The following is a 144,179-nucleotide window of genomic DNA, read 5'->3' on the forward strand; positions in this document are numbered from 1 at the left end:
AAATGAAGAAAAGTGAGGGTGAGAGGAATATTTACATGTAAGTGAATGGAGATTTGGGGGTGTCCCAGGGACAACATTTATCATCTACTCCTGTAACCTGTAAAAATATGTCCTGTAAACACGTAAAAACATGGTCTGTAACCTGTAAAAACATGACCTGTAAACATGTAAAAACATGACTTGTAAACATCTAAAAACATGACCTGTAAACATGTAAAAACATTGCTTGTAAACATGTAAAAACATGACCTGTAATCATGTAAAAACATGACTTGTAAACATGTAAAAAACATGACTTGTAAACATGTAAAAAACATGACTTGTAAAAATATGGGCAATACCCCTGGCGCTCACCTGGTAGAATAAACAGTATACTGCACTGACTGAAGGTATTTTAAACCAATTTCAATGGTCGCTGGAAGACAGGGCAGCAGGTAGAATCATACTAACATAATCATAAGACTTTAAATAAACAAACAAATACCTATTTTGGGGGGTAACCCCCACCCCTGCCCTCCCGCAACCCCTATACCTCCTCAGACCCCAATTTTTCTGTTGCCTTGAACAAACATTGGCACATCACTGGTGATGGAGGTTGTGATGAAGTTTCATTGAAATTGCATGTGTAGTTTCTGAGAAGAAAGCGAATACCTGTTTTGGTGGGCAACTTCACCCCCCCCCCCCCCCCACCCACCAAGACCCAAAAAGGGGCAGATTTGTTCATGCCGTGAACAAACTTCGGTACATCACGGGTGGTGAAGGTTGTGGTGAAGTTTTATTGAAATAGTGTGTGTAGTTTCAGAGGAAAAAGCTTATTCCTATTTTGGGGGGTCAAACCTGGATCCACTTTGACCCCGGTAAATCCTCTTAGACCCCAATTTTTTAATGCCGTGAACAAACTTTAGTCACAACACAACAAGTATCATTTGTGCCAAATTTGGTCGCAATCCCATCAGCGGTTTCGGAGAAGAAGTTTCAAGTGTTTACGGACGGGCGGACTGACTGACTGACGGATGGATGAACGGACAGACGGACGGACTGAAGGAAGGACTGACGGACGATGCGCCATCGCATAAGCTCCCCTGAACTTCGATCCAGGTGAACTAAAAACATGACGTGTAAACATGTATCGCTGTAATCGAGAGGGCTTCCATTCAACTAATCACGTGACCAGATTCTGCGAAGAAACAAAATATCGATAATTGATGGCGTCATTGACTGTTCCACTTGATCAAGGCGAGCTTCAGAACCCGTGGTCCGATTTTTAGCGCAGTCAATGCGCGTTTCCCAATGGACCCATTAACGGATTTTGTCGGAGGTTGTGACCACAATGAGGTCATTCTTGTTATTCTCTACTTGCTACTTGCTTTTTGAAATTGTTGTTTCTATATTGTACACCGCTCTTTTCCTATGCCATCTCCAGGCACTGCAAAACGTCATTGCCGGGCACCGAAGGGGGCTCGGCAATGACGCACGCTGAAAGGGAGTACTCAGTTTTCACTCTGGTTCTTGTACACCGCACCTTTCCTATGCCATCTCCAGGCGCTGCATAACGTCATTGCCGGGCACCGAAGGGGGCTTGGCAGTGACGCACGCTGAAAGGGAGTACTCAGTTTTCACTCTGGTTGTTTGTTTGTTTTCTTGCTTTCTTGTTTGTCCGGGCTATATCTCAGCCATCCTTTGAGCTAGGAAGCTGAAATTTTGGCACAGTGTCAAAAACGTTATTTTTTTGTTTTTTCATTAATCCATTAATTGAGGAGTTATTTAATTATTAGCGATTAATTAAGTACTTATTTAATTAATCAAATTTCCTTTCTCTTCTGACCATTAACTCAGGCACCTTTTGAGTTAGGAAGCTGATATTTGGACATGCCAATGACCAGGTGATTTGGCTGCAAAGGCAATTTTTTGATTTATTAATTAATCAATTAATCCATTAATTATTTAATTATTTGATGAATGACTTTTTTTTTTTTTAAGTTACAGATTCTGATGAAATGGTGGTGGTTTATGTGTTCTATGACCGAATTGATTAATAATTTACTTTTTAAATGATTATTATTTATTTATTTTCATTATTAATCATATATTTAATTTCTTTCTCATTTGTCCAATATCTCAGGCACCTTTTGAGCTGGGAAGCTAATATTTGGACATGATAGTGACCAAGTGATGTGGCTATCAAGGATATTTTTGATTTATTGATTAATCATTTAATTGCTTAATTTATTTATTGATTAATTAGTTATTTATTTATTTTTTATTAATGACTTATTTAATTAAATTTCTTAAAGATACATCTTCGGATAAAGCACTACTGGTTTAGTTATGCTATTAGCCAATTGATTAAGAAAATATTCTGTGATAATCGTTTATTGATTTTAATTATTCAATCAATCAATCAATTATTGTGCACCTCTCCCTCCCAATGCAATCTCTATGAGCTGCACTGCAGTATTGCCAGGCGCCGGAGGTGCGCTGGCAATGCCGCACTGTAGGATATTTAATTATTTGGCATGGGGGCGGTGTACTTTGAATGTATCTGTACTTGGTGTACATCGCTCCTTTCCTTTGCCATCTCCAGGCGCTGCATATCGTCATTGCCGGGCACTGAAGGGGGCTCGGCAATGACGCACGCTGAAAGGGAGTACTCAGTTTTCACTCTGGTTGTTTTCTTGCTTTCTTGTTTTCTTGTTGTACACCGCACCTTTCCTATGCCATCTCCAGGCATTGCAAATCGTCATTGCCGGGCACCGAAGGGGGCTTAGCAGTGACGCACGCTGAAAGGGAGAACTCAGTTTTCACTCTGGTTGTTTTCTTGTTTGTTTGTTTGTTTGTCCGGGCGATATCTCAGCCATCCTTTGAGCTAAGAAGCTGAAATTGCGGCACAATAGTGAGCAAGTCCTTTGTCAAAAACGGTATTCTTTTGTTTTTTGATTAATCAATTAATTGAGGAGTTATTTAATTATTAGCGATTAATTAAGTACTTATTTAATTAATCAAATTTCCTTTCTCTTCTGACCATTAACTCAGGCACCTTTTGAGTTAGGAAGCTGATATTTGGACATGCCAATGACCAGGTGATTTGGCCATCAAGGATATTTTTGATTTATTGATCAATCATTTAATCGATTAATTATTTATTGACTAGGACGTGCCCGTACGTGGGTGCCCGTTCCTTGCCAAAAAAAAAAAAAAAAAAGTCTTCGCCCATGCATGCATGGGCGTGCCCATGGGCGTGCCCGTAAGTGCGTGATGTGACCGTACAATGAATGTATCGTCCCGACGCCGCAGCTCGGATGGCGCTGCAGTTAATCGGGCCTGTATCGGCAGAGTTATTATAAACGTGTACTACAATCGATCGTACCTTACAACAATCAACACAGATTGCAACGTCAAATAAATGAATACGCTCTCAAATGTGCCGTCCGAGGCAGCGTCTGCTCGCCACGTTCAGCATCAGTACGTCGTCACTATGACTATCCGTAAGTCCGGAAGTGACGTCCTCATTTGACTGTCCGGAAGGTCGCATATCGCAGTTACGATGAATCGCAAATTAGTTTTAATTAGTTTTAAAACATAGTTTAACGCCAACATAGCGCCAACATAGTTTGCCAACGTGAAATAAATGAATACGCTCTCAAATGTGCCGTCCGAGGCAGAGTCTGTTCGCCACGTTCGGCACACGTGATAGCTCGCTGCTCTCTGATTGGTTGAATCGTTTTTTGGACATAGCTCGGTAACTACTTCTCCGATTAATATGAAACCTTGAAAAGGCACATCCTCAGGTCCCCAGCAATATATCTGGCAAGTTTCAAGTATATCGGACCCGTGGTTGTCGAGAAACAGCGGTCACAGACACACACACATACACACACACATACACACAGAGATTACTGGAATTATAGATAGATTAATCGATTAATTATTTATTGATTAATCAATTAATTATTTAATTTTTTATTAATGACTCATTTAATTACATTTCTAAAAGATACATCTTTGGATGAAGCACTAGTGGTTTAGTTATGCTATTAGCCAATTGATTAAGAAAATATTTTGTGATAATCTTTTATTGATTTTAATTATACAATTAATCAATCAATTAGTGTACACCTCTCCCTCCCAATGCAGCATCAACGAGCTGCACTGCGGTATTGCCGGACGCCGGAGGTGCCCCGGAAATGCCGCGTTGCAGGATATTTAATTATTTGGCATGGGGCGGTGTACTTTGAATGTGTCTGTACTTGTTATCTGGGGCACCTCCGGCGCCCGGCAATACCGCAGTGCAGGATATTTAATTATTTGGCATGGGGGCGGTGTACTTTGAATGTGTCTGTACTTGTTATCCGGGGCTCCTCCGGCGCCCGGCAATACCGCAGTGCAGGATATTTAATTATTTGGCATGGGGCGGTGTACTTTGAATGTGTCTGTACTTGTTATCCGGGGCACCTCCGGCGCCCGGCAATACCGCAGTGCAGGATATTTAATTATTTGGCATGGGGGCGGTGTACTTTGAATGTGTCTGTACTTGTTATCCTTTTAACGAGGATGAGCTCAACAAAACACAAAATCAATACAACAACAACAACAACAACAACCACACGAACTGGCGGAGAAGAGGAAGTCCGTTCGGTAAATCTGGGAATGAAACATCGTGACGTGGACGCGGGTTCATGGTGTCGCTTTGTGCAGGTCTTAGTGAATCGGTTTCTGGCTCTTATCGTCGTGTAAGTAAATGTACTGTGTGTGCGTGCGTGTGTGTTTGTATATGTGTGCGGTGCGTGTGTGTGTGTTTGTATATGTGTGCGGTGCGTGTGTGTGTGTTTGTATATGTGTGCGGTGTGTGTGTGTGTTTGTATATGTGTGCGGTGTGTGTGTGTGTGTGTATATATGTGTGCGTTGTGCGTTGTGTGTGTGTGTGTGTGTGTGTGTGTGTGTGTGTGTGTGTGTGTGTGTGTGTGTGTGTGTGTGTGTGTGTGTGAATAAAAGAGAGAGATAGAATTGTGAGGAACAGAAATGAAAAAACGAGATGTGTGTGAATGTGTGTGTGTATATGTATGTGTGTGTGTGTGTTTGTATATGTGTGCGGTGTGTGTGTATGTGTGTGTGTGTGTGTGTGTGTGTGTGTGTGTGTGTGTGTGTGTGTGTGTGAATAAAAGAGAGAGATAGAATTGTGAGGAACAGAAATGAAAAAACGAGATGTGTGTGTGAATGTGTGTGTGTGTGTGTATGTATATGTATGTGTATATGTATGTGTGTGTGTGTGTTTGTATATGTGTGCGGTGTGTGTGTTTATGTGCATGGGTGTATGTGTGTGTGTGTGTGTGTGTGTGTGTGTGTGTGTTTGTGTGTTTATCGATTATGATTGTGTGGGTGTGTGTGTTTATCGATTATGATTGTGTGAGGTGTGTGTGTTTATCGATTATGATTGTGTGGGTGTGTGTGTTTATCGATTATGATTGTGTGTGTGTGTGTGTGTGTGTTTATCGATTATGATTGTGTGAGGTGTGTGTTTATCGATTATGATTGTGTGGGTTTGTGTTTATCGATTATGATTGTGTGGGTGTGTGTGTTTATCGATTATGATTGTGTGTGTGTGTGTGTGTGTGTTTATCGATTATGATTGTGTGGATGTGTGGTTATCAATTATGATTGTGTGGGTGTGTGTGTTTATCGATTATGATTGTGTGGGTGTGTGTTTATCGATTATGATTGTGTGGGTGTGTGTTTATCGATTATGATTGTGTGTGGTGTGTGTGTGTTTATCGATTATGATTGTGTGAGGTGTGTGTGTGTTTATCGATTATGATTGTGTGAGGTGTGTGTTTATCGATTATGATTGTGTGGGTGTGTGTGTTTATCGATTATGATTGTGTGAGGTGTGTGTTTATCGATTATGATTGTGTGTGGTGTGTGTGTGTTTATCGATTATGATTGTGTGAGGTGTGTGTTTATCGATTATGATTGTGTGGGTGTGTGTGTTTATCGATTATGATTGTGTGAGGTGTGTGTTTATCGATTATGATTGTGTGTGGTGTGTGTGTGTTTATCGATTATGATTGTGTGAGGTGTGTGTGTGTTTATCGATTATGATTGTGTGAGGTGTGTGTGTGTTTATCGATTATGATTGTGTGAGGTGTGTGTGTTTATCGATTATGATTGTGTGGATGTGTGCTTATCAATTATGATTGTGTGGGTGTGTGTGTTTATCGATTATGATTGTGTGGGTGTGTGTTTATCGATTATGATTGTGTGGGTGTGTGTGTTTATCGATTATGATTGTGTGTGTGTTTATCGATTATGATTGTGTGGGTGTGTGTGTTTATCGATTGTGATTGTGTGTGTGTTTATCGATTATGATTGTGTGAGGTGTGTGTTTATCGATTATGATTGTGTGGGTGTGTGTGTTTATCGATTATGATTGTGTGAGGTGTGTGTTTATCGATTATGATTGTGTGTGGTGTGTGTGTGTTTATCGATTATGATTGTGTGAGGTGTGTGTGTGTTTATCGATTATGATTGTGTGAGGTGTGTGTGTTTATCGATTATGATTGTGTGAGGTGTGTGTGTTTATCGATTATGATTGTGTGGATGTGTGGTTATCGATTATGATTGTGTGGATGTGCATGTTTATCGATTATGATTGTGTGAGGTGTGTGTGTTTATCGATTATGATTGTGTGAGGCGTGTGTTTATCGATTATGATTGTGTGTGGGTGTGTGTGTTTATCGATTATGATTGTGTGGGTGTGTGTGTTTATCGATTATGATTGTGTGTGGTGTGTGTTGTTTTTTTGTTTCGTCGCACTTGTCTGCACATCATCACTGTATATGTAAACCTTTGTCAGGCGACAAGACCCTCCTGATGCCCTATTATGAAATGCCTGGACTCGGCCCCACTCTACTTATCGCACTGGTTACGGTGGTTGTCGCCAAGCATCCTCTGTTGCTGCAACCTGAGCAAGTGCATTTAGCTCTGAAAGGTGAGTTGGAGGGGATGAGCGAATGGTGGGGGTGGGGTGGAGGTGGAGTTCGGGGTAGGGGTGGGAGTGGGGGTGGGGGTGGGGGGTAGAGGTGGGGTGGGGGTGCAGTTGGGGGTAAGGGTGGGGGTGGGAGGTAGGAAGGTTGAGAGGAGGAAGTAATTGGGAGGGAAAGTGAGTTTGTTAATGTGGATGTGCCATATAGGACTTGCTATTTGTATAGAAAATCGACACATATACAGAATATCATTGATGTTATGTGCAGCGAAACTGTTTATCTATACATCTATACTGTATAAAACAGAGATGGCTGCCCGTTCATCCATTTGTGTTTATGCTGATTGGCTGGTGTGAGGCTGGGTGCAATGTGATTGGCTTCCGGCAAGATTGAATTAATATATATTGTACCGGTATGTGCTGATTAAAAGCTGATATTCGAAATCTTATTCCATATTTAACGATCGGAACTCATGGCTTAAATAATAATTATATCTAGAGTGGAATTGAAATTATTTCGAAATCATTGTGTGAAATGGGAACAAAATTCGGAAAAATATATTTCATAAATTAAACAATTAAATAATAAGCTCCGCGAGACGTGAGGTCCAATAGCTCCAAAGTTCATTTTTTTCACTCTTTTAAAGGTAATTATTGTATGTCTAATTTTATCTTACACCATCCAGGGACATCAGTCGTGATTGTATTTTGATTCTACTTTTATTATACATTTTTAACATATTGTAATACATACCGGTACAACTTGTACAATTGAGTACAATTGAGTACCAGTTCACTGGTAATTCCCTGCTTGTCGTAAAAGGCGGCAAAAAGGGTTGGCGTCAGGAAGGGCATCCGGCCGTAAAACATTGCTTCAAAAAGGGGACCGAAAAACAACAACAACCACGGTTCCCGAAAAAGGCCAACCCCCGCTTGCGGGGAAAATGGCCTCTAAAGGTGGTTATACCGGTACAACTTGGAATCACAGTTTGATTATTAACAGTGCATATTCAGGGACAACCTTGGTCATAGTATGACCTCTGAGGTACACACACTCTCCTCCAAGTTGTCTAGCCTGGGTTCAAATCCTGACCCAGCCATAAAACGATCATACTGGAGTGTCACGGACTGGGTAAATCAACAATGTGTGCCGTCCCGCCAATGGACGTTGAACTGAGCAGCCCGTCTTCTGACATTAGTCGGTGGACGTTAAAGATTCCCATGGTGACTTTCACGAAGAACAGGCGAGCTATCGCCGGCACCCTAGCCAAACTAAATTCCTGCCCAAACTACTGCTGGGAAGGCAATGGCAAACCACCCAGTATAACCCTTGTTCAGGAAGCTGCTTTTGTGGCACAGACACTCTGTAATGAGTATGGCACATCAGATATCAAATATAAGAACAACTGAATCGCGAAAGCGAAAAAAAACTGAAAAGGAAATTAAATGAGGGGAGTGGGGGAGAGATAGGGGGGAATGAGGGAATGGGGGAATGAGTGGGTGGGTGAGTGAGGGAGAAGGGAAAGAGGGAGAGAGGGAGAGAGGGAGAGAGGGAGAGACAAGAGAGGGGGAGACAAGAGAGGGAGAGACAAGAGAGGGAGAGACAAGAGAGGGAGAGACAAGAAAGGGAGAGTGTAAAGTATCTCGACAAACTGCGATCAATTGTCGTACGCGTTTATTCACTCTGCCAATCAAGGCCCGATTCACAGCAGCGCCATCCGAGCTCTGGCGTAGGGATACAACCCGGTCCCGGTGTAGGGATACAACGGTGAACATTTGCACTGCATACATGACATCCTCCCCTTTAAGTCCAAAATTACCAAGAGCAATATACGTGCTAGATTTCCAGAATTGACATTTCAAAAGCAACATTTCCAAAACATGTGAAAATATGTGTGCAAACGGTTATGAGAATAATGAAAATACGTGAAAATAGAACATGTGTCAACGTGAAAAAAAACATCTTCAAAGATTCAACCGGTCGGGTGCTTTTCTCTCACGCATTGAGCGTCGCGGTGTACCAGTGGATACAGAGTCCGAGGTGATTCCTTTGGGTCGCGGTGTACCAGTGGATACAGAGTCCGAGGTGATTCCTTTGGTCTCCACGAAGGGTGTAGCGTTTGCAGAGGTTTTCGGGGCATCCGAGCTGGCTGGAGCGGCCACGACGATCTCCGGCAGTGGCGGGTCGAACTGTTGTCCTGACTGTGACGATGCTACAGGCTCCATCGACTCACAGTGACGGTAGGTTATGTGGTCCTGATGTCGACGAATTTTGCGGCCGTCCTGCAGGCGAATCACACTGGACAGTGGACCTGGCTTCTCGATGATGTCTCCCGGTAGCCACGTCGCACCTGCACCAAAATTTCGGGCAAACACTGGATCTCCAATGTTGATACATCGACTGTTGGACGTCTTATCGTGCACCAACTTTTGATTAAGCTGGCTCTGATAAACATTTGATGATATGTCTGGTTTGAGATTGTCAAGTGTCGATCTCAAGTGTCGTTTCATCAATAACTCAGACGGAGCTGCACCGGTTGTTGATTGTGGCGTGATGCGGTATTTGAACAGGAGACGAGACAGCTTTGTTTCCAGGGTTCCCTCCTGAAGTTTCTGCAATCCGGATTTGATGATTCCCACGGATCGTTCGGCCAAGCCATTTGAAGCCTGGTGATGTGGGCTGACAAACTTATGTTTGATGCCGTTCCGACGTGTGAACTTGGCAAACTCGGTACTGGAAAAACACGAACCGTTATCACTCACGATCATCCTGGGCAGACCATGAGTGGCGAAACAGCGTCTGAGTCTTTCGATGACAATGGCTGACGTAGTACCACGCGTCACATAGGCATCAATCCATTTTGTGTGCGCGTCCGTAATTATTAGAATCATGCTGCCGTTAATAGGCCCGGCATAATCGAGATGTAGGCGATGCCACGGTTCGCTGGGCCATTCCCAGGGATGCAGTGGCGCTTTCGCAGGTGTATTCCGGGTGCTCTGGCAGGGGTAACAATGTCGAACATGATGTTCGATATCAGCATCAAGATTCGGCCACCACACATAGTTTCTGGCGAGTGACTTCATCTTCACAATCCCGGGGTGACAGTCATGGATTTCATCCATGACCCTGGAACGCAGATTTTTCGGGATCACGACACGACATCCCCAGAGTAGGCAACCATTTTCCACGCTGAGTTCGTTTTTACGTGCTTTAAAAGCCGCAAAATCTGGGTCACCCTCAGGTAGCAAATGCCATCCAAGCTGTACAGCCTGGACAGTTCTGGACAGAACGGGGTCTCGTCGAGTATGAGTGCGGATCTGGCCAGAATCGACAGCACAATCTTCCAGATGATCCATCAGTGCGATAATGGATCCTGGTGTAGGCGAATCATCAACGGATTCTGGAAGGGGTAACCGACTCATGGCATCTGCATTTGTGATAGACGAACCGGGCTTATAACATATGGTGTAGTCATAAGCAGCGAGAAACAGGGACCAGCGGATGATCCTGGGCGGTAGTGTGTCAGATGTCGCCTTAGTTGGACCAAACAGACTGATCAGCGGCTTGTGATCAGTGCGAATCGTGAAATGATGTCCAAGAAGGTACTGGCGAAATTTGCCAACGCCGAAAACGATTCCCAATCCTTCCTTGTCAAGTTGGGAATAGTTTTTCTCTGCCGGGGTCAACGTTCTGGATGCAAATGCAACCGGTCTTTCTGTACCATCAGGCATCACGTGCGATAATACACTCCCCACTCCATACCGACAGGCATCGCATGTCAGCACAAGATCCTTCTCTGGATCAAAATGAACGAGAACATTGGACGATTTGAGCAGATCCTTAGAGGTCTGGAATGCTGATTGTTCACTAGACCCCCAGCTCCAGGAGACTCCTTTCCTCAAAAGCCGATAAAGGGGGCCCAAAACGTCGGTCACATTCGGGATGTAACGACCATAGAACTGAAGCAAACCGAGGTATGACTTCAATTCGGTCACATCTCGTGGAGAAGGAGCATCCTTGATAGCTCGGACTTTCTCATCTGTCGGGTGTAGACCCTCGGCATCAATCGTATGACCCAGGTACGTGACTGATGGCACCATAAACTTGCACTTGTCTCGACGCAAACGTAGGCCGGAGTCCGAAATCTTCTTCAGAACTCTCTCCAGGTTCTGTAGATGTTCCACGTCCGTACGACCAGTAACCAGAATATCATCCTGGTAACAAACGACGTTGCGTTCGGCAGCAAACAAACTGTCCATGACACGCTGATAAATTCCAGGTGCAGATTTCACTCCAAAACTAAGTCGGTGGTACCTATACAACCCACGATGCGTGTTGATGGTAAGATACTGTTTCGAATTCTCGTCCAAGCAGAGCTGTAGATAGGCGGATTTGAGATCGAGTTTCGTAAAAGTCTTGCCTCCCGTGAGACGAGCATAGAGGTCTTCGATCCTCGGGATTGGATATTTATCCAATGAAGAACACCTGTTCACGGTCATTTTATAATCTCCACATATGCGGATGGACTGGTCCGATTTTATGACTGGAACGATGGGCGCCGCCCATTCGGCATACTGGATTTGCTCGATGATCCCCAGATTTTCAAGATGATCCAGTTCCTTGTCAATCCGCTCACGCAGGGCGAAAGGGACTGGGCGAGCCCTGCAAAATATAGGATTGGCATCCCGGTCAACCCTGAGTTTAGCCGTATGTCCTTTCAAGGTTCCAAGCTCATCCTTGAAGACATCCGGGTACGTATCCAGCACATTTTTGAGTGTGTATGCTGCGGTAGGAGAAACATTGGCTGCCCGGAGTTGATGAATGCTTTCCCACTTCAGTCGAATTATGCTCAACCAGTTCCTGCCGAGTAAGGAAGGGCCCTTTCCAGGAATGACGATCAGGGGTAGGTGAAACTCACGGTTATCGTAGCCCACCGTGACATCACATGTACCGCAGGGAACAATCTTCTCACCTGTATAGGTGGAGAGTCCATAGGTAGTAGGTTTCAGATGGGGTCGGTCAGCATCACTCCACAGGTTTGTGAAAACAGCATGGCTGATGAGCGAGACGGCCGCACCAGTGTCGACCTCCATTTGCAATGGTCGATTGTTGACGACAACATTGGCAAGAAGAGGGTCCCGCCTATGGTGAGAATCAATATGAAGCAGGTCATACGATTCTGAGTTGTCGGAAACAGAGCTCACCTGGTCAAGCTCGGGTTCCTCCGAACCGATAAACTGATGAATCTTGTCAGCAGCTTTTCCTTTTCCCGATTTGCGAGTGATGCAAGCTGGAGCAATATGGCCAGTTTTCGAACAGAAATGGCAGGTGGCATCTTTGAACCGACACGTCTCCGGAGGGTGCTTTCCGTTGCACCGAAAACAGTTGTTGTGGGTTTGAGACTGCACTGGCTTCTGACGAGGAGCCTTGTTCCAACGTTGTGGCTGAACATGATCCAACCGATTCACAGCAGGGCTGGTACCAGATGAGCGAGTGGCACCGATGCTTGTAGCGTTGCGTTCAGCACTTTCCATGGAAATTGCGGTGTCTCTGGCATTTTGGAACGTCAGTCTTCTCTCAGCAAGCAGGCGTCTACGAGTGCGGTCATCGGACATGCCAACCACCAGCAAATCACGAAGCATGTCATCAATCGTGTCCCCAAACTCACACAGATGTGACAGTTTTTTGAGGTGTGCAATGAAGTCTGCGATCGACTGACCTTGCTGCTGTCTGCACATGTAAAAATTAAACCGACACAGGATGACTGAAGGAGATGGGTTGCAATGTTCCTTCAAAGCGGCCTTGAGCTCTGCATACGTGAGCTCCTGGATTGTCCGAGGCCGAATCAGGTTTTTAACGAGTGTGAACGTCTCACCTCCGCAAACGGACAGGAAGACGGCCTTCATCAGGCCTTCGGTCGCAATGCCGTTCGCCTCGAAGTAGAAAGACAAACGCTCAGAATACGTGTCAAAATCCCCCTCATGAGGGTCGAATTCATCGATATGGCCGAAAGATGTCATGGTCTAGATGTTTATCCTCGTCGCCATGTAAAGTATCTCGACAAACTGCGATCAATTGTCGTACGCGTTTATTCACTCTGCCAATCAAGGCCCGATTCACAGCAGCGCCATCCGAGCTCTGGCGTAGGGATACAACCCGGTCCCGGTGTAGGGATACAACGGTGAACATTTGCACTGCATACATGACAGAGAGACAAGAGAGGGAGAGACAAGAGAGGGAGAGACAAGAGAGGGAGAGACAAGAGAGGGAGAGACAAGAGAGGGAGAGACAAGAGAGGGAGAGACAAGAGAGGGAGAGACAAGAGAGGGAGAGACAAGAGAGGGAGAGACAAGAGAGGGAGAGACAAGAAAGGGAGAGACAAGAGAGGAAGAGACAAGAGAGGAAGAGACAAGAGAGGGAGAGACAAGAGAGGGAGAGACAAGAGAGGAAGAGACAAGAGAGGAAGAGACAAGAGAGGGAGAGACAAGAGAGGGAGAGACAAGAGAGGGAGAGACAAGAAAGGGAGAGACAAGAGAGGAAGAGACAAGAGAGGGAGAGACAAGAGAGGAAGAGACAAGAAAGGGAGAGACAAGAGAGGGAGAGACAAGAGAGGAAGAGACAAGAAAGGGAGAGACGACACTTTTTATAGCTTTTTCTCATCGCTTGATAGTTTGGCAAACATAACAACTGTTTGCATACACATTCTTTTGTCTCCGGGCTGTGTTTGTCTTTTATTAATTACCCTGCACTCGCGAAGCGAAAGGCGGGGTTTAGCATTCAGGTCCGTACTTGTCTGCATTTCAGTAGAGTAAAGTGTATGCCGTGTCTGCATTTTAAAAATTCATTTTCTCGGCAACAGTTGGTCCGATTGACATGAAATTTCCACCAAAGGAGGGCCTCCTCCTGTAGAATATTTTAGTGAATATTATGATGTCATAGTTCACGTGGTACGGACGCCATCTTGGAAAAAGATTACACCTCGATATCTCCCAAACCGCGAAATGGAAAAAATGGAAACATGGCTCATTATCAAGTACTCATCATGGGGAATAAGATATGTTGATGATTATGTCATCGGTGCCTTAATTATGACATCATAATTCGACAAGTACAACACTTGATCTGATCAGTATGAAAAAAAAAATTCCTCTGCAACTGTTAGTCCGATTGGCACGAAATTTTCAGAATATGAGCGGCTCCTCCTGTGGAATTTTTAAAATGATAATTATGACGTCATATGTCACGTAGTACAGGCGCGATCTTGGAAAAATCGGAAAAAGGTTGCACCTCTATATCTCTGAAACCGCTCCATGGAAAAAAAAAACTGAAACATGGCTCATTGTCAAGTACTCCGCTTGGGGAATAAGATATGTTAATGATGATGTCATCGGTGCCTTCGTTATGACGTCATAATTTGACAAATACAACACATCCATCCGATCATTATTTTAAAAAAATCAGCAACTGTTGGTCTAATGGACACGAAATTTTCACCATAGGAGCGCCTCCTCCTTTAGAATATTTTAATGATAATCATGACGTTATAGGTCATGTGTTACAGGCGCCATCGTGGAAAAACCGAAAAACGTTGCACCTCTATATCTCCAAAACGGCTCTATGGAGAAAATGGAAACGTGGCTCATTGTAAATAACTCCATATGAGGAATAGGTGTTGTTAACGATGACATCATTGGTGCCTTAATTAAGACGTCATAATTCGACAGGGACAACGCTTAGTCTGATCAGTTTGAATTTATTGAGCATGATCTATGCAACAATTATTTAGAGAATATAAATTTATGATGTCATCGTTCACGTGGTCTGGCAGCCATATTGGATTTAAAAAAAAAGAAATGTTCAAAAACAGAAGAGTTGGCTCACACAAAGTTGACTGCGCAGGGTAAGTATTCAATGAATACCATCTAGTTTCAGCATGCGTTTAACAACTAAAATGCGATACGTTCTACAATCTTCCCTCTTCCAAATCTTGGTGGCGTCTGGTGAAATCTGTTTCTGGTGTTTGTTCCCACTCCATGCCTTCCCTTACCTCAAACGGATACACAGCTGACTCCGCTCGTGAAAAAGCTGAATGCCTCAACTCTGTGTTTGCCTCTAAATCTTGTGTTCCAAACCCGTCTCTCTCTGTACCCACCATACCCAGTCGTACCCAGCTGCTCCTGGACTCCGTGTCCTTTCCTCCTGACAAGGTGGAGAAGTTTCTGTCAACCCTCGACTCTGATTTTGCAACTGGACCTAACGGCATCAGCCCATGTGTCCTAAAATCCTGCTCTGCCGCTCTTTCACTCCCTCTCTCTGTTCTCTTCACCCTCTCTTTTGCTCAAGGTCATCTGCCATCAGCTTGGAAATCAGCCAACATCACCGCTTTACAAAAAAAAGGTGCAAAAACAGATCCTTGCAACTACAGACCAATCAGCCTTCTCCCAATTATCAGCAAAGTCATGGAATCAATCATTGCTTCGGATATCAAATCTTTCCTCTTCTCCAATGGCTTGATCTCTGATCATCAATTTGGTTTCAGACCAGGTCACTCTACTCTGGACATGCTGCTTCTGCTCTCTCAACAATGGATGGATGTCCTCAATGCCAAACAGGAAATTAGAGCGGTCTCCCTTAACATATAACGTGCCTTCGATACGGTCTGGCAGCCCGCTCTGCTCACCAAACTCTCCTCCTATGGTATCCATGGAAATCTCCACTCATGGCTTGCGGACTTCCTCTCTAGCCGTAGTCAACGTGTGGCCCTGAATGGGTTTCTCTCATCTCCTCTTCCTGTTCAGGCTGGAGTTCCCCAAGGCAGTGTTCTGGGCCCTGTGCTTTTTCTGGTCTTCATCAATGATTTCTCTGACTCTCTTGAAAATCCTCTCTACCTCTTTGCTGATGACTCCACTCTCTGCTGCTCCATTCCTCATCCCTCAGATCGGCAGTCTGCAGCCTCCTCACTCTCTGCAGACCTGGTCAAAATCACAGACTGGGCAAACAAGTGGAACACGTCTTTCAATCCTGACAAATTTCACACTCTTACTATGTCTCTCCGAAAAGACCGACTGGACAACCCTCCCATCTACTTTCTGAACAATCCTCTCCAAGAAGTTCTGTCACTCAAGCTCTTGGGTCTCACTATCTGCTATGATCTTTCCTGGGAAAACCACATTTCCAATCTGGCCTCCAAAGCCAGTCGACGACTGGGCATCCTCCATCGTGCGAAGTCCTTCCTTGGCACACCTGAGCTCCTCACCACAAACAAGGCTTTCATCCGCAGCTCAATGGAATACTGTTCTCCCCTCTGGGCCGGTGCTCCTGCCTCACACCTAGCTCGGCTTCACGCTGTTGAAACCACAGCTTTCAGAATCATTGGAATCTCCCGCGATGAAGCTAACTCTGAGGGCCTTTCACTTACTCACCGCAGGCAGGTTGGTGGTCTTTCTGTCTTCTACCGACTCCTCTCCGGCCTTGCTCCCCCAGCTCTCTCTGGGCTCTGTCCCCCAAATATTCCTACAGGTCGTACAAGATCTGCCTGCAACCCTCTTATGGTTAAACTGCCAAAATCAAGACTCTCTGCTCACCTTCACTCCTTCATTCCTCTTTTCTCCCGCCTCTGAAACAAACTCCCTCATTCTCTTCAATCCAACTCCTCCCTCCAGGTCTTTAAAACGGCTGTTCACCACCATCTCTTATCTTCCCCCATCCAAAACTTTGATCTTTTCTACCCCCACTAATTTCACCCCAGATCCACGTTTTTGAAAAACCAACTTCTTTCCTGGAAATCCTTGCAGTGTCCTTGTGTTTTATACTTCTCCAACCCCCTCCCCCTTCCTAGGCCTACCCCCCCCCCAAACCCTCTCCCTCCCACAGATCTCCATACTGGCACGTACTGGCTTGGGCGGCGATGCAGTGTCTAAATCCAGTATTGGACTCTGCTGCTCTACCTGACCAGATTAGAAGCAAGATATTTCATGCCACAGTAAAACAGTATTGTTGTACAATGCGGACACTTGGGTGTTGACTGATGACTTTCAGCAGGAAATTGATGCAACACTCCACCTCACTAATGAGGAGCTTTACCGGCGTGCCGAGCTCAAACCACCGAACCACGTGTTGCGAGCACAGATACTGTGACTAGCTAGACATATTATTCGATCTGAAGGGTATTGCATTCAATGAATCCAACATGTGTTGACTTGGCATCCCACACAGCGGTTGCGTCATGGTCAAGGCCGCACCAGGATTTATCTTGATAGGCTCTTGTTGGATTGTGACGCCCCTGATCAGATCTCAGCAATACAGCATCTCAGAACATTGGCCAATAATAGGGTTATCTGACATCCCTACTTAAATGCTTTTACGTGTATTTTGTACTTGTACATGTGTCCTTTTCTTACCGTAATCATAACATGTGACGTATTATTATTGTTATTACCCATGTATGTGTGCAGGAAACCCATGTACGATGTTGGTCTCATGGGTCACTGGAAACGTCACTGAATCGGTGGTTGAGTATGGCTTACTACCAGGAAGACCATTTTCACTGAGGGCCAAAGGGAGCAGCAAAGTGTTTGTGGATGGAGGTTCAGCCAAGCGCTCTATGTATATCCATGAGGTGCTCCTTGAGCGTCTTGTTCCTGGTTCTCGGTATGGTAAGTGAAATTGAATGGACCCTCCCACCGTCTTCTGCCCTCTCCCTCCCACCGTCTTGTGTCCTCTCCCTCCCACCGTCTTCTGCCCTCTCCCACCCACCATCTTCTGCCCTCTCCCTCCCACCGTCTTGTGACCTCTCCCTCCCACCATCTTCTGCCCTCTCCCTCCCACCGTCTTCTGCCCTCTCCCACCCACCGTCTTCTGCCCTCTCCCACCCACCGTCTTCTGCCCTCTCCCACCCACCATCTTCTGCCCTCTCCCTCCCACCGTCTTCTGCCCTCTCCCACCCACCATCTTCTGCCCTCTCCCTCCCACCGTCTTGTGACCTCTCCCTCCCACCATCTTCTGCCCTCTCCCTCCCACCGTCTTCTGCCCTCTCCCACCCACCGTCTTCTGCCCTCTCCCTCCCACCATCTTCTGCCCTCTCCCTCCCACCGTCTTCTGCCCTCTCCCACCCACCGTCTTCTGCCCTCTCCCTCCCACCATCTTCTGCCCTCTCCCTCCCACCGTCTTCTGCCCTCTCCCTCCCACCGTCTTCTGCCCTCTCCCACCCACCGTCTTCTGCCCTTTCACACCCACCGTCTTCTGCCCCCTCTCACCCACCATCTTCTGCCCTCTCCCACCCACCGTCTTCTGCCCTCTCCCACCCACCGTCTTCTGCCCTTTCACACCCACCGTCTTCTGCCCCCTCTCACCCACCATCTTCTGCCCTCTCCCACCCACCGTCTTCTGCCCTCTCCCACCCACCGTCTTCTGCCCTCTCCCACCCACCGTCTTCTGCCCTCTCCCACCCACCGTCTTTTGCCCTCTCCCACCCACCGTCTTCTGCCCTCTCCCACCCACCGTTTTCTGCCCTCTCACTCCCACCGTCTTCTGCCCTCTCCAACCCACCGTCTTCTGCCGTCTCCCACCCACCGTCTTCTGCCGTCTCCCACCCACCGTCTTCTGCCGTCTCCCACCCACCGTCTTCTGCCGTCTCCCACCCACCGTCTTCTGCCCTCTCCCACCCACCGTCTTCTGCCCTTTCACACCCACCGTCTTCTGCCCCCTCTCACCCACCGTCTTCTGCCCCCTCTCACCCACCGTCTTCTGCGCTCTCCCACCCACCGTCTTCTCGCTTTCCCACCCACCGTCTTCTGCCCTCTCCTTCCCACCGTCTTCTGCCCTCTCCCTCCCACCGTCTTCTGCCCTCTCCCTCCCACCGTCTTCTGCCCTCTCCCTCCCACCGTCTTCTGCCCTCTCCCTCCCACCATCTTCTGCCTTCTCCCTCCCACCGTCTTCTGCCCTCTCACTCCCACCGTCTTCTGCCCTCTCACTCCCACCGTCTTCTGCCCTCTCACTCCCACCGTCTTCTGCTCTCTCACTCCCACCGTCCTCTGCCCTCTCACTCCCACCGTCCACTGCCCTCTCCCTCCCACCGTCTTCTGCCCTCTCCCTCCCACCGTCTTCTGTCCTCTCCCACCCACCGTCTTCTGCCCTCTCCCTCCCACCGTCTTCTGCCCTCTCCCTCCCACCTGCTTCTTCGCTTTTCCTCGTCCTTGCTTTTGCTCTCTTCCTCCCACGTACTTCTGCCCTCTCCCTCCCACCGTCTTCTGCCCTCTCCCTCCCACCGTCTTCTGCCCTCTCCCTCCCACCGTCTTCTGCCCTCTCCATCCCACCATCTTCTGCCTTCTCCCTCCCACCGTCTTCTGCCCTCTCCCTCCCACCGTCTTCTGTCCTCTCCCTCCCACCTGCTTCTTCGCTTTTCCTCGTCCTTGCTTTTGCTCTCTTCCTCCCACCGTCTTCTGCCCTCTCCCTCCCACCATCTTCTGCCTTCTCCCTCCCACCGTCTTCTGCCCTCTCACTCCCACCGTCTTCTGCCCTCTCACTCCCACCGTCTTCTGCCCTCTCCCACCCACCATCTTCTGCCCTCTCCCACCCACCGTCTTCTGCCCTTTCCCACCCACCGTCTTCTGCCCTCTCCCTCCCACCGTCTTCTGCCCTCTCCCTCCCACCGTCTTCTGCCCTCTCCCTCCCACCATCTTCTGCCTTCTCCCTCCCACCGTCTTCTGCCCTCTCACCCCCACCGTCTTCTGCCCTCTCACTCCCACCGTCTTCTGCCCTCTCACTCCCACCGTCTTCTGCTCTCTCACTCCCACCGTCCTCTGCCCTCTCACTCCCACCGTCTACTGCCCTCTCACTCCCACCGTCTTCTGCCCTCTCCCTCCCACCGTCTTCTGTCCTCTCCCACCCACCGTCTTCTGCCCTCTCCCTCCCACCGTCTTCTGCCTTCTCCCTCCCACTTGCTTCTGCCCTCTCCCTCCCACCGTCTTCTGTCCTCTCCCTCCCACCTGCTTCTTCGCTTTTCCTCGTCCTTGCTTTTGCTCTCTCCCTCCCACTTGCTTCTGCCCTCTCCCTCCCACCATCTTCTGCCTTCTCCCTCCCACTTGCTTCTGCCCTCTCCCTCCCACCGTCTTCTGCTCTCTCCCTCCCACTTGCTTCTGCCTTCTCCCTCCCACCATCTTCTGCCCTCTCCCTCCCACTTGCTTCTGCCTTCTCCCTCCCACCATCTTCTGCCCTCTCCCTCCCACTTGCTTCTGCCCTCTCCCTCCCACCGTCTTCTGTCCTCTCCCTCCCACCTGCTTCTTCGCTTTTCCTCGTCCTTGCTTTTGCTCTCTTCCTCCCACTTGCTTCTGCCCTCTCCCTCCCACCTGGTTTGTGGTTTGACTCTCTCCTGCACCTTTCAGTGCTTTGAGTGGAGCGTTGTTCCCCCCTCCACACTCCCACTTGCAGTGCTTTGAGTGGTGCATGTTGTTGCACATGCTGTGCGTGTGACAATGCACAGTTTGTTTGTTTGTTTTTACTATCGCATGAATTTACCAATTTTGGAGTTTGAATCAAAATGACCCTTTAATCATCGGTGTTAACCTGATGGAGCTTCAGAAAATGTATTCATTATTCTCCAGCTGGTGTGTTGCTGCCCTCCATGTTGATCATTAGTTATTTTGGGAATCATGTCTAAGCTTTTTTATTTCTCCTTTGTGTTACTTCTTGACATATTTTCTGTGCAGTTTATCATTGTGGAAGTGGCTTCGGCTGGAGTGACATGTTCAATTTTGTGGCGATGAAAGAGGACACGGCATGGAGCCCACAATTTGCTATTTTTGGGGACATGGGCAATGAAAATGCGCAATCATTGGCTCGCTTACAGAAAGATACACAGCAGGGCATGTACGACGTCATTCTACATGTGGGTGAGTTTGTATTATATTGATGGCATCGGGCAATTCGGGTGACTATTTCAGTTTGCTGGCAATATGTTTGTTTGGGAAGTGGAAGTGGAGGTGAGGTGAGGAGGTGAGGGGGGGATGTGGCTGTCACAAATTCCACTGCATGTTCACATAGATGGATCCTCGAAAAGGGTCGATCTATTAATTTTCTATCTATATAATAACATGTTGGTTCACCCGATCAAGATTGATTATGTGGGCCCGAGTAAACATCAAGAAGATTGATGTTTGAAGCTGCAGCAAAAATTAACCCGGGAGTGCGCCACGGCAATGATGGGCCGAATGGTCTCATATCCTTGCGTGAGGTCGGTTTATCCTCGGTCTCGTGTTGTCGTTTTTTTGTTGGTTTTGTTTCTTTCTGTTTTTCAGATGTGTACGCCCACACACACGGAGTGGGGGGGGGGGGGGAGTAGGGCAGTGGGGAGGGAGGGATTTATGCCCATGACTTATTAACTACTAGCAGAAGTACCCGGCATTGCCGGGCGGGGGAGGGGAGGGGGAGGGGAGGGGAACGGGGGGGGGGGGGGCGAGCCCCTTGGCAAATCGAGCGATTTTTTTTCTCATAGCGTCATAGCGTCATAGCGTCATAGCGTTCATAGCGTCATAGCGTTCATAGCGTCATATCGTTCAAAGCGTCATAGCGTTCATAGCGTCATAGCGTCATCACGTGATCGCTCTGAGCGAATCAGTGCCCACCTGCTCTGATTCCGTTGATTCCATGCGCTGAAATGCACTGAGGTAAATATGAATAAAAAATATGGATCGTCAAATATTTTGAGTTCGGCCATGTTCGTCCCAGGCTCAATGGCCATGTCTATGCCAAATATCAAGCACGTAAGCCTCTCCGTTTAGGAGTTTATCGGTAACATTACACACACACACACACACACACACACACACACACACACACACACACACACACACACACACACACACACACACACACACACACACACACACACACACAGTGTTTTTATATATATAGATGGGTACTCTTTAACTATGGGCACATTTGCAAAATTTGGTGGAGGTTAGCTCAGTCATTTTTTTATATGGCTTTCAGATCTGCATACACATACATGCAGATAATTTCTTCGCCAGGGGGCGGGGGTCATTTTTGGGATTGTTTTTATGCCATTGACCTGACCCAGGACACCCCCAGGATGTGTGCCAAATTTGTTGGCGATTGGCACAGGGATATGGAATCTACTATGTAAGAGAGTTGTTGGTCTGTCTGTGTCTGTCTGTCACCATTTTTCTCAGAGATGGCTAAACGGATCTTCGTCAAACTTTCAGAAGTTCATCAGTGAATGGCGGGGAGTGTTTTAGGCAAAAAAAAAAAAAAAAAAAAAAAAAAAAACTGAAATAAAAAAGTTCGTTTTTTTGGTTAAAGTTTAAAAAATAATAAATCGCTCGATAGTGCCCAAGCCTATTTTTAATTAATGACAGTTATATACAAGTACACATTCGCATAAATAAATACAAAACAATCACCAGACATTTGAACACGAATAAATCAAACAATTCCGGAAGTGTTCTGAAATATAAGAGAGCTGGTAGTAAGGTAGTAAGTTGGTAGTAGGGCTTCTTCTTCTTCTTCCTGATCGGCATCACACTTAACTCAGAAACGTGATGAAGGGCACATTCACCAGCATATAGTTGGATTTTTGTGATGGATTTGTGATGTGATGGAATGGATTCACACCATTGTGATGGATTCTGATTTGGATGTAATTGCTTTTCCATTATATTTACCCTCATTTCAAATATGTTAATGTTTCTTTTTCGCTTGAGCAACACCGGGAACTCCAACTATATACACTTATATACTTTACTTGGGGTACAAATACAAATACAACTTTGTATGGGGCGGGGCTAACATAGGCGATGTGGCCGCGGCCTCATTCGGGGGTGTGGAGGACCGGAATAGGGGTGTAAATTCTCCATGTAAATGTATAGCACCACCTGGTGATGCTGGCAAAGGGTATTACAATTTCCTTTTTTACCTGGGCAACACTGAGGTTATGAAGCACTCTTTGCATGGGAAAGTTTTTCCTCCTCCCCTTCCTCCCTTCCCCCAAAACGGAGGGGCCTGTCAAAGCCAGAGCTGTAGATAGAGAGAGTTTGGCCAACTAAACAAGAGGCGCCATGTTGTTACCCAAGGTCAAGTGCACGCGCGCGTGCGTTCAAGCGTGCATGCAACTTACTGCTATTAGGGACGGGTTTCTTTTTATGTTCCTGAGTTTCATACATTGTTTAGTCAGTTGCGAATGAGTGGAAGTTGGGATGGATGAGTGGAAGGAGGGATGGATGAGAGGAAGGAGGGATGGATGAGTGGAAGGAGGGATGGATGAGTGGAAGGAAGGATGGATGAGTGGAAGGAGGGATGGATGAGTGGAAAGAAGGATGGATGAGTGGAAGGAAGGATGGATGAGTGGAAGGAGGGATGGATTAGTGGAAGGAGGGATGAATGACTGGAAGGAGGGATGGATGAGTGGAAGGAGGGATGGATGAGTGGAAGGAGGGATGGATGAGTGGAAGGAGGGATGGATGAGTGGAAGGAGGGATGGACTAGTGGAAGGAGGGATGGATGACTGGAAGGAGGGATGGATGAGTGGAAGGAGGGATGGATGAGTGGAAGGAGGGATGGATGAGTGGAAGGAGGGATGGATGAGTGGAAGGAGGGATGGATGAGTGGAAGGAAGGATGGATGAGTGGAAGGATGGATGAGTAGAAGGATGGATGAGTGGAAGGATGGATGGATGAGTGGAAGGAAGGAGGGATGGATGATGAGTGGAAGGAAGGATGGATGAGTGGAAGTTGGGATGGATGAGTGGAACTTTGGATGGATGAGTGAAAGTAAGGATGGATGAGTGGAAGATCCATCACTCATCCATCCCTCCTTCCACTCATCATCCATCCTTCCTTCAAATGGCAATCATCCATCCTTCCTTCTACTCATCCATCCCTCCTTCCACTCCTCCATCCCTCCTTCCAGTCATCCATCCTTCCTTTCTTCCACTCATCCATCCCAAATTCCACTCAACCATCCCAACTTCCACTCATCATCCATCATTCCTTCCACTCATCCATCCCAACTTCCACTCATCATCCATCCTTCCTTCCACTCATTCTCCATTCTTCCTTCCACTCATCCATCCCTCCTTCCACTCATCATCTATCCTTCCTTCAAACGGCAATCATCCATCCTTCCTTCTACTCATCCATCCCTCCTTCCACTCCTCCATCCCTCCTTCCAGTCATCCATCCTTCCTTTCTTCCACTCATCCATCCCAACTTCCAATCATCCATCCCTCCTTCCCCTCATCCATCCCAACTTCCACTAAGCGAATGCATGCAATGCGATGCGCGTTCTGCTAGTTACGGAGGTTGGGTAACAACATGGCGCCTGTGAATCACATGACAGCGCTTAACCAATCTTAGGGCAGACCAGTTGAAACCGGGTTGATCGAACTCTCTCTATCTACGGCTCTGGGCAAAGCCACCCCCCCCCCCCCCAAAGGATGTATATGTAGTATATCTTTCCCCTCCCTCTTCCCTCACCTCCCCCTCCCCTCCTCCTCCACTCTCCCCTCCCTTTCCTGCTTCCTTTTCCCTCCTCTCCCCCCCCCCCTCCCAACCCCCTGGCAATGCCGGGTGTTCCTGCTAGTCCTATATATATATATCAAATAAAAGGCCACACATGCATACATACACACATACATACACAATTGCATTTCTCCTGTGAGTATAAACCTCTTCCAACTCAACAAAAAGCCTCAGCTTCCCCCTCCTAACTCTGTCTCATCTTTTCTCACGCTCTCCCCACACCCAACCACAAGTCCTCACCCTTCCCATCCCAACCATAAGGCATCGATCCCCTCTTCACAATGAACCACTGAAGCCCCCCTCCCCCTACCAAAAGTCCTCAACCCCCCTCCTCCCCCTTTCCAAAGTTGTCCCATCTTTACTCTCATCTCCGCCTGCTCATAAAAGCAACAGGGCATTCCTGTTGGATTGGACCGTTCGACTGACTCCACCCACAATTTCTAAGCTACAGCCGCCAATTTGGGAACCCTTTAGAATTGAAACAGCGGAATATGTAACACTTTCTGCTCCCCTATCATGCTATCACTGGCTTTGCAGAAATGCTTTTCACAATTTTAAGAGTAAATAGTCAGATATAATAGCAAACCTGCGTAACCTCCGCAGAGAAAGGGTTCTAAAGGGTAATTCTAAAGGGTTCCCAAATTGGCGGCTGTAGCTTAGAAATTGTGGGTGGAGTCAGTCGAACGGTCCAACCAATGGGTGGAATTCTCAAGCATGGATGCACTCACAGCTGCTTTTATAGTAAACATTTATTTTTTAGCTCACCTGGACCTTAATCCGGCGAGTTTATGCGATCGAGCAGTGTCCGTATATGAGTGAGTGAGTGAGTCTGTAAACGCTTCAGTCATTATCGCCTGAACCAAATATGCGATTTGGATGAAACTTGGCCATGAGCTTCATATCTGATGCCCAACGAAGGTTTATTGACGACATCAAAATCTACGCTCAATGTGGGTGTCTAAGGGGGATTTTGACCCCCCCCCCCCAAAAAAAAATAGGTATTTGCTCTTTTCTTCGAAACTACACACGATTTTGATGAAACAAGGCCACAAGCTTCATACCTGATGACTATCGATGATGTATTGATTGCATCAAAATATGCGCCAATTAAGGATGGATTTGGGGGTAGAGGAGTATCAGTTGAAACCCGAATCCTATCCTGGTTCCTCCTGATGACTCCATCTTTGTCTTTTTGCGTTCCTCCTGATACTCCAGTGCTGTATTTGGTCAGTTATTAGTCCCCTGCTGGTGTACACCGGAGGGGACTATAGGTTTGCACTCCGTCCCTCCGTCTGTCCGTCCATCACGCAAAGAACAGCTTTCCGGACTTTTTTTCCCCTAAACCCTTAACGCTAATGATTTCAAACTTGGTACATGGTTTCCTCACGATAAGTTACAGATCAAGTTCGAACTTCACGACGTTTCGATCATTTTTGACAAAGTTATGGCACTTTGAACTTTGGTAATTTCCCCAACAGTTTTCCGGACTATAATTTGGAGTGCGGTAAGTCAAAGCTGTTAATATTCCTTGTTTTAACTCCAATTTACATTCTGTTTCCACTTTTAGTGAGAAGTAGGGGTCTGTGCAACCATTCATAAACTTTATTTGGTGCAAATTGGATAATTTTTAGCTGAGTTACCTCAGACCGTGAGTTGGTAATTATATAATTCACACATAGTGCAATACGTGCAGGCCGCTCCACGGAGCGACCTTGCGGGCTTATTTTAACTCCGATTTACATTATTTTTCCCCTTGTAGTGAGAAGTAGGGGTCTGTGCAACCATTCATAAACTTTATTTGGTGCAAATTGGATAATTCTTAGCCGAGTTACCTCAGACCGTGAGTTGGTAATTATATAATTCACACAGTGCAATACGTGCAGGCTGCTCCACGGAGCGACCTTGCGGGCTTATTTTAACTCCGATTTACATTCTTTTTCCCCTTGTAGTGAGAAGTAGGGGTCTGTGCAACCATTCATAAACTTTATTTGGTGCAAATTGGATAATTTTTAGCTGAGTTACCTCAGACCGTGAGTTGGTAATTATATAATTCACACATAGTGCAATACGTGCAGGCTGCTCCACGGAGCGACCTTGCGGGCTTATTTTAACTCCGATTTACATTATTTTTCCCCTTGTAGTGAGAAGTAGGGGTCTGTGCAACCATTCATAAACTTTATTTGGTGCAAATTGGATAATTTTTAGCTGAGTTACCTCAGACCGTGAGTTGGTAATTATATAATTCACACAGTGCAATACGTGCAGGCTGCTCCACGGAGCGACCTTGCGGGCTTATTTTAACTCCGATTTACATTCTTTTTCCTCTTGTAGTGAGAAGTAGGGGTCTGTGCAACCATTCATAAACTTTATTTGGTGCAAATCGGATAAATTTTAGCCGAGTTACCTCAGACCGTGAGTTGGTAATTATATAATTCACACAGTGCACTACGTGCAGGCTGCCCCAACAGTTTTCCGGATGACAGACTACCGGTAGGGGACATGTATTGCAGTGCAATACTCAGAATGCTTGTTTGATTGTGGAACTCACATTTTACATGAGGCGAAATTTCCATGGATACCTGCTAGCTATTACATTTGTGAATACTAGGGCATGCCCGTACTATATATATACAGTGGTACCTCGGCTTACGAGTTTAATCCGTTCCGTGACGGAGCTCGTAAGCCAAATCGCTCGTAAGTCAAAGCAAATTTTCCCATTCAAATGCATTGAAATGCTATTAATCCGTTCCAGCCTCAAAAAAAAAACACCAATTTTTTTTGTTAGGTGCTTTTAAATAACAAAAATGTACTTTATAAATAACAAATAATGTATAAACAAGCACGACCTCGTATATACTGTACATAATACAAGAGAATGTAAAGAAATAAACTGGTTTTATTAAGCAGAGGAGAAGAGCATGCCAGGTGAGGTGTGCGTGTTGTCGACTTGGCGAGGCAGTACGATCGTACTCCTTCTACGATATGTACGATTTTGAAGCAGAAGGAGTCCATAAAGGCTATAACGCCAGCCAAGGGCGTTACGATTATTTCAAAGCTCCGGACCTCTATCCATGAAGATATGGAGAAGTTGTTGTTTGTGTGGTTGAAGGAGAAGCAGCTCGCAGGAGATACCGTGACCGAGAGCATCATGTGTTTGAAAAGATTGAAACTCGGATATCGAGCACGGACCACGAGGTGTTTTTTCTTTTTTCTTAATCTCGGTTTCAGTGAACTTTTGCTCTGTGCTCACGTGTACTGTACCTGTACCTGTAATGGTACGTCAGAGGATGGCACCTGTTGTCATCATATTAAGTGCAAGATGTTCTGCATCGTAAGTTGGTACACCGTGGTCTTTCGGCGGTGTTTAAGCCGGCCGTCTTGGCTTCTGTCACCATTGGCATTGAGTCTTTCGATGTAGGTAGGTCGTTGTGTGCCGGTGCCTTGGCCGAATTCCTTCATTGCTGCATTGTTAGCTCACCTGGTTTTTTATACCACATCTTTGGTTATCGGACCAGCGAATGACGTCATCTCCTCCAAAGTATGGCTTATTCTCACTTGTCTTGGACGATCTTCTACTTCTAGCCTTCCACCGTGCATTTGGTGTCCACTGTACTTACTGTACAGTGCCTGGTAAAATTGATGTAATGGGTTTTTGACCGTCAACGCCATGAACCGTCATGAACCGTCATGAACCGTCAACCGCCATGAACCGCCATGAACCGTCAACGCCATGAACCGCTAACACTCAAAAGCCCATTTATCGCGCCTTATAAAGCAAAACGCAAACCGAAAGCCATGCCTCTCAAGCGAGGCGTGCTTCCGTGGTCACGTGATCCACAGGTGTAGCTCATTATACCCGCACGCGCGACACGCTTTGGCGGTCACGTGACCAGCCACTCTGGAGGCGGGGATCCCCGCCGATGACGTCACCGGCTGGAGCAAGGAGATTCCTCGCTCATGTATTTCGACGATTGCGTGTTTTATATCCAAGCAGAGATGCTTTCACGGCAAGATAACCGCGTGACCGGAACCGGAAGCCACAACCGGAAAATTCAAAAAAATAAATTTTTTGAGCTCGTACATCGGATCTCGGCTCGTATCCCAAAGCAACAAACCGCCCGAGCGACGGCTCGTATCCCGAAAAACTCGTACGTTGGGGCACTCGTAAGCCGAGGTACCACTGTATCTAAAATTATATCCCCCCCCTCTATTTACATGAAATGGTTTGGTCCATTCGCAAAGCCAAAGCGAACGGCTTGCGAGTACGGTGACAATCCCCCCCCCTCTATTTACATGAAATGGTTTGGTCCAAAGCGAACGGCTTGCGAGTACGGTGACAATCCCCCCCCTCTATTTACATGAAATGGTTTGGTCCAAAGCGAACGGCTTGCGAGTACGGTGACAACCCCCCCCCCCCCTCTATTTACATGAAATGGTTTGGTCCAAAGCGAACGGCTTGCGGAGTTTGGTAAAGAAATCGCCATAGCGTGCACAAACGCGCAGGAAAGCGAAAGAATCGCAAAGTAGTTTTAATTAGTTTTAAAACATAGTTTAACGCCAACATAGTTTGCCAACGTGAAATAAATGAATACGCTCTCAAATGTGCCGTCCGAGGCAGAGTCTGTTCGCCACGTTCGGCACACGTGATAGCTCGCTGCTCTCTGATTGGTTGAATCGTTTTTTGGACATAGCTCGCTAACTACTTGTCCGATTAATATGAAACCTTGAAAAGGCACATCCTCGGGTCCCCAGCAATATACCTGGCAAGTTTAAAGTATATCGGACCCGTGGTTGTCGAGAAACAGCGGTCACAGACAGACACACAGAGATTACTGGCATTATAGATAGAAGATAGATGTAAGTATCACACAGCAACATGTGCATTGCAAAATTGTACAGCAACAGAGTAGAAATTGTATCTTCATTCTGCAAAATTGTCCAGTGTTTGAATTCTTCTCTTGCATAATCCTAATCTACATATTGCTTCATTCTATTTCAGGAGACTTTGCTTACGACATGCACGAGGTGAGGTCAATTGCATCAATACTCAGCGCACGTACAAGGAAATGTGGCACAAAATGAGTCAGTTTGACCTCTCGTGACCTATTTTATCCTCACCCCATTATTGTGCTGTCCCCATTCTGTTGCAACATTGTGCTGCCCTGATCTATGTTAACAACCGCATACCTTTTATTATCATCTTGCACATGCTGTGTACAGGCTGCATAATCTCAACGATGCAGATTTGGCCAGAGCATCAGCGTACAACGGCCAATTCCTTTTTGTATGCCGAGTCAAAACAGGGGATCAGTGAAATCCAAAATGCAGAAGGAACACCAGTTTTACCTTCGAAAACATGTTTTGGTGAAATTTTAGGTGAAATTGAAACCAAACTAATTTCTGTGTCATCGCTTTGTGTTTACAGGGAATTAAAGAGAAACAAATTAAGGATGTTTTCTGGAGGGTTCTATAATTGACTATTTGCTTGCCTCTTGAGGCTTGAGCCCGCTTGGAGTTTGCAAAAAAGGTACCTAAAGGACTCTCAGACTGTGAGAAACAGGATTCTGTGGGCTTTCATGTGTCTTTCACTGAGGAGAGGCTTCCGTCTGGCCACTCTGCCATAAAGCCCAGATCGGTGGAGTGTTGCAGTGATGGTTGTCCTTCTGGAAGTTTCTCCCATCTCCACATAGGATCTCTGGAACTCAGCCAGAGTGACTATCGGGTTCTTGGTCACCTCTCTTACCAAGGCCCTTCTCCCCCGATTGCTCAGTTTGGGCGGGTGGCCAGCTCTAGGAAGAGTCCTGGTTGTTCCAAACTTCTACCATTTAAGAATGATGGAGGCCACTGTGCTCTTGGGAACCGTCAATGCAGCAGAAATGTTTTTGTAGGCTTCCCCAGATCTGTGCCTCGACACAATCCTGTCTCTGAGCTCTGCAGGCAGTTCCTTCGACCTCATGGCTTGGTTTTTGCTCTGATATGCATTGTCAGCTGTGAGACCTTATATAGACAGGTGTGTGCCTTTCCAAATCATGTCCAATCAATTGAATTTACCACAGGTGGACTCCAATCAAGGTGTAGAAACATCTCAAAGATGATCAAGAGAAATGGGAGGCACCTCAGCTAAATTTCAAGTGTCATAGCAAAGGGTCTGAATACTTATGTAAATGTGATATTTCAGTTTTTTCTTTTTAATAAATGTGCAAAACTTTCTAAAATCCTGTTTTCTCTTTGTCATTATGGGGTAATGAGTGTAGATTGATGAGGGAAAAAATGAATTTAAACGATTTCAGCATAAGGCTGCAACATAACAAAATGTGAAAAAGTGAAGGGGTCTGAATACTTTCTGAATGCACTGTATGTAGCAATTTTGTTCAGCTAAATTACCCCTTCTCCTCATATTGGTGGAAGGGAAAGATGCGTTGTGAATGTAGTTAGAACTATCCCCATTGTTCTCTTCCTTATTCTCAAACTCCGTACTCAAACCTTATTCTAAAACTCCATTCTCAATCCCTTCTCAACTCTTTGCAGATTCCAACCACGTACCACCACATTCACTCCAAAAACACCCCATGAACCACAAAAATGAATTCAGGAACACCTCAATAGCATACATCGAACATGTTTAACACAGCAGAGCCAGGTTGCCAGTGCTGCCAGTGCTGCCAGTATTCTTGTCGCCGTGCCGCCAAACTGCCAGCGCTGCCAGAATTGTCCCAGCAGCTCCGCCTATCGCATCCTTGGAACCAATCACGATGACTGGATCGTAGAGCGCCAGCGAACCGGTAGTAAAATGCGACAGAAGCTAGGGTAATAAAATCCCCGGTGAGCAGTCCAGAGGAGAGTTGTGGCCAGTTCTGAGCATAGGAGAGTTGAGGCTTGTTTTGAGGAAAGGAAAGGCGAGTTGAGTCCAGTTCTCGGGAGGGGAGAGTGAAGCTTGAGTCGAGTTGGTTTGAGAGGTCTTCTGGCTTGAGAGCAGTTTCGAGGTGAACCATGCCAAGCACCGTGCCTGAGGAATGCAACGGCAGGAGTGCCGAGAACACAGTGGGATGGGTGCAGAGCCGCAGGTGAGCAGAGCGCAGATATGTGGGCTCCCAGGCATGGTCGCTACCTCCCCACGGACAGTACCTCCTGTGTGCCTTGTAAAACCAACCACGAACTCTTGTGTAGAAAGGGGGTCAACAGTGATTCTTCCCAGAACTGACTTCTCTCCCTACACGTCTTATATGCGCATTCTACACCCTTGCATCTTCCAGCACACACACCTCGTTGACTCACCCTAGGTTAGTGGAGTGGCAACTAAGTCCAAAACAGTTCTTTTCAGAACTCACATTACACACACCCACATACACTGCACCTCCCATCTGCACTTCTCAATCACCCGCACCACACACTCTGTTCAGTACCACATGAGTCGTCTGGCTCACGTACGGGTGAGGCCGGGGTCTACATATATCCTACGTATTTCACTTCTCTGTCTATCAACCTTTCTTCTCTCCTTCTCCCGGAATGATTGAGGCACCTACCAATGTACCAATGTTTGTTCAAGGCATTAGAAAAATTGGGGTCTTAGGAGGTACATGGGGTTGCGGGGAGGGGCATTGCCCCCCAAAATAGGTATGTTTTTCTTTGTTTAAAGTCTTATGATTATGTTAGTATGATTCTACATGCTGCCCTGTCTTCTCGCAACCATTGAAATTGGTTTAAAATACCCTTGGTCAGTGCAGTATACTGTTTATTCTACCAGGTGAGCGCCAGGGGTATTGCCCCTATGTTTATTCGGTTCCTGCATGTTTCATATCGCCAACTCGTATATCAGTCTAAGACCAATTATAATTTGCAAAATGAACTGTTATTATGAAGTTGTATTGTATGTAATATATATATTTATATTGTATGTGAACTTGAAGCATGAAATAAACTAAACTGAAAAACTGAAGTTTAATATGGTTTTGCAAAACCAAAATGAACCAGTGATAATGTGACTACTAAGGCCTTGTTGTTGTATAATTCCAGGACGATGCTCGTGTTGGGGATGAATTCATGAGGCAAATCGAGTCTGTGGCAGCTTACGTGCCCTACATGACTTGCCCAGGAAACCATGAAGAAGCTTAGTGAGTTATTATCACCTCTGTTATATAACTTTTAATAATTGTAGTACAGCTGTTGATAAGACACTTGTAAAATGTTGCACAATTCACATGATAAAAGTGTGGATATTTATATACATTTTCATTAAGATATGGGGATTCATATAAGACAAGGAACTCCTCACCATTGACATGGTATCTGGCCACCATTTTGAATTTCAAAATGGCCACCATGTAAATCTGTTATCTGTCATATTTAAGCTTCGTTGGGCTAGCTTCGTTATATCGTTATATCCCTGGTTTAAGCTTCGTTATATCCCTGGTGTTGGGCTAGCGGCTAGGGTGCCGGCTTAGGATCCTAGGATCCTGGGTTCGAATCTCGGTCGATCGCCGAATTAATGCCAGGGGGGTTGACTCAGCCTGTCATCCTTCCGAGGTCGGCTAATTGAGTACCAGTTCACTGGTAATTCCCTGTTTGTCGTTGAAGGCGGCAAAAAGGGTTGGCGTCAGGAAGGGCATCCGGCCGTAAAACATTGCTTCAAAAAAGGGGACCAAAAAACAACAACTACCACGGTCCCCGAAAAGGCCAACCCCCGCTTTGCGGGGAAAAATGGCCTCTAAACGGTGGTTTTTGTCATATTTAAGCTTATAGTCAACATTCAAACATGATCTTAGTGTCTAATTTAACATTATCAGGGTCAATGGATTCATTTCTGCAATATTAAATATCCTCAAATGATGGCCATCTTCAAATTCAAGATGGCCGATATGCAAAAATCCATATATTTTCGATAACTTTGCTTCTATGCAAATTGATATTTGGTATTTGGGAATAAACATATTTGATATTTGGGTATAAACCCATATTTTGGGGTGAATTCATGTAAATATATTGTAACCATCATAAATTACAGCGATGTAGAATTTCAAGATGGCTGCAGGCTGCCATACAAACTTGTTTCAAGAACGTGATCAAATTGTTTTCTGGGGGTCGAGGATTCCATTTTTGGGTCATGTATGAATACCTACATGTTGTTGTGGTTATAGGAACCGGCCCCGAGGGCAATGGCACCATTTATTGTCATTGTCACTGGCATTTGTCATTTGGCATTGTCACTGGCATTGTCAATGGCATTGATTCAATTGTCATTGAATGTCATTGTCACCCAACATACAGGTCCCTCAGCATAGTTATTTCCATAATGTAAGGTTAGAATAGTCCCTTTCCCTGGTGTAATGGGTTACTTTCTAAAAACATGTTTTCACTTTGTCATTATGGGGTATTTTGTGTAGATCAGTGACACAAATTTTAAATTTAATCCATATTAAATTCAGACTGGAACACAACAAAATGTGAAAAAGTCAAAGGGTGTGAATACTTTATGAAGGCACTGTGCTTCTGCCAGGATGAACAGTTTGTTTTGTATCCCACTGATAGGCCGGATCTATATCCGGATCTTTAACAAAATCTAATCTATTCGTCCTTGGCAGACACCCAACCTGTCCACTGTTTCGTCCGAATTCGTCCATAACTTTTTGAAATATTGTGCTAACTATCGTTCTTGGCTCGATATCTCAATGGTGAAGAATCACTTAAAAAATTATCGAATCCGGTTCCAGATATGGATATTCATCAAAATCGAATTGATTCGTCCTTATCACACACCCTACCTGTCCACTAAGTTCGTCCAAATCCATCCACAAGTTTTTGAGATATCCTGCTCACAGAGAAACAGACAGATAGACAAAGAGACAGTGGTGGAAACATAACCTCTGTTCAGGTAACAAAACAATCTTGCTTTTGGCAAGATTAGATTAAGTTTGATTACAAAATCAAAATTACAGTTTGATTAAGATTACAAAACAAACAAAAAAGATTAAGTTTGGCGCAAAAATTGTTGCTCTAGCATGCGTGAATCGTGAGATATCCGAGTTTTAAAATGCCAATAGCAGACGATTTCTCTCGCGCCGGCCAGCATCTCGTGATGACTATCATCATCATCGTGACGTCATCGGAGGAAGCTGATGTGACTGCGCAATAGTAAACAATGGCAGACACCGACTCCGATAGTTGCGTAAGTCTGGATATCAGCGATATTTCTGACCAATCTGATGCGGAAAATGAAGAGAAAGTTAATAATCTTGGGGAATCAAACTCGATTCTCCCATACAGATTCGAACCATACCGTCCAGAGAGTGAAGAAGAGAAATCGTCGGACACAGACACAATGGCGATCGATTTTGATCTTGGGTGCCTCCAAAATACTGAATGGTATTCATTTTTATGCCTCTTTTTTAATTGAAAAAGTTTCTTTTTCTGGTCAATGGAATACATAACTAATATTTAATTAATGTTCGGTGCCATGAGGCAAGAAATGGATAGAAACACAGAAACGAAATACGACTTTATTGACTTAGTGCAGCACTGCAGGTGTATCAGTTGTAATTGTATTATTATAGCACTCTCTGTAATGCAAGCAATCTCTGTATGTCTGTCTGTGTGTATGTCTGTGACCGCTGTTTCTCGACAACCACTGGTCCGATCTAAGTGAAACTTGCCAGGTATATTGCTGGGGACCTGAGGATGTGCCTTTTCAAGGTTTGCTATTAATCGGACAAGTGGTTACCAAGTTATGGCCATTTATTTAGCAAACACATACGTTTTGTACGTGAACGAAGGAACAGCGAAGGAACGGCGAAGGACGAGAGCGAAGACCGAAGGAACGATGCAAGTTTTAATTTTTCTTTGCACGTACGGTCAAGCTACAGTGAAGGAACCGCATGTATTTGTTGTTTCTGCCTCGCAGTTTGAAAATTGAATACTTGGCCATTAAAACTAATTTGCGATTAATCGTAACTGCGATATGCGAACTTCCGGACAGTGAGGCCTTATTTTTGGTACGTACGTCAACGTACGTATGTCCACGTACTTACCTCCCCGCACGTACGGGCACGAACTAGCAGCAGCCACACAACGACTGGGCACGATTCCAACTGATCGTAACGAAAACAAAGCGATGTTCTGATCGTCACGAAGCCAACAAGGCTTTAGGAACGAAAGACTGGGTTACTTCGCAAACGTCGTTTCCGGTTTGCGGTTTTGACAAAACTGATTTTGCTTGTTCGGCGATATTTTGACAAATTCTAATAAAACCGCGAAGATATTTGTGAAATGAACTCAATAGAAGTGTTTAAGATACGTTTATGTTTCGAAATCTGCAAAGTTGTTTTGGTCGTGTCAGTTCTCCTTTAATACAGGAAATCCTGTAAAGCAGTGGAATTCTCTGGTTTGATAATATCTAGATACAATCGTGATTTAACATTATATTTTGTTATATTAATACGATATTAGTAATTTGTGATTGGAATGATGCTGTTTGGAATGAAAATATAGAGATATTGAGTTTAAATGAATGAGGAAATTATGTGAGGGTTTCTACTCTCTAACCATGACATTCGTGGATTAATTTGTAGCAATTTGTAGTTTCCCCATTGACAGGAATGTGGAATTTATTAGTTTATGGTTAAGCATTTCCTGTTTCCGCATTGTCAGTTTGCTTTTGGCCTCCCATCCATGCGTATCACTGGTATCTTGCTTAGTGTATGTATATATACTGGATATATATATATATATATATATATATATATATATATATATATATATATATATATATATATATATATATATATATATATATGTATATATATATATATATATATATATATATATATATATATATATATATATATATATATATATATATATATATATATATATATATATACATAGATATATGTATTTATATAAATATATATATACATATATATTATATACAGTATATATAAAAGCGAAATGTCCGTTTGTTTGTTTGTTTGTGAACCTACTCCTTTGAGCTCCCAAGGTTAATCGGCACGAAACTTTATAGGATAACATATTTTACCACCCTGCACCTAAATAGAGGTTTTAAAACAGTTATTTTCTCACAATTCACATCTTAAAACCAGCCGATCCCCCACCTGTCGCCATGATCACCGAGGGTCGATCTACATATCCAAATATTTATAAAACGCCCAATTTTTATCGGATTTCAACACGGATATCAATATAATAATTAGTTTGATGGTGAGCTCTGATCATCAAATATGTTATCATATGTGAGAAACAACTCTCAATTAAGACGTTACCATGATCGTTAAGTTCGGCAATGAAGGAGTCAAGTGACCTCTCAAATGTGCTAATGATTCAAAAATCGAAAATAGTACAAAGACGACCTATACAATGTTTTAAAGGTAATTTTACTGCTCATCTAACATCACTCTCAAGTGTGAAAGGATAGTCTGTAGAAAAAAGGACCCACGTGACGCCAACTACAAACCGCCACTTGACAATGGTGAACTTCCAACGATTACCTCATGGCTCATCCTCACATCAAGGTGAGTTGGTGTTTTGCTGTTTCTTTGTGATCATACTGTTTTGAGCTCCCAAGGTTAATCACAACGAAACTTTCTACCGTCAGATTTTTAACCACGATATACCTGAATAGGGGTTTTATACTGTGATGAGGAGGTCATTTGGCCCGTTATTGTCGTGTTACACTCCCGAGTTAATTTATGTATGTATGAACCCGAGGTATTTTTTTTACTTCAGCTTCACTCCCTTTTACACCCTTTAGACCCTTTCCACTCCTTATACCCTTTACACCCCCTTAGATCCCGTTGACCCTTTCCACCCCTTAGACCGCTTCAACCCTTTATGCCCCTTAGAACACCTTTAGACCCCTTACACTCCTTAGATCTTTTACAACCCTTAGACCTTTTCACCCTTTACACCCTTTAGACCCTTTCATATCCATTATGCGAAATTTTTCAGACCTATTGACTTTTTAAGACCCTTCGGACAATGTAAGACCCTCTGGACAATTTAAGACCATTGTGACACTTTTGACCCCTTTTGCTCTTTTGTCCTTAGACACCTTTAGACCCCATTTGGCCCTTTTAAGAACCTTGATTCTTTAAACACTTTAGTCACCTTTATGACCCTAAAAACACTTTAGACCCATTGGAGAATTCGAAAAAATGTCCTCCCAAAATCAGTTTTGCCGACCTTTCAGTGCACTATTCGCGTCACATCACAAATTGCAATGACGAATCTAAACTGATATCTCAAAGTGAAACTGATGTTGAAACGTGAAACTGAAACTACTGATATATGGATGGATCATCAATTGGGAAACCAGAATGAAATGCTGTGGGAAATTGCTGAAATTCATGCTATGGGGAGTATAAAGAGAGGGGGAGGGTCGGGAGCTGAAGAAACGATGTGAAGAGGGATAGGTGCCTGGAGGTGGTCGGTTGGTATGGAAAGAACTCTGGTGATCTTCTGTCAGGCTGTAGGCCCAAAACATGCCTAAACCCGTTTCCCAGCTGAGCTTTCATAATATCACCCTCACTCCCGAGCAGTACTTCAGAAGTACAACAAGCATGGATTGAAAATCTTAGCTGATAGAATGGAATGAGGTTGTCAAGGTTACTAGCTGCACCCATTGCGACATATGCTCGCTGAATATTTACACTAAATTCATGTTTCTACCAATACACACTCCAGAGGAAATTGCTCATTTCAGGTGAGACATCTATGAACCCCCATCATTGATGGGTACCTTTGCTAGTCTATATATATAAAAGCAAAATGTCTGTTTGTTTGTGAACCTACTCCTCTGAGCTCCCAAGGTTAATCGGCACAAAACTTAAAACGATAACATCTTTTACCACCCTGCACCTAAATAGGGGTTTTAAAACAGTTATTTTCTCACAATTCATAACTTTAAACCACCTGAGCCACCACCTGTCGACATGATCTCCGAGGTTCGATCCACATATACAAATCTATATTATAAAAGGAGCCGTGTCTGGCTGTCTGTTTGTCGTGTTTTAACTTGAGAACGGATTAACGGATTTCAATAAATCCAACTACTGTGGATTTGGGTAACTCACGGGAGTGTTTGTGATCCGACAACAAAAAATAATTTGAATTTATTTTATTTTATGTGTACGTGGACACGCGTGTAAAAACTGAAAATGCCAAGACCTGACTTCGGTTATCCCTGCACGGATAGCAGGATCTCCCAGGAATCCTTCCCCCCCCCCCCCCCCCCCATAGATTAGCCATCGCAGCAAAGAATGGTATTTCCGTCAGCTAAGCGACGGTCTTATATTCTCGTCTTTATTTTAAAAAGCCAAATTTTTATCGGATTTCAACACGGATATCGATATAATTAGTTTGATGGTGAGCTCCGATCATCAAATATGTTATCATATGTGAGAAACAACTGTTAATTAAGACGTTGTCATGATCGGTAAGTTCAGCACAGGAGTCACGTGACCTCTCAAATGCGCTAATTATTCAAAAACCGAAAATAGCACAAGGACAACCTGGACATCAATTTAAAGTACATATATATATATATATATATATATATATATATATATATATATATATATATATATATATATATATATATATATATATATACTACCTTGGCTCGACACGCCACGCTCGCCTCACCACGGGTCGCGACAGAGGAACGGGGACTTGTTTTAACTGAGGATAATGACTGTACCTGAGTTACTGTGTTGTCATGATTTACACCAATCATGATACAAACATTTCTTTTGCAGAAATGTATGTGCAATATTCATGATATTACATTTTGATAAACAATTTAAGTTGAAGATTTAGGTTGAAGAAATAACAAAACATCAAAAAGGAACCCTTTAGCACATACACCCAGGAGGGGTAGGTGCAGACTGTACGTTTGGGATTATTTCACAAAGGTTTGCATGACTAGTGACTTGACGTGACCGGAAGTGGCAGGCACTGCACGGAAATGCATGCCATTTATTGAATACTTGACGTCACCACCACACATAATTCAAAACACCTCACCACAACATACACACCACATAATTCAAAACGCCTCACCAGCAGACACAAACACCATGTGATTCATGCAACGTTATCAAAAACACTTCACCACAGCCTTATTAAAATTACCCTCTCCTGCTGTGCAATTCAAAACGCCTCATCCCACGTTGCTAAAGAGACAGGCTTGTTTTAACTGAGGATAATGACTCTACATGAGTTGCTGTGTTGTCAAGATTTACACCACTCATGATAAAACATTTATTTTGTACAAATGTGCTTCATACGTAGGTACATAATAAATAGAAGCTTTATGATTATAGGCAGGCATCACCTACCGGCCTGCTGCCATATATCAATTTAGGTTTTATTTTTTTAAATTTATTTATTTTACAGACGCGTTTACCGTTTTTACATAAATTTTCATTGAGATTTTTATTCAAATGCTAGATATAGATTTTTATAATGCATGCGTTTATGGTTTTTTTAACATATATTTTAATTTACGGATGCTTTCTGACGGTTCTGTGATTTTTCCCGGTGTACCGGCTTCGATATCTGTCAGCACGCCAAATTTCAGTTTTCAACAACGCCCGGAAGGTACCGAACATTAATGTCAGTCAGTCAGTCAGTGGCTAGAAAGAGCTATATCTTTCTCCCCCTGTATATATACAGGGGGCGAAAGATAAGCTCTCCCCCCCTGTATATATACCGTATATATATATATATATATATATATATATATATATATATATACATATACATATACATATACATATATGCATTTGTACTCCAACCTCACAACAGCTTTTATAAAAATACCCAACTGTCACATTTATATTTTTTGCAGTAACTTCTCGAACTACAAGAACCGTTTCAGCATGCCAGGAACGACAGAGGGCCTTTGGTACAGGTAGGGAATATGGTGCTTACCAAATTTACTGCACTTCTCAAAACATTTGAAGAGCCTTTGATCCCATTTAAATGGATGTGTTATTGGTGTATTCTTGTACGCAAATTGTGAAGAAAATAGCGCATTCTTAGCTATTTTGAACAGCATGAGAGTGTGTAAAGATATGCAGATTGATGTATGCACAATATTATGTTTAGATCCAGGTATATTGCATACGAACATTGGCATTATTTAGCAGATGAAGGAAACTTGAAGTAAACTGACTTGTATAAACATGTTTCGGTTTTTATCAAGGTAATTAAAGTGCATTCATGATTGAGCAATGTTGTTTATTATTGGTGAGCTAGCTTGACACTTGATCGAGGGACCCATCATTTTGACTTTCTATACAAACCCTGTACAAACAAACAAGAGTAGGCAAACAAATTGATCCCTGGTGTTGGGCTAGCGGCTAGGGTGCCGGCTTAGGATCCTAGGATCCTGGGTTCGAATCTCGGTCGATCGCTGAATTAACGCCAGGGGGGTTGACTCAGCCTGTCATCCTTCCGAGGTCGGCTAATTGAGTACCAGTTCACTGGTAATTCCCTGTTTGTCGTTGAAGGCAGCAAAAAGGGTTGGCGTCAGGAAGGGCATCCGACCGTAAAACATTGCTTCAAAAAGGGGACCAAAAAAACAACAACTACCACGGTCCCCGAAAAGGCCAACCCCCGCTTTGCGGGGAAAACTGGCCTCTAAACGGTGGTTTTTATACAAACATGCCAACTAATCATTGTGAAATTCCCACTTTTTATCTTATATCTTTTTGTTATTACATAATATTTAAACTAGTCCTTGTTTTGTCACGATATGGGTCTTTTGAAATGATTGACTTTCGAAATGATTGACTTCTCTATCTCTTCAAATCCTTTAACATAATTTACTAGAAGCTTGCTATTAACATGCAAGTAGTTGTTTTGGCATTTTTGTATTTGTAGTTTGATACACTGTTCAGGTTAAATTTTCATGTTTAAATTTTCATGTCTGCCGATCCTGACAAATCTCACACTCTCACCTTGTATCTCCGAAAAGACCGTCTGGAAATCCCTCCCATCTACTTTCTCAACAATCCTCTCGAAGAAGTTCTGTCACTCAAACTGATGGGTCTCACTATCTGTCATGATCTTTCCTGGAAAACCATATTTCCAAGCTGGCCTCCAAAGCCAGTGGCCGTCTTGGCATCCTCCGTCGTGCGTAGTCCATCTTTGGCACTACTGAGATTCTCACCACATACAAGGCTTTCACCCACCGCTTGATGGAGAACTGCTCTCCGCTCTGGGCTGATACTCCTACCTCGCACCTAACTCGGCTTCACGCTGTATAGAAAACAAGGATTTTAGAATCATTGGAATCTCCCACAATTGAAGCTGATTCTAAGGGCCTTTCACTCTCTCACCACAGGCAGGTTGGTGGGCTTTCTGTCTTCTACAGACTCCTCTCCGGCCTTGCTCCTCCTGCTCTGTCTGTGCTCTGTTCCACAAATATTCCTGCAGGTCACACCAGATCTGCCAGGAACCCTCTTCTGGTGAAACAGCCAAAATCTAGGCTCTCTGCTCACCTTCACTCTTTCACTCCTCTTTTTTCCTGCCTCTGGAACAAACTCCCACACTCTCATCAATCCCACTCTTCCCTCCAGCTCTTCAAAACAGCTGTACACCACCAACTCATATCTTCCCCCATCCACAACCTTGATCTTTTTTTACCCCTGTTAATCTACTGTGGAGACAGAAAAGTTTTTTTCTACAACGCTACCCCAAAGCCACCTCCTTCAAATTCCCTGTTTATTCCGCGTACCCTGCCCCAGCCCTCGCTCTTCCACAGATATCCTGATGTCCCTGTTCCCTACTGTTATTGGACTTCCTCTCTCTCCCTCTCTTGTCTTCCGCTCCCTTTATTATGTTTTTTTGTGTTAGCTCTCATACGAGCCTAGACTAAGTATACAATTTTTTAAAAAAAAATGCTTTCACAGTTTGAATTTAACTTGTAACAGTTTTTTTTTTTTTTTTTTACTTTTCTCAAATTATCTTAGTACTATGATGTTACACCATGCGGAAGAGTTTTAATATTTTTATCAGCTTTTGGTGTGCCATGGTTCCATTGAGAGAGAGAGACAGAGCACTGTGCCCTCATCATGGACAATTGAACATAAAACAACATCTCAGTAAATCTATGTAATGATACAGATCTTGTAAATCAGCTTTTCATGGTAATGTAAGAATTTTAAAAATAGTTCAGAAGTTGATTTTTCTAATATTTAATTTATCGACTTCATGCTTGCCTTTGTCTTTTTCTCATAGCTGGAATATTGGACCCGTACATATGATCTCATTCTCAACAGAAGTGTATTTCTTTTTGAACTATGGGCCTTTCCTGATAGAACAGCAGTACCGATGGCTGCAAAAAGACCTGGAGGTGAATGTACAAGTATTTATGTCTTATATGTTCAGAAAGTCTTATTGGGTAACATGAATGGCCTTTAATTTTATGTTGGAATGACCATGAATATTTATTGACTTTTCATCAAACAATATGAGGAGCTGCAGTAAAACGGAGGGGCAGTTTGTACTTCAGGAATTTGGTTTTATCATAACTAGGTTACTTATGGACTAGGGCTGGCAGGATGGCCAAGACCACAGGTATGCACACTCACCTCTAAGCTGTCTACCCTGGGTTTGAATCTCGGCCCAGGTATAAACTTTCACCTGGTGTGTCACAGGCAGGGTGATTCTTCAATGTGTGTGCCGTCCCTCGGATGGACGTTAAACGTGCATATCCTGCCTGATGCCATCAGTTACTGAATGTTAAAGATACCAAGGTGTCCTTCGTGAAGAGTAGGCGAGCTATCACAGGCACCATGAACAAATTCCAATTTCCTGCCCTAACCTTGGTCAAACGTCAGGCCTAGTCAGCCGGTTCCTGAAAGACTTGGGCCAAACTTCCCCCGGCCAACCCAACAATAACTTGGGAATAATTGTGGCCATTGAAGAAGAAGATCACAGGTTCATTCATGACTGGTGGATACATTAAGCTTGTCCACAAATTATATATTACAACACAAATTGTGAAGACAATAGTGGATTTTCCGTTATTTTGAACAGCATCAGAGTGTGTAAAGATATACAGATTGATATATGCCCAATGATTGATATATGCCCAATGATTGATATATGCCTAATGATTGATATATGCCCAAAATGATTGATATATGCCCAAATTTTTTGGATATATGCCCAAAATCATTGATATATGCCCAATGATTGATATATGCCCAAAATATTGATATATGCCCAATTTTTTTGGATATATGCCCAAAATGATTGATATATGCCCAATGTTTTGACCCATGTATATTGCATGGAAACACTGGGCATATTTACAAGATGAAAGGAACTTAAAGTAAACTGACTTGTATAAACCATTTCAGCAATGCGTTGTATCGATAAAGTCCGGTACAAACATTGCATTGGATTCATTAGCTTTAGCTTTGCTTCCATTTTTTATTTTACAGTTTTAGTTGTTTTCTTCTTTTAATACATCAAGGCTCACGAAAGAGCTAAATGACAGCAATGGGAGATTTTCACACAACCAATGGGTTGATAGGTGACAGCTTGGTGAGTTTCCAAAATTTGGGAGATGACAGTACCAAGTTAAGTTATTGATTGTTGTAAGCAAACTTGAGAGGATGAATGATTTGTGCGCAGCAATAATAGTTACCACTCCGTTACTTATTGATAGAAGACTGCCAAGTCTGTAGCCGAGAGGATCTGTTGTTTTACTGCCCAATTTATGAATTGGAATAACATTCGCTATCTTCCATGCACAAGGTAGAACCACCTTTAGAGGCCATTTTTCCCCGCAGAGCAGGGGTTGGCCATTTTCGGGCACCGTGGTCCCCTTTTTTGAAGCAATGTTTTATGGCCGGATGCCCTTCCCTGGTACTCAATTTGCCGACCTCAGAAGGATGATAGACTGAGTCAACCTCCTTGGTGTTAATTCAGCGATTGACCGGGATTCGAACCCAGGATCGTAGGATCCCAAGCCGGCACCCTAACCGCTAAGCCAACACCAGGCTCCATGCACAAGGTAGACAATAGCAAATTGAGCATCTGCACGACCAGGGACAGGAGAAACCAGTTCAGCAGAGTAGGTCTTGGCGGATACAAGAACCAATGCCATCAGGCAATTACATTCCTTCCTTCCTGTTTTGTGGGAAAGGGAGTACAATTCTTTCTGAAAACAAAACCAAGCAACATCCACATTGCTCGAAAAAGCAAGGTTGGTCCAGTTCTTCATTGAAAGAGTGGGTGTGTGGTAGTTGTTCCTTTGATGTACTCGTATGTGACACTCTTGATGATACATACCTTCCTTGATGTTGGCAGTAATTAGATTACATTTGTCCTGTGTGCTGGGAACACTCGGGTACCTTCCCATAACAGCTTGTTAGATGTCAATATTGTAGCCAAACTGCCGGAACATTTTGTCTTTATAGGGCAGCCAGTTTTCCTGTACAGCTTTTAAAGTATTAGAGCAAGAGTTCTATCAATGCACATGGCTGTTGTGGTATTTAGTGCAGTTACCTTCGTCTTGATGTAATTTTGGTGAGAGGGGTGGAGAGGGAAGTTGTGAGATGGCGTATAGTGAACCAAATTGGCTGTATGGAGGTATCTATCCCCACCTCTTTTCATGAGCCATATAATCACACCTTTATCTTATTGGGTTCGCGGCAGGCTGAACTGGCTGGCCAGGCTTGGTGTGTGTGTGTGTGTGTGTGTGTGTGTGTGTGTGTGTGTGTGTGTGTGTGTGTGTGTGTGTGCGTGCGGAAAATTCTGCAATGGATCAACTTGTGTTTTTATTCTTTTTAAGATTCAATATAGTATGGACGGTACAGTATAAACTTTTCTAGTTGTTATCTGGGATACAATTAAGTGAGCTTTATAATTCATTGTATCCAGAACTGCAAGGTGGGAGTCAGAAGATCCTACAGTAAGAAGTATATAGTTCCTAGCATGGCACAAGGCCTTCATCTGCAGCTTGATGGAGTACTTCTTTCCCCTCTGGGCTGGCACTCCTGCCTCACACCTTGCTCAGCTTTCAAGATTATTGGAATCAACACCTCCGCTCACTCTTTCCTCTTTTTCCCGTCTGTGGAATCAATTTCTCTTCAATCTCTTCCCCCAAGTCTTCAACGCAGCTGCTCACCACCATCTCAGATCATTCTCCCCATCAAAAATCATGATATTTTCTACCCCTGTTAAACACCCCACACCCCCCACCACTCCCAAGCCCTGCTTCTTCCAAATTACCAGTTTGTCCTTCCTGAGACCTTGCTTCTGTATCCATATTGTCCACCCTATGTATCCTCCCTTACCACTCATTCCTCCCACGCCTATTATTTGTCCAAGTCTCCCTCTGTTTTGTCTTTCAACCCTGCTGTGTTCGATTTCTGGGAATAATTGTGGCTGTTAAAGAAGAAGATCACCATGTTGATAATATCACCGCATCTCCTCTCTCTAGTGTTGCTTTTGTTCTGCTGCATCTTGATCTGTTTGGTGTTCCAGCTCTTTCATGAGCCTCGACTCTGTATACAAAAAATCGTTAAAAAAAAAAAAATCAAAGATGCAAATGAAGGGTAACATCGATATTTATTCAATACCTATAACAAAGGAACAGAAGAAAAAGGAAGGCGAAATGTTAGATCAGGGAAAACTTAAACTAAAGTCTTGAACTGCTCAATGTTGAAGGTTGTTGGGACAGTAGAAAGAGGCAGTTGATTCCAGAGTTTTGTGGTAAGAGAAAAGAAAGAGGATCCCAGTTTATTTATTTTATTTTATTTATTCGTATGCAGTCTGTGGCTGTTGGCTGCATCATTTTCTGGTGGTGCAGCTGTGCCGCTGATGCAATGCCCGCTTACCAGCTTGCTGGTACTCATTTTGCCAACCTCGGAGGGATGACAGGCTGAGTCGACCGGTCTGGTGTTAATTCAACGGCATAACAGGGGCTGGAACTACAAGACCAACCACTTTAATTTTTGGTTGAGCCAACACCAGGCTTCAAGTTTATATGTTTTGCATATATGCAGAAACACACCAAGTACGGCTACTTGAAGTTGGGCAAGTGGAACAAGGATGTATCATTGATGGACGAACCGGAGTTGATAGTTCTGCAGAGCGATGGCCATGGTAGTTAAGATAAAAGAGGGAAAGAGAGGAAACTTTTCCACTGTGGAATAGGAGATGAAGGCTGACAGTATGTGCACTGGAGCCCACAAGTCAATTTACCCTCAGACTGCACAAGATTATCAAGGATAAAGAACGAGCTCTTCCACGAAACTTGTCTTTGTATGAAAGAAATAAAGGAAAAAAAAGATTGAGTACATCCTCCCGAAATATGTTTGCAGTATTCCATCATTGGATGAATTTGGGATTTATAAAGTCCACAGTTGTGGAAAAAGTGAAGTAGTTTTTGTTTTACAATAAATCCCAATATCCAAGAAGCTTTCTGGCAAATAGTCACAACACAGGAGACGCAAGAGAAAATTAAATTCGCAGAATGCTGATCGTGGTAGTGTGTATGAGAGGAAGTGTTAGATATAAAAACAGAGGTATTTTTTAATAATAATAATAATAATTAATAATTCATTTATTTTGTATAGCGCTTTTCAAGAAGCCCAAAGGCGCTTTGACAGAGTGGAAGACATAATGCATAACAATACATGAAAACAACAATTGCAAAAAGACAAGAAGATGTTTCAATAGGGAAATATTTAAAGCAAAAGGAGGGAGAAGGAGAAGAGATAGTCAGGGGTTAAATGCTGTGGGTTGAATGTTGAATGCAGTGTTGAACAGGTGGGTCTTTAGTGATGTTTTGAATGTGGTGAGTGAGGAGGAGTCTCTGATGGTGTGAGGTAGTGAGTTCCAGAGGGTGGGAGCAGCGATGGAGAAGGCCCTGTCCCCCCAGGATCTGAATTTGGTCCGGATGGAGGGGGTCAGGAGGTTGGTACCAGCAGAGCGGAGGTTGCGGGTGGGAGTGTGTCTGGAGAGGAGGTCAGCCAGGTAGGATGGGGCCAGGTTATGGAGGGCTTTGTATGTCAAGAGGAGGATTTTGTACTGGATTCTCTGGGGGATGGGGAGCCAGTGAAGCTTGTAAAGGACGGGGGTGATGTGGTCACGGGTCCGGGAATGGGTGAGTAGACGGGCAGCGGAGTTCTGAATGTATTGGAGTTTATTGGTGATTTTTGAGGGTGAACCATAGAGGAGGCTATTGCAGTAGTCCAGACGGGAGGTGATGAAGGCGTGGATGAGGGTTTCTGCAGCCGTGGAGGAGAGGGATGAGCGGAGACGGGCAATGTTTTTCAGGTGAAAGAAGGCTGTCTTTGTGATCTGTTTAGTGTATTTGTCGAAGGAGAGGGTTTGGTCAAAGATGACGCCAAGATTCCGGATGTGAGGGGAGGTGGATACTGGGATACCGTCGATGTTGAGGGCAAAGTTATGGGTGGATTTTGTGAGCGTTTTTGGGCCAATGATGATTATTTCAGATTTATCACAGTTAAGCTTGAGGAAGTTGATTTGAAGCCAGGATTTTATTTCAGTGATGCAGTTTGTCAGGATAGAGTGGGTGTCGGTGGAGACGGATTTGGTGGAGATGAAAAGCTGGATGTCATCGGCGGAGCAGTGGAATTGGAGACCATGACGGCGGATTAAGTGACCGAGGAGGGACAGGTAAAGGATGAAGAGGAGGGGGCTAAGAACTGAACCTTGGGGGACACCTTGGGGGAGGGGAGCAGTGGGGGATTTGCAGTTATTGATGGAGACTAGGGCATTGCCCGTACGTGGGTGCCCGTTCCTTGCCAAAAAAAAAAAAAAACGCTACCCGTACGCTCTACCCCGCCCGTACGCCCGTAAACAAAAAAAACAACGCTCTTCGCTTCCGCCCTTCGCTCTGACTGAATTGGGAGAAATAATGCGCATAAGAAATCGAATTACGAACCGTAATGGCGGTCAGCTCGTAACGCGCTCAGCTCCGCTCGCTCTCACATCGGCCACGCCTACGCAACAAAGCGTTCTGTGATTGGCTGCCGGAAAGCGTGCTGCCGGACAGTCTTCACTGTCCGGAAGTTCGCAAATCGCAGTTACGATGAATCGTTTTAATTTAATCGCAGTTTGAATTCGTTTTAAAACATAGTTTAACGGCAACATAGTTTTCCAACGTGAAATAAATGAATACGCTGTCAAATGTGCCGTCCGAGGCAGAGTCTGATCGCCACGTTCGGCACACGTGATAGCTCGCTGCTCTCTGATTGGTTGAATCGTTTTTTGGACATAGCTCGGTAAGTAATTGTCCGATTAATATGAAACCTTGAAAAGGCACATCCTCGGGTCCCCAGCAATATACCTGGCAAGTTAAAAGTATATCGGACCCGTGGTTGTCGAGAAACAGCGGTCACAGACAAACGTACAAACAGAGATTACTGGAATTATAGATAGATGAACTGGCATCTGTCAGAGAGGTATGATTTCATCCAAGAGAGGGCAGTGCCGGTAACGTTAAAGGTGGATTCAAGTCGGGTGAGGAGGATGGTGTGATCGATGGTGTCAAAGGCAGCGCTGAGGTCGAGGAGGACGAGAATGTTGAGGTTGCCAGCGTCAGAGGAGAGGAGAAGGTCGTTGGTGATTTTGAGGAGAGCAGTTTCAGTACTGTGGTTGGAGCGGAATCCTGATTGGAATGTTTCATACAGGTTATTGGCAGAGAGATGATGTTTGAGTTGAGTGGCTACAGCGCGTTACAAAACTTTTGACAGAAAGGGTAGGTTGGAGATGGGTCTGAAGTTGTTTAGGGTGTCAGGGTTTAGACCAGGTTTTTTCAGAATGGGGGTAACAGCAGCAATTTTGAGGGAAGGTGGGACGATGCCTGTAGACAGGGAGGAGTTTATTGTTGCAATGATAAGTGGAGAGAGAGCAGGGAGGGAGGCCTTGACAAAGCTGGAGGGGATGGGGTCAAGAGTGCAGGTGGCAGTTTTCATTCCTATGAGGAGTTCAGAGAGGTCAGTAGGGGAGATTGGGGAGAACCGAGACAGGGGATGGCAGGACAAGGGGGGGCAGGTGGTTGGAGGGGGAGCGGGTGCGGCGGTGGTCAAGCTGTTGTAGACATACGTGACATACGGAGACATACGGAGACATCTTCATCGTGACATACGGAGCATGGTTATCGATACACTTCTACCTGACTCTCAGGTAATCATTGCCAACCCCCCACAAACGTAACACAGCCCACCCCCCCACCCCCCCCCCCCTGGACCAGAAGCTCCCGCAAGGTTCACTGCAGGCGTTACCGTTCCAGCCTCAACACTTACCGACTCACACTTAGCCTATGAAACAAATTAGGAGGGCTGTGGGTAGGGACAGCACACACATTGATGAATCACCCTGTCTGTGAAACAGTGGGATGACAGTTTATAGCTGGGTCAGGATTCAAACCCAGTCTAGACAGCTTAGAGGTGAGTGTGCATACCACAAGGCCATCCTACCAGCCCTGATATACGATGCATTTCTCTTTTTTGCATAATTATTTGCAATAGTCTTATCTGTATATATCACCCTGGAAATTCCTCACCCCGCACCCCCCTCACCTCTGCTAATGGCATTGATAGTCCATTCGAGACATGTTTACAATGAAGGAAAAAGCAGGCATTGCTTGGTACAACAATTTATTTTGTGGGCAATATAGACCAGTCAAATGCTTCACTGGTTTGTCATAAAACATTTGAATTGTAAACCTTCACTGGAGATCTTCTTCACTGGAGACATTACAACCTGGTGTTGGCTCAGTGGTTAGGGTGCCCGTTTGGGATCCTAGGATCCTGGGCTTGAATCCCGGTCGATCGCTCAATTAACACCAGAGGGGTTGACTCAGCCCGTCATCCTTCTGAGGTCGGCAAATTGAGTACCAGTTCACTGGTAATTCCCTGTGTGTTGCAAGAGGCGACTAACAGGGTTGGTGGCAGGAAGGGCATCCGGCCATAATACATTGCTTCAAAAAGGGGACCAAGGTGCCCAGAAAAGGCCAACCCCTGCTCTGCGGGGAAAAATGGCCTCTAAATGTGTTTTTTTTTCATTAGAACACAAGCTGTTTGAGCAGGTGCTGGGTGTTGCTCGACGGGAAATCTTAAAACGCTCCTGATGTTGATATCAGATGATGATGGTGATGTTGAAGCAGTAATTTCCTCCCGGAGGGAACTTCCACGGTTGGGATTTCACTTTGCTTTTCACTACACCTCGTGGATGCCTCTGCTCACTCCTTCAGTTGCCCAATATGTCTGGAAAGCGACCTTCAAGTGAGGAAGTGGTGGTTGTGTGTAGCGAGTGGAGGCAGTGGTGGATGTGTGGAGGCAGTGGTGGATGTGTGAAGTGAGTGGAGGCAGTGGTGAGTGTGTGTAGCGAGTGGAGGCAGTGGTGAGTGTGTAGCGAGTGGAGGCAGTGGTGAGTGTGTGCAGCGAGTGAGGGCAGTGGTGAGTGTGTGTAGCGAGTGGAGGCAGTGGTGGATGTGTGGAGGCAGTGGTGGATGTGTGAAGTGAGTGGAGGCAGTGGTGAGTGTGTGCAGCGAGTGAGGGCAGTGGTGAGTTTGTGTAGCGAGTGGAGGCAGTAGTGAGTGTGTGTAGCGAGGGGAGGCAGTGGTGAGTGTGTGCAGCGAGTGGAGGCAGTGGTGAGTGTGTGTAGCGAGTGGAGGCAGTGGTGAGTGTGTGTAGCGAGTGGAGGCAGTGGTGAGTGTGTGTAGCCAGTGGAGGCAGTGGTGAGTGTGTGTAGCGAGTGGAGGGAGTGGCGAGTGTGTGTAGTGGGTGGAGGCAATGGTGAGTGTGTGTAGCGAGTGGAGACAGTGGTGAGTGTGTGTAGCGAGTGGAGGCAGTGGGGAGTGTGTGTAGCGGGTGGAGGTAGTGGTGAGTGTGTGTAGCGAGTGGAGGCAGTGGTGAGTGTGTTGTGAGTGGAGGCAGTGGTGAGTGTGTTGTGAGTGGAGGCAGTGGTGAGTGTGTGTAGCGAGTGGAGGCAGTGGTGAGTGTGTGTAGCGAGTAGAGGCAGTGGTGAGTGTGTGTAGCGAGTGGAGGCAGTGGTGAGTGTGTGTAGCGAGTGGAGGCAGTGGTGAGTGTGTGTAGCGAGTGGAGGCAGTGGTGAGTGTGTTGTGAGTGGAGGCAGTGGTGAGTGTGTTGTGAGTGGAGGCAGTGGTGAGTGTGTGTAGCTTGTAGAGGCAGTGGTGAGTTTGTGTAGTGTGTGGAGGCAGTGGTGAGTGTGTGTAGCGAGTGGAGGCAGTGGTGAGTGTGTGCAGCGAGTGGAGGCAGTGGTGTGTGTGTAGCGAGTGAAGGCAGTGGTGGGTGTGTGTAGCGAGTGGAGGCAGTGGTGGGTGTGTGTAGCGAGTGGAGGCAGTGGTGAGTGTGTGTAGTGAGTGTAGGCAGTGATGAGTGTGTGTAGCGAGTGGAGGCAGTGGTGGGTGTGTGTAGAGAGTGGAGGCAGTGATGAGTGTGTGTAGCGAGTGGAGGCAGTGATGAGTGTGTGTCGCAAGTGTAGGCAGTGGTGAGTGTGTGGAGCCAGTGGTGAGTGTGTGTAGTGAGTGGAGGCAATGGTGAGTGTGTGTAGTGAGTGGAGGCAGTGATGAGTGTGTGTAGCGAGTGGAGCCAGTGGTGAGTGTGTGCAGTGAGTGGAGGCAATGGTGAGTGTGTGTAGCGAGTGGAAGCAGTGGTGAGTGTGTGTAGCAAGTGGAGGCAGTGGTGAGTGTGTGTAGCGAGTGTAGGCAGTGGTGAGTGTGTGTAGCGAGTGGAGCCAGTGGTGGATGTGTGTAGCGAGTGGAGGCAGTGGTGAGTGGGTGTAGCGAGTGGAGGCAGTGGTGAGTGTGTGTAGCGAGTGGAGGCAATGGTGAGTGTGTGTAGCGAGTGGAGGCAGTGCTGAGTGTGTGTAGTGAGTGGAGGCAGTGGTGAGTGTGTTGTGAGTGGAGGCAGTGGTGAGTGTGTGTAGCGCGTGGAGGCAGTGGTGAGTGTGTGTGGCGAGTGGAGCCAGTGGTGGATGTGTGTAGTGAGTGGAGGCAGTGGTGAGTGTGTGTAGTGAGTGGAGGCAGTGGTGAGTGTGTGTAGCGAGTGGAGGCAGTGGTGAGTGTGTGTCGCGAGTGGAGGCAGTGGTGAGTGTGTGTAGCGAGTGGAGGCAACGGTGAGTGTGTGTAGCGAGTGGAGGCAGTGGTGAGTGTGTGTAGCGAGTGTCGGCAGTGGTGAGTGTGTAGCGAGTGGAGCCAGTGGTGGATGTGTGTAGCGAGTGGAGCCAGTGGTGGATGTGTGTAGCGAGTGGAGGCAGTGGTGAGTGGGTGTAGTGAGTGGAGGCAGTGGTGAGTGTGTGTAGCGAGTGGAGGCAGTGGTGAGTGTGTGTAGAGAGTGGAGGCAGTGGTGGATGTGTGAAGGGAGTGGAGGCATTGTTGAGTGTGCAGCGAGTGGAGGCAGTGGTGAGTGTGTGTAGTGAGTGGAGGCAGTGGTGAGTGTGTGTAGCGAGTGGAGGCAGTGGTGAGTGTGTGTCGCGAGTGGAGGCAGTGGTGAGTGTGCAGCGAGTGGAGGCAGTGGTGAGTGTGTGTAGCGAGTGGAGGCAGTGGTGAGTGTGTGTAGCGAGTGGAGGCAGTGGTGAGTGTGTGTAGTGAGTGGAGGCAGTGGTGAGTGTGTGTCGCGAGTGGAGGCAGTGGTGAGTGTGTGTAGCGAGTGGAGGCAGTGGTGAGTGTGTGTAGCGAGTGGAGGCAGTGGTGAGTGTGTGCAGCGAGTGGAGGCAATGGTGAGTGTGTGTAGCGCGTGGAGGAAGTGGTGAGTGTGTGTAGCGGGTGGAGGCAGTGTTGAGTGTGTGTAGCACGTGGAGGCAGTGCTGAGTGTGTGTAGTGAGTGGAGCCAGTGGTGGATGTGTGTAGCGAGTGGAGGCAGTGGTGAGTGTCTGTAGTGAGTGGAGGCAGTGGTGAGTGTGTGTAGTGAGTGGAGGCAGTGGTGAGTGTGTGTAGCGAGTGGAGGCAGTGGTGAGTGTGTGTAGCGAGTGGAGGCAGTGGTGAGTGTGTGTAGCGAGTGGAGGCAGTGGTGAGTGTGTGTAGCGAGTGGAGGCAGTGGTGAGTGTGTGTAGCGATTGGAGGCAGTGGTGAGTTGTGTTGTGAGTGGAGGCAGTGGTGAGTGTGTAGCGAGTGGAGGCAGTGGTGAGTGTGTGTAGCGAGTGGAGGCAGTGGTGAGTGTGTGTAGCGAGTGGAGGCAGTGGTGAGTGTGTGTAGCGAGTGGAGGCAGTGGTGAGTGTGTGTAGCGAGTGGAGGCAGTGGTGAGTGTGTGTAGCGAGTGGAGGTAGTGGTGAGTGTGTGTAGCGAGTGGAGGCAGTGGTGAGTGTGTGTAGCGAGTGTAGGCAGTGGTGAGTGTGTGTAGCGAGTGGAGCCAGTGGTGGGTGTGTGTAGCGAGTGGAGCCAGTGGTGGATGTGTGTAGCGAGTGGAGCCAGTGGTGGATGTGTGTAGTGAGTGGAGGCAGTGGTGAGTGGGTGTTGTGAGTGGAGGCAGTGGTGAGGGTGTGTAGCGAGTGGAGGCAGTGGTGGATGTGTGAAGCGAGTGGAGGCATTGTTGAGTGTGTGTAGCGAGTGGAGGCAGTGGTGAGTGTGTATAGCAAGTGAAGGCAGTGGTGAGTGTGTGTAGCGAGTGGAGGCAGTGGTGAGTGTGTAGCGAGGGGAGGCAGTGGTGAGTGTGTGTAGCGAGTGGAGGCAGTGGTGAGTGTGTGTAGCGAGTGGAGGCAGTGGTGAGTGTGTGTAGTGAGTGGAGGCAGTGGTGAGTGTGTGTAGTGAGTGGAGGCAGTGGTGAGTGTGTGTAGCGAGTGGAGGCAGTGGTGAGTGTGTGTAGCGAGTGAAGGCAGTGGTGAGTGTGTGTAGCGAGTGGAGGGAGTTGTGAGTGTGTGTAGCGAGTGGAGGCAGTGGTGTGGTGAGTGTGTGTAGCGAGTGGAGGCAGTGGTGAGTGTGTGTAGCGAGTGGAGGCAGTGGTGAGTGTGTGTAGGGAGTGGAGGCAGTGGTGAGTGTGTGTAGCGAGTGGAGGCAGTGGTGAGTGTGTGTAGCGAGTGGAGTGTGTGTAGCGAGTGGAGGCAGTGGTGAGTGTGTGTAGCGAGTGGAGGCAGTGGTGAGTGTGTGTAGCGAGTAGAGGCAGTGGTAAGTATGTGTCGCGAGTGGAGGCAGTGGTGAGTGTGTGTAGCGGGTGGAGGTAGTGGTGAGTGTGTGTAGCGAGTCGAGGCAGTGGTGAGTGTGTGTAGCGAGTGGAGGCAGTGGTGAGTGTGTGTAGCCAGTGGAGGTAGTGGTGAGTGTGTGTAGCGAGTGGAGGGAGTGGTGAGTGTGTGTAGTGGGTGGAGGCAGTGGTGAGTGTGTGTAGCGAGTGGAGACAGTGGTGAGTGTGTGTAGCGAGTGGAGGCAGTGGTGAGTGTGTGTAGCGGGTGGAGGTAGTGGTGAGTGTGTGTAGCGAGTGGAGGCAGTGGTGAGTGTGTTGTGAGTGGAGGCAGTAGTGAGTGTGTTGTGAGTGGAGGCAGTGGTGAGTGTGTGTAGCGAGTGGAGGCAGTGGTGAGTGTGTGTAGCGAGTGGAGGCAGTGGTGAGTGTGTGTAGCGAGTGGAGGCAGTTGTGAGTGTGTGTAGCGAGTGGAGGCAGTGGTGAGTGTGTGTAGCGAGTGGAGGCAGTGGTGAGTGTGTTGTGAGTGGAGGCAGTGGTGAGTGTGTTGTGAGTGGAGGCAGTGGTGAGTGTGTGTAGCTTGTGGAGGCAGTGGTGAGTTTGTGTAGTGTGTGGAGGCAGTGGTGAGTGTGTGTAGCAAGTGGAGGCAGTGGTGAGTGTGTGCAGCGAGTGGAGGCAGTGGTGTGTGTGTAGCGAGTGGAGGCAGTGGTGGGTGTGTGTGGCGAGTGGAGGCAGTGGTGGGTGTGTGTAGCGAGTGGAGGCAGTGGTGGGTGTGTGTAGCGAGTGGAGGCAGTGGTGAGTGTGTGTAGTGAGTGGAGGCAGTGATGAGTGTGTGTAGCGAGTGGAGGCAGTGGTGGGTGTGTGTTGTGAGTGGAGGCAGTGATGAGTGTGTGTAGCGAGTGGAGGCAGTGATGAGTGTGTGTAGCAAGTGTAGGCAGTGGTGAGTGTGTGGAGCCAGTGGTGAGTGTGTGTAGTGAGTGGAGGCAATGGTGAGTGTGTGTAGTGAGTGGAGGCAGTGATGAGTGTGTGTAGCGAGTGGAGCCAGTGGTGAGTGTGTGTAGTGAGTGAAGGCAATGGTGAGTGTGTGTAGCGAGTGGAAGCAGTGGTGAGTGTGTGTAGCAAGTGGAGGCAGTGGTGAGTGTGTGTAGCGAGTGTAGGCAGTGGTGAGTGTGTGTAGCGAGTGGAGCCAGTGGTGGATGTGTGTAGCGAGTGGAGCCAGTGGTGAGTGGGTGTAGCGAGTGGAGGCAGTGGTGAGTGTGTGCAGCGAGTGGAGGCAGTGGTGAGTGTGTGTAGTGAGTGGAGGCAGTGGTGAGTGTGTTGTGAGTGGAGGCAGTGGTGAGTGTGTGTAGCGCGTGGAGGCAGTGGTGAGTGTGTATGGCGAGTGGAGCCAGTGGTGGATGTGTGTAGTGAGTGGAGGCAGTGGTGAGTGTGTGTAGTGAGTGGAGGCAGTGGTGAGTGTGTGTAGCGAGTGGAGGCAGTGGTGAGTGTGTCTAGCGAGTGGAGGCAGTGGTGAGTGTGTGTAGCGAGTGGAGGCAGTGGTGAGTGTTGTGAGTGGAGGCAGTGGTGAGTGTGTGTAGCGAGTGGAGGCAGTGGTGAGTGTGTGTCGCGAGTGGAGGCAGTGGTGAGTGTGTGTAGCGAGTGGAGGCAGCGGTGAGTGTGTGTAGCGAGTGGAGGCAGTGGTGAGTGTGTGTAGCGAGTGTAGGCAGTGGTGAGTGTGTGTAGCGAGTGGAGCCAGTGGTGGATGTGTGTAGCGAGTGGAGCCAGTGGTGGATGTGTGTAGCGAGTGGAGGCAGTGGTGAGTGGGTGTAGTGAGTGGAGGCAGTGGTGAGTGTGTGTAGCGAGTGGAGGCAGTGGTGAGTGTGTGTAGAGAGTGGAGGCAGTGGTGGATGTGTGAAGGGAGTGGAGGCATTGTTGAGTGTGCAGCGAGTGGAGGCAGTGGTGAGTGTGTGTAGCGAGTGGAGGCAGTGGTGAGTGTGTGTAGCGAGTGGAGGCAGTGGTGAGTGTGTGTCGCGAGTGGAGGCAGTGGTGAGTGTGCAGCGAGTGGAGGCAGTGGTGAGTGTGTGTAGCGAGTGGATGCAGTGGTGAGTGTGTGTAGCGAGTGGAGGCAGTGGTGAGTGTGTGTAGCGAGTGGAGGCAGTGGTGAGTGTGTGTAGCGAGTGGAGGCAGTGGTGAGTGTGTGTAGCGAGTGGAAGCAGTGGTGAGTGTGTGTAGCGAGTGGAGGCAGTGGTGAGTGTGTGTAGCGAGTGGAGGCAGTGGTGAGTGTGTGCAGCGAGTGGAGGCAATGGTGAGTGTGTGTAGCGAGTGAAGGGAGTGGTGAGTGTGTGTAGTGGGTGGAGGCAGTGTTGAGTGTGTGTAGTGAGTGGAGCCAGTGGTGGATGTGTGTAGCGAATGGAGGCAGTGGTGAGTGTCTGTAGTGAGTGGAGGCAGTGGTGAGTGTGTGTAGTGAGTGGAGGCAGTGGTGAGTGTGTCTAGCGAGTGGAGGCAGTGGTGAGTGTGTGTAGCGATTGGAGGCAGTGGTGAGTGTGTTGTGAGTGGAGGCCGTGGTGAGTGTGTGTAGCGAGTGGAGGCAGTGGTGAGTGTGTGTAGCGAGTGGAGGCAGTGGTGAGTGTGTGTAGCGAGTGGAGGCAGTGGTGAGTGTGTGTAGCGAGTGGAGGCAGTGGTGAGTGTGTGTAGCGATTGGAGGCAGTGGTGAGTGTGTTGTGAGTGGAGGCAGTGGTGAGTGTGTGTAGCGAGTGGAGGCAGTGGTGAGTGTGTGTAGCGAGTGGAGGCAGTGGTGAGTGTGTGTAGCGAGTGAAGGCAGTGGTGAGTGTGTGTAGCGAGTGGAGGCAGTGGTGAGTGTGTGTAGCGAGTGGAGGCAGTGGTGAGTGTGTGTAGCGAGTGGAGGCAGTGGTGAGTGTGTGTAGCGATTGGAGGCAGTGGTGAGTGTGTTGTGAGTGGAGGCAGTGGTGAGTGTGTGTAGCGAGTGGAGGCAGTGGTGAGTGTGTGTAGCGAGTGGAGGCAGTGGTGAGTGTGTGTAGCGAGTGGAGGCAGTGGTGAGTGTGTGTAGCGAGTGGAGGCAGTGGTGAGTGTGTGTAGCGAGTGGAGGCAGTGGTGAGTGTGTGTAGCGAGTGGAGGCAGTGGTGAGTGTGTGTCGCGAGTGGAGGCAGTGGTGAGTGTGTGTAGCGAGTGGAGTGTGTGTAGCGAGTGGAGGCAGTGGTGAGTGTGTGTAGCGAGTGGAGGCAGTGGTGAGTGTGTGTAGCGAGTAGAGGCAGTGGTGAGTATGTGTAGCGAGTGGAGGCCTTGGTGGATGTGTGAAGCGAGTGGAAGCAGTGGTGAGTGTGTGTAGCGATTGGAGGTGATTCAAACCAGAAGTTTGGTTGGGGAAGTTGAAGTCATAATGGAAGTAATATAGGGTAGTCTATTTTTTATTTACCATTCATGTCAGCCACATCGACATGCTCTCTTTACCTAGGAAGCCAATCGGCCAGAGAATAGAAAGCTTCGACCTTGGATCATCACCATGGGCCATCGGCCTATGTACTGCTCAAATGCAGATGCAGGCAAGGATGATTGTACGAAGAACCACAGTTTGGTAATATACTTAGTTTTTTTTTTATATCAGTCCTCTTTTATATGAGTGCATGTTGAAAAGGAATGCCTCCTATTCTTTTTCTTCAAAACAGGTAAAGATATTTAAATGAAACAAAGTGCAGTCCACACATTTATTCTTCCCACCATGACTTACATGAAATGAAATGAAATGAGATGAGATGAGAGTTGGGACGACTGACTGGAGATGAGAGTTGGGATGACTGACTGGAGATGAGAGTTGGGATGACTCACTGGAGATGAGAGTTAGGATGACTGACTGGAGATGAGAGTTGGGATGACTGACTGGAGATGAGAGTTAGGATGACTGACTGGAGATGAGAGTTAGGATGACTGACTGGAGATGAGAGTTGGGATGACTCACTGGAGATGAGAGTTAGGATGACTGACTGGAGATGAGAGTTAGGATGACTGACTGGAGATGAGAGTTGGGATGACTGACTGGAGATGAGAGTTGGGATGACTGACTGGAGATGAGAGTTGGGATGACTCACTGGAGATGAGAGTTAGGATGACTGACTGGAGATGAGAGTTGGGATGACTGACTGGAGATGAGAGTTGGGATGACTCACTGGAGATGAGAGTTAGGATGACTGACTGGAGATGAGAGTTGGGATGACTGACTGGAGATGAGAGTTGGGATGACTCACTGGAGATGAGGGTTAGGATGACTCACTGGAGATGAGAGTTAGGATGACTCACTGGAGATGAGAGTTGGGATGACTCACTGGAGATGAGGGTTAGGATGACTCACTGGAGATGAGAGTTAGGATGACTCACTGGAGATGAGAGTTGGGATGACTCACTGGAGATGAGAGTTGGGATGACTCACTGGAGATGAGAGTTAGGATGACTGACTGGAGATGAGAGTTGGGATGACTGACTGGAGATGAGAGTTGGGATGACTGACTGGAGATGAGAGTTGGGATGACTCACTGGAGATGAGAGTTGGGATGACTGACTGGAGATGAGAGTTGGGATGACTCACTGGAGATGAGAGTTGGGATGACTCACTGGAGATGAGAGTTGGGATGACTGACTGGAGATGAGAGTTGGGTGCATCGTGAGTATCGCCAATGAGGTCAGTCGACGTCAATGCAGTACCGCCACAAAGGATCACCAGCCCCGACTTGGCTGCATCAGAATTTCATCTCTTCCCCCAAATCTAAGGAACTTTGTGGAGAACATTTTTCTTGTCAAGGTCGCGGTGAAGCGCTGGTTAAGTCAACAGAAGCACAGTCCCATGGTGACGGCATCACATAACTACTTGTACATTTTTAGAAATGTTTGTACTGCAGTGGCGATTATGTTGAGAAATAAATATGCGCCATGGTATAATAAAGGTTGATGTTAGTATCTGTGTTTGTTTTATTCAAATGTTTCCTGTTTTTGAGAAAAGGATAGGAGGCCTTACTTTTCAACACCCTCATAATTTGCCTGCACATAAATCGAGCGAATGCTGCCGTTGTCTTTCAGATCCGGGGAAATTTGGAAAAACTATTTTATTTGAATGGTGAGATTCTCTACTTTATAAATGTGGGAAACATTTTGCACAATTTGCATCACATGAAATGTTTAAAGTTTGGCCATGACGAGTAAATGTTCGTTTCCTTTAAACTTCACTGTGACGAGTAAAAACGGTTCAAGTTCTCACTGTGTGGAGATTGCAAAACTGAGCAAAATACATTTTGAAGGTATGATGTAATCAAAATGGTCAACCCAACCCTTTGTCCTCAGCCACCATTTTTAGTTAATTGTGCTTAACTGTGACTTTCAAAACTTTTTTTCTTCGCACTCTTTAATGAGATGTTCCAACTACATTTGCATTCTCTGCTAATTACCATAATTGTATGTCATTATTCTTTAGCATTATGTAATGGTATCTTTGTGAAAACCTTTTTCACCAGCAATTTATTTATTACTCCCGCTAGGGAGTAATGCATTCGATCGTGTCCGTGTGTGTGTGTGTGCGTGTGTTTGTGAACAAGATATCTGGAAAATTTCTGAACGGATTTGGATGAAAGTTGGTGGGATGATTGCCCTTGGGATAAGGAAGAATTGATTAGTTTTTGGTGAAGCTCAGGATATTATTCCCGATCCAGGAATTTTTTGAAGGATTGTTTACCATTGGACGATAGGGCTCATTTTTTTTTAACATTATCTTCTATATATTCTATATTTAACATTGTGATATGAAAATAGTTTTCATATTTGTTGTAAATGTAGTTTAAACTCGTGGTTATGCGTTAGAGCGGTGTATTTTGTTAGCAGCGTCGTCGTCAAGTTTCTTTCTTTTTTTTTCTAATAAAGACATATTGTCATTTTAAAACCACCAAAGTGTGTATTCGGTTTCCCCGTTTCATAAAATGTATCGTTTGATACGTATAATGCTTTAAAACTTTTTTTTTTTTTTTTTTTTTACCTCAGAAGAGATATCAACATTTACCTCAGCAAATATCAATCGCGGTGTCAGTATTTGATGAACTTATAAAGACTTAGGTGAGTTATAAGTGTGACAAGCATGTGCACGGGATTTTTCCCAGAAGAATGAGTGGTCGCATTAGCTTGTATGAATTAAAATGAGCGAGTTTTGTTTTGACGTTTGGGCCAGTTTTACATGTTGTATCCCTAAGGAATGAAACGAACGTTTTTCCAGGCTTACAATTTTATTGGAAGTCACATATGTTTCAAAATACACTCACCTATATGGAATTGAACGCTGAATCCGAAAATCTAGGTGAAATTGCCTTGTTTTTAAAACTATCTTCTATATATTCTAAATATATATCTGTGCAGTGTCTGTCTTGTGTTGTCTTGTTTTGTGTTGTCACTGAACTACTCCCTCAAACTTTTGTGAAATCGTACTATTCCAACTTGACCCACGGCGGGAGTATGAGCTCTGCTGAGTGGCGTTCTAGTTTTTCCAGGCTATGAATGTTTTTCTTTGTTGTGGAATTTTGGACAGTATGTAATTGATGAATCAAGAATTCAATGTCCAAAACCTTTTGTCAGAAGAAGGATTGACAAATTTTAATTCCTGAGGAAGATATCACTTTTGTTCACAAGAAGATACACAGCAAGAAACAATAACCCTCATCAAACCAAGAAGAACATACTGCAAATCACGAAAAAGCACATTGCAAGATACACTACAAAATCCTAAGTCAAAGTCCAAAGTGAAAATCCTGGTACAGTAGAGATGTGCAAAGAAAACGTCATAAAAACACACCAAAAACACCAGCATGCATAGTATACAATATCGACATACAGTATCGACAAACCAAGTGAAAAATCCTAAGTACAATATCAACATTCAGTATTTACAAACCCAGTGAATCCTAATTTTTGAAGTTGTTCACATGTCTTTTATACCGGCTGGAAACAAAGAAATAATTGGGAGGAGCAAGTGAAAGGAGGAGCGAAGATCGGATTGGTCGCATGAAGAAAAGGGGAGGAGAGTAGTAGGATTGGTTGAGCAAAGTGTGGGTGGGAGGGTTTAGGGCAGTGGGGATTGGTCGAATGAAATATGGGGGGGGGGGGGGGGTGGAGGGATCGAGAAATGGGGAAATGCAATTTGATAGGTCGAGTGAATGTTGGCATGGGGTAGAATTCCTGCCGAGTGTGTTAGAGATTAGGTCTGCATATCAAATATTCTTAATGAGGCACATCTGTTTCCCATTGTCTTTTGTCAGACCTTGCGGAGCCATCATTCTTTTAATTATCCTTGAAGACCTTGTAGCCTGGTGTTGGCTTAGCGGTTAGGGTGCAGGCTTGGGATCCTAGGATCCTGGGTTCGAATCCCGGTCGATCTCTGAATTAACGCCAGGGGGGTTGACTCAGCCTGTCATCCTTCCGAGGTCGGCAAGTTGAGTACCAGCTTGCTGGGATGAATGATCCCGGTGTGAACCCCGGTTTAGAATAGGTACACCGTATCCCTGCGCATCGTAAGAGGTGACTAAGGGTTGGCGTCAGGAAGGGCATCCGGCCATAAAAACATTGCCTCAAACAGGGAACCATGATTGTCACGGGGCCCGCAAGGCTAACCACCGCTGTAGCGGGGAAAATGGCCTTAAAACGATCACTCATTCATTCATTCATTCATTCATATTCATTCACTTCAAGACATTTGAAGATCATTCATTGACTATCTCAATGTGAAACATTTGTAAGAAATAAGTGGATATATATTTTACTCATGTTCGACACTACAAGGACATCTGAAAGATTACTTACCTTATACTATGTAAATGTAAACTACAAAAAAACTTTATATATTTTACTTATTAAACTTTTAAATATAATCTCAGAAATACCTGAGTTTTGCAAGCACATCAGGTTATAATATTTCCAACCTGCATGTTATCTGTAATTCATTTATCTTTAACATTATTTAGTAGAGGAAATGAGCCTGAAAAATTCATTTTGAAAATCATTTCATGTTAAAAGCAGGCATCCACTGGAAACAGGTATGGAATGGGGTGGTGCATCGGGGGAGGGTGGATGCCGGCTGAGATGTTTTCGAAAAGGGTCATTTTTAACCCTTTTTCTGCTAAATCAGTATTTCCAAAGAGTTGAAAAAGAGAAGAGATGTTTTTTTTTTTTGTTTTTTTTGTTTTTTTTGTATACAAGATCGAGGCTCGTGAAAGAGCGAACATTAATCACACAGAAAGACAAACCGACACATAAAACATATAACATCGGGAGCGGTAGACAAGATGGGGAGAGAGGAGGAAGGACACAAACACAACATTATTTTGAGAGCAGGGACCGAGAGACATAGAGACCGAGAGATCTGTGAGAGGGAGAGGGCATTGGGGGGAGGGCATGGGAAGGGGGGGGTGGGGGTGGGAGAAGTATAAAACATATGGACACTGCCAGGACTTCCAGGAAATAAGTTGGAATTTCAAACAAGGTGGATCTGGGGTGAATTAGCAGGGGTAGAAAAGATCAAGGTTTTGGATGGGGGAAGATAAGAGATGGTGGTGAACAGCTGTTTTAAAGACCTGGAGGGACGAGTGGGATTGAAGGGAGTGAGGGAGTTTGTTCCAGAGGCGGGCGAAAAGAGGAATGAAAGAGTGAAGGTGAGCAGAGAGCCGAGATTTCGGCAGTTTAACCATCAGAGGGTTGCTGGCAGATCTTGTGCGACCTGTAGGAATATTTGGGGGACAGAGCACAGAGAGAGAGCTGGGGGTGCAAGGCCGGAGAGGAGTCGGTAGAAGACAGAAAGACCACCTACCTGCCTGTGGTGAGTGAGTGAAAGGCCCTCAGAGATAGCTTCATCGCGGGAGATTCCAATAATTCTGAAAGCTTTGGTTTCGACAGCGTGAAGCCGAGCTAGGTGTGAGGCAGGAGCACCGGCCCATAGGGGAGAACAGTATTCCATTGAGCTGCGGATGAAAGCCTTGTATGTGGTGAGGAGCTCAGGTGTGCCGAGGAAGGACTTCGCACGACGGAGGATGCCCAGTCGGCGACTGGCTTTGGAGGCCAGCTTGGAAATGTGGTTTTCCCAAGAAAGATCATGGCAGATAGTGAGACCCAAAAGCTTGAGCGACAGAACTTCTTGGAGAGGATTGTTGAGAAAGTAGATGGGAGGGTTGTCCAGTCGATCTTTTCAGAGAGACATAGTAAGAGTGTGGGATTTGTCAGGATTGAAAGACATGTTCCACTTGTTTGACCAGTCTGTGATTTTGTCCAAGTCTTCAGAGAGTGAGGAGGCTGCAGACTGCCGATCTGAGGGCAGAGGAATGGAGCGGCAGAGAGTGGAGTCATCAGCAAAGAGATAGAGAGGATTTTCCAGAGAGTCGGAGAGATCATTGATAAAGACCAGAAAAAGCACAGGGCCCAGAACACTGCCTTGGGGAACTCCAGCCTGAACAGGAAGGGGAGTTGAGAGAAATCCATTCAGGGCCACACGTTGACTACGACCAGAGAGGAAGTCCGCAAGCCATGCATGGAGATTTCCATGGATACCATAGGAGGAGAGTTTGGTGAGCAGAGCAGGGTGCCAGACCGTATCGAAGGCACGTGATATGTCGAGGGAGACAGCTCTGATTTCCTGTTTGGCATTGAGGACCTCCATCCATTGTTGAGACAGCAGAAGCAGCATGTCCAGAGTAGAGTGACCTGGTCTGAAACCAAATTGATGATCAGAGATCAAGCCTTTGGAGAAGAGGAAAGATTTCATATCCGAAGCAATGATGGAATCCATGACTTTGCTGATAATTGGGAGCAGGCTGATTGGTCTGTAGTTGCAAGGATCTGTTTTTGCACCTTTTTTGTGTAAAGCGGTAATGTTTGCTGATTTCCAGGATGCTGGCAGATGACCTTGAGCAAAAGAGAGGGTGAAAAGGACAGAGAGAGGGTGAGATAGAGCAGCAGGGCAGGATTTTAGGACCCGTGGGCTGATGCCGTCTGGTCCAGTTGCAGAATCAGAGTCGAGGTTAGACAAAAACTCCTCCACCTTGTCAGGAGAGAAGGACACAGAGTCCCGGAGTAGTTGGGTTCGACTGGGAAGGGTGGGAACAGAGAGAGATGGGTTTGGGACACACGATTTTGAGGCAAACACAGAGTTGAGGCATTCGGCTTTGTCACGTGCGATGTCAACTGTGTGGCCATTTGAGGTAAGGGAGGGGATGGAGGGGGAAGAAACACCAGAAACGGATTTGACCAGATGCCACCAGGATTTGGAGGAAGGAGACAGGTTTGAGAGTTCATTCTTGAGTGTGGAGAGATAGTGCTTCCTGGCACTCCTGAGGGTAGACACACACTTGTTCCGAGCTTGGTGGAAGGAACTGAGATTGCCTTCAGTTGGATTTGCCTTCCAAGAGGCAAAGGCAAGTTGTTTCAGGGCAACTGCCTCACCACAAGATTTAGTGTACCATGGACGGGAGGAAGGGTAAGACAACTGAAGACGAGATGGGATAAATCTGTGCATGAGAGAGAGCAGTTTGCTTTGGAAGAATTCCCAGGAAGAATTGATGTCAGAGGCAGTGGAGATGGGAGACCAATCCAGACGATTGATGGCTGCTTGAAGACAGTCCTAGTCAGCCTGAGTGAAATGCCAGACTCGTCGACGCTGAGGAGGCTCTCTGAGAATGGCCAGAGAGATGTCCACTTTGACAAGCACATGATCAGAAGAACCGATTGGAGCAGAAGAAGAGCAGCAGACATTAGCAGGGAAGTTTGTCATAACCAAGTATAGAAGAGAAGATACTCCATTGGCTGAGATCCGGGTCGGCAAATTGACAGATTGTGTCAATCCCAGTGAGTCACAGAAGTCCTTTGCTGAGGTGCCATGACTGGTGAGAGAGGAACCCACACCCAACCAGCTGGCATGATGACAGTTGAAGTCACCACATATGAGGAAGAGAGAGTTGGGATGAGTGGATAGAAGTTGGTCCATGTTGTCAGACAGTGAAATGTAAATGGAGTCATCACTGTTTGGAGGACGGTACAGAACACATATGAACAAAAGGTGGGAGCGGAGAGGAAGCCGTAGCCATAGGTACTCCTGGGGGTGAGGAGGAGAGAGGGCAGTGCAAGGAGAGTGAGGAAGAGAGTTTTTGATAAAGATAGACACCCCACCACCAGGACGAGGCTCAGGTCTATCATACCGGAGGAGGGAGTAACCAGGAAGAGATATTAAGGAATCAGAGACATCTTGAAGGCGGAAAGTCTCTGTTAAGCAGATCAAGTCTGGATTGTCAGAAGCAACCTGTATGGAGAGATCAGTCAGGTTTGAGCGAAGGCCCCGGATGTTTGAGGTCCATACCGTTAATGAAGAGAGAGGGGGAGCATCGGGTACAGGACAGGGGAGGGGAGGAGTAGGGTAAGATGACGGATGAGAGGGGGAGGTAGGGAGAGCAGTTGATAGTGTGTCAGAGATTACAGAAGAGTTCCAAGAAAGGGAAGGATGAGGAGGATGAAAGGTTTGATGGTGAAGGGATGAGGCACAGTGAGGGGTTGTTTGAGGGGGGGCAGAGGAAAGTAGAAGGTTTGGGGGGGGGGGGTGTTGGTATGAGATAGAAGGGAGACGAAGTGGGGAGGAGGCAGCTTTGAGGAGGAGGGGGGAGGAGGGAGAATTGGAGAGGAATGGTATGGGGGGAGATTTGAATGGGAGGGGTTGGGGGGAGTTTTGAAGGGGAGGAGTGAGGGGGGAGTTTAGGAGGGGAGGGTCAAGGGGGGAGTTTAGGAGTGGAGGGGCAAGGGGGGAGTTTAGGAGTGTAGGGGCAAGGGGGGGATTTGGAGGGGAGGGGCAAGGGGGGAGTTTAGGAGGGGAAGGGCAAGGAGGGAGTTCAGGAGTGGAGGGGCAAGGGGGGAGTTTAGGAGTGGAGGGGCAAGGGGGGAGTTTAGGAGTGTAGGTGCAAGGGGGGGGATTTGGAGGGGAGGGGCAAGAGGGGAGTTTCGAAAGTGGATGATTAATGAAAGACGAACATTGATAACAAATTGGGTTTGTTGTGATTTTCAAGTTAGCAATCCGATTCAGAACGATGGAGGAGGGGTGGAATGAATGTGAATTTAGACCATGTAGTGAGGGAGACGTATAAGAGATTGAATTTCTTTTTTTTGACATGGAATGAGATGGAGAGGAATTTGATAAAAGCCTTTTAAATAGGAAGAAAAACAGCGTGTTGTAATATACCACTGAATAAAACACTGAAGGGGAAAGTTTATACATATTTAAATAATATTAAAACAGAACCGTAAACAATCTTATATGCACAAAGTACCAACGGGGGGAGAGTCGAGAGGGACCAATGTAACAATATCCCATTTGTAACAATATGTTTGTAACAGAGGGATGTTTGTAACAATATCCCATTTATTTGCCCAGCCATTTTACTCTACATGGGGTTTTTATACATCATTTTGTTGCTGATGATATTGCCTACAAAATGCATCTCAGTATTTTAAAATATATATATAATTAAGGGGTTACCATGGTTACAGTGGGGGTCAAAGGTCAACCTCTGGCAAAAATATATAATTTTCTCACACTTTCTAATAGATAGGCAAAATGCCATATACAACTAAATTTACTGGTTCTAATTGCTTTTATTTATAAATCCTCACATAGAAGAGCAGTTTTTAGTGAGGGAAGATTGATGTAATACCCCTCTGTGGGCAATTAGTGAAGGGTGAAAATTAACCTTTTCTTCAAAAATACATAGAAATTGTGAAAAAAACCTCTGTTTTGTATTTACCGGTACATGGAATTGTTAAGTGTGATGTTATAGCATACAGTATGCATTGGAAAATGTCTCCAAACCACCATGGTCAAGATTCCTAGTATTGTTTGAGACTTTATTCTGTTTGCCAACAACCTACGGATAACATAGTTTGAACCGGGGCTCCGACTACCTACACATCTTCATCATCATCCTGTGAATTGGTGCATGATCCCCTACAAGTGCAAGCACTAATGCAGGTCTTTTGTCCTGCACGGAAACAGCCGCATCTTTTTCCACAACCAGATGTGCAAAAGCAGCTCACAAGCTCCTTGCAAGCTTTTGGAAGAGGGCTCAGGGTCATCAAATTGGGAATGAGGTTTCCACTACTATCATTCTTCCATCCACTGGTTGTTGGATCAGGCAGATCTTTCACTGGGCTTAGTGACTCCTTCCAGACAAGGCATTGGTAGTTTGCTCGACGAATATGCATTTCCAGTGCATCCTTGGAGGGGGGAAGAGCATCAAGCGAACGCTTTCCTTGAAGGAACATTTCTCGGCGAACTTGATCAATTGCCGTAAGAGGGGTGGTTTTTAGGTACAGTTTGCACACAAACTTCTCAGCGTCTTGGATCAATTGGTCACTCATGTTTTTAGACCCCATCTTCTGGAGGCATGCTGACTCTTCAGTGAACACTTTCAACGCAGTCTTCTTCCCTATACCGGCGAACTGGCTGACTGTCACAACCTGTTAGTGCATGGAATGCAATAATTGTCTGAATTTGGTCTTCTGGTAGTGAGATCTGATGGATGGGGATGAAGGGACGTTTGGATTTCAATCCTGAGCTGAACCACACCTCTGGAGATAGGTGATCTCGCAGGCCCAGTGCCACAACCAGGACATCTGTGTCTCGGCATTGAAGGACACATCCCTGGTAACCCTGTAGTGTCGCATCCCTGGCATGCAGGATGATCCTGGTGTCCGCCTCTTCATGGTTTGCGTTCATGGAGTTGGTGCTCCTGCCGGTAGAAATCCAGACCCTCATCAAATCCTCAAACTCGCCGGCAACAACTAATCCATATGTTGGCTGTAGCTCCTTCTCCGCCATCTCTATGAGAGATCCGGAAAAGAAATGCTGCCAAGTCAGCCTTGTTGGCAGAGAGGCTGAGGAATGAGTTGAAGTTGGAGGGGAGCTTCACGTCCTTTGAACTGATGACACGTCTGATTGGGCGGGTTTTGCCGGCTCTTTTTTCCCTTGTGCCAGACTTGATGGAGACCTCCTGATACCGATCGAACACAACATCAACCCTGGAGTACATGGGACCAAAGCGGTTTAAGACACTGGTACAGAATACATTGCTCAGATCTCCAAAAGTCTCTGATTTCTCAGGCTTGCCAATTGCTTGTATGAGTGCAGGGCCGTCAATGATCAAGCAGGTTTTTGCTGTACTCTTGGGAAGGTTTTTTGACACTTCTATGTCCTTGATCAGCATTTCTTGAATCTGGGACTTATCGGTAGAATGGAGTTTCCAATTCGTGTCTGCTAGTGCACGTGGGACTGATGAAAGCTCATGCCTCAGGATGTTATTCAGGTCTACATCTCTCCCTCCCTGTGCTGCCACAAACAGTCTTTGGATTAGATTCCTGTCAGCTTTGATCTCTTTCTGTTTGCCAGCTCCACTTGGTTGAATGCTTACTTTGTACATCCTGCTTATTGATGGTGTTTTGTTCCTAGATAATGTAGCATGAAAGTCTGTTGACTTCTCAATAAGGCGAGTGGAGACAAATGTTTCAACTCGGGATGCTCCTGTTTCACCAGCCTTGAGGACTTCTTCTTTGATGGAGTCTCAAACAATACTAGGAATCTTGACCATGGTGGTTTGGAGACATTTTCCAATGCATACTGTATGCTATAACATCACACTTAACAATTCCATGCACCGGTAAATACAAAACAGAGGTTTTTTTCACAATTTCTATGTATTTTTGAAGAAAAGGTTAATTTTCACCCTTCACTAATTGCCCACAGAGGGGTATTACATCAATCTTCCCTCACTAAAAACTGCTCTTCTATGTGAGGATTGATAAATAAAAGCAATTAGAACCAGTAAATTTAGTTTTATACAGCATTTTGCCTATCTATTAGAAAGTGTGAGAAAATTATATATTTTTGCCATAGGTTGACCTTTGACCCCCACTGTAACCATGGTAACCCCTTAATTATATATATATTTTAAAATACTGAGATGCATTTTGTAGGCAATATCATCAGCAACAAAATGATGTATAAAAACCCCATGTAGAGTAAAATGGCTGGGCAAATAAATGGGATATTGTTACAAACATCTCTTCTCTTTTTCAACACTTCGGAAATACTGATTTAGCAAAAAAAGGGGTTACAATGTCCCTTTTCGGGAAAATCTCGGCTGGCATCCACCCTTTCCCAATGCACCACCCTATGCCCTAACTCTTCCCACTGGATGCCTGTCTCTAACATGAAATGATTTTCAAATCAATTTCTAAGCCACTTCGTTTCCTCTACTAATTGTTTCCACAAGACCTGAGTATTCTGCCAGTTGATGTAAGGGTTATCATATCATATTGCAAATTGACACAAAAGTAACATGAGAACTTAATAAGTGATGTTAAAACTTCAAACAGCTCTTAAACTTCAAATTTCAAAAGTTAAAACTTTTAGCTCTTTCACGAGCCTCGATCTTGTATACAAAAAAAAACAAAAAAAAAAAAACAGGCATGCAATTAAATAAGAAAGTCCTTATTTAATTTATAGGTATTCATTTCCCAATTTGTCATATTTGAGAAACCATATGTAGTTTTGTCAAGATTTTAAAACTCAGAAGACCAATTGTTGCATGCGGAGCTTGTTGCCTCAGGGAAATACTCGGTACCTATGACAACCACATTCTTTGTCAAACTGCAAGCTCATCTTTTCCCTCATAAGTCAAAAGATCATTATAATGAATATATATATATATATATATATATATATATATATATATATATATATATATATATATATATATATATATATATATATATATATATATATATATATATAATATGTATAATTGTATATATATATATATATTAGAACATATGGATATATTGTGTAGTATAAGAAAAAGTATAAACTTGTATATATACCGTTACAAAAAAGAATTGCATACCCGTGGTCGTTATTTGGGATCGGCTTTTAGAATTTCTCTACACCTTCTTTCTTGAATGCAGACTAACTTTTGATCAAAACCCTAATAAACTATAAGCTTTCATTTATTCTCAACTCATTCATTTGGATTTATTTGATTCAGAGTGTTTAAATTATTGCTTTTGGAAAGAGACTTTCTGGGAACTCCTGACAGTTTTTAACTCAAAAAGCCAGAGATAGCTCCCCTGCTGAAGCAAAAAGATTAACTTGTATGAGAGCGAGTGGTTTGGGAGAAACGTGGATCCCATCCCCCACAGGTTAACGCAACTAGAAATGGGAGGGAACACACCCCTCCACCCTGTCTAAATAATTTACAAGTATTTGCATTTCACTATCAAACAATGTTTCGTTACAGACGCCATACTGAGCCGATTATCACAGCCACAATGAAAAACAAGTTTGCCGAGCAAATGGCAAATAAGCATTGATGGGAATTAGTTCTACCAAACAATGGATTTGTAATTAACTTTTTTGAATGCTAATTTACTTCAGACAACCTGGTGCCAGTCAGACAACCTACTGCCAGATGTATCATTGTTTGCCTTGAAAACAATATCTTTCAAATTAATATCTTTCTACAACCTACATTGAACTCAGTACAAAAACATTTTATATTATATTTGAGTGTATTAAAAACATAACGCAACGAGATTTTCCTGAATCATTATTCGATATTGTACAGAATTATTTATCATTTGGGAAGACCCGATCTAATACTAATACTATATTTCAAAGCACCATATATCACGCTTAGTCATAAAGAAATAATTAGAGTACCTTATTAAAACTATAAAAAAAAGATTTACCATTCTGTGGTTTTCTACAAAACTATGACAAGAGGTGGTCTAACATTGCCTCTGTTTATACTTTCCCTAGCAAATAAATTTGGTCAGGATGCCAGCGATTAATTCACCTACTGGAGACAAATTTTAACTCCTTGATGGAAGTTATAAAAAAAACTTGCACACGAGGTGAGTAGGTTCTAAACACATGATTTTAACAGGTTGTGCCTCATATAAATCACTCGATTCATATATAAATTTTACGCTTCCACAACATTCTCGAAACACTCTTACTTCCACTCAATGAGATCCTGCATGATTGAATATGGTTGAGATTTGCTCAAACCAATAATAAGTTGTGATAGCTCTATTAAAGATCAATCATGTAAAGACAAAGAACAACTAGAAAGTTCGTCCGCGTCCGTTTGTATTCAGACGTCTTCTTCCGTATTGTTACGTGGTCCTCTGCAATCTCCTGGTCTCGGTAACCTCTGAACCCCGAGAGGAACCCCGGCAGAAAGATATATATGTTATTCCGTGTCGCAATCAATCCCTAATGAAACCATCCATGAAATCATCAAAGGAAACAATCCAAATCAATAAGGAAACCACACCTTTGGTTGTCAATGAACAAATATTATATTAAAAGCACACAAAAAGAACCATACAACAATGGGGCAATCAACCCTACAATCAAATCTTAAGATGGTACCACCTTATCTAGTCACGTAACCCCAAACTCACGGCACTCCCAGGAAATGGAACCGAGCCCTCCTCAATGTCTCTATAACCCTCCAAGGCGAAGTTGATGCGCTCCGGCGATCGTTGGAACAATGTCCGATCAAGAGCAACCGAGGCGTAGACGGTCGAAGCGACACAGAAGTCACGTGGTCCAACACCCAGCACTCGTGGTAGAAAGGGAAATCTCCAAAGACGCGCGTGTACACATTTGCCGTTCAATCAGCGAACCGCAGGTCAATCTTCAGACGCCGCTGTATTGCACAGCCGTCCCCGGCAAACCACCGGAGGATAAGCCCAACCGACATGACAAAAACCTTTTCTCAATAAAGGTAGCGCGCGGGACGAAATGGCGGACGGCTCTCACTCGAGCCGCGGCCTTGAGGTGAAGATTCTCTGGAATTTCACCCTTGTACCTGGCTTCGCAGGCTTTTCCCCAACTCCCGCGATAACACCGATGGCCCGAGATTCCTTTCAAGGACCCAAAGTTCACTCGCCATGTACGCTCGACCAGGCTAGGTCCGGAGCTTTTTTAGAACGCCTTTCACTCCCCACGACTTCTTCTTCTTCGCTCTCTTTCTCTTCCGGGTCACGATCCGATTTCCTGTCTCATTTTTACCATGAGCGCTTTTAACCTGTTAACCACAATAACCATTTCCCTTGAACAACAATACCCATAATACTTAGAACCCACAATAATACTAATAACAGCAATAATAATATTAAGTGCCGAATCCGTAACACTTCCCCCCCTCAAGAAAGAAAGTTTGAACACAGCGAAAACTTTCTTTGCTGGCAAACTCTTTAAACAAACAAAAATAAACTCACAACCCCAAATCACCAATTCCCATGAGCATCAATTATCAACATCTCAAAAATAAAGCAACAAAATTTTACAACCCACAGAGATTTCCAAGGTTAATTGACTCTGGACAAAGCGTCAGCCACGACATTGTCCCTGCCCTTTACATGTTCAATTTCCCCGTTGGACTCCTGCAAAGCCAAACTCCATCTCATCACCCTCTGATTTTACTTTTCGTTTCTTTTGAATGAAGGTTAAGGGGTAGTACTCAAAAACCCAAAGTCAAGCAAATCTACAGCACTTTTCCCAGGAGGCCGAGCTGAAAGCCAGGTTCCATGGTGGTTGGGTGGTGAGGCCTGGAAGTATTCACTACATGGACGCCTTTAGGAACGTGGAGTTCACGGTTAATCCGTGTTGGGAAGTTCACTTCATGGACGCCTTCAGGAACGTGGTGTTCACGGTTAATCCATGTAGGGAAGTTCACTACATGGACGCCTTTAGGAACGTGGCGTTCACGGTTAATCCGTGTCGGAATCTTGGCTCGGCTGCTCTGCAGCATTCAGTGCTTCAACTCTTTCTAACTTTCCTAACAATCACGGTTGGACCACTTGTCACGGTAGTCACATGAATAGCGGTCTCCTTCTCGGCCACTGCTCGGATAATCCTTCCTTCGGGGGCTGCCGTAACTCTGGGAGCCTCCATGATAATATCGATTGCGGCCACCACCAAAACTACGACTCTGTGGTCCTCTTCTGTAGATCCCACGACACCTATGAAATGCCTTCCCTAGTGTTATGGTCCGACCCTCCAACTCCTTGCTATTCAGATCCTTTTCTGCCTCTCTCGCATCCTTTGAGTTTTCAAACGTGACAAAGCCAAACCCTCTTGACTTTCGTGTCTCCCTGTCTTTTATCAGCAGCACTTCCAAAAGCGGTCCATATTTGCTGAAGGCAGACTCCAGAACATCTTCCTTTGTTTTGAAGTTCAGTCTACCTACAAATAACTTGCTAAATTTGTCGCCATCCCTAACTGGTGTGGTGTTATTTTCCCTACTGGGCTTTTTAACAACCACCGGGTTACCATAAACTTGACCACCGGCCAAATCATTCCCGATAACAACAGATACTCCCTCTACGGGAAGCGTGGCCTGTAAACCGACAGTGACTGGTCCTGACACCAAATCAGACTCCAAATGGATGGCATTAAGGAGCTCCAACACAGCCACCAATCCCCTGTAAACGAACACTATCACCAGTTGCCGTCTCCTCTGACTGGCAAGATGCCTTCAAGTATTAAAGATTGATGTGCTCCTGTGTCCCTCAATAGCCTCACAGGTCTCCGGTTAGTCGAGGCTCCATCCAGTGACACAAACCCCTCTGAAATAAATGGTTGGTAACCCTTTTGAGTGCGATTTCTCACAATGGTCATTGCATTTGGAGTTGTACTAGTCAAACTCCGCTCCTGATTTTCCCTTTTCATGGTGTAACACTGTGACATCAAGTGTCCAGGTTTATGGCAAAAAGCGCAAGTAGGCCCAGAGGAGAACCTCGTGGTCTGCCTCGAGCCCCCTGGAGGATACGTCTGCCTTGGAACTGTTGTCTTCTGATTTCTAGAAGTCGTGGCATCAGAGTGGTCCTCATAGTCATCTCGAGGCCGCCCCCATGAATTTTCGTTCTCCGCCCCTGATGTACCATAGCTCCCCTGGCTAGGTCTAGGCGAGAAGTTCGGTTTGTGGAACCCCATCCTGTGTGTTAAGGCATAGTCATCTGCCATGGTTGCTGCCTCATACAACTTTGGTACTTTCCTTTCTTCCAGATGTACTTTAATGTCCTCGTGGACACACTGCTGGAATTCCTCCACCAGGATCAATTGTCGCAATAGTTCGAAGTCTTTCCCAACCCCTTTTGAATCACACCACCTATCAAACATGGTTTCTTTCATTCTGGCAAACTCCACATGGGTCTCACTCTCCCTCTTCCTGGCATTCCGGAATTTTTGTCGGTAAGCTTCCGGGACCAATTCATAGGCTTTGAGAATGTTTTTCTTCTATACCTCATAATCTGCATATTCGTCAATCGGTAAAGCCGAATAAATATCTTGAGCTTTACCCACCAGAACAATTTGCACTAATATGGTCCAGGACCCCTCAGGCCAGTTTAGCAGTTGAGCCACCTTCTCAAAGTGTGAAAAAAAATTGGCTACCTCCTTTTCATTGAAGGGTGGAACCAACCTCACATGTCTGCCAACATCCCAGGTGTTCTGACTAGGTGTCGAACCAGTCGGCATGGGTGGTACCTCTCCCCGTTCTCTCATTAATTCCAGCTCCTTGACTTTAAGTTCCTGCTGAAGCGCCAAATCGCGATCCTTTAACTCCCTTTCGGCTTTTCTCTCCTCTGCTTCGAGTTCTCTTGCAGTTCTCCCTTCCTCTGCTTTTTTCTCTTCTAACCTTTCCTGGAGTTCTCTTTCTACTCTCCTTTCCTCTGTTTTTTTTTCTCTTCTAACCTTTCCTGGAGTTCTCTTTCCTGTACTTTTAACCTTTCCTGGAGTTCTCGTTCCACTCTCCTTTCCTCTGCTTGTTTCCCTTCTCTTCTCTCTTCTGCTTTCCTTTCCTCTGCTCTTTCCCTTTCCTGGCTCTGTAATTGCATCTCCAGTTTCCGGAGCTCCACATTTTCTTGCTCTTCTGGTAACCAATCCCAGGCTACCTCTTCCCATGTTCCTAATCCCACCATAGATTGTATCACCACTGTCTGCATCTCTGCCTTCCCCATATTAGTTCGGACCTCCAAGCTAAAATGTTTGGCCAATTTCAAGAGGTCTGATTTTACTAACGCTCTGAACTGTGCTTCACTAGGGGTCACTGCAAACCTCTCTGCGTCAAACTCCATGATGACTATTGTTAACACCAGTTAACCTTCACACAAGAAAAAAAAAATTTTGTTTTGTTTTTGGAAAAATTTGGGAATGTTGGAACAATTTCCAAATTTGGGAATTCTGGGAATGTTAGGGAATTCTTTCCCGGACTAAATTTAGGGGATTTTTAGATCCCGGATGCAGACCCAATTTCAAGCCCACGAGTCAATTGGACGAGCCCCCAATTTCTGTTACGGGGTCCTCTGCAATCTCCTGGTCTCGGTAACCTCCGAACCCCGAGAGGAACCCCGACAGAAAGATATATATGTTATTCCGTGTCGTAATCAATCCCTAATGAAACCATCCATGAAACCATCAAAGGAAACAAACCAAATCAATAAGGAAACCACACCCTTGGTTGTCAATGAACAAATATTATATTAAAAGCACACAAAAAAACCATACAACAATGGGGCAATCAACCCTACAATCAAATCTTAAGATGGTACCACCTTATCTAGTCACGTAACCCCAAACTCACGGCACTCCCAGGAAATGGAACCGAACCCTTCTCAATTCTTCTTTTTTTTTTCCTTTTTTTTTTGTATACAAAGTCGAGGCTCGTGTAAGAGCTAACGCATTAAACACAAAAAAAGACAAACAGACACACAAAACATAAAATGAAGGGAGCGGGAGACAAGAGGGGCAGAGAGAGGGAAACACACAAACACAACAGTGGAGAGCAGGGACATCGGGAGATCTCTGGAAGGGAGAGGGCTGGAGGTTGTTGGAGAGGGGGGGGGGGGGGGGGGGAGGTTGGAGAAAGATAGTAATTTGAAAGATATTGTTTTCAAGGCAAACAATGATACATCTGGCAGTAGGTTGTCTGACTGGCACCAGGTTGTCTGAAGTAAATTAGCATTCAAAAAAGTTAATTACAAATTCCATTGTTTGGTAAAACTAATTCCCATCAATGCTTATTTGCCATTTGCTCAGCAAACTTGTTTTTCATTGTGGCTGTGATAATCGGCTCAGTATGGCGTCTGTCACGAAACATTGTTTGATAGTGAAATGCAAATACTTGTAAATTATTTAGGCAGGGTGGAGGGGTGTGTTCCCTCCCACTTCTGGTTGCGTTAACCTGTGGGGGATGGGATCCACGTTTCTCCCAAACCACTTGCTCCAAGGCGAAGTTGATGCGCTCCGGCGATCGTTGGAACAATGTCCGATCAAGAGCAACCGAGGCGTAGACGGTCGAAGCGACACAGAAGTCACGTGGTCAAACACCCAGCACTCATGGTAGAAAGGGAAATCTCCAAAGACGCGCGCGTACACATTTGCCGTTCAATCAGCGAACCACAGGTAAATGTTCAGATGCCGCTGTATTGCACAGCCGTCCTCGGCAAACCCTCGGAGTATAAGCCCAACCGACACGACAAAAACCTTTTCTCAATAAAGGTAGCGCGCGGGACGAAATGGCGGACGGCTCTCACTCGAGTCGCGGCCTTGAGGCGAAGATTCTCCGGAATTTCACCCTTGTACCTGGCTTCGCAGGCTTTTCCCCAACTACCGTGATATCACCGATGGCCCGAGATTCCTTTCAAGGACTCAAAGTTCACTCGCCATGTACGCTCGACCAGGCTAGGTCCGGAGCTTTTTTAGAACGCCTTTCACTCCCCACGACTTCTTTTTCTTCGCTCTCTTTCTCTTCTGGGTCACGATCCGATTTCCTGTCTCATTTTTACCATGAGCGCTTTTAACCTTTTAACCACAATAACCATTTCCCTTGAACAACAATACCCATAATACTTAGAACCCACAATAATACGAATAACAGCAATAATAATAATAAGTGCCGAATCCGTAATAGTATGCTCAAATGACAAAAACAGTTAAAAAAAAAAACTTAATGAAAATTTATGATTTTCTGCAGCCTTGACATTTGAGCTTTTGATCTAAAAAATAATCAGGTTCTAGCTTTTGATTGGTGAACCAATTATGTGACCCAATATGCAAATTCTTAAAATTCCAGGTAATTTGGATGAAAATTGACGATTTTATGCAACCTTGACCTTTTGATCTTGAGACAAAACAATCGACTCCTACCTTTTGATTAGTGAACCAATTCAGTGACCCGATATGTAAATTCTTTAAATTTCAGGTCAATCGGGTGAAAATTGTTGATTTTATGCAACCTTGACCTTTGACCTTTTGATCTAAAAAACAAAACAATCGACTCCTACCTTTTGATTAGTGAACCAATTCAGTGACCCGATATGTAAATTCTTTAAATTTCAGGTCAATCGGGTGAAAATTGGCGATTTTATGTGACACTGACCTTTGACCTTTTGACCAAATTATTAACTTACCTTCTCCATATACTCATAATAAACCTTTGTTGAAAATTTGATGACAAAACTCAAATGGTAAATTTAAATTTCAGGTCAATTGGATGGAAATTGATAATTTTATATGACGCTGACCTTTGACCATTTGATCTTTTGACATAATTATTAATTTTCCTTCTTGTATTATCATAACTAGGGCATGCCCGTACTATATCTATATCTAAAATTATATCCCCCCCCTCTATTTACATGAAATGGTTTGGTCCAAAGCGAACGGCTTGCGAGTGGTGACAATCCCCCCCCTCTATTTACATGCAATGGTTTGGTCCAAAGCGAACGGCTTCCGGAGTTTGGTAAAGAAATCGCCATCGCGTGCACAAACGCGCAGGAAAGCGAATGAATCGCAAATTCGTTTTTATTAGTTGTAAAACATAGTTTAACGCCAACATAGTTTGCAAACGTGAAATAAATGAATACGCTCTCAAATGTGCCATCCGAGGCAGAGTGTGCCCGCCACGTTCGGCACACGCGATCGTTCGCTGCTCTCTGATTGGTTGAATCGTTTTTTGGACATAGCTCGGTAAGTAATTGTCCGATTAATATGAAACCTTGAAAAGGCACATCCTCGGGTCCCCAGCAATATACCTGGCAAGTTAAAAGTATATCGGACCCGTGGTTGTCGAGAAACAGCGGTCACAGACAAACGTACAGACAGAGATTACTGGAATTATAGATAGACTAGGGCATGCCCGTACTATATCTATATCTAAAATTATATCCCCCCCCTCTATTTACATGAAATGGTTTGGTCCAAAGCGAACGGCTTGCGAGTGGTGACAATCCCCCCCCTCTATTTACATGCAATGGTTTGGTCCAAAGCGAACGGCTTCCGGAGTTTGGTAAAGAAATCGCCATCGCGTGCACAAACGCGCAGGAAAGCGAATGAATCGCAAATTCGTTTTTATTAGTTGTAAAACATAGTTTAACGCCAACATAGTTTGCAAACGTGAAATAAATGAATACGCTCTCAAATGTGCCATCCGAGGCAGAGTGTGTCCGCCACGTTCGGCACACGCGATCGTTCGCTGCTCTCTGATTGGTTGAATCGTTTTTTGGACATAGCTCGGTAAGTAATTGTCCGATTAATATGAAACCTTGAAAAGGCACATCCTCGGGTCCCCAGCAATATACCTGGCAAGTTAAAAGTATATCGGACCCCGTGGTTGTCGAGAAACAGCGGTCACAGACAAACGTACAGACAGACAGAGATTACTGGAATTATAGATAGATAAAGCTATGGTGAAAATTTGATGGCAATAGCTCAAATGGTAAAAAAGTTACCACACACACACACACACACACACACACACACACACACACACACACACACACACACACACACACACACACACGATTACAAAACCCCGTCTCCTGCTGCACAGGGAACGGACTAACTACAATGGCACTCCGTAGAGCACAGCATACCTCCACCTGGCTGAACAGTGTGTTTTGTATCCCACTGATAGGTCGGATCTGGATCCAGACTTGAAGAACCAAAACCAAATCAGCTTGTTCCTGTCACCTAACCAACTCATCCACCTATTTGTCATAACTCGTCCACAACTTTTTGAAATGTCATTCAATGTATAAATTTGGCTCCATCGCCCAATGGTGAAGAATTACTTGAAAAATAAAAAAAAATTCTCGTATCCGGATCCGGATCTTCACCACAATCTAAGCAAATTGTCCTTGTCACACATCCAACATGTCCACCAAATTTAATCTGAATCTGTCCACAACTTTTTGAGATATCCTGCTCACAGTCAAACAAACGCATACAGACAGACAGACAGACAAACAGAGCTACATTAAAAACAAAAAAACAAACAAACAAAAAAAAACAGAGAGGTGAAAACACAAGCGCCAATCCACCTTCGGTGGCAGAGGCAATGGACATTGAAATTGCTGAATATTCAACTGAACTGGATAAAACAGTTCTAGAAGGTGTGTGCCTCCACGTTGACATACAGTAGTTGGTTGGTGGTGCACTCTCCTCTCCACTGTTACCTAGGACAGTCGATGACACTTGCCTCTACCCCCCACCAAGTTGCTGTAGGACACTCGATCCTGCCCTCCCCCTCTTCCCCACCCATTCCCTGCCTGCAATGCTGTACGGATGTACGGTGGTCAATTCCACACCCTCCCACGCTACCATTTTGCAGTCGATTGTGTGTCTGCCCCTACCACCAATGCTGCCATAGGGCGATCAATCCTGCCCCCCACCTATGTTACCATGGGGGCAATCAACCAAGCCCATCCCCATTCTGCCATCGGGTCGTTGAGCCACAAATTATGTGGCACTCGACATTACTTGGTATCTCTCACTACACATTTTGCATCCGCTGGTTTTTTTCAGTCCTATAAGTGGGGCACAATGTGCTCTGCTCGCTCACCTGGCTCTGCATTTAACAGATCATGTAATTAATGGCCCGCCAGTGTATCTAAGCCCATTTGGCATTCAGCATGAGCATGGAGGCAGCTCAGGTGACTTTGGATTTGGTGAATATAGCAGGGCATAAGTGGGATCTCCAGGTTCTCCTTGATAGTGTTAATGATGTATACAAACACCGTAGACACCACCTTATAAAAGAGCCTGCTATGAGCATTAGGTACATGCAGTTTCATTGACCATGTGCATCTTTTGTTTTATATTTCCCAGGTGTGGATTTAGAGATTTGGGCACATGAACACGTCTATGAACGGCTATGGCCTGTCTATGACCAGCAGGTATGTTATAGGAATTGAAACATTGTTGGTTTATTCTAAGATTATTTATTTCAGGAATGTAAGTTCAGATTTTTTTTTTTTTTTTTTTGGTCGTAACTTCTCCCCTCTCTATCTGCTGTTGTGTGTGTGTGTGTGTGTGTGTGTGTGTGTGTGTGTGTTTGTGTGTGTGTGTGTGTATGTGTGTATGTATATATATGTATATATATATTGTTATGTTTGTGGGGGTAGATAATGGAATGCCATAGTAAAGGTAGGATCGTATAGGCATAGGATGGACCGTGGGATGCGTCGGAGACTTCTCAATATATTTAGGTACGGAAACTGGAGTTTAACATTGTTCATGTGTCTTCACACAGGGGGTGAAGCTGTTAGTCAGGTTCACTATGTGTTTTCGTTCAAAATCATGATAGATTAGCAAACCTATACATTTTTGGAAACGTTATTACATGGAAAATCTGAAAATCAATGTTTACATTTGCCAATTCCGACCAATTCGATTCGACCAATTCGACCAATTCGACCAATCGACCAATTCCATTCGACCAATTCGACCAATCGACCATTCGACCAATCATTTCGATCGACCATTCGACCAATTCGATCGATTCGATTCGATTCGATTCATCGAATTCGATTCGATCGACCATTCGACCAATTCGATTTGCCAATCAATTTGACCGACCTTTGCTTGTGTGGAACGGACTGTGAAAACGATGCGGACTATATTGTCGGATACGACACACAGGACAGTGATGACGAACTCAAAATGGCATATTCTGTAATCGTGTATGTTTGATGCCATTGACTGCCTGTGTATATTTTGTCATTGACTGCCTGTGTAGATGTGAAGTTATACTGACTGCATGTGTATATATGATTTTGCTGACTGCCTGTGTATGTTTGGTGATATGAATTATTGTGACACATTTTGATGTTATTAACTGCCTGTACAAAATGATAACATGTATTTGATTATGCAACTTATCGCGAATATAAAGACAGTATTTTGCAATTCAAAACCTTTGATTCGTGTCTTACCATTCCCCATAGCACTAATTTGATACTTTCATTGGATTCCTTGTCCCTGAAAATATAGGTTTAGTATATTTTAAAAAGTTTTTAGGGTAATTAGAGGCAGAAATAGAACAAAATATGTATTTTACAGTGGCCATTTTGAAAATCCAAAATGGCCGCCATACAGGTATCTCTCCAAATGTAAACATTGATTTTTAGTTTCCTTATGCTATAACCTTTCCAAAAATGTATAGGTTTGCTAATCTACCATGATTTTGAACGAAATATAATTTATTGACATAGTGAACCTGACTATGTGTTAACTAGATAGGGATTACGGTTAGTTTTCCCCAGTGTGTGATTGTCCCCTGTGGCTTTTCCCTACATTTTTACAACTACAACAAGGCCGGCCATAAAAACCTCCGTTTAAACAACAACCACCGGAACCGTCGACAGTACCCGAACATTGCCGGTTGGCAAGTAAGCCACGCCTTAATGCACGCTCACTCCAAGCAAAGCCGGCAGGCCACACCCCGAAGTTCGTCATTGGTTGAGAACGACCATGGGTTGATTTGATGGGGCTTGGTGATTGGCCAGTATGATGTCAGAGCGAGAAAGTTCTCGGGAAAAAGGACCGTTGAAAGAAGAATCGCTCTCTTGGGTTTTTGACTTTTGTGCTGGAGGAGGAAGTTGAGCCTTTGTTGTTCGGCAAGTGTTTGCTTTCCTTGCCGGCTTTCTTGCCGGAAACGAAACAACATTTACCGCTGTTAATGGTACAATTTCAAACTTTACAGAAAATGGTTATTAACCAGAAATGTGCATTACAAAAAAATTGGTTTGTATCCTCTTTGTCCAAAGAAAATTATTAACCATCTTCTTATGTATTTATTTGCCAATTTTATGGAGAAATAGTGTTCAACAGTCGAGGGTGCGAATTGACTTAATCGGTCCAAACGTCCCGCTATCTCCTTTATCTTCGACTAGGGCATGCCCGTACTATATATATATCTAAAATTATATCCCCCCCCCTCTATTTACATGAAATGGTTTGGTCCAAAGCGAACGGCTTGCGAGTACGGTGACAATCCCCCCCCTCTATTTACATGAAATGGTTTGGTCCAAAGCGAACGGCTTCCGGAGTTTGGTAAAGAAATCGCCATCGCGTGCACAAACGCGCAGGAAAGCGAATGAATCGCAAATTCGTTTTTATTAGTTTTAAAACATAGTTTAACGGCAACATAGTTTGCAAACGTGAAATAAATGAATACGCTCTCAAATGTGCCATCCGAGGCAGAGTGTGTCCGCCACGTTCGGCACACGCGATAGTTCGCTGCTCTCTGATTGGTTGAATCGTTTTTTGGACATAGCTCGGTAAGTAATTGTCCGATTAATATGAAACCTTGAAAAGGCACATCCTCGGGTCCCCAGCAATATACCTGGCAAGTTAAAAGTATATCGGACCCGTGGTTGTCGAGAAACAGCGGTCACAGACAAACAAACGTACAAACGTACAAACGTACAGAGATTACTGGAATTATAGATAGACTAGGGCATGCCCGTACTATATCTATATCTAAAATTATATCCCCCCCCTCTATTTACATGAAATGGTTTGGTCCAAAGCGAACGGCTTGCGAGTGGTGACAATCCCCCCCCCTCTATTTACATGCAATGGTTTGGTCCAAAGCGAACGGCTTCCGGAGTTTGGTAAAGAAATCGCCATCGCGTGCACAAACGCGCAGGAAAGCGAATGAATCGCAAATTCGTTTTTATTAGTTGTAAAACATAGTTTAACGCCAACATAGTTTGCAAACGTGAAATAAATGAATACGCTCTCAAATGTGCCATCCGAGGCAGAGTGTGCCCGCCACGTTCGGCACACGCGATCGTTCGCTGCTCTCTGATTGGTTGAATCGTTTTTTGGACATAGCTCGGTAAGTAATTGTCCGATTAATATGAAACCTTGAAAAGGCACATCCTCGGGTCCCCAGCAATATACCTGGCAAGTTAAAAGTATATCGGACCCGTGGTTGCCGAGAAACAGCGGTCACAGACAAACAAACAAACGTACAGACAGACAGACAGAGATTACTGGAATTATAGATAGATGATATGGCTAGATAAAAGTGACCATTTGTTTTTAATAAGTTTTTTTTTTTTCATTAAAGAAAGTTCCTGAAAAAGTTATAAAAGAGAAAAAGGGAGGAAATGGGGGACCCAGCCCCCAGGTTGTTTGCCTTGGGTCCAGGGCTGGCTCTCGACGCTTCTGGCCACGCATAAAACTTTTCTTTTTTATTTGTATGCAAAGTCGAGGCTCGTTTAAGAGTCAACACATAAAACACAAAAACATAAACAGACACATACAACGTATATTAAAGGGAGCGGGAGACAAGAGGGGGAGAGAGAGGGAAGCACACAAACACAACAGTAGAGAACAGGGACATCGATAGATCTGTGGAAGGGAGAGTGCACAGTATAAAACAAGTGGACACTACTACACTACGAGGAAAGAAGTCGGGATTTGAAAAAGGTGGATTTGGGGCACTGGCGGAGTTTGAGGGGGAGGGGGACAGGGGAAGCAATGCCCCCACCTTAATTTTTTTCAGTAGTTTACAATTAAGATAAAAACATCCCGTATTTAAACGTGAGTAGCAAAGTGAAGAGGAACCCAAGTGCGTGGATTTCTTCCCCCAGCCACAGCAGATATCACGGTATTTGCATAGAGTGACGTGATTGGCTGCATCCTTTTTCAAATCAGATTAACAACTTGTGAAATTTGTGATTTTTCACAAATGAAGGATTTTCACAAATGAAGCCACTTCGGAACGAAGCTTTTCTGCAATGAGACGGATTAGAAACTGTTTGTGCTCAACCACGGGTGAAGGAAGATTTTCTTCACTGACTCTTCTTCACATAGAAGGCGATTTAAGTGTGAAGTTGATTCCAGAGGACATTGTGGACGTTTACGCTAACCCAAGGGAAAAACGATTGTACCTACTTTAGCCATTAAGGTAAGAACAGTATTTATATTAAGACAATGTTTATGTATGTGTATCACCAGGGAGACATGATCCATAAAGTACTCGATTTCTTTTTATAATTTAAGAATTCGTTGTTTTGCTAATAGTAATATTGGTTGTAGCTGGTAAACATGTCAAACTAGAAAGCATCTGAAAATGAAAAGCCCGTCCGCATACGTTTGTATTCAGACTTTGTCCTCTTCTTTGTCTGCCTGTTCAAACTAATGAAAACTGTTTAAAAAAAACAAAACAAAATAAAAATTGATGACTTTGTGCAGCCTTGCCCTTTCAGCTTTAGATCTAAAAAAGAATCAGTTTCTAGTTTTTAATTGGTGAACTAATTCTGTGACGCAATATGCAAATTCTTAAAATTTCAGGTCGATTAGATGAAAATTGATAATTTTATGTGATACTGACCTTTGACCTTTGGCTAAAATTATTATTTTGCCTTCTCCATATTCTCATAATAAAGCTTTGTTGAAAATTGACTCAAAACTCAAATGACAAACAAAAACAAGACCGAAAGTCTAACAGCGGCGTGTCCAGGCTTGTTTGATACTTTAGTTGAAGATAGACGTAATGACGTAGCGTGACACAATACTGCCGCCACTTTAATATACAGATAATTCCCGACCTACGACGTACGCGATTTACGACGACCCGGATGTACGACGACGGAATTTTTTTAAAATACGTTAAAAAAAAAACTAAAAGGAAAGAAGAAGAAGCGAGTGAGAAAGCATGGTGGCTCGAGACGCTATGACATCATCGCTCTTCAGGCAGCTTCTCCCACACGAGGCAGCATCTCAGTTAGTAGCTCTTTGTGTTTCACACTAGCAACATCCTTTACGCTCCATAACTCAGCCAAACCAACGATTACTCTACTACTACTGCCCTACTTGTTCTTTGCTGTTTATACCCTACTGCAAGCATCATGTCTAGCAAGTCTACCCATTGCTGGTGCCGATAAGAAGAAGAGGAAGGCGATCAATCTTGAAGTTAAGCTCAAAATGATTGTGCAGCATGAGAACGGTAAAAGCGTTACCGCCATCTCACGTGACCTTGGCTTCTCCCACTCAACGGTGTCTACCATCATCAAGGACAAGACTCGCATCCGAGAATCTGTGAGGGAAGCGGCGCCCATGGGCGCTACTATCATCACCAAGAAGAGAAAACGACCTATTGCAGAAATGGAGAAGATGCTGATGACGTGGATGGAAGACCAGCTGCAAAAATGTGTGCCTCTTAGCTTGATGACGATACAGGCTAAGGCTAAGCGTCTCTTCGACGTTTTGAAGGTGCGGGCTGGCACCGACTACACAGAAACGTTTACCGCAGCAAAGGCTGGTTTAGTCGTTTTAAGAGACGAAATAACCTGCATAACTTGAGAGTAAGCGGCGAAGCTGCACGTGCAGCTGCAAGGTTCCGGGAGGTATTCGACAAGTTGATTGTTGAAAAAGGATACCTACCAGAACAAATCTTCAACGTCGACGAAACTGGACTTTATTGGAAGAGGATGCCTGAGCGAACGTACATCCACCAAGAAGCAAAACCATGCCCGGATACGTACTTGAATACATATCAATACATGGTACATAATAAAGTCATATCGGCGCTGAATGACCCTATAGGTCCTAGTGCCTTGCCGTTGGCCTAAATCTCATATTCCATTCCAAACTCATGATGGAAAACGGACGTGAAAAATGTCCCAAATAATCCATGAATACGTACTTGTATACGTATATTAATAGGTACATGTAATTCAAGCCAATAATAGGTACATGTAATTCAAGACATAATACTAACTTGAAATACATGTCCCATGTAATTAACGTCATAAGACAACCACATGATACTATGATAGTACACGTACTTTGGAGCTATGACCCAAATACTACCTGAAAAATACAGGTCCACAAAAGGGGGTCCGACTTCCGACGGAACTGACATCCGACGGACATGACGGAACATAACCCCGTTGTAGGTCGGGAACTATCTGTATAGAAGATATATTTGAACCTTTAGTAACTTTGCAGTCACTCCGAAGGGATTAGTGTTACGATTACATTTATCATAATATTAACGTTACATTATCATTATTACGAAAATGATATTACTATAAAAAAAACGGAGGCTAATTCGTTACTGCCATGGTTACACAGCTTATCCTTGATTCATGAACCATACACCGCTTCAATTCATTAACTTTCCATTCACGACATTGGGATTAAAGTGTAATGGATATATTTACTATATTAATTATTATTATTATTATTGTTATTATTATGAAAACGATACTACTGAAACGATGCACTGCTGTGTTAAGAAACCTGGGCTTAATTTGTCTGAAGCGGTCTGAAGGTGAGGCATGAAGCCTAAGGCCGATACGTACCGTATTGTTGGAAGATCCGTAACGTCCATGCTTTCGATATTTGATGGTCATTTCAACAATCGGTTTGTTTGTGTTTCACACTGAATGAAAAATGTAAAGGTAGAGCATGGTGATTGTGATATATGACAGGTTTGACGATATGTTCGACCTGAACGAAATTGGAATTAAAATGGCGGTGTGTGAGTCAGCCGCCGTATCGTCCGTAATGACATCAGATGGAATCATATCACCCTGTCATGTGACCAGATCCTCAGATCTGTTGGTATACGTTTGAGAGGACATACAGACGGACAAACGCTGTTCTAGATGGCTTTGCCCTAAGGGCTACACCGTAAAAAGATGCCAAAAATCAAATGGTAAAATAGTTATGGCCTGGACATACACACACACACACACACACACACACACACACACACACACACACACACACACACACACACACACACACACACACACACACACACACTCTCTCTCTCTCACATAGACACATATACACATATACATACACGTACACGTATAACGTACACACATACACACACACACACACACACACACACACACACACACACACACACACACATATACACACACATATACACACATACATACACTTCCACATACACATATACACATACACACACACATGCTGTGCAGGGGACGGTCTAAAAATTAGGCTAAAACAAAAAACAAGGATCTATATTATATTCTCCGTCGGTGATTCTGTCTGTCTGTCTGTCCGGGGGTGTGGCTTACTCCGTTGAGAGAGTAGCTCCACCCAATTCTGGTAGAGGCTTCAAAAACAAATATCCACCATTTTATTTACTCGCATAGCTTCGAGGCCTGTTTTGTTAGGCCCGTGGTGTCTTGCCCTCTCTCACAGTTTTATTTCAACTCTAATTCGATACATCATTTCATTTTTCACAGTCGCTAGCATAGTTTTAGACTTGGTTGAAAAAAAACTGGAATAAAATCCAATGAAAGTTTCCGTTTATAGAACGAAATGCATTTTCAAAGGCCTGTAAAATAAAGCTCATTCATTGAGTCACACTCACGATTTTATCTCGAATTCACCATCTGATTTCATTTTTATCGATGGCGTTGGACTCGGTTTCAGCAATAACTGAAAAAATAAACGCACATACGGGAATCGGGGAAATTGCCGACATATATTAAATAATCGCGGCTTTTCACGCCTCGATATATCTTACAAGATGATATCCCAAGATGACACAGACAGGAAATTGCCGAGATTTATGAAGAATTCGGGTCGGACGTTTCCATCGTCACGATTAAATGTTTAACTTTATACGTAGTCAACAATGTGGGGAGAGGTGCGAAGCTTCGTTCACATATCGCCACAATGGGAGGGGGGTGGGGGGTGGGGGGAATCGCGCAGGAATTGGAAATGCAGGAGATTTGCAGGAAAATGCAGGAAATTCACCCCAGATCCACTTTTTTGAAATACCGACTTCTTTCCTGGAAGTCGTAGCAGTGGCCATGTGTTTTATACCTCTCCCACCCCCCCCCCCCTTCCCAAGCCCCCTCCCTCTCCCACCACAGATCTCCCGATGTCCCTGTTCTCTGTTGTTGTACTTGTGTGCTTCCCTCTCTCTCCCCATCTTGTCTCCCGCTCCCTTTATTGTATGTTTTTGTGTGTCCGTTTGTTTTTTTGTTGTTTTTGTGATTGATGTTAGCTCTTACAGGAGCCTCGATCTTGTATACAAAAAAAATCCAAGAAAACAAAACAAAAAAATAACCGGTAGTGGTCAGTGCATAAACGTTCAAATGGTGGGATTGTGATGTGGAGTATAAAATGAGTTGCGGTGCAGACACAGAATCCATGTTTGCCATAGCTTATATGTACATATGTTCTCCTTTTTTCTACTTCCATTGTATTGACAAAACTGAACAAACAAAAGTATTTTCCTGGTGTGTCTCCTTGCCATGCCAGGTGTACAATGGTAGTTTGGATTCCCCTTATACTGATCCCAAGGCTCCTGTGCACATCACAACGGGTTCTGCAGTGAGTCATTGATTACCTGTGTTTGTTTATCATAAAACATTTGTTATTGTGTCAGTTGATTTAATGGAGCATAGCCCTGTTACCTGTGACCTTCCATTGTGATCTCAACTGCCCTCGTTGGCCATGTTAGGGCTGCTCGGAGCGTCACGGCCATTTCGTTCCCAAGGCAGCGGCCTGGAGTGCTTTTCGGAGCCCTGATTATGGCTACACACGAATGAAAGTCTTCAACAGCACACACATTTACTTGGAACAGGTCTCAGATGACAAGGTACACTGCCTTCTCTTGTCCTGCAGCATGATTTCCTCATTAGCATATACTATTCTCTTTTCTACATTTATTACTCCCGCCAGGGAGTAATGCATTCGCTCGTGTCCGTCCGTGTGTGTGTGTGTGTGTGTGTGTGTGTGTGTGTGTGTGTGTGTGTGTGTGTGTGTGTGTTCGTGTGTTTGTGAACAAGATATCTGGAAAAGTTCTGAACGGATTTGGATGAAAGTTGGTGGGATGATGATTAGTTTTTGGTGAAGCTTAGGATATTATTCCGGATCCAGGAATTTTTTGAAGGATTTTTTTACCATTGGAAGATGGGGCTCATTTTTTTTAAACATTATCTTCTATATATTCTATATTTAACATTGTGATATGAAAATAGTTTTCATATTTGTTGTAAATGTAATTTAAACTCGTGGTTATGCGTTAGAGCGGTGTATTTTGTTAGCAGCGTCGTCTTGAAGGTTCTTTTTTTTTCTTTCTAATAAAGGCATATTCTGTCATTTTAAAACCACCAAAGTGTGTATTAGGTTTCGCCGTTTCATAAAATGTATCGTTTGATACGTATGATGCTTTAAAACTGTTTTTTGTTTAACCTCAGAAGATATATCAACATTTATTTACCTCAGCGAATGTCAATCGCGGTGTCAGTATTTGATGAACTTATAAAGACTTAGGTGAGTTATAAGTGTGACAAGCATGTGCACGGGATTCTTCCCAGAAGAATGAGTGGTCGCATTAGCTTGTACGACTTAAAATGAGCGAGTTTTGTTTTGACGTTTGGGCCAGTTTTACATGTTGTATTCCTAAGGAATGAAACGCACGTTTTCCTGGCTTACAATTTTATTTGAAGTCACACATGCCTCAAAATACACTCACTTATATAGAATTGAACGCTGAATCCGAAAATGTAAGTGAAATTGCCTTTTTTTTTTTTTTTTACATTATCTTCTATATATTCTATGTATACAGTGGGGAGAACAAGTATTTGATACACTGCCGATTTTGCAGGTTTTCCCACTTACAAAGCACGACAAGGTCTGTAATTTTTATCATAGGTACACTTCAACTGTGGAAGACGGAATCTAAAACAAAAATCCTGAAAATCACATTGTATGATTTTTAAGTAATTAATTTGCATTTTATTGCATGAAATAAGTATTTGATACATCAGAAAAACAGAACTTAATATTTGGTACAGAAACCTTTGTTTGCAATTACAGAGATCAGACGTTTCCTGTAGTTCTTAACCAGGTTTGCACACACTGCAGCAGGGATTTTGGCCCACTCCTCCATACAGATCTTCACCAGATCCTTCAGGTTTCGGGGCTGTCGCTGCGCAACACAGACTTTCAGCTCCCTCCAAAGATTTTCTATTGGGTTCAGGTCTGGAGACTGGCTAGGCCACTCCAGGACCTTGAGATGCTTCGTACGGAGCCACTCCTTAGTTGCCCTGGCTGTGTGTTTCGGGTCGTTGTCATGCTGGAAGACCCAGCCACGCCCCATCTTCAATGCTCTTATTGAGGGAAGGAGATTGTTGGCCAAGATCTCGCGATACATGGCCCCATCCATCCTCCCCTCAATACGGTGCAGTCGTCCTGTCCCCTTTGCAGAAAAGCATCCCCAAAGAATGATGTTTCCACCTCCATGCTTCACGGTTGGGATGGTGTTCTTGGGGTTGTACTCATCCTTATTCTTCCTCCAAACACGGCGAGTGGAGTTTAAACCAAAAAGCTCTATTTTGGTCTCATCAGACCACATGACCTTCTCCCATTCCTCCTCTGGATCATCCAGATGGTCATTGGCAAACTTCAGACGGGCCTGGACATGCGCTGGCTTGAGCAGAGGGACCTTGCGTGCGCTGCAGGATTTTAATCCATGACGGCGTAGTGTGTTACTTATGGTTTTCTTTGATACTGTGGTCCCAGCTCTCTTCAGGTCATTGACCAGGTCCTGCCGTGTAGTTCTGGGCTGATCCCTCACCTTTCTCATGATCATTGAGGCTCCACGAGGTGAGATCTTGCATGGAGCCCCAGACCGAGGGAGATTGACTGTCATCTTGAACTTCTTCCATTTTCTAATAATTGCGCCAACAGTTGTTGCCTTCTCACCAAGCTGCTTGCCTATTGTCCTGTAGCCCATCCCAGCCTTGTGCAAGTCTACAAATTTGTCCCTGATGTCCTTAGACAGCTCTCTGGTCTTGCCCATTGTGGAGAGGTTGGAGTCTGATTGAGTGTGGACAGGTCTGGAGACGGCTTTGCGGTCGGTCTTTGCGGTCTTTGTGGTCGGAGACGGTCTGGAGACGTCTTTTATGCAGATAACGAGTTCAAACAGGTGCAGTTAATACAGGTAATGAGTGGAGAATGGGAGGGCTTCTTAAAGAAAAAACTAACAGGTCTGTGAGAGCCGGAATTCTTACTGGTTGGTAGGTGATCAAATACTTATTTCATGCAATAAAATGCAAATTAATTACTTTAAAATCATACAATGTGATTTTCAGGATTTTTGTTTTAGATTCCGTCTTTCACAGTTGAAGTGTACCTATGATAAAAATTACAGACCTTTACGTGCTTTGTAAGTGGGAAAACCTGCAAAATCGGCAGTGTATCAAATACTTGTTCTCCCCACTGTATATATATATATACTAGCAGAAGTACCCGGCATTGCCGGGCGGGGGAGGGGAGAGGAGGGGAGGGGAATGGAGGGGAGGAGAGGGGGGGAGGGGAGGGGTGGAGAGGGGGGAGGGGAGGAGAGGGGGGGAGGGGGGGGAAGTACCCGGCATTCCGTGTATAAACGTGAGGGAGAAGAGGGGGGAGGGGAGGTGAGGGGGGAGGGGGGGGAGGGGGAGGGATGGGAGAGGAGAGGGGTGGGAGGGGGGAGGGGGAGGGGGAAGGGGGAGGGGGAAAAGGGAGGGGAGGGGGTAGTAGGGAGGGGGAGGGGAGGACGGAGGGGGAAAGGGGAGGGAAGGGGAGGGCCAGTCAACAATGACGTTGCAGTTCTCATGGTCGGAGAGCAGCACAACAATCGCGACATCGTCCTGAATCTTCGCAACAGCACGAAGCGGATTTTGGAGACTCACCGATCCTGTGACGCCCTCCAGTACCGGCGTTGCCGGGTGGGGGAAGGGAGACCCGTACATTCCCAACCCGTACATTCGCCCTCTCGACTCAAGCTCACTCGGACAAAAGCCTCGCACAAATTACACCGTGAAGGCCCAATGGCCATGTCTATGCCACAAATCAAGTAAGTGAGCGAGTCGGGCGCACTGAATTGAAAATATATAGAACGCTCATACTCCATGAAAAGTGAAGTCAACTGGCGGCGGGGATGGAATAACTCACATTATTTCAACCTGAGAGGTGTTTCACCTCGCTCCGGTGGATTTACCTGCCGATGCGCTTATTACTTGGATTTGTCCCAATGGAGCAAGGTGATTAAGAGGTCAAAGGATACCAGAGTCAACGACTCTGAAGTTCAGCTACATCTTAGCTCAGCCACAGCTAAATACAACACAAACTATACATGAATAGGCTAACAACGGCACGTAACTTTTTTTTTTTTTTTTTTTTTACTTTACTTTAAACACTTATCGCAGACTCATGCGGCACACTCAATTGATTGTGCTTATTCGGAACATCACGTGATCGCTCTGAGCGAATCGGCGCGCTGCTCTGCCACGGTCAGAATCCGTGTATAATATTCCTCGCTGAAAAAAAATCTATGTGAAACATGCTACTATCTATGCTAAATCATGCTAAATCATGCTAAATGCTAATCATGCTAAAATAAAATCTATGTGAAACATGCTACCATCTATGCTAAATCATGCTAAATGCTAATCATGCTAAAATAAAATCTATGTGAAACATGCTACTATCTATGCTAAATCATGCTAAATCATGCTAAATGCTAATCATGCTAAAATAAAATCTATGTGAAACATGCTACTATCTATGCTAAATCATGCTAAATGCTAATCATGCTAAAATAAAATCTATGTGAAACATGCTACTATCTATGCTAAATCATGCTAAATCATGCTAAATGCTAATCATGCTAAAATAAAATCTATGCTACTTGCTGGCGGCAAGGAACATCACGTGATCGCGTCACGAACATCATTCGTGATCACGTCATCACGTGATCATGATCGTCATCAATGAGCGCGAATGAGCGAATCAGTGCGCTGCTCTGCCACCGATCAGATTCGCTGAAAAAAATATATGGATCTAAAGATGAAAGAAAAAAAACCTATGTGGCGTGAATGGCAATGTTCCTCGCTGAAATGTGAAAAAACGCAATCGCTTTTCGCTCTGAAATACATGCGAACGCGTAACTGAGTTAATGGCGGCAAGGAACATCACGTGATCGCTCTGAGCGAATCAGCGCGCTGCTCTGCCAACGGTCAGATTCCGTGCATAATATTCCTCGCTGAAATGTGCTGAGGTAAAAATATGGTAAAAAAATATTATGAAATAAATTTTTAGGTCAGCCATGTTCTTCCCAGGCTCAATGGCCATGTCTGTGCCAAATATCAAGTACGTGAGCCTCCGTTTAGGAGTCTATCGGTAACATTACACACACACACACACACACACAAACTGTGTTTTATATATATATATATATATATATATTGTTACGGATCGCGGTTAGATGTTACTTCGACCGAGCGGTGGTGTATTACCGCGACCTAACAGTTATTCCCCGACTAGACCCCAATTTCACTCGAACGTTGACCAAGTCGCGCTATGCTAAATCAATGAAGGAAAGGACACAACGGCTGGGATAAATGAAACGACACAAGGGGTACAGTTCTCAAGACCTCCGGAGGAGGATATAATTGGTGGTGGAAAAAAGGGGTAGATTACAAGGTATGAGGTAAAGCACAGAAGAGATAGGCACTTAGACACAATCTTATCTATCCCAGACAGACCACAGACAAATGGAACAAGACTGACTTACACAGGGATTGATGGCAGGGAAGGACAGGCAGTCGATAGCACAAGGTGCACCTTGGCTCAGGGACAGGATACAGCTCGGTCCAGTCCAGAGATGCGGGGAGGTATTGCAGCGCTCGGAGGTGGCGTCTTTCTCTTCTCAAGCTCAGGGCGCATCTGACGTCACCTCCCTCTTCCTGCGCATGCTCAGCGGGGAGTGACACGCCCTCGGCTCGTTGGCTCCGCCCCAGATGGGATTGGTCCGCCGCTTCTATTGGGTGCGGGGGGTTACCGGGCTCCGCCCTTGACGAGGAGCTGACAGCGAGCCCCTACGTGGTAACCCCGTCGAGCACATGCTCGATGGCGGCTCGTTGGAAAGGCTTGGTGCCCTTTCAACACCCCCTACCAACCAAGCCGGAGTGAGGACGCACACTCCCCGCACCGCCGCCACTGTTGTTGTTGTTGTTGTTGTTGTACCATGAGGAAGAGCTGCGGGGAGGTATTGGGAGGTCCTAAACTTCCTAACGGTGCCATACAATCACATTCTGGTGCAACGAAGAGTCAGAATTAATGGAAACGAGTCCTTAACTGACATAGACTAAGAATAACTAGCAAGATGTCCTATAGTTGTCTACGTGAGATGCGGTGGACCTGGATGCGACATTTAATGGGGGAAATAGGGGGAGGTCGGGTCTACAGAGTGTTGTTTACAGAAAATGGGACTAGGGAATGGGGGATTGGGGATAGTTGGGAAGGATGAGGAAATAGGGGAATATTTACAAGCGGATATGGATGGATGTAAATCCCATATCCGCAACATTGCACCCTTCTCTACCTCGGGGCGTCCCGACCCGATAAATTTTTACCTACTTTAGTGTGGCACTCAGATGTAGTTCCCTCTACTATTAACTCAACCCTGAGTGCGACAGTTTTACAGATGTTCACAAATGAGTAAATATGTCCCCCTGCGACGTTGCACCCTTCTCCTACCAGAAACACACCCACAGGATAACCGAATCGCGGAAAGCATCCTCAAACTAAACATACAGCCGGTAGGGAGCATTATTTATACAACACTGATATTTACACTACGATCCAGGACCTGTTCTTTGAGGAACACATGCAGATGTTATGCTGAGAGAGAGAGCACGCATGCCATCATCGATACACCAACCCACGAGTGCCCTGTGGCCCTACGGCCTTTAATAATGTGCAGAGCACCCCGTCCAAGCACCAAAAGCACCACCCCATACACACAGTCAGCACCATCCGGTGCACCAATAAAGTGTTCAGTAAAAACAAAAGCACAATCAAGTGTCCATGGTCACCGGTGGTGTCGCAGCCGGCCGATGTTCTGCCGCTGGTCTTGCCTTCCTGGAGTGCACTTGGCCTTCTGGCTTCTTTAAAAATAAAGAAAGGCGCCGACCGCGTACATTTCTAAATTGTGGCCGTCAGGGGGGCCAACTAAAAGTGGTTCACCTGTATGGCATAGGTGCCACGTTGACCCAGAGGTCCATCCACGGGTGGTGCTTGCCCGCAAAAGAACTGCCGTCCATTGTGGGCGGCCACAAAAATTGCGGTCCATATGGTGTATCGATCCAGGCAGCAAGCAGCGAAAGTACAGGCCCACAACTGCGGAGCCAGCACCTCTCTCTCCTCTCTCTCTGCCCCAAAGCCAGATCCTCGGAGGTGGGAGACAAAAGAAAACAAGTGAGTAAGGTGGTAAGGGCGCAAAAGTGCATGCAATATAAGGTAATGCACACTGGGGGCACATGGGAACCAGGTGAGACAGGTACGTTCCTACCGTACGCCCCCCCCCCCCCCACCAGGTAACCTACATTGCCCCTCCCTTACCCCTTACTGTATCCACAAAACACAACACTACCCATAAACATCTACTTTACACATCAACAAACGTCCCTACTGTCTTCCCCGTTCCTCCCATAAACCAAATTCGTCTTCTCTCCCTCCTAACCAGTCAAATTTGCCATTTCCAACTCTCATCAAAATTTGCCATCACCAATTCATCATCAGTCCCTCCTAAGGAGGGAGAGATGGAATCACCCCAATGTCTCATCCACGTCGTGATGCGTCTCACAAATCCAACAGCAATTCTCATCTCCTGCAACACAGAACAAAGGAACACAGGTGTGGAGTCATCATCACCACAGGTAAGTGGCTGCGTATGGTGCGACAGGTTCATCAATCCTAACTATTTCCTAAATGACTTTAACAACTTTACATTACCCGGGGTCTTTCCCTGCCAATCCATTGGCCAACTTACACTATGGGTTCTAAAAACCAATTCCCATTGACCAAACTGTGGTGCTTCTCAATTTGTGGTCTCACTCCCCCGATTCATCTCCCGGTGCCCTCGCACAATTTCTGGGCTGTGACGTGTAGCTCTCCCAGCAGGTCTACCCACCTGCACACCTCCACCACTGTAGTTGCCACCCGAGCTTACCTGCTCCTCACCCTAACCTAACTAACTGGGGAAGGCCCTCTCGCACTCTCACCCCCTCAGTGCCCTCTCTGGCACGGGCTGCCCGATCCACACCCGGGATCCTCAGGCACCCACTGACACTAACGGCTCCCAGAGCCCACCTGCGGCCTCACCTGGCCGACATCCTCACAGTGGTGGAGTGCCCAAACCAACTACACACACTAACAGGCTACACGCCCAGCCATTTCCACAACACTAATGCACCCATCCAAATACCATTCTTTCACCTCGCACCACAGATGCCAATATCCAACCACAATTTACCTATACCCTCTACCTAACACTTACACTACCCGCCCCGGGTACTCGTGAAAAGGGGTCCACTCTTCCCCCATCCACACCTTCGCACCATGCACACCACTCCGTACCACTTACTCCAACTCTCTCCACACCACTCATTCCAATACCCCATATATTCCACACTCCATGTATTCCACACACCTGTTGGTGCACACCTGTGCACTCACACCTGGTGCCACCTGCACCCTCCTCCTCTTCCTGGACCATTTGGTCAACACAACACGCAATCACCACTACTCCCTCATACACTGCTCCACACACCTGTTCAGTTGCACACCTGTGCAATCACACCTGTTCAATCCTCAAACACACGGCATCATCTCTTCTAACTACTCCCCTCTGAAACTTGCGCTTCCCAGTCGTCCCTTTAAACTATTGCGCTCCCACGTCATTATCATCCACTCAGCTACTACGTCCCCACTACAGGTATCATTGTCACTAACTAACCTTAACGTTACCTAATGTCATCTTCGCTAGATCCCTATCAATATAACCTAACCCACCCGGGCTAGTTTTCACTGCCATACACCCCATTAGCTATAGCGCATTTGCCCCCCACATGGGAAGGGTGGCAGGGATGCCACCCTTACCCACCGGGCCCATCGCTCATCAATCCCCCAGTCCTCTGGCACTAATAAGCCCCCCTTATTCAGAGGTACTGGGTCCCGCCTCGGCATCTAAAGCCGAGGCAATCCACGGGGGCGCCTGCTCGCCGGTGTAAGGCCTTCTAGTTTCCCGGGGTCTGGCGGGGGGGTGTCTGGGGTCGGCTAACCCGCTCCCCCCTGGGCGGAGTTAAGGACCCCAACCGCCGGGGATCATCCCGGCGCGTGGCTCGACAGTGCCGCGCCAGGTGACCCAGACGGTTGCAAGTATAGCACCTCACCTGATAAGGTGCTTGTCTACGGAATTCCAAATTTCCCCCCCTGAAGGTCCGAATTGGATTACCCGCTCGTGGTCCACCGCGGGCCACCTCCGGGGCCGCCTGCCATGGTCCAGGTCCCGCCAGGCGCTGGTCCACCAGCCTCCGGACCATGCCCGCCAGGTCAGGACTCACGTCGGGGGCGGGCCCCCTAAGGGGTCCGCCCTCCATCGGGGGTCCCACCTGGCGGACCGCCATTGCGTGACGCTCGCTCCCCCGGGCCAGGGGCCTCGCTGCTTCCCAACGGGCCGCAGCGTCAGCCGCCTGGCTCAGAGTCTGCGGGCGTCACATGGCGAGCTGTTGCCGGAGCTCAATATCCGGGAGGGCCTGGATAAAATGGTCCAGCGCCAGGCTTTCCCGGGAATCCGCTGCCATGCTAGCATGTGCGATCCCCACTGCGCGGCGAATGTCGTGGGCAAGTTCCCCGATGGCTTCCTGGGGCTTGCGTTTTCGCAGCGCGAGCTGAGCTTTAACAAGCTCGCTCTGCTGTTCAACGCCGAATCGATTAATTAGGGCGTCGCGGAGGGCTGGCAGGGTGAGAGCACCCGGTGGTAATGCCGTCAGCACCTCCGCCGCCGCGCCGCGCAATGCGGCCACCAGGTGTACTCCACCTTCGTCCTCACCCCAACCGTTGCCCTTACACACACAGTCAAACTGCGCCAGGTACGCGCGTAGATCACTCTTGCCGTCATACGGCGCGAGTGGGACCTTGTGGGACCACCTCGTATGCGAGTCGTTGCCCGCCTGCCGGACCCCGTGCGTCGCCCCTTGCGGGGTCAGCGCGGGGCCGAACCGGCCGGGCCCCCACAGTACATTACCCCCAAGGGGCTCTCGTGCCTCCCCTGTCCCTCTAAAAACTACCCCTGTTGGTGTCGATGCATGGGTCACACTTCCGCAACCCGCTACCCATTCCATACCACCACAACCTTGCTCACCCACACCTCGCACCTCTCCCATCACCGGACCCTCTCGCTCGCACCCTCGTTCCATACCCTCCGGACCAGCCATACACCTCACTCTTGGCCTCTCACGAACATCCGGGTCTATCTCGACCCCCAAGCTTATTAAATCACCTGTCGCATCATACGCACGACCATATTGGTCACCACTTACACCGGGTCCTCTTTCTCTTCGCTTCTCCTCCATCACCTGCGAATCCCTCATCCGGTTAATGAGCACATCATCACGATCCGAACACAGACTTTGGACCAATTCTTTTACTTCCTCCTTTATCTCTTTCTTATCCCCTCTCCGTCGCTTCTTAATTTCGCTCACCCCTTCTTCCACTTCTTCTAATTTCTGCTTCACCTCCTTCATCTCCTCGTGCGCCCCCTTAAGTTCTTCCTCTAACTCCACCTTATTTTTTTCTATGTGCTCCCGCACCTCCCGCTCTTTAACCTCCATCACCTCTACCACCTTGTTCATTTTCCTCGTCAGGTCCTCATGTACCGTCTGACACTCTTTTTTAATTACCCCTACGTCCTTTTTCATCTCCTTCTGTGTCGATTTTAAACCCTCTATTACCGCTGTGTTCTTCTTTACCTGGTCCCCCAACTCCTTTTGTCCCACTGTCAGTTGTTCTACTCCCAGCGTCAACTCCTCTATACCACCTTGCAATTTTACAGTCCCCTTTCTCACCTCCTTCTCCATGCGCTCCTTACAGTGCCTCACCTCCTCGCGCACTCCTCCGACCTCCTCACTCACACCTCTTCTGATCTCTTCTCCCATCACCTGCATCTCCTGCCCAGATGCCACCCTCATCTGCTCCATTTCCTCCCTGTGAGCATCCAATTTAGTTTCTACCCCCATTCTGACCCCCTCTATCTGGTGCCCCATTTTTTTAACTTCCCTTTCCGCTTGGTCCCTCATGTCCCTCAATTTGCCTTCCATACTGTTTTCTAACCCCTCTAACCCCTTTTGCATCCCTTCCATTTGATTCTCTTGAGCGGCCATTCTGTTTTCTACCCCCATTAACCCCTCCTGTATTTCCCCTAATCTATTGTCTAATCCCTCTATTCTACTCCCTAACCCTCAGATCTGGGCCCCCATCCTTTGTTCTAACCCCTCACCGGTACCCCTCGCTTCGTCCCTCATTACCCCCATTTGGCCCTCCAATCGCTCACCCTGAGCATCCATCCGGTTCCCCATTACCCCCATTTGGCCCTCCAATCGCTCACCCTGGGCATCCATCCGGTTCCCCATTTGTCCCATACTGCTTTTCAAACCTCTAATTTGGTCTCCCAATTGCTCACTATTCTTTTCCATAAGGGCCTTCATTTGCATCATAAAAAGGTTCAAATCCACCGGTGGCGCTGCTACGGGCGCGGTCGCCGTGGCCATGTGCGAGGCGCCATTTTGCGAACCTGCCGCCCTCACTGCTTCGCTCTCCTCTTGTCCCTCAATTTGGTCCTGGATCGACCCTGCCTCACTCTCCTCTACCGGAACCCAGCCGTCTTGATCTGCCATAGCGCGACCTTCAAAATTCGGGGTTTTTTTTTTGTAAAACAAAACAATTTCCAACTGCTTGTAATTTTGAGCGCGTTAAGCGCGCTTCGGGTCCGATCTCACTCCTCGACACCAGTTGTTACGGATCGCGGTTAGATGTTACTTCGACCGAGCGGTGGTGTATTACCGCGACCTAACAGTTATTCCCCGACTAGACCCCGATTCCACTCGAACGTTGACCAAGTCGCGCTATGCTAAATCAATGAAGGAAAGGACACAACAGCTGGGATAAATGAAACGACACAAGGGGTACAGTTCTCAAGACCTCCGGAGGAGGATATAATTGGTGGTGGAAAAAAGGGGTAGATTACAAGGTATGAGGTAAAGCACAGAAGAGATAGGCACTTAGACACAATCTTATCTATCCCAGACAGACTACAGACAAACGGAACAAGACTGACGTACACAGGGATTGATGGCAGGGAAGGACAGGCAGTCGATAGCACAAGGTGCACCTTGGCTCAGGGACAGGATACAGCTCGGTCCAGTCCAGAGATGCGGGGAGGTATTGCAGCGCTCGGAGGTGGCGTCTTTCTCTTCTCAAGCTCAGGGCGCATCTGACGTCACCTCCCTCTTCCTGCGCATGCTCAGCGGGGAGTGACACGCCCTCGGCTCGTTGGCTCCGCCCCAGATGGGATTGGTCCGCCGCTTCTATTGGGTGCGGGGGGTTACCGGGCTCCGCCCTTGACGAGGAGCTGACAGCGAGCCCCTATGTGGTAACCCCGTCGAGCACATGCTCGATGGCGGCTCGTTGGAAAGGCTTGGTGCCCTTTCAACACCCCCTACCAACCAAGCCGGAGTGAGGACGCACAATCCCCGCGCCGCCGCCGCTGTTGTTGTTGTTGTTGTTGTACCATGAGGAAGAGCTGCGGGGAGGTATTGGGAGGTCCTAAACTTCCTAACGGTGCCATACAATCACATTCTGGTGCAACGAAGAGTCAGAATTAATGGAAACGAGTCCTTAACTGACATAGACTAAGAATAACTAGCAAGATGTCCTATAGTTGTCTACGTGAGATGCGGTGGACCTGGATGCGACATTTAATGGGGGAAATAGGGGGAGGTCGGGTCTACAGAGTGTTGTTTACAGAAAATGGGACTAGGGAATGGGGGATTGGGGATAGTTGGGAAGGATGAGGAAATAGGGGAATATTTACAAGCGGATATGGATGGTTGTAAATCCCATATCCGCAACAATATATATATATATATATATATATATATATATGCAGTGTCTGTCTTGTGTTGTCACTGAACTACTGCGTCAAGCTTTTGTGAAATCGTACTATTCCAACTTGACCCATGGCGGGAGTATGCGCTCTACTGAGTGGCGTTCTAGTTCCAGCTGTATTTTGATTGGCATGATGTCATTGCTTGCTTTTCAAACGTTATACTATGCCACAGCTGTTTTCTGGTACACAAGAAATAATGTACCTTTTGTGCACCGTTAATTGGATGAACACGTCACTTTAAAGTTTCCCCCTCTGGCTTTCTTACAATTAATCTTTTTTGACTTGCCTTTTGTGTTCTGTTGTGGCCTTGATATTTCAGGTTCGTGCCAGCTACTGTTTCCTTGTTTGCAGAGAATTGCACAACTCTGTAATCAAAGATACAGGGCAGTTTCCTCTTCCAGAGCTGTCCGGAGAAATAACTGCCATGTGCTTGACATGACTTTGCTAACCTATTCCAGTCCATTGCAGGATGAAGACCATCCTCAACATGGTCTAATGTTTTCTGTTTTCTGCAATTTGTGGACATTGTATCACTGAATTATTACCTCTGCCACCAAAGGTGGATGGAGGCTATGTTTTCACCCTGTCTGTCTGTTTGTCCATTTGCTTGTGAACAAGATTTCTCAAAACGTTATGGACGCATTTGGATGAAACTTGGTGGACAGGTTGTGCAAGTGACAACGAAGAATCGATTCAATTTTGGTGAAGATCCGGATCCGGATCCGGCTAGTAGAATTTTTAAAGTGATTCTTCACCATTGGGAGATAGGGCCAAAAACGATATATAGGAGGATATCTCAAAAAGTTGTGGACGGATGAGTTTGATTAAATGTGATTCTGTATTGTGATTTTCTGGTCTACTCTGGGATACAAAACGTAAACTGTTCACCTGGCGTATGCTCTCTACTGGGTGTCGTTCTAGTTTTATATAATTTCATCTCTCTTTTGGATCTTCTGTATTCCTCTTGTTTCAAGTTGTCCATCAATTGTCCATTCTCCATTCAACATACTAGGGCATGCCCGTACTATATATATGCCCGTACTATATATATATCTAAAATTATATCCCCCCCCTCTATTTACATGAAATGGTTTGGTCCATTCGCAACGCCAAAGCGAACGGCGAACGGCTTGCGAGTACGGTGACAATCCCCCCCCTCTATTTACATGAAATGGTTTGGTCCATTCGCAACGACCACAGAACCCCCCCCCCCCCCTCTATTTACATGAAATGGTTTGGCCCATTCGCAACGCCAAAGCGAACGGTGAACGGCTAAATCGCCATAGCTCGCCCGTACGTGGGTGCCCGTTCCTTGCCAAAAAAAAAAAAAACGCTACCCGTACGCTCTACCCCGCCCGTACGCCCGTAAACAAAAAAAACAACGCTCTTCGCTTCCGCCCTTCGCTCTGACTGAATTGGGAGAAATAATGCGCATAAGAAATCGAGAAATTATTATTTTCTCCGGAAGAAATCGAATTACGAACCGTAATGGCGCAGGCTCTCGGGCTCGCAACAACGCGTCCTGTGATTGGCTGCCGGAAGTGAAGTCTTCACTGTCGCAAATGTGAAGCGATGAATACGATGAATCGCAAATTAGTTTTTATTAGTTTTAAAACATAGTTTAACGGCAACATAGTTTGCCGACGGGAAATAAATGAATACGCTCTCAAATGTGCCATCCGAGGCAGAGTGTGTTCGCCACGTTCGGCACACGTGATAGCTCGCTGCTCTCTGATTGGTTGAATCGTTTTTTGGACATAGCTCGGTAACTACTTCTGCGATTAATTTCAAACCTTGAAAAGGCACATCCTCGGGTCCCCAGCAATATACCTGGCAAGTTTCAAGTATATCGGACCGGTAGTTGTCGAGAAACAGCGGTCACAGACATACAAACATACAAACATACAAACGTACAAACAAACATACACACAGAGATTACTGGAATTATAGATAGATAGTAGCTATATGTCCAGTTCCATTTGTAGCCGCGTCGCAGACGCTGCTCATAGAGTGCCCTCTGCTGTTGTTCTTGTTCTTCTTCTTCTTGTTCTTGTTGTTCTTGCAGAGAAGACAAAACCTCAAAGCTCCACCCATTCTGGGAACCATAGCTCCACCCATTGTGGGAGAGGCTTCATATAAACAAATATCCACCATTTTATTAACTCGCATAGCTTTGAGGCCTGTTTTGTAGGCCCGTGGTGTCTTGCTCTCTCACACAGTTTTCTTTCAAATCAAATTCGATATATCATTTCATTTTTCACAGTCGCTAACATAGTTTTAGACTCGGTTGAAAAAAAACGTGAAGAAAATCCGATGAAAGTTGCCCTTTATAGAACAAAATGAATTCTCAAAGGCCTGTAACTTCAAGTCCATTGAGATTTTTTTTTTTTAAATCGTGGCATGGTCAGTCATACACCGCCCGAAATAACAGACGGGAAAATGCCGAGATATATTGTTTTTTTTAAAAATCGCAGCATGGTCAGTCATACACCGCCTGAAATAACAGACGGGAAAATGCCGAGATATATATATTTTGTTTAAATCGCGGCATGGTCAGTCATACACCGCCTGAAATAACAGACGGGAAAATGCCGAGATATATTAAAAATTCGTCCATTTGATGATAATCGTCACGATGAAATATTTAATTTATACGTCGTCACAATAATGTGGAGAGAGGAGATAGCTTCGTTCACGTGTCGCCACATATGGGAAATTGCCGAGATATATATTTTTTAAATTGCGGCATGGTCAGTCATACACCGCCTGAAATAACAGACGGGAAAATGCCGAGATATATTAAAAATTCGTCCATTTGATGACAATCGTCACGATGAAATATTTAATTTATACGTCGTCACAATAATGTGGAGAGAGGAGCATAGCTTCGTTCACGTGTTGCCACATACGGGAAATTGCCGAGATATATTTTTTTTAAATCGCGGCATGGTCAGTCATACACCGCCTGAAATAACAGACGGGAAAATGCCGAGATATATTAAAAATTCGTCGCCACACACGGGAAATTGCCGAGATATATTTTCACTTTGCACAAAAATAACATCAAGTAATCGAATCAATAGGAATGTCCTGTGCCTATAACATCGACGTTATAGGCACAGCTGCATCTAGGCATTGTGTAACATCGACGTGGCTTTTGTTTTAATTAAAACTTTTTGTACTTGTTTTTAGTATGAGCAATGTCATTCAATTTGGTGTTCTCTTGATCCATTGGCTTCCATTGTTTTGTTTCTTTTTGAAAATTGTTTGTTTCTCGGGTAAAATAGTGTTTCCTTTTATTAATATGTCAAGACGCAATTGTTCCAGGCTCTTTGCCTGGTGATCAATATTTGCTCCATCATCTTTGGAAGAGACCATGCCTCACTGCCATCTCCATATTGCTGGTACGTACCTTTGGACTGGCACACACTGGAGGAGTATTAGAAGAACCCTCGGGCACAGCATTTCAGCTTGGAATTGGCATTACATGTGACCTGCCATGACAAAATGAGTCAAACGTTGTTTTTTGGGGGGAAGAGGGGGGGTGGGGACACCAACAGCAGGAAAGAAAAACCCAACAAAGTGACACTTGGAGGAAGAGTGGGCATGGGGAAGAATGACATTAAAGAGAGGGACAGGAGGATGCCAGGGTGGAGTACAATATTCCGGAAAGGAAGGGGTGGGCTTGGCGAGGGTTAACGAGGGTGAGCGTAACAAAGATCATGAGTTTTGATGACTGAATTATTACCTGTGCCACCAAAGGTGGATGGAGGTTGTGTTATGGTGATGCCCTGGCGGGAAGAGTGAGGTTGAATAGACTGAGGAAGTATAAAGATATACAAAATGATCGACAATTAAGGAAAGCCGTTCATCATCCATGGAACTGAATTCCAGCTTACACCTTCTGAGCACATGCAGCATCATCTGCATCACAGAAGTTGTCCCTGTATGATAAAGTAACACTTTTATTGTGCACTTGAACTACTGTCATGGAGAAGATTTGCAAGTTTTCTTTTTGAGAAGGAGAAATGCTTCTGAACCTTCATGCAGTGATGCTTGTTTTTAGTGAGGCAATGGACAATTCTCAAATGATTTTCATTATTTTTAATATATAGCTCTTCGCTAAGTTTACTATATTCCCAGAAACAGGCAAGCCTTGATATTCAAGCCACCACATGAGTGGACACCACAGTAGTGGACCACATGTGAGGACTGCAATAGACACATGGAGCAATTTGGCTCCAGGGACATTGTCTTCGTATGGAGAAAGAGGGCATTGTCCTTGTACAGTGTCTGAAACTTCCAGGCAACTTGGGTTTCGTACAATTATCCGTTGGGCTGCTGAGTGTGACGATATCCAGAATGTCTCCATTATGGATGCAGGGTTAGGGATAGTTTGCTCACCAGAGGTTGATGATTACAGTATTATAAGCTTTGCTCATGTATGACTTATTGCAACCTGGCATATGTGAATAAACCACCGTTTAGAGGCCATTTTTCCCCGCAAAGCGGGGGTTGGCCTTTTCGGGGACCGTGGTTGTTGTTGTTTTTCGGTCCCCTTTTTGAAGCAATGTTTTACGGCCGGATGCCCTTCCTGACGCCAACCCTTTTTGTCGCCTTTTTACGACAAGCAGGGAATTACCAGTGAACTGGTACTCAATTAGCCGACCTCGGAAGGATGACAGGCTGAGTCAACCCCCCTGGCGTTAATTCAGCGATCGACCGGGATTCGAACCCAGGATCCTAGGATCCTAAGCTGGCACCCTCGCCGCTAGCCCAACACCAGGGACTAACCTGGCATATGTGAATGATGTAATGAAATCTGCTCTGGGTTTCTGCCTGTTGCCCTGACCTACTTGTGCTATGAAGAAGTACCAAACTTGTCATGCCGCCACAGTAATGAAATTGGGATTGGATAATTCTCGTGGTTAAAAAAATGTATTTCCTTTTCCTGACTTGGATGGATGACTTGCATTATTTAGATGGTTTGACATGGATTATTTAGACATTTGTTATGCAGTTTGACCCCTTTATTACGAAATTTTAAATGATTACCAGCTACATCGCCACCTTCAATCCTCGCCAGGCACAAAGCAGACGAACAGTTATCTTCCAAGCATCTGCTGTCAGCACACTAATCCTTTTATACTTTAATGACCTGTTCAGTTGTAAATATGTAATTTTGCAGTCACAGAATGTCATCTGGTTAAAATCTTTTTTTACTTTGGGAGGCAGGAGGGTGTGTGGGGAGGGGTCGGGTGCGTAGGGGCCAATGGGTGGGAGGCATGCTGGGAGCAAGGTTTTAAGATCATAAATATTTCCTGACCTTTACCATTGTAACGTGTGTCTATAATAAGATGAAAGTGACTGGTGTACCAAGATGTGGGATGCATGCCAATGCACCACTGCATTGTCGTGATGTGAGACGTCAGGCTGCGGAGTCACCATTGATCGGGAGAAGGTCATGGAATTTTAAAATGCTACAAAATGTCAGTGTGTGTGTGTGTGCGTGTGCGTGTGTGTGTGTGTGTGTGTGTGTGTGTGTGTGTGTGTGTGTGCGTGCGCACACGTGCGTGTGGGGGTTTGCATGTTTATGCGTATGTGCGATATTAATATTTTATCGGTTCACATCTTTGTTTTTCTCCATGCTGTGCTTCTGCAGTTGAGTTATTTACTTGATGGCTCACATGTTCACCCACATTAAAAGAAATGTAGTCTGGTTTTCACAGACTCACAAAGCAGCTTGTGCTCAATACAGCATTTCCATCCCCTCCAACAAAGCATCTCGTACTGTAACATTGTAGGGAGGAGAACATTGTATTATTGACCTATGTGGGTCAGCTTGCTGTGAGAGAACACAACCTATGAGCACCTGTTTCTAGCTGGTTGGCTCACCTGTTTCTAGCTGGTTGGCTCACCTGTTTCTAGCTAGTTGGCTCACCTGTTTCTAGCTGGTTGGCTCACCTGTTTCTAGCTGGTTGGCTCACCTGTTTCTAGCTGGTTGGCTCACCTGTTTCTAGCTGGTTGACTCACCTGTTTCTAGCTGGTTGGCTCACCTGTTTCTAGCTGGTTGGCTCACCTGTTTCTAGCTGGTTGACTCACCTGTTTCTAGCTGGTTGGCTCACCGGTTTCTAGCTGGTTGGCTCACCGGTTTCTAGCTGGTTGGCTCACCTGTTTCTAGCTGGTTGGCTCACCTGTTTCTAGCTGGTTGGCTGTGGTCAGCATAGAGCTAATTTCCTGACTCCTGTTCTCATCCCTACAACATACGGTCTGCAGTGAGCAGCAATACCTGCTTTGTCAGCCTCTTGCTTAGATCACCCAGGCTGAAGCAATCCAACCACAAGATGTTCAGCAGCCATTGCTTACGCCACCGCTGTGCAGACTGGGAGTGCTGAAACTTATATTCTCAGTGATGCAGTAACTAAAGCTGAAATAATGTGGGTGCCTCAGGAGGTAGAGGAACATCAGTGTGCCATCTTCGGAAGAGACCGTGCAGGTCGTTTTCGATGCATGTTTGAAGATTCACGAGACCCGTTAAATTCTCATTTGGAAAGAGGAAGGCGCTTCACGCATCATCACTCCTATCACGCTCCAAGGACAATTTGGCACAAAGTCTTGAATGCTGCTACGTTTATTTATTTTATTGATGAAGCTTTTAACTGCCGCCCAACAAGGCCAGATTGATTTTCTTGAGGAATTGTTTTTGACAAAGAATAATTGTATCAATTTGAGACAAGGTTGTATGGAACTACTGTTGTCAGACTACTCATCTGCGAAGGATTTGTTTGCAAAATTCAATATTGGACTCTCCCAGCTTAAATTAGGAAACTTTTGCAATTTTTCATGTGCAGACTTCATGCAAATTTGGCATTGGTGGAACTATTTGAGCAGAACTTCAGATCAAGCTATGTGGATGAAGCACTCATTTAAATTGGATTATATGGTCTTTGTGTCATCAGTGGAGCATTCCAAAAGGGACTCGTATTAGACCGCAATACAATAAGCAGCAAGAGCTCTATTTCTAGAAATTTGCAACCACCAACTGGAAACTACATGAAATTTGGGTGGCAGGTGAAGAAAAATAGAGTGAATAAGCACACAAAGTCGTCAAAGATAAAACTTGCACATTCATTAGTATTCATAATTTTAAATTTCATAATTTTTTTGTCACCCTCTTGTGTCCCATAGCGGACATGTACAATTAGGAATGACTGTTTTCAAGGAATTAATGCTCAAATGAGTATGAAACCTCAAATATATTATCGCAAGCAAATTGTCAATGATCGAAGAAGAGATATTGCTTTACATCCTATCAGAGGGATGCTTTGATAATCATGATTTCAGGTAAAGCAGTGAGAAAATAGAACACTAATCCCCCACAATTTTCTTCCTTGTCCAATTTTTAGCTCACCTGGAACGAAGATCAGGGGAGCTTATGCGATTGCGCGTCGTCTGTCAGTCTGTCTGTCAGTCCGTCCGTAAACACTTGAAACTTCTTCTCCGAAACCGCTGAAGGGATTGTGACTAAATTTGGCACAAATTATATTTGTTATGTTGTGACTAAAGTTTGTTCACGGCATGGAAAAAAATCGGGGTCTAAGGGGGTTTACCGGGGGTCAAAGTGTATCCAGGTTTGACCCCCCCAAAATAGGAATTTGCTTTTTCCTCTGAAACTACACACACAATTTCGATGAAACTTCACCACAACTTTTCATCACCCGTGATGTACCAATGTTTGTTTAAGGCAATAGAAAAATTGGGGTCTGTGGAGGTATACGGGTTGGGGTGGGAAGGAGCGGGGTGTGCCCAAAGTAGGTATTTTTTGGTTTAAAGTCTTGTGATTATGTTAGTATGATTCTACATGCTGCACTGTCTTCTAGCAACCATTGGAATTGGTTTAAAATACCTTTAGTCAGTGCAGTGTACTGTTTATTCTACCAGGTGAGCGCCAGGGGTATTGCCCCGATGTTTGTATTTAAAAGCCAATCTCGTGGTGTTCCTGTAAATGTGATCACTGATGTACTGGGGTAATCTGCTCTATTAAAGTTTGTTTAATGCATTACATACAACATACATGTAGTGGAGATTTTTCCCAGCATTACACCGTCTTGAAATATGATTATAGGAAAAATATAATTTACTAACTGAAGGGTTTTCTCCCCTACCACATGTGAAATTGCATTGTTTTTCAGAATATCGATGTGCTCTAACTTTGGCTTCGACAACTTAGAAATGCTCAGAAGTTTAGAAAGTTTAGTTTAGAAGTTTATTTACAAGTGTACATGATGATGATCAGAGGGATGATCATGTATGATCATGTATGCAAGGGATATTTACTTGTGTAATTACCTGATCTATCAGGAGGCAATAGCGCATTCAAAAAAAATAATTTAACAAAGCAACTGCATTAGATCATGGTACAAAGTATAAACTCCATTACTTGCTGACTAATATCAGACACTGTAGCTCTATTTTGTATTAACCGATCCGACCCACATTAAGTCATACTTGATTTTGTAAGACTAGTACACCCGCTCACTACGGGAGCGGCAAGAAGGGTCATTCCTCTTTGGGGTATATACATTACAGTCGATCTATGGTCGGGTCTCAAGAACATTGGGTGTGTGTTCATTTACCAAGTTTCAAGATGACAAACTTAAAATTTGACGGTAGCAGTCTATGTGTGATAGCCGGCCCGACCTTGCTGTTTTCGAGAATGAGAAAAAGGATAATATTTTCTACATGAAATTAACGTTTCCCCACTGCTTTCATTGTCATGCTCCAAGATGAAACCTCACGCTCCAAGATTCATTGTAATCAAACAAAGTATCGTATTTATTTATTGGGCTTAGTAGTAGATGAAGACAATCATGAAAACATTGTAATGCATGTGGATAGCCCCTGATCACAAATCCTACCTTGCAGTGTTTCCGCTTCCATTTTCACTTGATTCCGGTCGCAATCCTGGGCCCAGATGTTGTTTGACGCCTGCCCTGACCCGATCGAATTTGAGGCTGTCTGCTTGCACGGCCATCTTGCTTTCTGGCCTACCATCTAACTCTTTCCAAAGCATGGCACACTCTTTGAGTTTTCTAAAACTTCTCTCGGAGGAAGAAACAACTTTCCCATGCATGTCCACTGTATGCATAGAGCAAAATGTCGAAGATTTTCCTTCACAATCATCGGCCCCGGACGACATGGACATCATGTAGGTCGCCATGTTGTGCAGTGTCACATAAATGTAACAAGACGCGTAATTGGTTAATGGAAGAGTTGCAACGGGGATTGTGCATAAGACACGCGCTGTGATTGGATAATATTTAACACAAAATAACTCGATTTTCGTTCGTTTTTTTTCACATTTCTCTCTTTTGTGCACACTATGCTCTTGACGAGTTTCACAGATTTATTGAAATATATTTATTGACAACATGTAAGGATATTATGTAGTTGTAGTACGGTGGTCACAAAGTGAATGATTTCTGGGGTCGGTATGCAGTCTATACTAAAGAAATGGAAATCACAATGATCATCAAATATAGGAGATCGTTCAAAGTTGAGGTGGACCTATTATTGCGTATCACTTAAATATATGAGCTCAATGCTGAAATTTTGTGTCTACCCTGAGTTAAAGCATTTTGGTTCAAACCAAGATGACAGCCAACAGTCGCATGTGCTGTGGAACAGGGTTACGCCATGAAGTTCTATATAAAGGATAATTTCAAAATGGCTGAATTTCACAGGAGACCATCTTACTATAATTCACCAAATGTCTGTCCGTCTGTCTGTCCGTCAGTTCGAAGGTACCACAAAAACGGCTGAACCGATCGCAACGATATTTTGGGTGGGTAATCCTGGGATCTCCTGGAGTAAAATAGGCTATATTGTTTTTTCAATTTCAGCTTTGGCCTCCAGCATTTTCAGGTTTGGACTCCCACATAACGTTATTTTCCCGGGTGCCGCACAAACGGCTGCACCGATCGCTGCACGGCTGCACCGATCAGACTCGGTGACCTCGGACAAAGACCTTTTATGAGGACATGGGTTGAATCCCTGCTTGAATGCCAACCCCCTCCCCGTCATCACGGTCATCTCTCCAACTCACAATCCCACGAGATATGCGAAAAGGATGACCCAAAACCAATTATCTTCTTTTTGATTCATATACGTATAAACATCACTGACAGTAAATAATGACCTTGGCCAAAGTTCAAACAATGTGAGTTTAATCTCTACATGAGAGAATTCTACATAGCTATTTGGGCGGTGTATATTCCAACAGATCATTGTCTCCATCGATCTTGCCAAGGCCGTAACACATATCGGCTCAAAATCCTTTTATCTGTTGACTTGGTAGTTTTTACAATGAAGGAAACATGAACATTAACATGTTGTTAAAAGTTTATTTTGTGATTAATTTGTGATTGGAGTTATGTTGTTTGGAATGAAAAAAGAGATATCGAGTTCAAGTAAATGACGACATGCCGTGATGGTTTCTACCTTCTAAACGTGAACTTCGCGGATCGCCATATGCAGATTCGCCACGGACCCACGATCGATGTTTCTATACGTGAACGTATCCGTTTGTTTGCGAACGGGTACGTTTTTCATGGAAGTCATTCACGAACTTGCTGTCCATGTCTGACGTGCGACTGAGGGTGCTACAGGAATGTGGAATTTATTGGTTTCATACTTTAGCATTCGCCGTTTCTGCATTGCCTGTTTGCTTCCGGCCTCCCACCCGTGCGTAGCTCGGGTATCTCACTAGTCTCTGCAATTTGGTGATTCATCCCTTTTCACATAGTGTCGTTTAAATGGTGCAGCAAGTTCACAAATGACATGAATTGGTGAGCATTTTTGTACATCTTCACACGCAATCAAATGCCATCAATCAACAAAACATTGAACTTGTTGATCTGCTAATTTTGGAGAATATCTGGGTTACTACATTTGAAATTGCAGAATAATTTGATGTCATTTTTGGAAGTGGGGAAACATTAATTCTCACTTGAACTTAGTGCAAGATGATTACCAAAGGACCTCTTGTTTGATCAAATGGCTGCTCATGTGGCTACTGCATCAGAGCTCCTGGCATGCTTTCAGAGGAAGGACAATTATTTTATTGAACAAGATTGTGACTGTGATGAGAGGTTTCATCATTTTGAGCCGGAGTCGAAGTGTGCCAGCCAGCATAGAGTGGAAACATTCTTGGGCCTCGCTTAAAAACTTATTACCTCTGCCTCCGAAGGTGAAAGGAGTTTGTTTTCACCACTGTCTCTGTCTGTCCATTTGTTTGTTTGTCTGTCCTGTCTGTGAGCAGGATATTTCAAAAAGTTGTGAATGGATTTGGATAAAATTTGGCAGACAGGTTAAGTGTTTGACAGGGTTGAATTGATTAGATTTTGGTGAAGATCCAGATCTGGATATGAGAATTAAAAAAACATCTTTAGAGTGATTCTTCACCATTGAGAGATTAGGCTGCAAATGCGTAGATAACGTAGATACAAATGCGTAGATACAAATGCGTAGATATCGACGCTACAAATGCGTAGATATCTAATGCGTAGATAACGCATTAGCAATTGTGACATAACGGACAAACAACCATAGGTTGCCACTACTATGACAGGTTGTGATGGGCCTAATGGCATTCTCCTGCATCGAAGTTCCTTGTAAGGGAACTCAAATTATCATGATAACACCTTTTCTTCCACAAAAATAATTCCAGTTAACATCTGAGGGTGTAGTACCAAACCATGCTGTTTCCTTTAAAACCGGTGCTAATGCAGCTAACACGGCAATGTCTCCGATGCATGCGTGTAAGTGAATTTTGCATGTCAGCACCATGTCAGAAAGTTAAAATTCCCACTGCATCAAAGGATCCTGTCTTTCCTGTTACTGTACCAGCAAAGAAGAGTCCGTGTTAAAGAAAATAATTGCTTAACATTAGCAGTGAATTATTAAGCTGTTAAACTCAATAACACAGCTATGATTTCTGATGTTAAACATTTTCACTATACTGGGTTAAAAACCTGGTTTTGAACTTTGACCTGTAAAGGTGAATATTAAATTTTTGTTTGTGCATCAATGATGTGAATATGTATTTCTTCTGCCATGCATGTCGTCATATATTCTGCATGAATCGAGCTGCATCGAGAGTAAATAGAGAATCATCTTTGATCGTTTTCTGACATTTAAAGCTTTTGTGTCTACCGTCAGGATGGAAAGATCATCGACAGCATTTGGATTGTCAAGAACCATCACGGTGTTGCTGCTTGGTTATAGATAGCCTCCACTCCATTGGAGGTTAAAGGGGCGCACACACCTCCCAGTGAGCTGCAGTGTTTTTTGGGTGATATTCGATTGAGGTGATGGGATATGAATAGGGAAGAAAATATCATAACCACAACAGAAATAATCTGTTTTATCCATGTGCAATGCGTATGAGACGATTGCTTTACTATCTGCTTTATGATGCTGTATAGATATTTGGAATGTCATGTAATTACTCCCACCAGGGAGTAGAGTAATGCATTTGATCGTGTCCGTCCGTCCGTGTGTGTGTGTGTGTGTGTGTGTTCGCATGTTTGTGTGTTTGTGAACAAGATATCTGGAAAAGTTCTGAACGGATTTGGATGAAAGTTGGTGGGATGGTTGCACTTGGGATAAGGAAGAATTGATTCGTTTTTGGTGAAGCTCAGGATATTATTCCGGATCCAGGAATATTTTTAGGGAATTTTTTGGGGATTTTTTTTTCTGTTTTACTGCATTAAAGCTTTTATTCTTTTTATTAAATGATGTTTTTCTCCTCTAATTCCGAAATATATCAAAATAAATTCTCTGACAGTTAGAGCCTACTTTCTTTTTCATTTATTGTTTTGGGGAGAGCGGATGTTAAACAAAACGTATTATTCCAACTTGACCCACGGCGGGAGTATGCGCTCTACTGAGTGGCGTTCTAGTTTCGACTGTATATCTTGGACTTTGAAGTACTTCCTATATGATGTTACATCTTTTTTGTTTAGGACACTTTCGCTTTCTGGCAAAAAAATTAATAAAAGTGCAACAGCTGTTACGCATTTGCTAGCAGGGACCCACGGAACATCCACACTGTAAAATACGACTAAGTCCTCAACTTTCCCCCCTTCTCACAAACTCCAAGTCATAACCCCCTCACCTAAGCCCAAAGTCCATAACCTTCCCATCCCAACCCGAAGGCTTCAATCCCTGCCCCACTCCAAAGCCTTCAAACCCCCACTCCTCCCCCCACCCTCACCACAACTCCTCAACCCCACCCCTGCCCCCACCACTGAACTCCCTCAATTTCCCCCTCCCAACTCTGTCCCATCTTTGCTCCCCCCCCCCTCCCAACTCTGTCCCATCTTTGCTCTCCCCCCCCAACCTCAAAATCTGTCCCATCTTTTCCCTTTTCCTCTTCCTCCCCTCCCAAACCTAACCTTCTGTCCTTCCCTACCCCTCGGCATTCCCACATCAATCATTGCATATTTGTCCATTGCCTCATCAAACAGTAGATTATTTAACTGTTTCTCATCCCCTATCATGCTATCACCAACTTCACAAAAACCTCAATCGAAACAGCAACAGCATGGCTCCTACAAGTCATGGCCCATCACGGTCACCTGTCTAACTCACAATCCCACGAGATATGGGGAAACCCCTTGGAATTGTAACTGTCAAGTGACCATGAGCAACCTAATTGTGCCAATAAACGATCATAAACCGATCATCTTTTTCCTGATGCACATATAGACATCGATAAAAGTAAATAATGATGAATTTCTTTTTCTTTCACAATCTTGGGAGACTCCTTTGACAAAGACCTTTAATATGACTTGGGTTTTGCAGTCCCTTGTCGAGGCGTTTAAGAGAAAATAGTCGGAAATAATAGCAAGGACCCATAGAACCAGCGTGGAAAAGCTCATGCTTGAGAGAATTCCACATATTAATTTTGGCGGTGTATAAGGCAACAGACTGCTGCTTTGATTGCTCTGAAAATAATAACTTGGGTTTTAAGCAAAAACACACCATGTGCTTATATAATACATCATAGTTGTATAGCTCAGAAAGACTCCAATTGCACTGACCCAGAGGCCTGAAGCCTAAGGACTGAAGTCTGAGGCCTATACTTACTGTTGCCTGCACAAGGCCTATGATGCCTATTGGCTCCAACCTTTCAATATTTGATGATCCTTTTATCAGTTTCTTTGGTCGTTTTACACTGAAGGGAAAACTTGTAGGGAGGCAATGGCGATTGAGAATAACTTACGACAGCTCCGAAGATGTCTTTCCCTTAGCATATCACCAAAATGGCAGCCGTATGATTTTTTTCAGGTTACAATTGAGGGTGGAGTCAGGCAAGCTGTCAAGCCAATGGGTGGAAAGGAGCAAACTGGGTATCCTACACATGCGAAACCTCTATTCCCTTTCTTTGCAGGTACCGTCGAGGCTCAGGCAAGAGCATACCTACAGACAACAATGGAGTCCACAGACAATGCGTGATGAAGGTGAAACAGCTGGAGAAATAATGTTGGGATGCACCGCAATACAAGGAGATGAGTTGTAGATGAAAATGGGACAGACTCAGTGGATGAAGAAAGGTTTAGGAGTAGAAATGACAGACATCGGGGAGATGGTTCCACATAGTGAGAGAATAGGGGAATTCATGAATGAATGTGGATGAGCATTGAGCTTAAATAAGGGGGGGTTGGGGGGGGGTCGTCACTGCGGAAAGGGGTTCTGGTAGAAAACTTGCGTTTCTGGTAGAATATCTTGGAGGAGGCAGAGGTGAGGTGTAGATGTGAGAGTGTGGGAAGAGCAAGATCAGAATAGCCTTTGATAAAGACTGCATGGCCATTAACCTGCCTATGATGAGGAAGGTGTATAACCTGAAACAGCCTCCTGTCATGATATGCGAGTAACACAGAGCATCTTCAACTCTATATCCTCAAGCTGGGGTCAGGTGAGAATTCATAGCGCACGTGCTCATAGTGGGGAGTAACATTTTGCGGCAGTTTGGGTGAAGGCCTTATACACAATTATAAGCTGAGAATGGTAGAGGAAGGAGTTGGGCTCTGCAAAGGAGAATTCCAAGGCATTGGCCAGCTTTTGAAGCCAGCCATTGGAAATATGATCCGTCTGATATAGGTTATAGCTGAAGAAATCTCAGGAGTTTTGAGACTGTCCGTCTTCATGGACTGGCTGTGAAATCCACAAATATACGAAGTGCGTTCAAATATGATGTTTCCTAATTTATTTTGACAATCGCATAAGATTTACAAAAAATGACACTTATGACCATAGTCCCTGAGAAACCCCTTTACGAAACACCTTCTGGAACACCATGGGTAAAATGCCTCGACCATTCTCGAAGATGACCACCATCATTTTCTTGGCTGGTTCCTGCAGACAAAATGTATTGGTTGTGAGGTGAGTCGGCATGCTTCCACCGTGTCGAATGCCTTTTGGTTTCCATTTAAGAAAAGGCATCTCGGTTTCATCCGGAGTCGTAATGGTGCTCCCAGGTACGGCTTCATTGCTATGTGCTTCGCGTAGCATCTCCAGATATGAAGGAGGCGTCATGCCCTCAAACGTGTTCGCATTCTCCTTGTGCAGCGGAGCCCGTTTTATCCCAAAGCTCTTTTGTATTCATCTAAGACTTGAGGAGGACCTTACGCATAAATCGAATGCAGGCAATGCATCTGCAGACGTGAGTGTACTTTTACATTGATTACAAGGACATTCGTAGAATACAAGTTATTTTAAAGCAGATGGTTATATGCTCTACAATTTCCCTGGTTGCGGACAGATTGTGAACATTTGATGTATTGTGCTGCTTCCTGGCTGGAATCTGCTCATTTATCGGCAAAGGGTTTCTTTTTCCTTTGTTGTCTTATCTTTAGAAATACACTGCTTGGGATGCTTAACAGACTTTGTGCTTTTTGCACTCTGTCTTCAATCTGTTTTGTACATTGGTTTGGCGATTGCTTTTCCTCGGTCTGTATCATGACATATCTCATTTGTCAGCCTATGCATCACCTTTGTTATATACGTACCTCCCCAGACTGGAATAGCTTTGTAGTTATTAAATCAATTCCTAATGCTTTGTTCTTTTTCAAGCTTTGTATCAGTAGCTCTTAATTCCCTCTAAATGGTGGGTATCACATTGTCCTCGCTTGTACGAGGGTTATTGATTTCAGTGTTGTTCATACACCTGATTTTGCATGTTGTACAAACACCTCGTTGTGTTTTCCATCTTGGCTTCTCTGTGGTTCATCTTCAATTTGTCCATATTTACTCTTCACTGAGGACATTCTCATCATCATTGTCACCATGATGTACTCTCCTTGATCCAGACTACGGCAGTTACTCCGCTACAATCTTGGTCGGGTCGTCACTGCGGCTAAGGAAGTCAAAGCGGGAATTTGGAATTTCTTCATGGTGTCTGCGATGGTTCGCCTACTCTCCACGAAGGACACCGTGGGATCTTTAACATACATCAACTAATACCGGCAGACGGGACGCCCAATGTAATGTCCATCTGAGGGAACGGCACATACATCGATGAATCGCCCTGTCTGTGAAACACCAGAACGACAGTTTATACCTGGATTGAGATTCAAACCAAGGCTAGACAGCTTAAAGGTGAGTACGCGTACCTCTAGGTCAGCCTGAGGACATTCTAAGTTGAAATATCCAAATCCGCTTTCTTTTTTATGCCTCCACCGACGAAGTCGCCGGAGACTTTATGATTTCCGGTTGTCCGTCCAGCTGTCCGTCCGTCCATCCATGATAGGTTTATGTTACCATGCTGATGGGATCTAAGTCAAACTTGGTACAGATTTGTATAACAATGTCAAGATGAACTGATTAGATTTTGGGGTCACAAGGTCAAAGGTCAGAGGTCAGAGGTCATGTTAGGTTTTAAAAAAATGTTGTTACCGTGATAACTTGTGAACCAGTGATTGGATTTTGACCAAATTTGGTACAAGTATGTATTGTGACCTAAAGATGAACTGATTAGATTTTGGGGCCAAGAGGTCAAAGGTCAGAGGTCCTATTAGGTAAAAATTATGTACAGTCATGTGAAAAAGCAAGTACACCCCATGTAAAGTTTTGACTTTTTCAACATATTTCAACATACAGCTATTTGATCTTCATTTCAACAATATTGATAGATAAAGGTGATATAATATAACAAAAATCATGAAACATTTACATTTTGTAGTCCATTGTATAATTTAAATAAACATAAATGCAAATTTTGCATGTGGAAAAAGTAAGTACACCCCTACATGTATCACTACTTCAAATATATAAAATTTGAATCAGGTGCACCAGCTCAGATGCAAATGATTAGAACATCGTCAGAGAGGATCTTGGAGGAACCAGTCTTATTTAAACCTCAGACATTTAGTTTGGTTTGCTCTTTGTTGTTGAAGTGTGCGGCGTCACCATGCCAAGATCAAAAGAGCTCTCTGGGGCCTTCAGAAAGAAGGTTATAGATGCCTACGAGTATGGGAAGGGATTTAAAAAGGTCTCCAAACAATTTGAAATCAATCATTCGACGGTCCGGAAGATCATCTACAAGTGGAGAAGATTCCAAACAACTGCCAACTTGTTCAGGCCAGGCCGCCCCAGCAAGTTCAGCCCGAGAGCAGACCGCAAGATGCTGAAAGAAGTCTCTAAGAACCCCAGAATGTCATCATGGGACCTACAGGTAGCTCTTGCCACTGTTGATGTCAAAGTGCACGAGTCTACCATTAGAAAGAGGCTGCAAAAATTTGGTCTACATGGGAGGTGTGCCAGGAGGAAACCTTTGCTGTCCAGAAAGAACATCAGGGCAAGACTAAAGTTTGCCAATGAACACCGAGGCAAAGACCAGCACTTCTGGAACAATGTGCTCTGGACAGATGGGTCAAAGGTAGAGCTATTTGGCCATAGTACCAGAAGACATGTTTGGCGAAAACCAAAGACAGCATTTGACCACAAGAACCTGATACCAACTGTAAAGCATGGTGGTGGAAATATTATGGTTTGGGGCAGCTTTGCTGCATCAGGGCCTGGGCAGCTCACCATCATAGAATCCGCTATGAATTCTTCATTGTACCAGAGGGTGCTTGAGGATAATGTGAGGCCATCTGTCAGAAAGTTGAAGCTCAACCAAAGGTGGACCTTGCAGCATGACAATGACCCTAAACATACCAATAAATCCATCAAGGAATGGCTGAAAAGAGAGAAATGGAGGGTTCTGGAATTGCCAAGTCAAAGACCGGATCTAAATCCCATCGAGATGTTGTGGGGCGATTTGAAACGAGCTGTGCATGCAAGAAACCCCTCAAACATCGCACAGCTGAAAGAATTCTGCATGGAGGAGTAGGCAAAAATTTCTCCCAGTCGATGTCAGAGACTGGTGGTAGACAGTTATAAGAAACGCCTACTTGAGTTTGTTTCTGCCAAAGGGGGCAATAACACCTTTCAGAGCCAAGGGTGTACTTACTTTTTCCACATGCGAAATTTGCATTTATGTTTATTTAAATTATACAATGGACTACAAAATGTAAATGTTTCATGATATTTGTTATATTATATCACCTTTATCTATCAATATTGTTGAAATGAAGATCAAATAGCTGTATGTTGAAATATGTTGAAAATGTGAAAACTTTACATGGGGTGTACTTACTTTTTCACGTGACTGTAACTGCGCTAACTTGTGAACCAGTTTTGTGATTTTGACCAAACTTGGTACAAGTAGTTGTATACTGGTATATTTTGTTGCAAAGATGAATTTATTAGATTTTGCTGTCAAATATCAGAGGTCATGTTAGGTACAAATGTGATACTTGAGAACAGCTGAAGGGATTTAAATCAAACTTTGGTTTAAGTATGTATTATGATGGAGTAATTTGGGTGGAGGCATATCGGTCGACGTCTCGACATTGAAGTTTGCCGTTCTAGTTATTGTATAATTCATACACTTCAAATTCTGGAGTAATCCTCTCACTCACCGCAGGCAGGTTGGTGGTCTTTCTGTCTTCTACCGACTCCTCTCCGGCCTAGCTCCCCCAGCTCTCTCTGTGCTCTGCCCCCCAAATATTCCTACAGGACACACAAGATCTGCCAGTAACCCTCTTATGGTTAAACTGCCAAAATCAAGACTCTCTGCTCACCTTCACTCCTTCATTCCTCTTTACTCCCACCTCTGGAACAAACTCCCTCACTCTCTTCAATCCCACTCCTCCCTCCAGGTCTTTAAAACAGCTGTTCACAACCATCTCTTGTGAAAGCCCCATCCAAAATCTTGATCTTTTCCACCACCGTTAATTCACCCTAGATCCACTTTTTTGAAATACCAACTTCTTTCCTGGAAGTCCTAGCCGTGTCCATGTGTTTTGTACCTCTCCCACACCCCCACCCACCTTCCCACGACTCCCCCCCCCCAGGCTCCCCCTACCTCCCACAGATCTGATGTCCCTGCTCTCCATCTTGTCTCCCACTTCCTTTATTATATGTTTTATAAGTCAGTTTGTTTTTTTGTGATTAATGTTAACTCTTACACGAGCCTCGATCTTGTACACCAGGAAAAAAAAATCCTCTACTTTACAGCCTTGTCTCTCCCACCAATTATTGCCTCTCTTCACTTCAGATTTCATCTCTTCCTTGGACTCTTGTCGGTCTGGTTTCAGTCAGTCAGCCCTGTTGTTGGTCAGCATTGAATTTTTTCTTTTCCTTTTCTTCCTTTAGTTTCCTTCGCTCGTCATAATGATCCTGTACTTCATCAGTTAGCCACCTTGGTGTGTGCAATTTCTGCTGTTTTTTTATTGACACCTTTGGGTATTTGAGTGTATGTTTTCGTATACAAGGTCAAGGCTTGTGGAAGATCTAGAACACTGAATGGATCAGCACGCAACCAAACAAAAGGAACAATAGAGAGAGGGGAGAGGGGGGTGGGTTGGCGGAGCAATAACAGCAGGACTGATGGACAAAATAGAGGGAGACTTGGATAAATGAGGAGTAGTGGAAGACACATGGGGTGGACAGATTTCTCATGGGTAGAATGAGGAGTAGCGGAAGACACATGGGGTGGACAGATTTCTCATGGGTAGAATGAGGAGTAGCGGAAGACACATGGGGTGGACAGATTTCTCATGGGTAGAATGAGGAGTAGCGGAAGACACATGGGGTGGACAGATTTCTCATGGGTAGAATGAGGAGTAGCGGAAGACACATGGGGTGGACAGATTTCTCATGGGTAGAATGAGGAGTAGCGGAAGACACATGGGATGGACAGATTTCTCATGGGTAGAATGAGGAGTAGCGGAAGACACATGGGGTGGACAGATTTCTCATGGGTAGAATGAGGAGTAGCGGAAGACACATGGGGTGGACAGATTTCTCATGGGTAGAATGAGGAGTAGCGGAAGACACATGGGGTGGACAGATTTCTCATGGGTAGAATGAGGGGTAAGGAAGGACGCATGGGGTAGAGGTTGTCCATATTGTGCACCTTTGTCAGTTATCTTTCTTTTACACTTCCAACTTGATTCTCATGTATGTGAGCACAAACCTGTGGTTTTATACGATCTCAGCAGTGAATGATCTACGATATCACCTCAACTTCCCCTTTCTATATCCCAACATAAAATCGATTACATTTCTCATGTGGTTATCTGATTAAATCCATGTGCATTCCTGCTGCCTTTTTCTGCTGAAACATTGTGTTCACTCTCGCAAGGTTTTAGCTGAGTAAAAGTTTAATAGTCTTTCGCCTCTCATTTTCATTACAAAAATCAAACTTGTCTGAAGTTCCCTTCTACTGTCTCCAGCTATTCCAAATTTTGTATTGAAATCTCTCAATACTTATAAAACATCTTTTATTGGTACTCCATGGACATCTCCCCCCAGCTCACCATGAATTTCATCCATTTGTTCATCAGATGCCCGTTATTGTTGATGCATACACCTTTATGATTGTCATTGTTCCACACTAATCGGTTTCTTGCCTTCAACAACCTGGTATAAATAGGTGTCGAGGCTAGAAGAGCCTTTCTACCTTTACTTTGTAATGCTGCTCCTTTCTGATGTTGTAATCCTCTTTTCAATTCCATCTTGTTAATGTCATTCTGGTTCCCTATCCTACCTACCGACTTCCTATGTATACACAAAGAATTAAGTTAAGCACCCCCCCGTTTTTTTACAACCTCGCACATTACAAGTTTGTTGTCGTCAAAACAGTGTAATATACCCATGATATTGCTATATTTTCTGGAGAAGTGATATTATGGTCACATAAAAACATAACAATCATGCCGTTTTCAATATTTTATTCTGAATAATTTAAGGTGAAATTTTTTGGGAATTTTAGGCATATTTTCACCTCAATTTAAGTATGGAGCTATAGGTCCATCACGGACAGTGTGGATGACGTTTATGTTTTCTAACGTACAGTCATTGTTCTGAGAAGACCTCTAGCGATCTTTGCGTCAATAACGTGTGTAGGACCCACGTGATCGGATCACTGACTCAACCCTACGTCTCATAGACCCTGTAAGCCGTCGTATGCGTTGCTGTGGCAGGTTGTTCCATTCCCGATGTAATGCACGTTCCAATTCATCCAGATTGGCTATTGGAGGGACCATCTTCGCAATTTGTCGTCCCAACATGTCCCAAACGTGCTCGAGGGGGTTCAGGTCAGGACTGTACGCAGGCCAGGGGATGGTTGTCACAGCACCTTGCTCCATCCGATCACGTGGGTCCTACACACGTTATTGACGCAAAGATCGCTAGAGGTCTTCTCAGAACAATGACTGTACGTTAGAAAACATAAACGTCATCCACACTGTCCGTGATGGACCTATAGCTCCATACTTAAATTGAGGTGAAAATATGCCTAAAATTCCCAAAAAATTTCACCTTAAATTATTCAGAATAAAATATTGAAAACGGCATGATTGTTATGTTTTTATGTGACCATAATATCACTTCTCCAGAAAATATAGCAATATCATGGGTATATTACACTGTTTTGACGACAACAAACTTGTAATGTGCGAGGTTGTAAAAAAACGGGGGGGTGCTTAACTTAATTCTTTGTGTATATGTTATTCTGGTTGATCTCGTAATATGACACTTGCTCCTACCTCTGGTAATGTTCATACATTCTCTCTTCCAATTGAATTTATATTTTCAATTAGACCGTCCCCGCGCAGCGAGAGACTGGGTTTTGCAATCACTTCTGTGTGCCTGTGCGTTTGTTTGGGTCGTAACGCTCTTACCATTTGAGCTTTTGTCATCGATTTCTAAGCAAAGCTTTATTATGAGAATATGGAGAAAACAAATTAATAATTTGGTCAAAAGGTCAAAGGTCAGCATCATGTAAAATCATTGAAAAATCGACCTGAAATTTTAAGAACTAGCAACGGTACCCGCCCTAGGGGCGGGGCTTCAATTGGGAGGCCCAAATGAAAAGGCAAAATATCAGAAATTGAAGGCTTTTATATTTCAAACGATTCATATAAACATCCGTTGAGTCATATCACACGCAAATCATCAAAATCTAAACAGTATTTGTAGAATTTCAATAAAAGCCACATCACTTCAATATATCGGTAAATATTATTCCATTGTGTTTGGAAAAACTGGAAAATTGTAAAATTGGGAAAAAAAAATTGTAAAAACAATATGGCCTATTTTACTCCAGGGGGTCCCAGGAATACCCACCCAAAAATTCGTTGTGATCGGTTCAGCCGTTTTTTGCTGTACCTGGGAACAGACGGACAGACGGACAGACAGACAGACAGACAGACAGACATTTGGTGAATTATAGTAAGATTTGTATATTGGGTCACTGAATTGGTTCACCAATCAAAAGCTAGAACCCGATTGTATTTTTTTTAGATAAAGTGGTCAAAGGTCAAGGTTGCATAAAACTATGTTTTCATCCGATTGACCTGGAATTCAAGAATTAGCATACTGTGTCACTGAATTGGTTCACCAATCAAAATTGAGAAGTCTATGGGTTTTTAGGCCAAAGGTCAAGGTTGCATTAAATAGTAAATTTTCATCCGAGTGACTTGAAATTTGAGCAGGGTTTGCATATTAGGTCACTGAAGCCTGTTGCTTATAAGTTGAAAAGGTCATGGTCGCCTAAAAAATTTTATTTTTGGATTTTTTTTTTAGCTGTTTTCGTCATGTTCAGCATTCAAGGAAGAAGAAAAAGTCTGAATATAAAGCAGATGTGGACGGCCTTTACATTTTCAAATGCTTTCTCGCTATTATTATGATGTTACTGTCTGATCATATAATTAACACTTCCCGTGCCCCGTCTCATACTTGTTGATGCGTTGATCCGGGGCGATGGCCAGCGGACAGTATCTTACTTTGCCATGGTTCATTCTTCATTTGTTTTCAGTGGTTTAAACGGCAAGCATGTGGTGGCCCACTCCTGCCCCATGTGATGAAGTTGGCTAAAGTGATCTCATCCCTGAGCATTACCACCTAGGTTAATCCTGCCAGGATAAGTTTCTCTGGATGGCATCGTCCAGTGAGATCGCAGAGTTACATTGCGGCCGGCCCACCACTGAGACTGCATGTCTGATTTCCAGGCAAGGATTGCCAAACACCTTGCTTGCTTACATACAAATATGACCTACATGGGGTTTATGTCTAAAACTCACTCAAAAGGGTGTGCGCTGTCCATGACGTGGCAGTCGCCTGCGACGGGGAATGTAAACTCTGCAGGGCATCCTGCCTTTTCTCTTGGCCTTTTGTGCTCCAGCCAATGCAGATTTTCTAGAGCCAATGCAGAGGCAATTACAGATACAAGCTTACATGACAGTCCGGTCTACACAAATTCCCTACTTATGGTACATCGAGATGTTTCTTTTCTTTATTACCATCAGTGATGGCAGGAGGTTTCCTTCTCTGCCTCCACGCCCCCCCTTCCATCCACTCCTTCACGCTATCCCTCCCCATTCTCTCGCATATCATTGACAGCAGATCGTGACCAATAGGCCTTCGCGTTGAGTGTTCTTGTAGCCACGCAGATACTACAATATTACAACGTAGTTGAGAGCTGGTGGGCTGACACTACTCAACTATACTCGTCCAAGGACGTCTGCTCCGAGGAGCCGCAATTAACAGTCTCCAGTGGACACTTGTCAGCTCTAAAAGCCTCCTAGTGGCCCAGTGGGTGAATCGCGTGGGACCCTCCGCTTGCGACGACCGTCGTACTTGAGCGGTTACAGCTTTCCGCAGTGTAAGCTGAGACGGCGCTCGTTCGGAACTCACGATGAAAAGCGTGAACGCTTCTCTCTCGGTCCACTACTTGATGGGAAAGGCAGCGGACTCGCAACCAAACAGGGCGACAATGCGGGAGTCGTCTTTCTCCGGGATGAAGGTCTATCGGGACTTCACGTCAATCGCTCAGGTGCTGCTTCTCGCTACTGCCTTTACAGGTAAAGCAAGTTATTGTTGCTGTCACAACATGCAGGGCTCCTGGGTGGGGAGGCAGCAACTTGTGGGTGAAATGGGTGGAGGTGTATGTACCACCATGTTCCTTGTTAATATTCCTTGAACGAGCACTGCTGGAGGAGAAGTGCCTTCAAGCAGGATCTCGATCTCAAACTGTACAGGGTTGAGGGTGAATGGGAAATGTGCTAATCTGATTCTCCACCCAACCATCCACCCCTACCTTGAGTGTAAATCGAATGAGTGCTCCAGACCCTGTTCAACAGGAATGCCTCATTTCAAATAAAACAAATGGGAGCATTACAGATATCATCAATTCGACTTATTTTGCACAAGCTTCCTGTACAAAACGAGGTAGAGAAGGATAACGGAAAGTGTGACCTTTATCAATATGAATGTTTGGGCCCAAACGTCACACACATACAGGCAGGCGAAGCTGTATAATGACAACCGTGCATTTGAAAACACATTAAATTGGGAGAAACAACCTTTCTTCCAGTTAATTGTTGATTTATAGGGAGTCTTCTGCAAAGAAAGGTCACAAGATGTTTTTCAGTCTCTGCGATTAAATAACAACAACTTGAATTTTCAATGTCCTGAAGGTGGAATTTTTCAAAAAGCCGCATCGGTCATCGATGATTTTTGGCAATGCCACAGGAATCTGTATTCATATAGTGTAGTGGTCATTTAAAAAGTTCTGCAAAGAAGATGGATTCGGCCAAAGATCCCCAAATTCTTTCAATCCTGGCATCGTAGGCAACAAGAAGTTGCCATCACCAAGTATGTGCAATTTCCTGAAATCGTAACTAATTTTTTCTGAATATCGTTCAACCTCTCAAATGATGAATGTGGTATGCAAGCTTCACCAGTCAAAGGAAATCCAGGAATGCAAAAGTAAACATTTGGTATAAGTTACACATAAATTGACAAACATTCCTGAGATGACTCCAGTTCAGCTCCAGCAAGCAAATTCCTTTAGCCTTGAGATATTAAAAAAGAAAATTTTTGCTCAGAATGAAATGCATAAACATTTGATCACATCAGACAACATGTAAGACACAAAGGGATCCTTTCACTTCAAGACCATGTAGGCCCTGTGCAGACATTCTTGGAGCTTGAGGAGCAGGGAGAATCTTTGTTGTGAGGGTCTCACCAGGGGTTCTGACTAAACTTGATGCAATAATTCTGGCCAAGCTCAGTCAGAACCCTTGCAGCAGTGGCTGTTGTGGCACATGGGCTTACGGTCAACATTGCAGTTAAGAATTGCTCGTGAATATATACTGTCACCGATCTTGTGGTGGATAGATTGGAATAGTTAATTCATCGTATGTGTGAGCGTAAGTGTGGTGCAGTTCCCACATGTGATAAAACGTGTTGGGCACCTGTTTAAAAGATCTAGCACCCACACCCCTGCCCAAGTGTCTGTATCTCAGCCGCACATCTTCCCCCATCCCTACAGTTTTGGACCTTCCCTGTTATATCTATCTTTCGGCGCAATTTCCGCAACGTAATAGAAAATGCATGGGCATGCTCCACGCACGATTGTGGCCTTTGGCTGGAATTTCATAGGCACCACAAGCAGAGATCGCAGGGTCAGCGCAAGGCCGTGAGACGGGCCATTGCATGCATGGAAGGGATCCCTATGACCGACCAGGCAGAGGCACGAGCTGAGAGCGATTATGGGGAGATGGACCACATGTACTAGTGCGGCACAGGTTTTCTTTTTCTCGTCAATCCCCCTTCTGAGTCCTGTGTTCCCTCTGAATTGATGGAATAAGGTATATGTGTTAAGGCTGTCATGGTTCCTGGATGCGTTGGGTATAATTTATTATTGCATGTAAGAGCCGCTGCATGCGTGTTCTCCCACCCCACCCCTTTATTACTTTTCTCCCTGTGTATAAATCCCCTATTTTTTATGAAACCTTGTGTTGTCATCGGAAGCATGCTCCACAACGCTTAGTAAATTGGTTTATTAATCCATGGACTGGCAAATTGGTAGAGTTGTTGCTGCTGTCTCACTATTTGCCCTTACCTATTAGGTCCCCTTGATGCTTTCTTTCCAATTGGTGACATTATTGGGACGTGGTATTTGTTACACTCACAATTGATTGGCTCTGGGATTTAGGGGCGTATAACGATCCTGATCCTTGTTTCAATTCCACCTGGTGTTCTGGAGTCAAATTGCAGCAGATTTGAGCTGGTTCTTCTGGGAGAAGAAAGAATGTAACATAAGACGGATGTTGGAAAAAAAACATGTAACGCTAGAAACATTATGGAAGGGAAGACCATATAATGCATCTAATACATATGCAACGCATATCTATTCACATGTAATATGACACATTTAGCTAAACTGATACTTAAGAAATAACTGCCATTATACTAAAAAAATCATTCTTTAACTGCTAGAACCAATAACTTGATAACCGCAACAATATATTCAGAGTATTCTTGAATTGGCACTTAAATGCTGTGACAAATGCAGTTCTGCCCTCTCGAAATACCATAATGTGGACCAGGAGTCCTCGTTTTGTATCTCTAAATGACCCAGATGTTTCATATGTGCAGGGAACCTGCTGATGGCTTGTTGCATGTGGCGAAAGGCCTTGCGATCAAGATCTGCCAGTTGCTGCTTTCTAATGGGATTAGCTTCAGCAGGGTTGGGTGCAAGCCTTGCCAGCATCCCATCCAACATCCTTTCACACGGTGCTCCTCCATGTTGTCTGTGGATGGGAAGTCCAGAAGCCTGCACGGTGATTCGATTTGCCCAGCGTTTCTTTGGGTCAATGGTGATGCTTTGCCTTGGCTTGCTGGCCCTGGATAGGTGAGTGGCCATGGTCGTCAAAATCTAAACGCTCATTGTCATCACTCTCATTGATGCTTATCAACATGCGGTGTATTTGATATTATCAATCTGGGGAGTGGATGAGGGGTGCTTGTGGGATTACACACAAGTGAGTTATTTCCTTGTGTATAACACAAGTATAACTCACTTGTGTGTAATACAACAGTCCCTTCGTTATTATTCCCTATTGGTCTTAGTCCGAAACGGGGGCTTATGGATTGGGTCTTGTCCATCCGTGTGTCTGCAACTATATCTCGGAGATGAATGGGCAGATTTTGTTCATACTTGGCAGAAAGACAATACATGATAGTATAGATATGCACATCATGTTGTTTGGCGATGCGATCAAAGATGGATGACTGGCGGCCATTTTAGTTTTTATAAAATACGATGTTGAACACGTCCTCAACCATTTCTCGGACATGCGTTTACCGATGTTGTTCAAATTTGGCACACAGATAATGAATGATTGCTTTCATATGCACCTCATTTTCTTTCGAGATCAGATACAAGGTGGCCGACTGGCGGCCATTTTGTTACTTTCGCGTGTCCACAACCATTTCTTGCTAACAGATGAAAATGTTGTCATTTCTGATTCTAATTTGATTCTACTTCTTGTACCTGCCCAGATATTACAGCATACTCAATCCACTGGAGGGGTACCTTACTTCGAGCAGAGCACGAGATCTGCTGATCTACACTTGCGTACATGCTTCTGTTGCAAGCACACCTGTCTTCACCATGGACAACACTGCTGATCTCTTTTCTGCTGCCTACTGTGGGAGTGCACACAGCTACACACAGACTGAGCTTATTTACGCCGTGGCGTATGACCTTTCGACAATCGTTTTTCCAATTACAGTGGCACTCACCTGCATGTTCCTTTTAAGGTGTGCCTTCAATGGTAACAAAAAAGAAAAGTGCACGTCTGAGCTGATCAGCTTAAGGAAGTTGCATAGCAGTCTAAGTCTTCCATTTGTGTTGGAGAATGAACAGGAGATCTATGTCATGCTTGGTGTAATACTCTTAATTTTTGTTCCCTGTTCGTTACCTTACTTCATCTCTGAAGCATGGCGTGTGTTGGCACCTGCCTATCCAGGCCTACCGGAATGTCTCAAGTTGACAGCGGCCTGGCTGCCCAAGCTAATACTCTTGGCCATCCCACTTGCTTATGCCAGTGTCAACAGCAATATTCGTCAGCATATCCTTACACCATTGGAGAATTATCGACAATGTTATAGTCGACGTAATACAGTAGATGTGACTCATGGTACCGAACTTCTGTCAAAGGAATACCTTGGTAGTCAACCACAGTTTCTTGAGACGTTTTGTTGTGGCAAACTAGAAAAGGACAAAGGTCTGGAGCGAATGACTTCACTTCTTCAGCAGGACGATAATATCGGCAACGAACAGCGGGAAATGATTGCGGCTTATAACGATACCCTCATTGTTGATCGAGAAGCCACTACCTTCGATATGTCATTGCTCCAACATCATAACGGGGAACTCCTTCCTGGTACCATTGATGAAGAACCACTATCCAATAAAGGTCTTCTTGCTTTCGGTCCTTTTGAGTTGCCACCGCAATGGCGGCTTGAGAATCAGAGCAGCAAGAAGAGGCTTTTGCCGCCCCTCGGGGACACACCAGAGGAATTGATTCAGTGTGAAGACCGCGAGGCATGCTGTAGGTGTGAAGGAGGATTAAGTAGAAGTAATAAAGTGCGAAATGCTGCTGAGCTTAACCTGTGATGACTAGCTAGTGATGTTCTTCCATAGTGCCAAATCATTCAGCTGTCTGTGTCAGTCGGTACCTATGAGATGTACATTGGATAGAATCAAAATCTCCTCAAATTGTGGGACTACATTGTCCAGGGAAAGGATTTCCTGTTCTGAAGAGTTTTGTCCTTTCAACCTGTTATTTTACCACTCCAATGGGAGATCGGCTTATTGATACGGGGTACTTGGGCAAAGGAGTGGACCCTGCAGATCGGAGTGAGTGGAATGGACAGGATTCATCGAAAGCACATTTTTAAAGGATACTCATCACCCCTTGATTGTCCTTACAAAGGGTCGGTGTTTGCTGCCGAAGCAGTTCTATTAGTAGGCTATGGTATCGATGATTCTTGCTGGTTTGCCATTGACTTCCCAGCAAGGAAGGAATTTGTAACGTGTTCTGGTGATAACTCGACTACTCTGGGAAATATAATTATAATAGGGAGTTTACATGGGACGGTGAATAGGGATGCATTAGGAGTGCTTGAATTCGGTCAGGAGCAGGCAGAGGGGATAGGAGTTGGACAGTTCCCCGCTATGTATTGAGAATATTTGAGTACAGATGCAATCTTCTGGAGAAGTATGACAATATCAAATTCGTCTGGAGTTACAGACTCTCGAAGGAATCATTTCTTTGGCTGCTGAATCTTGTGCAAGATGACATGGATCAACCTACGGTGAGCAGCAATGTGCTGAATCCCCTCCGACAATTGTCCGTGGTGCTTTGATTCTAAGCAAGTGCATCATTTCAATTGGATGTTGGAGATATGGGCGGAGTTTCACAGGCGAATCAGCTGTTTAGACGCACCCACAAATAAACGGCTGTTTATCTCCCTTCGTAAATTGCTGTTTAGACGGGCGATTAGCTGTGCGTGTACAAATATGTTTTTGTCAGCGTTTAAGCGTTAGGCGTGTTTTAGCAATACGCCTTTCGTAAATCCGGCCCTTAGTGTTTAGAAGGCTGGATGATTACCCCAATGATGAGAACAATTTTGATGTATTGTCCTGTCAATGATTCTTGTTGTGATTACTAGAGCTGTGCTGTTTTCAAATCCATCTTTAGAAAGATGAAATGCATCGTTTTCTCTAAAAATGGGAATCACTTGGCTGTTTTATTCATATCAACATTTGCAGTCATGTCGGTTTATTTATTGATAGTAATTACATCACAAGTGAACTGAAAGGTGAAGTTTGAGGAGTTGTCCTTCTGGCACGGATATGATGCGACAAACGACCGAAACTCCTTCCTACAGGTACACTTTTGTGTCACAATGTGTAAGATAATCAAAATGGATTGTGTCTAACCGACAGGCTTGTTGGAACGCCATTGTGGCCTTCCGGTCAATTCGTCGATCGCAGGACCGAAGGAGTCTTATTTTTCATTGCATGCATTGTAGTCTCAGCACAGCTTGGTGTTGGGTGCAGTCACTACCCTGACTCTTGATGACCATGTGTAGTGCAGTGCATTTTTTGGGGAACACTACAACATGCTAGGTGTAAACAATGATGAACTGATAACTCATATTCTGAGAGCTTCAGCTTGAGATAGAAACGAATTCATGTCCTTTAAAACTGAGGCTGACACCGACAATGTACTTGTATTACATGTATGACATAAAAGATTTAACAAGCACAGGCCTACTTTCACTTTGGGGGTTTGAAGGATGTGGCTCAGATTGCCTTTTCCTTCGGTGGCATCAGAGAGTAACATCCCAAGTTGTCCTTAGGGCATTACAAGTGAACCACCAAATGAGGTGGAGAGATGGTTCCTAATGAATGAGACAAATGTGTTTTAAAATCAATAAAACGATGCAAACATGATCATGCTTCCCACAGTATCTTGTTCTCCTGAAATTTAGAATCGGAAAACTTTATACCATCACCTTCAGTTAAATTTCAACGCACATTTTCTCAGGTACTAGACCTGTGTCGACGAGGCCACGACTGCACCTATCTTTAGAGAGTCTGGTGTACCTTACTCTGTGGAGCGGTGGTGCTGCCGAAGCAGTTTCTTGGCAATCATGCTGGGTGGTTTGCCGTTTCTCTTCAATCACTAGTTAGGGCAGGAATATGGAATTTGTTCAGGATAACGACAGCTCGCCTACTCTTCACGAAAGACACCGTGAGATCTTTAACGTCCACCAACTAATGCTGGCAGACAGGATGCCAATTTAATGTCCATCGGAGAGACAGCAACCAACATTGATGAATCGCCCTGCTTGAAACACCAGGATGACAGTTTATAGCTAGGTCAAGTAACCCAGGCTAGACAGCTTAGAGGTGAGTGTGCGTACTTCTCGGACACCCTGCGAGTCCTCTTTAGGGAGTAATGCCATCAAATAACTAGATCGACACTCGATAGAGTGCATGCTTCAGGAACATTTGTTTTTCAATATTTTACTAACTTACATGATCCGTGCAACTGGAGCCATACCATCAACCAGGAGAGAGGATAAAGTCTGTGCCATCCTTAAGCCAGGGAAACCTACTGCAGACCCATCTAGCTATCGGCCCATATCTCTGCTATGTATGTACCACATTCAAGTTGTTTGAGCCTGTCCTGGCCAAGCTCTCTCCACTGGTAGAGCCCAACCTTCCCAAGGAACGAGCTGGCTTCAGTCCTGGTTAGGAGCTGTGTTTATTAAGGACACTTACCACCCATGGTTTCAACATTTAATTAGAACCCTTAAGACCCTTATTGACCCCCTAAATATACCCTTATATATTAGGCCTTGAGCCTTGATCTTGGACATTTATTATGATTCGTTCTCCGTCCCAGTCTCCAGGCATGATTATTCCCTCCATAATTGACGGTCGACGTTGTTGCTTCCTCTTTGAAAACCTTGTTCTGATATCTCTCAGAAACTGCAGTTTAGACTGTCTGACTTGTCTAGTCTTGAAGCAATGGGTGCATAGACAAGGCCGAGAACACCAATGGCCACTCCTCAAATCCTTACTTATTTACTGAAGTACCTGATTACGATAACTACAACGGAACCATTATTGATTACAAGACCTTGATACTTCATTTGACAGACATTCACTGAGGGTGTTTGGATGTATGTATAATATTACTTCTCTACCCTGATTAGTTAGGAATCTTTGATGTATCGGAAACGAGGGTGGTTGTGATTATTTATGAAAAATCAATGTGTTTCAGTCATGGTAATTATTTTAATAAAGCAATGGCAACCTTAGGATTTTTAATTTTTAAAGTGTGTTGTCCAGTCTTTAGGATCACCAAGTAAAATAGCCCATGCAAATGTGTTAAATGCAGCCATAAGCCTAGTTCACATGTTAAATGTAGCCATACACCTAGATCACATGTTAAATTTAGCCATAAGCCTAGATCACATGTTAAATGTAACCATACGCCTAGATTACATGTTAAATGGAGCCATAAGCCCAGATCACATGTTAAATGTGGCCATAAGCCTAGATCACATGTTAAATGTATCCATAAGCCCATATCACGTTAAATGTAGCCATAAGCCTAGATTACATGTTAAATGTGGCCATAAGCCTAGATCACATGTTAAATGTATCCATAAGCCCATATCACGTTAAATGTATCCATAAGCCCATATCACATGTTAAATGTAACCATACGCCTAGATTACATGTTAAATGTAGCCATAAGCCCAGATCACATGTTAAATTTAGCCATCAGGCCAGATCACATGTTAAAAGTATAGTCATGTTAGTGGAACAATCACAACATTGCAATCCTAATCTTGAAATTAGTGGGCATATTGACAGTTTAACTTTTTAGATTTTCTTTAGCTTCTATTTTACACGAGGACAGTAAAGTAAAATAAACTATGACATCACGAAGCAGTAAAGTAAAATAAACTATGACATCACTAACCCGTAAAGTAAAATAAACTATGACATCACTAACCCGTAAAGTAAAATAAACTATGACATCACTAACCCGTAAAGTAAAATAAACTATGACATCACTAACCCGTAAAGTAAAATAAACTATGACAGGAGTAACCCGTAGACGAAAATAAACTATGACATCACTAACCCGTAAACTAAAATAAACGATGACATCATTAACCCGTAAAGTAAAATAAACTATGACATCACTAACCCGTAAAGTAAAATAAACTATGACAGGAGTAACCCGTAGACGAAAATAAACTATGACATCACTAACCCGTAAACTAAAATAAACGATGACATCATTAACCCGTAAAGTAAAATAAACTATGACATCACTAACCCGTAAAGTAAAATAAACTATGACAGGAGTAACCCGTAGACGAAAAGAAACTATGACATCACTAACCCGTAAACTAAAATAAACGATGACATCATTAACCCGTAAAGTAAAATAAACTATGACATCACTAACCCGTAAAGTAAAATAAACGATGACATCATTAACCCGTAAAGTAAAATAAACTATGACATCACTAACCCGTAAAGTAAAATAAACGATGACATCATTAACCCGTAAAGTAAAATAAACTATGACATCACTAACAGTAACCCGTAAAGTAAAATAAACTGACAGGAGCAACCCGTAAACTAAAATAAACTATGACATCACTAACCCGTAAACTAAAATAAACGATGACATCATTAACCCGTAAAGTAAAATAAACTATGACATCACTAACAGTAACCCGTAAAGTAAAATAAACTATGACAGGAGCAACCCGTAAACTAAAATAAACTATGACATCACTAACCCGTAAAGTAAAATAAACGATGACATCATTAACCCGTAAAGTAAAATAAACTATGACATCACTAACCCGTAAAGTAAAATAAACGATGACATCATTAACCCGTAAAGTAAAATAAACTATGACATCACTAACAGTAACCCGTAAAGTAAAATAAACTGACAGGAGCAACCCGTAAACTAAAATAAACTATGACATCACTAACCCGTAAACTAAAATAAACGATGACATCATTAACCCGTAAAGTAAAATAAACTATGACATCACTAACCCGTAAAGTAAAATAAACTATGACAGGAGTAACCCATCGACGAAAATAAACTATGACATCATTAACCCGTAAAGTAAAATAAACTATGACATCACTAACCCGTAAAGTAAAATAAACGATGACATCATTAACCCGTAAAGTAAAATAAACTATGACATCACTAACCCGTAAAGTAAAATAAACGATGACATCATTAACCCGTAAAGTAAAATAAACTATGACATCACTAACAGTAACCCGTAAAGTAAAATAAACTATGACATCACTAACCCGTAAAGTAAAATAAACGATGACATCATTAACCCGTAAAGTAAAATAAACTATGACATCACTAACAGTAACCCGTAAAGTAAAATAAACTGACAGGAGCAACCCGTAGACGAAAATAAACTATGACATCACTAACCCGTAAACTAAAATAAACGATGACATCATTAACCCGTAAACTAAAATAAACTATGACATCACTAACCCGTAAACTAAAATAAACGATGACATCACTAACCCGTAAACTAAAATAAACGATGACATCATTAACCCGATATGAAATGTGCTGAACAAACGTACCGGTATCGCGGTATGTATAATCCGAGTTTGGCTCCCACAGGTTTCCTCTAGTACTCCATAATGCAGCGCCCTCTGCCGCCGCCACACAATAAGGCTCTGGGTAATTGGATCCAAGATTCCTAGTGGAAAGATGACTATTACGCGCAAAATAAAAATAAGGAATACAAAGTAAAACGTGAGGAGGAAGAGAGATTTTAAAAGAAGATCGATATATAAATAAAAAAATGAACCGACGCTGGGCCAAAGGCGCGACAGCTGTTACCATGGTTACCCATTAAACGGCTCTGTACGCCATTTAAACGATAAAAACACAACGCTACGGAACAAAAACATGTCCTGCGCCGTGTAAAGCCTCGTTTCACCTGCCGAGACAACCGAGCAGGATCTGTTTCCAGGTGAGATGTAGCTGGGCCTAGGTTATCTAATAGTTGCTTCTTCTTCTTCATGACAGGGCGATCCTTGCTTGTGTTGTGGATTTTGATTTATTGAGGCAGAAAACCTGGGGAGGGATGAGTCGCAGACTATCCTCGGATATGGTCAACATGGCCTATGGGGTATGGAACAGGTATTTATCTTATCTCTGGGAACGACACAGGTATTTACCTTATATCGGGAATGGCACAGGTATTTTCTTTATCTTGGGGAATATGGCACAGGCATTTGCCTTATCTAGGGGTGAAATGAAACTATATTTCACAATGTTATAGCCCTATATTTCACAATGTTATAGCACTATATTTCACAATGTTATAGCCCTATATTTCACAATGTTATCGCACTATATTTCACAATGTTATAGCCCTATATTTCACAATGTTATCGCACTATATTTCACAATGTTATGGCACTATATTTCACAATATTATAGCACTATATTTCACAATGTTATAGCCCTATACTTCACAATGTTATAGCACTATATTTCACAATGTTATAGCCCTATATTTCACAATGTTATCGCACTATATTTCACAATGTTATTGCACTATATTTCACAATGTTATAGCCCTATATTTCACAATTATATAGCACTATATTTCACAATGTTATAGCACTATATCTCACAATGTTATGGCACGATATTTCACAATGTTATAGCACTATATTTCACAATGTTATAGCACTATATTTCACAATGTTATAGCACTATATTTCACAATGTTATAGCACTATATTTCACAATGTTATAGCACTATATTTCACAATGTTATAGCACTATATTTCACAATGTTATAGCACTATATCTCACAATGTTATAGCGCTATATTTCACAATGTTATAGCACTATATCTCACAATGTTATCGCACTATATTTCACAATGTTATAGCACTATATTTCACAATGTTATAGCACTATATCTCAATGTTATAGCACTATATCTCACAATGTTGTAACACTATATTTCACAATGTTATAGCACTATATGTCACAATATTATCGCACTATATTTCACAATGTTATAGCACTATATTTCACAATGTTATGGCACTATATTTCACAATGTTATAGCACTATATCTCACAATGTTATAGTACTATATTTCACAATGTTATAGGACTATATTTCACAATGTTATAGCACTATATCTCACAATGGTATAGCACTATATTTCACAATATTATCGCACTATATTTCACAATGTTATAGCACTATATTTCACAATGTTATCGCACTATATTTCACAATGTTATAGCACTATATTTCACAATGTTATTGCACTATATCTCACAATGTTATAACACTATATCTCACAATGTTATAGCACTATATTTCACAATGTTATATCACTCTATCTCACAATGTTATAGTGCTATATTTCACAATGTTATAGCACTATATTTCACAATATTATCGCACTATATTTCACAATGTTATAGCACTATATTTCACAATGTTATAGCACTATATTTCACAATGTTATAGCACTATATTTCACAATGTTATAGCACTATATTTCACAATGTTATAGCACTATATTTCACAATGTTATAGCACTATATCTCACAATGTTATAGCGCTATATTTCACAATGTTATAGCACTATATTTCACAATATTATCGCACTATATTTCACAATGTTATCGCAGTATATTTCACAATGTTATAGCCCTATATTTCACAATGTTATAGCACTATATTTCACAATGTTATAGCACTATATTTCAAAATGTTATAGCACTATATTTCACAATGTTATAGCACTATATTTCACAATGGTATGGCACTATATTTCACAATGTTATAGCACTATATCTCACAATGTTATAGTGCTATATTTCACAATGTTATAGCACTATATTTCACAATGTTATAGCACTATATTTCACAATGTTATAGCACTATATTTCACAATGTTATAGCACTATATCTCACAATGTTATAGCACTATATTTCACAATGGTATAGCACTATATTTCACAATGTTATAGCACTGTATCTCACAATGTTATACCGCTATATTTCACAATATTTGTTATAGCACTATATTTGCAATGTTATCGCACAATGTTATAGCACTATATCTCACAATATTATAGCACTATATTTTACAATGTTATAGCAATATATTTCAAAATGTTATAGCACTATATTTCACAATGTTATAGCACTATATTTCACAATGGTATGGCACTATATTTCACAATGTTATAGCACTATATCTCACAATGGTATGGCACTATATTTCACAATGTTATAGCACTATATTTCACAATGTTATAGCACTATATCTCACAATGTTATCGCACTATATTTCACAATGGTATAGCACTATATTTCACAATGTTATAGCACTATATCTCACGATGTTATAGCACTATATTTCACAATGGTATGGCACTATATTTCACAATGTTATAGCACTATATCTCACAATGGTATGGCACTATATTTCACAATGTTATAGCACTATATTTCACAATGTTATAGCACTATATCTCACAATGTTATAGCACTATATTTCACAATGGTATAGCACTATATTTCACAATGTTATAGCACTATATTTCACAATGTTATAGCACTATATCTCACAATGTTATAGCACTATATTTCACAATGGTATAGCACTATATTTCACAATGTTGTAGCACTGTATCTCACGATGTTATACCGCTATATTTCACAATGTTATAGCACTATATTTCACGATGTTATACCGCTATATTTCACAATGTTATAGCACTATATTTCACAATGTTATAGCACTATATTTCACAATGTTATAGCACTATATTTCACAATGTTATCCCACTATATTTCACAATGTTATAGCACTATATTTCACAATGTTATAGCACTATATTTCACAATGTTATAGCACTATATTTCACAATGTTATAGCACTATATCTCACAATATTATAGCACTATATTTCACAATGTTATAGCACTATATTTCAAAATGTTATAGCACTATATTTCACAATGTTATAGCACTATATTTCACAATGTTATAGCACTATATTTCACAATGTTATCGCACTATATTTCACAATGTTATCGCACTATATTTCACAATGTTATAGCACTATATTTCACAATGTTACAGCACTATATTTCACAATGTTATAGCACTATATTTCACAATGTTACAGCACTATATTTCACAATGTTATCGCACTATATTTCACAATGTTACAGCACTATATTTCACAATGTTACAGCACTATATTTCACAATGTTATCGCACTATATTTCACAATGTTACAGCACTATATTTCACAATGTGATAGCACTATATTTCACAATGTTATCGCACTATATTTAACAATGTTATCGCACTATATTTAACAATGTTATGGCACTATATTTCACAAATTTATACAACTATTTGTGTTCAATTCTACTTCAGCTTCCTTCGGCTTGGCTTCTGTCTGCTCAATTCCTTGTTATTCTAAATATAGTTTTCTTGTTTTCCAATATCCTCTTTCCTTCTGTCTCTTTTTACTTTTCATATTTACCCTGCGCTGGCCAAGCGAAAATCAGAGTTATGCATTCGGTGCCATACGTGTGGCGTACGTGTGTGCATGTCTGCATTTAAAAAATTCATTTTCCCGGCAACCGTTGTTCCGATTGACACATTTTACCATGGGAGCCCCACCGCCTGTATAATTTTTTTTATTCATAATTATGATGTCATCGGTTGCGTGGTATGGATGCCAATTTGGAAAGACGTTACACCTCTATATCTCCCAAACGGCTCAATGGAAAATGTTGAAACAAGGTTCATCGTGAAGTACTCCCAATGGGGAACAAGATATGTTAATGATCATGTCATCGGTGCCTTCATTATGACGTCATAATTCGACAAGTACAACGCTTTATCTGATTAGTATGAAAAAATATTTTTCCTCTGCAACTGTTAGTCCGATGGACACGAAATTTTGACCAAAGGAGCGACTCCTCCTGTAGAATTTTGAAATGATAATTAGGACGTCATAGGTCACGTGGTACAGGCGCCATCTTGGACAAACCGAAAAACGTTGCACCACTATATCTCCAAAACTGCTTCACCATGGAAAAAATTGAAATGTGGCTCATTGTAAAGAACTCCATATGAAAAATCGGTGTTGTTAATGATGTCATTGGTGCCTGAATTATGACATCATATTTCGACAAGAACACCGCTTAGTCTGATCAGTTTGAAATGTATTGAGTGTGATCTATGCAACAATTATATTAGAGGATATATATTTATGATGTAATCTCTCACGTGATCTGGCAGCCATATTGGATAAAAGAAAAAAAAACCTTCAAAAACAGAAGAGTTGGTTCACACCAAGTTGACTGCGCAAGGTAAGTTTTCTATGAACACCATGTACTTATATATATATATATATATATTTTAATCACAATACATTGTCATTGGGCCCTGAAATCTTACAAGCCATGCTTTTTTTCGGGTTCCTCCACTGTTTTCTTGCTTGATGTGTTTCTCGCATTAGTTTGATTGACTTAAGTGTGGAAAAAAAAAACAACTAAATTGAACTGATAAAAAAAAGTGAAACTATATTTCATAATATTCTTGGAAATCAAACCTGAAGCATTTCTTTGTGTTCTGCCATTAAAGGTCGAAATGGACATTATCCGAGGGAGCTTAGATAGTATTTCACGACCTGCATCTGCACCCCAACACCTTGGGGGTCGAAGCAATGTTTCCTACTTGTGGCTGGGAACTTTGGAAGTGCTGAGCCCGGAACTGACGACCAACTGGGTGAGACTTATTGGGACTCGCATAAGTCGTCAGACTCTCATTGTCACTCCACCTGAAGTGTTTCACGATTTTCTTGGCTGGTCTAATGCATATAATGATAAACATGCTTGAAGCAAAATTGGGGTGAAAAACCAATACGTTTGTCCTTTTTATGACTTATTTATCATAAATAAATAGTTCTACGTTTCATAAGAGGCGCAGTCATGAAAGCAATGAAGTAAAAGACTTGCTGAGCCTCAAGGAATTCCTTTTAAACTAAGATAAAAGATTAATTATTGTTACACCTTGCATCGAAAGAAGGATGTTTTGAATGGTCATCTTCCTGGAATGTGTTCTTAATTCCATCACATTGTAAAGTCCTTCTCTTGTCCTTAAATTAAGGTCATGTAACTCCAACTCTCTGCTGAAATGGTCAGACTCAGGTCGACAAAAGCTCTGTTGGGTTACTTGGTTTCATGTTTTGGAGAGGGATCTTTCTTGGATTGCTTTCCAAGTTGGCCTTTCTTCAAAATTTACACATTGGTGCTTTTGAGTCAAACCATTAATTAATTAGCTCACCTGGAACGAAGTTCAGGGGAACTTATGCGATGGCGCGTCGTCCGTCCGTCCGTCCGTCCGTCCGTAAACACTTGAAACTTCTTCCCCGAAACCGCTGATGGGGTTGCGACCAAATTAGGCACAAATGAAATTTGTTGTTTGACTAAAGTTTGTTCACGGCATTAAATAAATCGGAGTCTAAGGGGGTTTACCAGGGTCAAAGTGCATCCAGGTTTAACCCCCCAAAATAGGAATATGCTTTTTTCTCTGAAACTACAAACGTTATTTCGATGAAACTTCACCACAACCTCAATCACCCATGATGTACCAAAGTTTGCTCACGGCAATTTAAACAATCGGGCCCTGAGGGGGTGTAGGGGGGTGGGAGGGGGTTGTCCCCCAAAATAGGTATTTGCTTTTTTCCTCAGAATATACACACGCAATTCTGATAAAACTTGACCACAACCTTAATCACCCGTGTTGTACCAAAGTTTGTTCACAACATTTAAAAAATCGGGCCGTGAGGGGTCTACTAGGGGATTGCCCCCCAAAATAGGTATTTCCTCTTTTCTCTGAAACTACATACACAATTTCGATGAAACTTCACCACAACCTCAATCACCCATGATGTACCAATGTTTGTTCAAGGCATTAGAAAAATTGTGTTCTGTGGAGGCATGGGGTTGGGGGAGAGGGTTGGGGGTAGCCCCCCAAAATAGGTACTTTTTTGTTTGTTTGTTTAAAGCCGTATGATTATGTTAGTATGATTCTACATGCTGCCCTGTCTTCTAGCAACCATTGAAATTGGTTTAAAATACCTTTAGTCAGTGCAGTATACTGCTTATTCTACCAGGTGAGCACCAGGGATATTGCCCCTATTTTTACTGTTTATAAGACATTCATCCTCAGTGGAGTAGAACACACTTGTTTACCTTGGATTAGAGATCATGCTGCTCATGATTTGGCTGCGATAGCAAAATGACCCAATTATGAATTTATTTTATAAAAGCAATCTACAAGCGGGCTTTGTTCGAGACATGACGGATGGAGTTGTTTGATCCACAAGCAGCTTTTGCTTCAACAGTGGTGTTTTTTTTGGCTTGTGTAATGGGCATTTTTGCATCTGGAACTCGAGTTCACTCACAGGGAAATGAACATATCGCTCTTGAATTGTCAACTAAAACCCATCTGCTTCACTGATGTTCATCGAGTGGCTAATTGTAGGAAGATGGTTGTGGTCGTCAGAGCACAATCATCAAAATCCCAGGACATGGCTGCAGGCGTTCCTTATGGCTTTGTTCTTGGCCCAACCATCTTCAGTTGTTTCATTCATGACCCCTTAACCACTAAGATCCAGTGTCGGATTGTTAATTGATAAATCTAACAGGGTTGAGCACCACTTTGCAATGAACAAGTATTCTAATTTTAAGCAAACTACAAAATGGATATATCCAGCTATTCATTGCTTGTGGGCCATTTGTATGTCAGATAGTCAACTTTGCAGGTTTAGTCTAGGGCGATTAGTAATTTCGTGTTTTTTGTTTGTTAAAATTGATTTAGCAATGGATTCTGCTTCAGAATATTATAGAGATGTAAAAAAAATAGGGTTCCATTTTTTCTTTTACGTCTAATAGGTAGTAATTCGAAGAAATCCAAGATGGCCGCCATAAAATTTGGAAAATACACTTTTGTGCATATCTTTGTATCTAGATATCATATAAACATGAATAAT

At 44.2% G+C, this 144,179-nt stretch overlaps 3 protein-coding genes across 4 annotated transcripts in view; all 3 read left to right on the forward strand.

The window, feature by feature from the left end:
- Positions 1–4,469: 4,469 nt before the first annotated feature.
- Positions 4,470–114,902, forward strand: ACP7 (acid phosphatase 7, tartrate resistant (putative)). 2 transcript variants are annotated; one of them, XM_068131035.2, is made up of 14 exons: positions 4,470–4,635; positions 6,851–6,985; positions 17,435–17,635; positions 20,687–20,869; positions 29,514–29,539; positions 32,528–32,625; positions 40,374–40,436; positions 42,770–42,884; positions 58,100–58,219; positions 59,713–59,749; positions 80,870–80,937; positions 89,315–89,386; positions 89,517–89,654; positions 114,270–114,902. In XM_068131035.2, exons 1-14 carry the CDS (start codon positions 4,500–4,502, stop codon positions 114,333–114,335), a joined length of 1,458 nt encoding a protein of 485 aa, XP_067987136.2. In that variant the 5' UTR covers positions 4,470–4,499; the 3' UTR covers positions 114,336–114,902. The 2 variants fall into 2 exon arrangements, with proteins under 2 accessions (XP_067987136.2, XP_067987134.2); XM_068131033.2 differs by having other exon boundaries at positions 4,592–4,730.
- Positions 114,903–126,052: 11,150 nt separating this feature from the next.
- On the forward strand, positions 126,053–132,978 carry GPR176 (G protein-coupled receptor 176). Its single transcript, XM_068131032.2, has 3 exons — positions 126,053–126,526; positions 129,108–129,363; positions 130,014–132,978. The coding sequence occupies exons 1-3, from the start codon at positions 126,361–126,363 to the stop codon at positions 131,131–131,133; spliced, it is 1,542 nt and encodes a 513-aa protein (XP_067987133.1). The 5' UTR covers positions 126,053–126,360; the 3' UTR covers positions 131,134–132,978.
- A 4,017-nt stretch (positions 132,979–136,995) lies between these two features.
- The window catches only part of FSIP1 (fibrous sheath interacting protein 1), a 94,897-nt gene continuing 87,713 nt past the window's right edge, over positions 136,996–144,179 (forward strand). Inside the window, exons 1-2 of the mRNA XM_078787132.1 lie at positions 136,996–137,090; positions 141,767–141,910. Of these exons, the coding sequence (XP_078643258.1) occupies positions 141,773–141,910 (138 nt within the window). The 5' untranslated portion in view covers positions 136,996–137,090; positions 141,767–141,772. The remainder of the gene's footprint in view (positions 137,091–141,766; positions 141,911–144,179) is intronic.

This window comes from Myxine glutinosa, chromosome 11 (assembly GCF_964187855.1).
Source record: "Myxine glutinosa chromosome 11, kmMyxGlut1.1, whole genome shotgun sequence".
Classification (NCBI taxonomy): Eukaryota; Metazoa; Chordata; class Myxini; order Myxiniformes; family Myxinidae; genus Myxine; species Myxine glutinosa.

What these genes read in the sequence shown, in the direction of transcription:
- ACP7 (XM_068131035.2), top strand. Translation starts at nt 4,500, where the DNA reads ATGGGGGCGGTGTACTTTGAATGTGTCTGTACTTGTTATCCTTTTAAC. An exon ending in GAGAAGAGGAAGTCCGTTCG is followed by an intron (nt 4,636 to 6,850) that starts GTAAATCTGGGA and finishes AACCTTTGTCAG; the next exon opens with GCGACAAGACCCTCCTGATG. An exon ending in TGTTCCTGGTTCTCGGTATG is followed by an intron (nt 17,636 to 20,686) that starts GTAAGTGAAATT and finishes TTTTCTGTGCAG; the next exon opens with TTTATCATTGTGGAAGTGGC.
- GPR176 (XM_068131032.2), top strand. Translation starts at nt 126,361, where the DNA reads ATGAAAAGCGTGAACGCTTCTCTCTCGGTCCACTACTTGATGGGAAAG. An exon ending in TCTCGCTACTGCCTTTACAG is followed by an intron (nt 126,527 to 129,107) that starts GTAAAGCAAGTT and finishes TCATATGTGCAG; the next exon opens with GGAACCTGCTGATGGCTTGT. An exon ending in GGCTTGCTGGCCCTGGATAG is followed by an intron (nt 129,364 to 130,013) that starts GTGAGTGGCCAT and finishes GTACCTGCCCAG; the next exon opens with ATATTACAGCATACTCAATC.